The sequence below is a fragment of the Natrix helvetica genome (assembly GCF_964273705.1).
Source record: "Natrix helvetica genome assembly, chromosome: 2".
Lineage (NCBI taxonomy): Eukaryota > Metazoa > Chordata > Lepidosauria > Squamata > Natricidae > Natrix > Natrix helvetica.
This window is the reverse complement of record NC_138552.1, coordinates 149,507,765-149,651,943: the sequence shown is the minus strand read 5'-3', so window position 1 is coordinate 149,651,943 and position 144,179 is coordinate 149,507,765. Positions and strand designations below refer to the sequence as shown.

General features: G+C 40.5%; 1 protein-coding gene and 1 long non-coding RNA gene across 5 annotated transcripts; one reads left to right on the top strand and one right to left on the bottom strand.

Annotated features, from left to right (window-relative positions):
• The first annotated feature begins 25,077 nt into the window (after nucleotides 1-25,077).
• Nucleotides 25,078-98,967, top strand: LPIN1 (lipin 1). Of its 3 annotated transcripts, none has more exons than XM_081940115.1 (21): nucleotides 39,922-40,023; nucleotides 52,363-52,563; nucleotides 53,691-53,786; nucleotides 54,784-55,115; nucleotides 56,645-56,749; nucleotides 57,578-57,685; nucleotides 62,260-62,389; nucleotides 63,990-64,305; nucleotides 65,727-65,820; nucleotides 66,753-66,943; nucleotides 71,374-71,467; nucleotides 76,262-76,331; nucleotides 79,953-80,045; nucleotides 81,395-81,450; nucleotides 82,612-82,732; nucleotides 84,835-84,983; nucleotides 87,577-87,663; nucleotides 88,970-89,122; nucleotides 90,495-90,609; nucleotides 91,741-91,844; nucleotides 93,777-98,967. In XM_081940115.1, the coding sequence occupies exons 2-21, from the start codon at nucleotides 52,372-52,374 to the stop codon at nucleotides 93,934-93,936; spliced, it is 2,766 nt and encodes a 921-aa protein (XP_081796241.1). In that variant the 5' UTR covers nucleotides 39,922-40,023; nucleotides 52,363-52,371; the 3' UTR covers nucleotides 93,937-98,967. The 3 variants fall into 3 exon arrangements, with proteins under 3 accessions (XP_081796240.1, XP_081796241.1, XP_081796242.1); XM_081940116.1 differs by lacking the exon at nucleotides 39,922-40,023 and adding an exon at nucleotides 41,742-41,916; XM_081940114.1 differs by lacking the exons at nucleotides 39,922-40,023; nucleotides 57,578-57,685 and adding an exon at nucleotides 25,078-25,128.
• LOC309385567 lies at nucleotides 33,912-39,926 on the bottom strand. 2 transcript variants are annotated; one of them, XR_014174250.1, is made up of 3 exons: nucleotides 39,814-39,904; nucleotides 35,134-35,375; nucleotides 33,912-34,961 (listed from the first exon to the last, which is right to left on the bottom strand). It is a non-coding gene; the product is annotated as an uncharacterized lncRNA (long non-coding RNA). The 2 variants fall into 2 exon arrangements; XR_014174249.1 differs by having other exon boundaries at nucleotides 33,919-34,961; nucleotides 35,134-35,262; nucleotides 39,814-39,926.
• Nucleotides 98,968-144,179: the final 45,212 nt, after the last annotated feature.

Below are 144,179 nucleotides of genomic sequence, written 5' to 3'. Positions count from 1 at the left end.
AAGATTTCCCCAAAAATAAGGCCAAATGCTTATTTTGGGGTAAAAAGAAAATAAGACCCTGTCTTATTTTAGGACCCTGTCTTATTTTAGGGGGGAAACGATATTAATCCTAGCAATAGCTTCTGCCAACTCAAAGATTCTCAGAGAGCTCTTCAACTCAGCAATTAAGACTCCAGGAACCAACAAACAGAAAGGGCGACCCCTTGCAAATTAGTTAATGTTCTTATATTATATCTTAATGTGAATGTTCTTATAAATCAAAAGGTAATTCTATCAATGGTGAAATTCAATTTTTTTTTTACTACCAGTTTTGTGGGCATGGCTTGGTGCGTGTGGTGCAGCTTGGTGGGCGTGGTGTGGCTTGGTGGGCATGGCTTAGCGTGGCAGGGGAAGGATACTACAAACTCTCCATTCCCACCCCACTCTGAGGCCGGACAGAGATAGCATTTGCCGGTTGTCCAAACTACTCAAAATTTCCGCTACCAGTTCTCCAAAACCGGTCAGAACCTGCTGGATTTCACCCCTGAATTCTATCTAAAACTAAGCATTGTTGGAATAATTTCAGGACAATGTGATCATCAGATAAGGAACCTGAAAATATTTGCTATAGAACCACTGCAAATTGAATGACGTAGGAGGTCGTCTCAGCCATGTTTACTTCATCCCCCCACACCATGGAGATCAATGGAATTTCAACCGCAAACAACCACCACCTGTCTGCATTTGCAGGTTTGCGTCTGTGAACTTTCTTCCAAAGTGTTTTCGAAACAGGCAGCCTTGAAGTGGGCGTGTAAGGAGGCAGAGCAAAAAAATACACAGAGGCTTCTCTGCTCTGTTATTCTATTTCAAATAGCTTAGCAAAGCTGTGGTGTGTTTTGATTGGTTCGTGTGGGCCACCTCCCACTTCTCGGAAGCCGATCCTTGTAGTCTTGCAGATACGTGGAAAGGATACACAAAATGTGCCTGGAAGATATCTAATGGAGAGCTTTTGTTTCCACCAAGAACTGGGTGTGAAAGGGCAGAGTGCCAACACCTATTAACAGCAGCACTCCGTAAAAACATCCCCTTATTTAAACGGCAGGAAAAACAGGCACTGTTTCAAAGCCACACTCTTGTTATTCACAGATTCTTGGAAAGCAGGCACGGTTTTTTCCTCCTCTCTTTCCTGCATTGTTAAAAACAAACTTTTAAAGGCTTGACTTGAGCAGGAACAGAACTCCCACCATCAAGATTAGGAAAAGTGTTTTTTAAAAAAAATTATTATTAATTAAAGTCAGGGGTAATCCCGGACATTTCGATGCTTGAACTGTAGTAACAGACCGTGCTCATGCTGCCATGTGATCAAGAGCAGCCAAATAATTTTAGGGCTTGAAGCAGAAAGACTGCAAATAACGTCTCCCTTTGCAAATTAAATGAATGAAGGAACCATTTGTTGCCCCATCATGCCACCCAGAGATGGGTTCTGGATTCTTTTACTGCTGGTTTGCTCAGGGAGGTGCTTTGCGTACACGTGCACTTGATGTGAGCTATGCACGCATGCGCAGAAGTTTTAAAAAATGCTTCTGCACATGCGCAGAACTGGTTCGGGCGTGTGCACGTCCGATTTACTATCTATTTGGCCGAACCGGGAGGAACTCATCTCTGATACCACCCATATAATGAATTGACAAAATGGGCCAATACATTTTGCCTAATAGTAGACTGAATTATACTTAAAAAAAAAAAGAGTCTCGTGGTATTTAGCAAATGACATGTGTATATAAAGCTGGGTAGTGATGGGAATGCTAAAGGGACAGTTGGAAGAAATGCCCATCTGGGTTCAGCTCCAAGTGGGGAGAAAGACACTGGATTCATGGAAGTTGCTTGGAAAGATGTTTTATTGATGGACACGATCACATGGCTTGATATGCTGGACAAAAAAGGGAAGAGATGCTGAGAATGCTTCGGTTTTATGCTCTCTCTGGGCTTTCCAATTTGAGCTTGTATTCTAATTGGTTGTCAGACTCTTATGGGGCCATGCAGGGGCAACTTTCTAGGCTGTGCTGAGTCCCGGGTTTGGTTGAGCCCTGCTGGGTGATGATGTAATGAAAGGGCTTTGGGCAATTCCTACTATGGCTCTGCCTGAAGGAGGTAGATCTTTGTTATGTAGAATAGACTGGCCCAGGTCTTAATGGCCCATTAACAAAGGTGTCTCTGTGTGAATTTTTGCCTGCCTTTTAGGGGAAATATTCTGTTCTTAATATTTCCTAAAATATTTCATTGCTCTAGTAGAGGGGTAGGTGCTAACTTCCTACAATTGACAATTTAGGGTGAAACCACTTTATTAATATTTTAATGCTTGGTGGGCATGGCTTGGTGGGCATGGCAGGGGAAGGATACTGCAAAATCCCCATTCCCTCCCCATTCTTGGGGGAAAGTTATTGCAAAATCTCCATATTCACCTCATTCTGGGGCCAGCCGGAGCTGGTATTTGCCGGTTCTCTGAACTACTCAAAATTTCTGCTACTGATTCTCCAGAGCCTGTCAGAACCTGCTGAATTTCAAAAAGGAACAGTCCCCTTTGAATGGGAAAAATGAACATGTGATTTTGTTTCAGGAAGGATGAAGACCCAGAATTTACAAGATTCTGAAATGAGATTTGAAGGAGAGAAAAATGCCACCCACACAGAGGGCTAAATTACACTGGCATTCTTACTGAGAAGGTTTTTAGGGTACAAAGGGAAGAAGGGGAGAAAAATAATGTACCAGTAGTTACTGAAAGGTGGCACACTGCTAAGCCCCTCTCTCCTTTTCCATCCCTGTTTTTCCAGTTTTTTGTGGGGTACCTTTGAGTCAGCAAACTAGCGCTAAGGAAGTGCAATAGGAAAGTGCAATTTACAGCTCTTTGAATGTTGTTCCTATCTGCCCAGGCAACTAAAATAATATCACTAATTCATAAAGAACAGATTAGCAAATGCTAGTCATCATCTAGGACCATGATGGTGAATCTATGGCAGGGTGCCTAAAGTGGCACACAGAGCCATCTCTCCAGGCACACAAGCCATCGCCCGTTGCTCTTCCGCGTTCTTCACATACACAGGAGCGCCGGAAACTGGAAGAGCAGATGCCTGGCGCACATGCGCATGCACGAAACTGGAAGATCATCTTCCCAAAACGCATATGCACAACGGGCAGCTGCTCTTCCAGTTTCTGGTGCACTCATGTGCACTGGGCACTTGGTCATTGTGCATGCATATGCGCCAGAAACCAGAAGACCAGGTGGCTTGTGCACATGCACACATGCGTATGCCGTAAACTGGAAAGGCAGCTGTCCAGTGAGCATCCGCACTGGGAAGATGCCATTCCAGTTTCTGGCACACACATGCGCACCGGCCAGCTGGTCATTGTGCACACATGCACGCCAGAAACCAGAAGACCAGATGAGCAGTAGGCATGCACATTCCGGAAACCGGAATACCATCTTCCTAGTGCACGTATGAGCATCGGGCGCCTACTCTTACAGTTTCTGACACATGTGCTCCCGTTTTGGCACTCAGTGCCAAAAAGGTTCGTCAGCACTGATCTAGGATTTTCTAACTCAATGGTTCTCAACCTTCCCAATGCTCTGACCCTTTAATACAGTTCCTCATGTTGTGGTGACCCCCAACCATAAAATTGGTGTCTTGGTTCCTAAGACCATTAAAAATACGTGTTTTCCCGATGGTCTTAGGCGACCCTTGTGAAAGGGTCATTTGACCCCAAAGGGATCCTGACCCACAGGTTGAGAACCACTGTTCTAACTAGTGATTATCGCAGTGATAGTTCTCAAATGGTACCTTTCCTATCAGATATAAAGCCAGCAATGATATTGTTTTCATTGCTAATGACTCAACAAATGTCACCTGATTCTTGGCACCTTGGTTATCTTCAAATCTGAGTCATTACATTTTGTCTTCTTTCCACTTCTCGTGACTACATACAATTTTGCAATATTTACAAAACTTTGCCAAAAAAAAGTGTAATGTCACATTTCCTTTGTAGTATTCAGTTCTGAGTTAGCATGTCTGATCATTGGTGGGTTGGAGGAAAATAAAATTGCAATAAGGTCATTGAGTTCAGAATTTGTTCTCATCAAGTGTCATGGTTGGAGATGTATCTTATGATAGCATAGTCTATTGGTGCAGCATGAAGATTTCACTCATCTAGTTGTGTTTCCTGTCTGGTTTACCTCATAATAAGGCTGACAGGAAGGAGCGCTACAGTAAATCTAAACTGCAGGGATTAGTTTCTCACGGTGGTTGTAAAACTGTATTCAGATTTCAAATTATGGAAGGTTGGTCACATAAGGAATGCTCTCCTACTTGAAAACTGTGTGCAAACAGTAGGTTTGCCATAGTAGGAATAATTTCATTCAGGTTCTTTCATGTGATTTTGCTATGAGCAATATAGATAGAAGAGAGCCAGCTGGATTTAATGATTAAGGCACGAGGTTAGAAACCAGGAGATTGTGAGAAAGAAGCTAGCTATGTGAACCTCAGTCAGTCTCTCAGCTCTGGGAAGGATGCAATGGAAAGAGGCATCAACCCTCAAAAGGACCAAGAATGACAGCTATTGGTACTCTGTAAAAAACAGCCTTCACTTGCCATTTATAGAGCAAAGGTTGCTAGAGATTTTGCAAGACAATGCCCACCAAACTGGTTTAGGGCTGTAAGAGGAACTTCAAATTCAAAGCAGATAATCACATGTTAAAAAAGAATTATTAATTCGAACTTTGTTCCTTTAGAAGATGACCCTAGGAATGGTCAGCTGATCATTTTGGAACCAACTACCGGGTTTCCCTGAAAATAAGGCAGGGTCTTATTTTCTTTTGACCCCCGAAATAAGCACTTGGCTTTATTTTTGGGGAGGTCTTATTATTTTTGAGGTGCAGGAGGCAGTGAACATGGCCACCTCATAGCTGCTGCTGTGATTTTCAGGGAGGTCTTATTTTCAGGGCAAGGCTTATTTTAGCGCGTGCGCTCAAAAGCCCGATTGGGCTTATTATCCAGGGAGGTCTTATTTTCAGGGAAAGAGAGTACTACTGAACAGGAGACAGCAGAGTCAGAAGCTGCAAGGAGAAACAGTATATTATACTATATTTATGCAAGTTACCACAAAAAATAAAAAATAAAAAATGGAGAAACAGCAAAATTGATAATTTCAGATGGAACAAGCTATTAGAGAAGTAATTTCCATAATGACCTTCACAGACACTCAATAATAGAGGGCAGGGCTTCAAAATGTATAGCTTGGAGCCAGAAGTGTTCCCCAGAATCCCTTCTGAGACTTTCTTCAGGTGGTGGTGAGGGGTCGAGGCAACGTGTGGGGTTTTTGTAGTTTTTTACGTCTGAGTGGAGCTTAAGGAACAAAAGGTGTATCTTAAAACTTACTGGTGTTTAAGGATTTCTCTCTTTTCTTGAAAACTCCTCCCAAAGTAAGTACTGCTTACTGGTGGCAGTTGTGCACTCCTAAAATAGCTAGGCATATTTTATCAATTAGATTTTAAGCTGTGCAGGATCTTCTAAAACTATGGATAATTATTTCAAAAAAGCTCCCTATATTTATTAAATCAGCCCAGTCCTAACTTCTGGAACACTTGTCCTCTTGAGATTTAGATGGCCCTCCCTGTGCTATTGGTTAGAAGGGCCATGAAGACTTGGCTTTCTACCTTGGTCTTTGGCTTGGGAGAGAGAGAGACCTTTTGCTTCAGCATACCTGCCATCTTTTACAATATTTTTACTTCTTGCTATCAGATCTATGTTTTGCATAGGTCATTTACCTTATGGATGATTTCAGATGTTCAGAATTTCATGAATGGATTATTGCCTCTGTGGTGCTTAGAACTCATGAAATGAATTCTGCCAACAGCCTTTCCAAAAGTTCAAAGACCATAGAGTATGTCGATTTCAGCTCTGAATCTGACGTCTCAGAGTACAGCTTTTCTTTATTTTTCCTTTCTTTACTTCCTCACCGACTTGTGCCTACTTGAGGTTGAATGGTTTGGAGTCTGGGCTAGGTATTTCAGGCAGTCCCTGCTTCTTTATGGCCATTCTCAGCCCCTTCAGTGACATCCCTTCCAGTGGTGAGATTCAAATTTTTTTACTACCGGTTCTGTGGGCATATCTTGGTGGGCGTGGTGTGTCTTGGTGGGCATGGCAGGGGAAGGATACTGTAAAATCTCCATTCCTACCCCAGAAGTTTATTGCAAAATCCCCATTCCCTCTCAATCAGCTGGGACTCGGGAGACAGAGAATACATTGAGGTGGGGCCAGTCAGAGGTGCAGAGGTGGGTTCCTATTGATTCGGACTGGTTCGGCTAAACCATTAGTAGTTTGGCAGCCTGGGTCACTGGAACCAGCAGCAACCCAGGCCTGCCACACCCCCAAACCAGTTCTCCCATGTTTTGCTTCTCTGTATGCGCAGATCAATTTTTATTGCACTGGCTGGCCACCCCCCCCCCCCAAACCAGCCTGCTCCAGTGCTCACCCTACCTCGCTTTCGCCATGTGGATCCATAGAACTGCCTTCTCCTGCCTACACACAGGTAAGCAGCATTCGCACTAGCTTAGTCCCCACTCCCCACTAGCTGCAACCCGGGCCTCACCTGGTCAACTGGGCAGCCTGAAGGAAAAGTGACAAGCAAGCAGGCAGGCCAGGCCTGGTCTCCAATGCTCTGTCATGCAGGGTTGGCAGCGGCGAGTGAGCCCCGGGCCGGCATTCCTTTCTCTTTCCTCTGAGTGCCGGCTTGGGGGACGGTCAGCCTACCCCGCCGCTGTGCCCTTCACTAACCATCCATGCCAGACAGTTGGAGGCCATGCCAGGTCTGGCCCCCTGCTCGCTTGCTGCTTTTCCAGCCACCCACTCAGCTGACCAGGCGGGGTCCGGGCTGCAGCCGGCAGGGAGGGGTGCAGGTGGGGTGAAATGGGAGTTGCCCTGCCAGCAGAGGCTCCCCGTGGACCTCGAGGGAAGGGTGCAGTGGCGGGGGAGGCTGGCCGTCCCTCAAGCCGGCTCTCGGAGAAAGGAGGCAGGGATGCCAGCCCGGGGCTCTCTTCCCTTACTGCTCACTGCAGCCGCCCATGCCGGACAGAGTGTTGGAAGCCAGGCCAGTTTTTCGCTGGTTTTGTGGGCATGGCTAGCTGGGTGGGCATGTGACCTGCAAGGTTGTGAAATTCCGCCCCGTGGGGAATTTTCTGACATTTTGCATGGTGCCTCTCAAAGAGAATGAAGTGGGAGCGGCGCACCCAGAGCTGCCACTTCTTTGCAACAGCCGAGGACGGAAGAGGAGCTGAGGAACTGTGGGGGGAGCCGCCTGCGTTTTGCACCCTCCTCCCAGCCTTTGAAGATGTTTGGATTTCAACTCCCAGAGTTCCTCAGCCAGCATAGCTGACTGGGAAATTCTGGGAGTTGAAGACCACACATCTTCAAGTTTCCAAGGTTGAGAAATGCTGGTCTAAAGACTTTAGGGTTTAATTCTCTTCCCCTTCCCATAAAAGTAAATCTTCAATAGTCTTCTATACAACATTCTCTCTGTTCCTTAAAAAAACCAAGCCAAACACCCAGCCACATTGGCTTTGTTGGTTTTACTTGTTTTCGTTAGATCTATGTACTCATATGCATCTATTACAAACCATAATGAGGAAGTGATATGTTGCAATATCACAACACATACTGCAGTCTTTTTCACTTGTGTTTCAATGCAATATGTAAATTATGGATGGCAACGTGATTCAGGGAGTACATATACTCCCTTTTATCTTCCTTAAGTATAGCATGCATGTAGTAAACAAAATACAGTAAAAGCAAAATGAGAATACAATTGTCAAACTGCCTGGTTCCCCTTGGGGACTGGCATGATAATCTAGGAGTTCACATGATTTGATCCAAGGTACAGGACAGCCCTACCTACCTCCTGAGAGATATATTTTTTAAATACAAGGGAAAAACTATCAGTGCAAGTTTCAATTTCCATTTCAGTTATAGTCAATGGTTAATTACAGCAGGTTAGCCAGTCAAATCAAATTCCTTTCTCCTCCTTTCTTGCCCAGAAGTGGCAATACGTCCATAATTTAAGATAAAATCAGCCGAAAGTAGACTATTTTACACAATGTTTGCCAAGCCTTTTTAGTAAAACAAAGTCCCTCATTTCTGGCAATGTCTATTACCTGGCGATTGTTATTTTTGTGTTTTAGAGTGTTGATTAAATATGAGCATTGCTGACTCTATATCTCCCCCGTTTTCTTTACAAATTGTAAAGGTCTTTTCTTTCCCAGATTGTCACTTCGCTGGCAAACTAGTTGAACATGCTCATTGCAGTCTTGTCTTCTTCAGCTTTCCATAAAAGACCATCTGCATTGGGTACATTTTATCCCACGGTGGTCTTCTTTTTCCTATAGTGGATCTTCAAATCCTTCCCCACTTATGACTATTTCCAGGAAATCATGGACAACAGCCAATTATGCCTAGAGTCTCTATTGGTCTATCGACCATGAAATCTCCTCCTCCGCCTCCTCTTTAAAACTTTTTAAATCCAACACACTCCCCTCCTTCTTTTGTCTGCTCAGTAACAGCTTCCTCCTTTTCTATGAGAAATTTGTGAAAGCTTATGCTATCTCTTCTCTGCTCAGGATCTTTGTCAGCTAAACAAACATGTCTAGCAGGGCATATAGATGACTGGATGCTAAAGAACCATGTGTGGTCCCAGGCTGTCACAGCAACTGTAGAAAATAATTGTCTGGAAAGTTCATTGTAGACTGAGCATGATTCTATATATTACTTATTTCAGATGACCTAATCTGTTTGTGTCTATTTACTGTGTCAAATGAGCACACCGAGTACACACAATGGGTTTTGATTAAGGACCAGAACCTCAACAAGTATGATTTTTCCTGATACACGTAGTAGTTTGTCTTTCCATCATATTAAAATTATAATTTTGTAGCAACTTCAGAAACTGTTGAGAGATATCTCCCAGGTGATCACTGGCCTTGCATACTTCTAGACATATAGATAAATAAATAGGTATGAATTGGCCCAGATTGCTAAGAGAATTTGTTCAAAGAATGTGAATGGACTGGGAGGGCCATAGTATGAGCAGTGATTAGGTGTTGATCTATTTTACTTCTAATGTGTGCTAAATACAGTTTGCTACGTAGGCAATGACAAATGACGTGTTTTACCTTGACATATGTCACCATACGTCATCATTCTACATCATTCTAAATTAAATCAAGTACATCATGAACCTCCCATTGAAAGAATGTTATTATGCAATGGTATCACCCCTGTTGCTAAGGGAAAAGTCTATTGCCTGGAATCCATTGTTCATGAATCCTCTCAAACTCACATCTCATTTGGCCGGTGGACATTCCAGATTGCTAATTCTGCAGCTTCTGTTATTACAACACCCTTATGTAAGGGCAAGCTATTCACGGAAGATTTTATTCATTCTCTACCTTGTGATGAAGCAAGCTGAAATATCACATTCATTCTGAAATGTCACATTTACCTCCCTCCCTCCCTCCCTCCCTCCTTCCCCCCCCCCAAGAAACTCATTGGTGTTATAAAATACTGTTTTATAAGATGTTCAGCCCTATAAAGGTGCTTAAATATATTTCAATATTTCATAAGGAAGCAAAAGCCCTGTTTTCTCATATTAGGTTTACCTGGACAGAAGCAGATCTCCAAAATGCTGTTGTTCCTTTCTGTTTCTTTCTATAGCAGAAACATTTCCTTTTCTTCTTCATATAGAGAAGATTTCTTATCTCTTCTTTAGTTAGAGAAGAGATCTGAAGGAGTCATATTTTCCATTTACCTAGCTTACTACGGCAGGACTATCAACGTTTTTCTATGAGAGAGATGGAAAATTTCTAAATCTGATATATAGATAGTCCTTGACTTACAATAATTCATTTAGTGACCATTCAAAGTTGCAACGGCACTGGAAAAAGTGACTTATGACTGTTTTTCACACTTACGACTGTTGCAACATCCCGATGGTCATGTGATCAAAATTCAGACAGTTGGCAACTGACTCATATTTATAACGGTTGCAATTCAGACAGTTGGCAACTGCCTCATTTGTAACAGTTGTAGTGGCCTAGAGTTATGTGATCCACCTTTTGCTGAGCAAAGTAAAATGGGAAAGCCAGATTCACTTAACAACCATGTTATTAACTTAAGAATTGCAGTGATTCACTTAACAACTGCGGCAAGAAAAGTGGTAAAAATAATTTACCAATGAAGGAGAATATTTGTAGCTCAGGTTTGAACTGCAGGGTCCTTGGTATTCTCTGAGCTTGCTTGTTTTCTTGCAGATGTTTCATTACCCATGCTAGGTAACGTCATCAGGGCTAGTAAGGAGTGTGGTTTGCTGTCAAAATTCATTTAACAATTGTCTTGCTTAGCAACAGAAATTTTGGGCTCCATTGTGGTCATAAGTTGAGGACTTATCTGTATAAATAAATATAAAATGATATCTGGAGTAGAGCATCATGGGCTATCCCTTGTTAAGACCAAATAGAACAGAGATAGACAATTTCAGGGCAGGGTGAACAGCTTTTATCGATGGCCACATTCTTATAGGTATAATATGTTAGGGGAGCCGTATCAATGGTGTGTGAAGCTGAAGGAAGCAGTGGGCAAATACGAGTATGGCCATATACTCTATTTGAACATTCCATCTTTCTCTCAAATATACTTATTCCTCAGGGGTGAAATTCAGCAGGTTCTGACAGGTTCTGGAGAACCGGTAGTGAAAATTTTGAGTAGTTCGGAGAACCGGCAAATGCCACCTCTGGCAGCCCCCAGAATAAGGTGGGAATAGAGATTTTGCAGTATCCTTCCCCTGCCATGGCCACCAAGCCACAGGACCGGCAGTAAAAAAAATTGAATTTTACCACTGTTATTCCTCCTCCCCCATTTTTTCCAAATCTATTCGCCTTTTTTCCTAGGTCAGTTTTTTAGAGTAGATGGAACAGTTTATCCTAATAATGTCAGTCCAATATTCCATGTTGCTGATAAATAAATCTTTGTATTCTCTTTTATTCTTGATTATATAAGTCTACTGAACATCTTGAGGAAGCTTTTGATTTCCTTTATAAAAATGATCTGCTACTCTGTTAAAATGTTCAATATTCCAGGTTCATGTTTATTGGGGTGTTATTTTTTAACTTTGCAGGATAAAAAAAAAGTGCTTGTGTTCAACTCTGCCCTCAAATTCTTGGCAAGAGGCCCAGCCTGTCACAGGCTGATTATATCACTGCATGAAGAAAGTTGTTTTTGAGACCGAGTGTACAGTTTTGTTTTCCCAGAATCAATATCTTTATGTGTTATGTTATTTGAAACATCTGCACGATTGCCTCATTTATTGTGAAACACCAGGGCTGTTGTCAGCCTCAGACAGAAGGTGTTGTGTGCTGTTCCTGATCATGGCTTTTAGAAACATAGACTCCAAGTGAGGAATGCAAGCCCTGCTTCAGGGGGTAATGTCTTTAAACAAGACCTAGGACTCTACAGTCTCAGCAGAAGCAGTTGTGAGACCTCCTTGAGACTTCTTCTAAATACTGTCACTCCTGATGATCTTGGTTGCTTCTCTGAAGATAAGGCCTCTGTCAGAAATTGACTCTAGGAACAACTAGAAATGCTGTAGGACAGGATTGTTGGTATCTGAGCTGCAAAAATCTGGAAAATCACTACGTTTTCCCAGTTTTTTGACCCCCAAAATAAGCGCTTGGCCTTATTTTCGGGGAGGTCTTATTATTTTTGAGGTACAGGAGGCGGCGAGCGTGGTCACCTCCTGGCTGCTGCTGTGTTGCAATATTTTCGGGAAGGGCTTATTTTAGCGCATGCGTTCAAAAGCCCGATTGGGCTTATTATCTGGGGACGTCTTATTTTCGGGGAAACACGGTAGAAGGAGGCAAAAATCTTAGAGGTTCTTTGTATCTTTTTAGTGTCATCTAATGATCATCAGGATTCTTGAGGGCTAGACTTGACAAGCCTCCTTTGAAGGCAAGAAAGTTGCCTATCAGTTAAGAGATGGACGAGATGGGCTGAAAAAAGAATAGGCTGAAGCAAAGTCAAGATGGAATTGACGCAGAGGAAAAAGTGCTTTGGAATTCAAACCAACTCTTTTCAGTGTTCCATTACTTCTTTCCTGAGGCATCCATACTGAACATCATGGAAAATGAAAATGGTAGTTCCCAGACCCAGCCATTGGATCCTTGCTGCTGAATTATTGTGGTTTCCTATAAAGAAGGAGACCACCAGATGGCACTTAAAACAGGGGTCCCCAACCCCCAGGCTGAGGATCCCTATTGGACTGTTGGGAATCAGGCCACCAAAGCGGCATGTGGACGTACCAAGCTCCATTTGCTCATGCATGGGACTTAGGTGGGCACATGAAACCATCCCTTCCCTGTCACCAAAACCACCAAAGCCTGTCTGCAAAATCAAAAAGGTTGGAGACTCTTGCCTTAAAAAATGGAATTATGAGCCATGGTGACGCAGTGGTTAGAATGCAGTACTGCAAACTACTTCTGCTGATTAACGGTTGCCTGCAATGTGGCAGTTCAAATCTCACCAGGCTCAAGACTTCCGAGGTGGGTAAAATGAGGACCCAGATTGTTGGGGGCCATACGCTGACTCTGTAAACTGCTTAGAGAGGGCTGTAAAGCACTGCGAAGCAGTATATAAGTCTAAGTGTTATTACTATTCAGGGGTGGGTTCTGAAAGTCACTACTGCCGGTTTGCTTGTGGCCGCGGCACCTGTGCATGCACTTGTTGCATGCAGTGCGCACATGCGCAGTACAATAAAAATTGTCCTGTGCATGTACAGAAGCAAAAAACAAGATGGTGCGCCTATGGCACCATTCGGAGAACCAGTTCGGGGGGATGGCAGGCCTGTGTTGCTGCTGGTTCTAGCAACCCAAGCCACCAAACCACTACTGGTTCAGTGGAACCAGTCCAAACTGGTAGGAACTCACCACTGGTAATACTATGTTTGCTTTTTAATATTTCTTGCATAAGAACGAGGCCTTTAGTACCTCCCACATAAGACAAGTACTGATGCTGACTGAGCACAGGTAAGAGCTTATATTAGGCTCTACCTTGTGGCAATAGGAGTATAATTATTTCTCCGCCCTTATTGCAGGTAGCCGACTAGCAGCCCTGGTTCTGGTAACCATATCCTTCTTAGGTAAGATGGAGCTGGGTAAACAAGGCAGGATCACTGTGAGGAATATTCTCTGCATCTGTCACAGTTGGACTCTGGCTGGGCAGACCTCCTCTGATATGATGGAAACACAGTATTGGGCTGAGCTGCAGTTCAATTGAAGGGCTCTCCCAAATTCATGGCTCCTGCTAGCAGAGCAGGTAGCTAGGAGGCCCTTTGCAGATTCATCTAGTGCACCAATTGTGCTTTTTCCTGGATTGGGAGGTCTTGCTCACAGTCCCCCATGCCTTGGTTCCTTCCCGTTTAGTTTATTGCAATGCACTCTACATGGGGCTGTCTTTGAAGATCATCCAAAACTTCAACTGGTCTAGAATGCAGCAGCATGCACAGTAATAAGGGCCCCTAGTTTTGCTGATGAAACATCCTTGTTGCAGAGGTGGTATTCAACAGGTTCTGACCAGTTCTGGAGAACCGGTAGCAGAAATTTTGAGTAGTTCGGAGAACCGGCAAATACCACCTCTGACTGGCCCTGCCCCCCTCTATTCTCTGCCTCCCGAGTCCCAGCTGATAGGGAGGGAATGGGGTTTTTGCAGTATCCTTCCCCTGGAGTGGGATGGGAAGGAAATGGAGATTTTACAGTATCCTTCCCCTGCTATGCCCTCCAAGCCATGCCACGCCCACCAAGCCACAGAACCAAGCTTACAGAACCAGCAGTAAATAAAATTTGAATCCCACCACTGCCCTGTTGAATGATTGCACTGACTTCCAGCTTTTTTCTGAATGCAATTCAATTCACCATTAAAGCCCTGTATGGCACAGGGCCAGGTTATCTGCAGGCATCTACAGGACATTTACCTGTCCTGTTTGGTCAGATAGGCCGGGCACGCTCCTGATTCTTTCCCTTAAAAATTCCCATCCAATTGGAGCAAGAATGCCTTTTCCATGGCAGCTCCTGCCCTATGGAACACCATGCACCATGAAGTTAGGCAGCCTTCTATCCTCCAGGCCTTCCATAAAGCTTTGAGGATCTGGTTTTCCTTCCTCCAAGTGCTAAAGTACGATTAAGCGACTGCACATCATAAACTAGTTTTTGTTTCTTTCCCAGTCTCCTAGTTTTACAGTTTTATTACAGTTTTTATTGTTATTACTTTTTATTGGGAGCTTCCAACAGTTGGTTATAATGGCTGTTTATATAAGTGTTATAAATAAAATAAACAAATATGTTCTTGCTAAAACATATTGCAGAGATTCAGTTGATAGTTATCTATACTTCCTATTAATTATTGCCATATTTAGCTTTGCTGAATAAATATTGGATGATGAAAGAACTACCTCTAGTTAGGGAGCCAACCATTATTTGAGGGCAGGAGCAGATGACATCACTTTTCACACTCCTCTCCCATTGCCGAAGGGAGCTCCAGGCCCATTTTCCTGCTGCAAGGATTGTTTTCTTCTTATGTTGTTTTTCTTGCTTTGGTAGGCAGCATTTTCCATCTTTACAGGTTAACCCAAGCAGAGGATGGAATGATTTTCATTTTCTCTGTCTTTCTTCTAAGAGGACTTTCATTGCCTTTCTGATCTCCATGGCACAGAGGTTAGGATTAGTGGTGAAATTCAATTTTTTTTTTACTACGGGTTCTATGGGCGTGACTTGGTGGGCATGGCAGAGGAAGAATACTGCCAAATCTCCATTCCCTCCTCACTCCAGGGGGAAGGATATTGCAAAATCTCCATTCCCACCTCATTATGGGGCCAGCCAGAGATGGTATTTGCCGATTCTACTCAAAATTTCTGCTACTGGTTCTCCAGAACCTGTCAGAACCTGCTGAATTTCACCCTGGTTAGGATGCTTGTTTAACAGAAAGAACATCTCTGGTCTCAAAGCCAAAATAAGTTAATTACTCTTTTTCATTTCTTGATTCTTATTTTCTCCTGGCCTTTAAAAAAAAAAACTCCAGGCATTTCTTTTACCATTTCCCAGTGATTTAATTCGTCAATCATTTGAGATAAAAGTGACTTCAGACTTAGGTGAATGAAAAATAGAGAGGCCAGGGGTGGGGGGGGGAGAATAGTCATTTTAAAAAAAGGGGTTTTGCTTGTTTTTGAACGGAGATTATTATGAATGCAAACCAGGTATTTTAATTACCGATTCACCAAAATAACTTGTCAGTCTGGGCATCAAGTGATCTTCATGAAGAAATATTTTGGAAATGTAAAAAAGAAATTTTATTTTGAAGCTGGTTATTGTGCTTCTGGGTATGGGCGTTTTGATGTTTTAAATTTGTGTATTTAAATGTAATTTTGAATAGTTACATTCTGCATACAGGTAATCCTCAGTTTACAACTGTTCATTTATTGGCTTTTCAAAGTTACAACAGCACTGAAAAAAGTGACTTATGACCGTTTTTCACACCTATGACTGCTGCAGCATCCCCATGGTCATGTGATCAAAATTCAGACATCTGGTGACTGACTCATATTTATGTCGGTTGCAATGTCTGGGGTTATATGATCATCTTTTTGCGACTTTCTGACAAGCGAAGTCAATGGGCAAGCCAGATCTACTTAACAACCATGTTACTAACTTAATAGCTGCAGTGATTCACGTAACAACTGTAGCAAGAAAGGCTGTAAAATGCGGCAAACCTCTTCTTTAGCAACAGAAATTTTGGATTCAATTGTACTTTATAGACGGGCATCTATGCATACCACCAACACAGAAAGGAAAGAGATTAGCCATTGGGTAGAATGATGGGAAGGTCCAGCAACAGAGAATTGCCCAGTGGGTGGGCATGGTAGCTAGCTCCTTTTCAAGGTGTAGCCAAACCATCTTAATCTGAACAGGTTTTTCTTAACACACTTCAGATTTAATTATCATGATCTTAGGACAGGAGCAGCTGACAAGTACAGCGTGGATATACCCTAAATCTGAAAACAGCAATGCAGATTAGGGCATAATCCCTTTGCATACTTATTTGGAAGTATGCATATACTTTCAGATAAAGCCTCAGGTAAGAAAATGGCACTAAAGGGTGTCCTTTAGGCTTTAGCCCAGATGCCTTGCTTAATGATGGCAGGTGGGACCAGTGACTCTGTTGCAAAGTAAATACAATCATAAAACGTCACGTCACCATGCCGACTTATGACTGCAGTTGTGGCGAAACTGTTACGCGAATTCTGTGTGGTCACGAGCATCCTGTGGTCATGTGGTCACCATTTATGACATCCTGACAGTTTCCCCGTGGAATTTGCTTGTTGGAAGCCAGAGGTGAGGGCTGCAAATGGGGATCACTGAGTTTTTGTGACCGCAGCAACTATAAAGAGCGGTCATCAGTCCTCTGGTTCAGTGCCGTCATGACTTTGAATGTCACTGAATGAGGATTGCCTGTATTTAAAGCTGTAAAGGAGAACAGATTTTGCTAGTCGTTATCATGATGCTAATTGTGTTGTGGCTATACATTAAACATATGTTTGTGTTTTGTAAGGAGCTAATAATACTTAGTTATTATCAATGGAGCATTTTGAAACCTGGGTGGCATGGCAACAAGTGTTTCCACTCCCTGCTTTAATTATTTTCTTGCTTACATTTCTTCTTTCCATCTTAGAGCCAAGGTGGCGCAGGGGTTAGAGTGCAGTACTGCAGGCTACTTCAGCTGACTGCTAGCTGCAGTTCGGCAGTTCAAATCTCACCAAGCTCAAGGTTGACTCAGCCTTCCATCCTTCCGAGGTGGGTAAAGTGAGGACCCAGATTGTTGGGGGCAAGAGGTCGACTCTGTAAACTACTTAGAGGGGGCTGTAAAAGCACTATGAGCGGTATATAAGTCTAAGTGCTATTGCTATTAACCTATTGGGCTATTTTGTGAGTGTTCCAAGTCACATTTGGAAGTTATCAGACAGATCCTTTTAGGAGGTGGGTGAGGTAGTGCACAATCTCTCTCCAATCTATCAATTGGCAGGCTTAAATCCAGGCAGCCCTCTCTGGCACTTGCTGAACAGCTGTCAAACATCTTTGACATCAACTCACAGTGGAAAGCCAAATGTGTGGCTGAATGCCCAGATACAGGCAGTTACGTAGATGACCCTTCACAAAAGGTCCCAGGTTTTGACCTTCCTCGCCAGCATTGGTCAACTCTGAACAGGATCCGTACCCAACATGGTGTCTGCCAGGACTCATTGGGGTCTTGTCTCTACCCTTCAGTGTGACTGTGGTGCTCCTCGATAAAATGTCCATCACATTGTGTCCAAATGTCCATCAAGAGCTTACACCGGCCCAATGTCTGATTTTTTTCAACATAGACCACCCTGTCCTTGAATGGCTGGGTGGACTGGACATTAACATTTGAGCAACTATGTCCATGTATTTGCCATACACTAAATAAATAAATAAATCTCCATAACCTACTGTAGATACATTTATCTAGTACTGTGATTGCATTCTAGAAGGTTTGAGAAGAAGCCTGTTCCATTGTGTTTTTAATGGAGCTATCATCATTTTTCCCTGGAGTCCTTCAGATTCCTACTCTTTTAAGCTTTCCCAAAAGCTATAAAGGAGTTTTTTTCCCACCCCATATAGCTCAGGCGAATGACAGGAGCTCACCCCTCCATGCAGTGCTAGGACTTGAACTGCTGGAGCAAAGACTATCTCCAGCATCATTTAAGCCACTGAGCCACCACGCTGGCTCTGTGTAGAAGGGATTTTAGTATAGTTTCCCTCCGACAGTTACGCTGTGCTACTTCTTGGTGGCGTTTGGTGTTTTTAGTGTTGGATTTTTTTTCTTATAATAATATCTAAAGTAGTGTAAGTTTTGATGAGAAGCGAAAATAACCGTGGTGATGTAGTGGTTAGAATGCAGTACTGCAGGCTACTTCTGCTGCCTGCCGGCTGCCTGCAGTTCTGCAGTTCAAGTCTCACCAGGCTCAAGGTTGACTCAACCTTCCATCCTTCTGAGGTCAGTAAAATGAGGACCCAATTGTTGAGGGCAATATGCTGATTCTGTAAACTGCTTAGAGAGGGCTGCAAAGCATTGTAAAGCGGTGTATAAGTCTAAGTGCTGATGCTCTTGCTAAAAGGTTGTAATGAGCAACAGTGATGCCATTTTACCAGGGAAGGATAGCTCTGTATTGGGTAAGTGAGCATGTTACAAAAGTTGTGTGCAAGGAAGATTAAGAACTTAGGTGGTGTTGTTTACTGTAGACACTCTATAGCCATTTTGACTAACCGTAGATAAGAAGGGAGGGGAAATGTATGTGAGGCTCCATGTTCAGGAAGTATAAATAGAGAATTGGCTAATGTCTTACACCCTCATTGTTTATTATTGTCTTAAACTTTTCAATTAGTGAGAGAGGTGGTGAGATATGTCCTGTCTGGTCACTGCTCATCTCCGCCTACTTTCTGATTTGGTAATAAACAATTTTCTCATCCTTCTACAGGTACTTTTTTTTTATTGCAACCCAGCTTTGAAGGAGCTTCTTAACACCTAATGCTGGAAAAGATGAGCAAAAAATGCCAGGAATATACATCAATATTCATTACTTATTTACAAATTGTTGACTCATGTCATTTTCTTAATCTGCTTTGGGATTAAGCCTTAAATTGGTATGGGCCAACTCTTGAAAGCAATGGTGAAGAAACTAAATAGAAAAAGTATGGAAGCTATTATTATTGTTATAATCATTGTTATTAAAATTGAAGTTGGTATTATAGAAGATTCCTGAGAATACCATGGATAACCAAGAACACCAGCAAATGGAGTATAGGACAAATCAATCCAGAGTCTTTAGTGAAATCCCAAATGACTAGGTTAAATGTTTATTTTGTACACATTAAACAAAGACCTATCTGCCTTGAGAGATCCATAATGCTGGGGAAAGTGGAAGAAAATAGAAGAGAAAGACCTGCAATGAGATTGATGGAGTCAATTACCGCATTGATTGATGGGCTTTTGGGAGCCCCAAAAGGCCAGATTGTGGGGAGATCATCCTGAAGGAGGTCTGTCCTGCTAAGCATCAATACTGACTTGAAGGCATATAAGCAAAGAATCAATGAACCAAGTAGTATATAAATTTGGTACTAAGTTGTAAGAGAATATTGGAACAAAAAGTGAATGTCAACCCTTTGGGGCGTTAGTGTTGTTTTGAATATATGTTACGCAGTGGTAGGATTAATTTTTTTTACTACCAGTTCTGTGGGTGTGGCTTTGTGGGCGTGGCAGGGGAAGGATACTGCAAAATCCGCATTCCCTCCCCACCCCACTAACCTGCTTTCCAGCTCTGTTCTCCTGTTCAGGGCAGCAAAAGAAGATCAGCTGGAAGGCTGGGAGGCAGCAGGGGCGGGGCCAGCCTATTTGCCGGTTCTCCGAACTACTCAAAATTTCTGCTACCAGTTCTCCAGAACCGGTCAGAACTGGCTGAATACCACCGCTGACATTACGCCTTTCATTCTTCAATCTAGATGGGCTGTTTCACATTCAGAGTTGTCTATGGGCATGTACAAGAGAGGCAGAGTTTGCTCTGTGCAAACATCAGAGGGCAGACATCTCTGCTAACTTTACAATAACAATTTGACTTAGGTCAGTTGCTTTTTCTTTAGATTTTTATCCTGCCTTTTTAATATACAGCTCAAGGTGGCAAACATATCAATACTCCTTCCTCCTCGGATTATCTCCACAACAAAAACAACCTAGTAAGGGTTGGGCTGAAAGAGAGTGACTGCTCCAAAGTCACTCAGCTGGTTTTTTAAAATGCCTACTAGAACTCCAAATCTCTCGGACTCTCGCCTGGTGTCTTAATCACTAATCAAACTGACTCTCATGTCACTGGCTTTATTTAAATAATATATACTTAGCATATGCTAAATGCCAGCACTTACTTGACTGTAGCTGATTCTGAAAAGCGGCGTTGGATGTGATTATTATTTGGGAAATCATAATTTTTATGTCTCTTTCTCTCTGTGTGTATGCAGGGTCATACACTAAACTGGGAAGAGAAAAAAAGAGGGAGAAAAAAACCATTGCATAAGGAGGCAATGACAAACCAATTTTGATTTATTGTTATGAAAATAAAATGGACACCTGGAGTCTAGCTCAATTTAAAGGACTGTTTAATGTCTGCGCATGAAATCAATAGGATTGAAAAATGTTTTATTTGCCAGACAATCTACCATAGTACGGAAGAGGTGCAGGTATGCTACCTCTTCCTGTCACAAACACAAGTGTGCCAAACCTGTGCCTGAATCACTGTCCTTAAACTCTCCCAACTGAGTTCAGAAGTACAGTATTCTCCTGGGTGAAAGTATTCCACCCCGGAAGGGAGTTACAGTACCTAACGATCTGATCTTGAACAGGGAGAACTGGAAATCTGCTTTCTTCAGGAATAAGTTTTCAAATAAATGGCCCATTTTTTCCTTTTAATCAGAATAACCAAACCCAGAGGGTTGTGGAATGTATGATGCTAGGAAAAGACCAATGCTGGAGTAACCCCAAAAGAAAGGATCTTTATTTTAAGGAGGCAACCAAGGATTGGTTTTAGAAATGTATGTCATCTGTTTTAAGATACATGAGGCTGAGAACTGGCTATTAAAAGTAATTATCATTAATTTGAGCAAGTAAAATAAAGGAGGACAGAGGAAGGAAAAGTACAAATTAATGCGATGCCAGAGAGCACAAACAGCACCCAGAAGAAATAAGGAGTTCTTCATGTTACATATCGATACTGGAGCAATAGGCTCCACCAAGGTCCTCCATTCCGGCGGGAGAATACTTGAAGCTCATTGGCTGAGCCATCTGACAGCTCCCTATAAAAGGGCTAGCTGTCAGTCAGGCCAGCGCTGGATTTATATATAGTTCTCTAATAAAGAGCTGTTGTTTGTCACTGAAGCCTGAGTCCTGTCTCATCCGTTCAACCTATCTAACACTTCACACATCTGTCTACATTCCCTGCCAAATTTATCTTACTGGTTTCAATCCCCCCAGGATTTCTAGGTATTGGGCTTGAATTTCTAGGCCTAGTTAGACAAAATACATTTCCCAGCCAAGGCTCCCTGACAGCCAAGAACCTTCTCACTTCCTTTCCCCTCATTTGTCTTCCCCTAGAACAGTGATTCTCAACCTTCCCAATGCCGCGACCCTTTAATACAGTTCCTCATGTTGTGGTGACCCCCAACCATAAAATTGGTGTCTCAGTTCCTAAGACCATCGAAAACATTGGGTTTTCCAATGGTCTTAGGTGACCCCTATGAAAGGGTTGTTCGACCCCCAAAGGGGTCCCGACCCACAGGTTGAGAACCACTGCCCTAGAAGGAGGCAATGGCTGCCTTTGCAGAATATTTAAAAGTCCCCAGCTAGCCATCAGATGACCTATTTTATCAATTACAGATAGTCCTGGCCTTAAAACCACAATTGAGCCCAAAATGTCCACTGCTAAGCAAGGCAATTGTTAAGTGAGCTTTGCCGTTTTATGACCTTTTTGCCATAATGGTTAAGTGAACCACAGCAGTTGTTAAGGTAATCATGTTGCTAAGCAACCAAATTTTGATCACATGACCATGGGAATACTGCAACAGTCATCAGCAGGAAAACTGGTCATAAGTCACTGTTTTCAGTGCTGTTATAACTTTGAACGGTCAAGAGACAAATGGTACCGTGTTTCCCCGAAAATGAGACAGGGTTTTATTTCATTTTCACCCCCCAAATAAACACTTGGCCTTATTTTCAGGGAGGTCTTATTATTTTTGAGGTGCAGGAGGCGGCGAGCGTGGTCACCTCATGGCTGCTGCTGTGTTGCAATATTTTTGGGGAGGGCTTATTTTAGCACACGTGCTCAAAAGCCCGATTGGGCTTATTATCTGGGGAGGTCTTATTTTCAGGAAAACAGGGTAGTAAGTGGAGGACTGGAAGCCCCTGGCCTATTATGGTGACCTATTGATACTTCTGTCTCTGCAAATGGTTGATATTAATTCAGTATTTTATCTTGTACAGTCATGATAATTCTGCAGCGTGGCTCCTAGTCATCTCTCATATTGTCCTGTATTGCTATAGGATGGTTAATTAAAGGATGTTCAGATCAAATTACTTCCTGAGTGTCTACTATTAGGGAAGTAATCTCACATTGTGCTTACTTAAGGCTCTTGTTTTTAAATATAGATTAACAAATGCTTCAAAGATTGTGAAACCGTTACACCAATATTAAAAAACAACAACGTACTGTATATGTAATAGGTAAGGTGGTGGCCTAGAAATTAGGAAATTGGGAGTTCTAGTTCTGCCTTAGGCATGAAATTTGGCTGGGTGACTTTGAGCCTGTCACTCTCTCTCTCAGCTCAGCTCAACTCACAGGGTTCTTGTTGTGGGGAAAATAAGGGGAGAAAGGAGGATTTACTTATAAAGTAATACAGGTGGGATAAATAATTAATTCGGCCCTGGAAGCCTCTGCAAAAATGCTATTGATAACAGCATTTTTAACCAGAATTCATTCTATTCTATTTTAATTTAGAAGGGCTCATTTTCTTTCCTCCATTTTATAGTATAGAATAACATACACACGTACACTCAGCTTCTGGATATCAATAGAACTTTATTACAAAAGTTATGATGGGGTGTAGTCCAGAGTTGCAGGAGGAAAGGGCTCTTTCTTAGGGATCAAAAATACAACATAGCTCAGAATCCTTGGCATGTAGGAAGATGGTGTAGATCCGTGATTGCGAACCTATGGCACGTGTGCCCTAAGTGGCACGCAGAGCCATGTCACCTAGCATGCACATAATCACCCGTTTCTCTTCTGGGTTTCTGGCACGCATGTGCACGCAATGGTCAGCTGTCCTTCAGTGGTGGGATTCAGCCAGTTCGCACTACTTTGGGAGAACTGGTTATTAAGTTTCTGAGCAGTTTGGTGAACTGGTTGTTGGAAGAAATCATTAGGGCAGAGAACCGGTTGTTAAATTATTTGAATTCCACTACTGCTGTCCTTCATGCGTGCGGCAGTGTTGGAAAATGGAAGACCTGGTCTTCCATTTTCCGGTGTGAGCATGCGTGCCGGCCAACTGATCATCACACGTGCATTCAATCCAGTAACCAGAGGAATAGCTGGCTGGTGCGCATACGTGCGCCGGAAACCGGACATTCATTTTCTGGTGTGCGCATGTCCCCTGGGCAGTGCCTCTTCTGGGTTGCGGTACTCGGTGCCGACTAGGCTCATTATCACTGGTGTAGGCCAACACCCCCTATTTGTTTATTGAGTATATCTAATAGTTATGTAGATAAGTGCTTTAATCTGGCAAGATTCAGTTTGTAGGTGAACAACAATAAAAACTTGGTTCTTGTGTCTGACACATTCAATATCTATTTAGTACAAGATGTAAGAGAACATTTTATTCTTCATGCAAACAATGTAGCTGACACAGTATGGATAACGATGTCCAGCATATGGATAGAAATGTCATGAATGTAGGAAGTATGGCTATATAAAAATACATGAATCCAAAGTCATATATTGAGGGCTCATTGGCTACACAGGATGGTGGTGGAGTCACTGTGAAATGGAAAGGCAACCCATGTGATATAAAAAAAAACATTTGTAGTATTAACTGCAGAAAGCCACCTTGCAAGGTTACAAATAGTCAGCTGTGCTGACTCAGTCAATATAGAACTATCACAAGGGGAAAATAAAACCCCAGGTCCATGCTTATGCAGATATGTCATAGTACTGGATTATTATACATAGATAAACTTCAGAAGTTGCATTGCTTCTATTTCTTTTTCTTTCTGCAGCATCTCTCTGTGTCATATCCCAACTGATTTGCCAATTCTCAGAAATCACTTTCAAAAGTACAGGAGATTGCAAGGGACATGGAAGATTGCCAAAATAGGGGTACTTCATCTTAAGTCAGCAAAACTGCTTTTAAAAAAAATCCACTGGGACACTTCTATTGGCCAAGTAGAGAAAGGAGACAATTTTGCACATGTAGCTGTGGTAGAGATGTAAAACTTCACACTTCCACAGATAAGAGTGCTGTCCCTTTTAAATAATTACTATGTCACTATGGTTGTGGGAAGAAATATCCATGTAGTTCAGTTCCAAGCCAGGGGGAAAGACACTGGAAACATGGAGGCTGGTTGGAAAGAAAGTTTAATGATGAAGCAGAACCACACAAGGATTTGTAGTTCTGGGCAGCTGACCAAATGGAGTTGAGAGTGTGGGGTTTTTTGTACCTACTCTGAACTTTGTATTTGAGCTTCCTGTTCCTGTGCAAGAACATGCATTCTATTGGCTGTTGTCAGACTCCTATGGGGTCATGTAAGGGTTATGTAGGGGTCATAGCTGGTTCTATATGCAAAAGAGGAAATGCAAATCCTAGGTGCTTGTCTGAGCTAATCTGGTTTACCTCTGGTTTATTGTTTATCTGAGCACTCAGGTGAAGTTTGAACTGCTCTGGGATGGTGCAATGAAGTGGCTTGTGTTCTGAAAGGGTATTGGGCAGTTCCTATTGTGGCTTAAGGGCTTTCATCCTGTTTTGGATCTTGAGTGAGGGGGCTTGCTTCTAATCCTACCATTCTGCCTTTGTTCAGACTTTGCTGCAGGGAGTTTCAAAATATCCTGTCTTGAATGGATTTCTGCCTGCAGTATTTGCTTTGCCTACGAATGGAGCTATCTAGATACTAATCTTCCCTTTCAATAAGCTCTTTATCTTTTGATAAAGTGCTGACATTTGCTATGGGCTATTAAGGAAAGTGGGGGCTGCTTTCTGCCATTAAATAACATGTTTCTCCAATTGTCATCTAGGGAAATATAATATTCTGATCTTTTTAATATTTCTCAAAATATTTCATTCTTTGGGAGTGGGGGAACCGACTTTCTACATGGTGTTAATTAAACATTTATCTTGAATTTTAGATTCCACTGATGAAAGATCCTGGCTGGATCAGAGATGTCTGGACTCGTAATGTTAATGTAAGTATGTTCTTTTTACATTTGTATTTCCTTCAAACGTAAAAAGAAAAAAAGTCCCTGCAGATTTTACTCCGCTAATTGTTGCCAACTATAAGGGGCGAGGCTCATCTCTGTTTCAAGGCACTGCAGGACTGTCCGAAGACATTTCCATGGTCATGTGTCCAGCATGACAACATGGAACACTGTTAACCTTCCCACTGAAATGGTACCTATTTATCTACTTGCATTTGCATGCTTTCAAACTGCTAGTTTGGCAGGAGCTGGGGTAAGGTCAGGAGCTCATCCTGTTGCGTGCCACTCGGATCCTGAACCTGGGCTGCCAGCTTTCCATCTGACAAACCCGGCATCTTAACTTTTCAGCCACTGCACTGCCTCTTCTCGTTTCTTGGCCTTTTGGCTAAGATCATGTGTAGTATCTGTTCTTATCAGTTTAATATCTGACTTCAGAAATAGATATTCAAAAAGTCATGGTGGAAGGATTTTATCATACTCCTCATGCCTGGAGTGTCCTGATTGCCACAAAACCTCTCACAACTTGTCCTGCAATGTCAACATGTCACATTCATAAACAAGGGAGATTAAAATCTGAAAATCACGTTGAGAAAACCATGAGTCTCATAGTCTCCTTCTCTTTCAATAGGTCAAAGTTATCTAAATGATTCATCTTAGTCACCTGATATGGTTTCTGTATAGGTTGATTAGTTCATCAGCACAACCACAATTGTTTTGTCACTGCTCAGAAATGAAGGCTCTCAAAGAGGTAGTAGCAACATCTGTTCTTACATTACACACTTCATCCTGAAGTACAGCTATAAAGATTTATGTCGATCAGTCCATAGCTGATGTTGAAGTCCACACATTGTAACATTGTTGAAGTGGAGAAATACTGATGTCTACTCAGAAAGTATATCTCAGCAAATTTGTTACTGTCTGAAAAGATTTGAAGTCAACAATAATATTTGGAAGAATCTTCTGTATCAGGCTTAAAGTTATATGCAAAGATTTATATTACAAGATAGTAAAAGAATTATCAGCAAGCAAAATTAGATTTATTTCTTTGATTTATACTCTGGCTTGTCCTAAAAACTGAAAAGGGTTGGAATAAAACTGGCTTGTTTTATCTCCACAACAGCAACCCTTGAGGTAGGTTGAGCTAAGACAAAATACCGTAACTACCCAAAAGTCACCCAGTAAATTTCCATGCTTAAAAGTAGAGTTAAATGTGGGCCTTAAGAGCGGTACCATATTGGATCTCATGGGTAACTTTTGACCATCACTGTTTAGTACCAGTAATAATTCTTCATCTTCAATATTGAAAAAAAGTAATTCAACCAATATTTCACCCAATAGGTGGATGCCAAATCTTTGCTGGACTTCTAAAAGATGCCCTCACGCACACCAACATTACTGAAATCTCACAGGATTTAGCAGTCTTCTTTCTGAATAGGGACTTGGCAAAGTGGAGAATCAGACAAAATACCCATTCCTTTAATAGCAATAGTAACTGAATAGTAATTGAAATTGAACGCTCTTCCTTAAAATAATAAGATATTAGAACAGGCTGTCAAAATAGGAGACTAACTGCAATCCGGATTCACTTATGTGGAATTGGATTTGGAAAGACAGAACTCTAATATCATATTGTGTTTATTTTTCTGAGGAAACTTTATAACATAAGGATTGAATTTGCAAAAACAGAGCGGTTTGGAATAAGAAGGGAAATGAAACAAACAGGAATATTGCCTCTATGTTTAATTTCTACAGAGAATATATTATAAGAAAGGCACAAGTGAAGACTCAAGAATCAAACAGACCAAAATATTAAATTTCAGATACACTGAAAGTACTTAAAGAGGGGGGCGGGGGGGAAGGAAGGATTGTGAAAATAAAAATGGAGATTGAACAATTCAGGTGGATGTTAAATATTAAGATAAAAATGGACTCCTGGGGATGGTAGAAGACAGGAAGACCTGGAGGAACATTGTCCATGGGATCGCGATGGCTCAGACATGACTTTGAAACTAACAGCAACATCAACTAGCACGAAACTTGCAATAGCAAGAAGCGTCTGATGGCTTTGAGTTCTTGAATTCAAATAGGAAATTAATCCTAATTTAGTGCTGTGTCACTTAAGTGGTAGCAGCTCTTCAGTGTCTCAAATTCAGAATATGCAAAGTAGCCATTTTAATGTGCAACCAAACCACGAGGCCAGAAGTCACTTTTCTGAGGGCTTTATTTTTTTCTGAAGTAAAGGCTGGTAGTTTAAAATCTGTTAACAGTTCTTGATAAACTGGGATAATCAAACATCCAGAGGGCCCATCAATCTAGTTAGTAATATTGTGTGAGGATGCTCATGCAACGTTATCCTGGACAATGCAAAAGGAAGCATTCCCTCTTCCCCCAGATGAGCAAGGGGTGTGGCAAAGTGACACCTGCATGACAACCTCTTGGAATGCTTGCTTGGCCATACTTAGAGAATGTGGAGGTAATGGAAGCAGAATGAAGAGGTCATCTGAGGAGCCAATATGCATGCAGATATTATTTCCGCAGATTTCTGGGTCAGACTTGTGTATTCTTTTGCTAAACGGGTTTACTCTTGAAAATGTCAATGGGTAGCAGGAAGTTGTTGTGTTGTTGTGTGTTGTTTCTATTGATCTTAAACAAGGCTGTTTAAAAGGTTGGATTTGGATCAGAGAGGCTTATGTAAAACTCTCACTCAGAATGAAGCTCATTGAGTGACCTTGTCTACTGATCTTCTGCCAATATAATCTATGCCTGAGGATTGCTGTGATGAGAAAATGGTAGAAAAAAGAAAGAACCTTGTAGATAGTCTTTAATTCTTTGGAAGTGAGAGGTAGCAAAGATATCTGTTGCTTGCCAGTTTGTTATTATGGTGAGTTGCCAATTTTTTTTTACTACCGTTTCGGTTGCGCTCCCGCGTGCAACACTACTGCGCATGTACAGAAGTGTCCGGGTGGGTGAGCAGAGCCTCCCACCGCCGCTACTACTGCTTTGCCTGGTCCGAGCCGAACCGGGAGCAACCCACGTCTGGTACAGTATACTGGAAATGCCTGCTTACCATTTTAGGATGGGCTTTTAAAATCTTAAGGGAAATAAGTAACATTCTACAGTTTTTTTTTAAAAAAAATAACTTTATTAAAGAAGCTGTGAACAGAATACAAACAATACTTTGAATTGAAGAGAAAAAGAATAGATAAAAGCACTATAGAAAGTGAAAAAGAACGCCCACATTCTTACTTGCAAAGCTCTTCCCCTACACAGGCCTAGTGGTCTTGTACAAGATATCTAGACAGATATAAACAAATGATGCAACTGGCAAACACCTTGCATGACATAGGAGCGCTCTCTGAAATGCAGAGCTCCCCTGAATCAACTTTTTTTTTTTTGCACACAGTATGTCAAAGAGAACAAGAGTGAGGTCCATAGATTTAGAAACTAGTTTCTGAAACAGAGGTAAAATATCTGGAGAACAAATTATGCGGCCATAATTTTGTGCAGTCTTATGAAGTGGCAAAAGGCATTTTAAAACAATCGTCTGGATGTATCCTATTGATCTCTTAATGAATTCTGAACATTCTCTCTTATTTAGGGCTTTGAATTCCCACTGAATTCTATGGGATATTTTCAGGGAAATGTGTACATAGGACCCCTGTAACTTTAATTCATTTAAAGTTACCACCGGTTATATTAATAGATAGCTTTTCTTTGTTGTAAGCTTAAATATATCACACTTAATATAATTTTCGTGTTTACATTAACATTTAATTTAACATAGGCTTCATCATGGGTTTCACATATTAAAGCTAGTTAGATGGTTTCAAGTTAGTTAGATATTTTAACTCTGACTTACATTTTATTTAGTATCTGTACTTGTCTTTGACCTCAATAAATTGAACTGAATTAATGATGTACATATGATTATATTACAAAGCTGGCATAAATCCTCTGCACTCTCAGAAGTAGTAGGTTTGAAATTGTGTTTCTAATCTTTGTGGCTTAGATTCTTTGAAAATATGATTGTGCAATTATCATTGCAACAAGAACACAAAAGATAATTGATGGGTGGTTTTGAGCACATATATTGATTTTCTTGCGGTAAGCATGGTTGGGTAAAACACAGTATAGGGAGTGTCAAAATCTTTGTACATTTTATTTTCACTGTATCCCAAGTACATACCGGTAAACAACAAAAGATAAGTGACAACCAAGTTGTTATGAATGATCTGAATAAGGACCAATATCCAATCCATACTTCCTTGGAAGTGAACTTTACTAAACTAAATAAGCCCTGCTTCCAAACTACTATACTATGGGTACTGACAAACTCTCTTTTCCAAAAAACACTTCAACTGTTCTTGAATTGGTGTTAAAGATAAAAGTAAATGTATCTTTAAGTAAGTAAAACTGGGCTATCCAAGTAAATTAAATGGTATTCCTATGAATAAACTGCATCATTAGGAGATATATTCAGGAGTTAACACAGCCACATAATAGTTGGCTGAAATGGAGGACATTAAAGGAAAATAAATTTTCAATAATGTTTCTGAGACATTGCAATGGCTTTAAAATGTTTCCTCCTATTCTGGATTTTATTTATTTACTAGACAATTTTGTTCCCAGATACCTCAATACTTTCAACAATGGCAGAATTTCTCATATAATTGAATAGTTCTTAAAAATTTAGGAAGATATAACACAATCAAACATCAGGAATTGATCACAGCAAATATTTTAAAATATTTTGTATTATGTCATAAAAATGCTCTTTATAATTTGAGGTCATAAAATGTTTTACAAAATTTGCCAAATATCAATTCCATGGGAATTTTGGGCACATTTGTTAAGTTAACCCATTTGAAGCACCTTGTTTGAAAAAGTTTTGCCCTGTGATGTGCTTTTTGCCCAGTTAAAGTTACAGACAGAAGAGTTTTAGTACCGTAGTATATATGGATAGATTTAAAACATTTGTATGGCTATCAAACTCAGCCAGACTTTAGATGGCTTACCGAAAATTCAATAAAACCTAAACAATAGAACAACATCTCCAATATATAAATGCATAAGCATTAGTAAAATATTAAAATGGTGATCCACACAAAAGTGCTACTGCATCCAAGCAGGGCTCCAACACATTATGACCTCTTCATGGGAGAACCTTGGCAGCCTATTTAGAGGGCAGCAAAGCTGCAAGAAAGTTTGTTCTATAGAAGACTTCTTCCATGACCAAAATCAAAGAACTGTAAGAATTTGAGAAAAATTGAGGTCATCTTATAGAAAACATGAACATTTTACAAATAAAATACAACAGCCATGTTAATCGAATATTATACTAGGGAGATTTCCTTCCTTCCTTCCTTCCTTCCTTCCTTCCTTCCTTCCTTCCTTCCTTCCTTCCTTCCTCTTTCTTATTAGATAGTTCTGAGTAAAACTTACTCCATCATGCCTTAATGTTATTATTTAGCATAACGATAATTTAGCTGTTTGCAAAACAAGTATCACATGCAAATGACAGAAAGCAATAATCTACCGCGCAACTTAATTGGTGTTCCACCTCTGGGAATCCTGTGATTAGGATAAATTGATATCAGAACCAAAAAAATGAATACAGGAGATGTGCTCTAATCAAAACAATGTTATCAGGTTTTAAAGCAATAATATATAACAAGTATAGAAACCAAGGGAAATGTTGTAGATGTATATATCATCAACTTTGTGAGTTGGTCCGTTTTTTTTGGGGGGGGGGGTGTTGGATAATGCAGCAAGATTTTGATTAGGATCCTACATGCTCTTTCTTAGAGATTAATTACTGTATAATGAATAAAGCAGAAGAGAAGTCTGACAAGGTTAGATCAAGGATATTGCTTCTGATCAAGATGTTTCCTTTATAAGTGATAACTTTGATGCTCGGTGAAAGACTTATTAGAAGCTCAAAGTCAACTTCAAGGCTTTAAAAAGGATGGAAAGAGTTTTGCCTGGCAGATATGCTGGAAATCCTTCATTTCCTTTCATTTGTTTGCTGTTGTGGTATGCCTTTTACCTAAGAAAACAAACAAATCAAAACCCAAATCTATATGCAGATGATAGAATGACTGTGATTTGACTGATGAAAAACCTTATTGGATGGTTATTCCGTTTTAACCAGAGTTAGAAGTATATTGCAGCATTTTATTAATGATATGCACATGATGGACCTTTCCTTGGATAGATATAGCTTGGCCAAATCATTAAAAAAAGTATAATATATTAAACCAAGATTTTCTAATTAAGCAACCAGATATAAAGCCTTGATTTTGTTTTGTTTTTTAAAGCACGAATATTGAGCAGCTGTCAATAAAGTTTTTATTGGAAAGTGGGATTATAATGAATCTTCATTGCTTCATCACTCATAAAATATAGTGGCCCTCGATAGCAATCACTTGTTGAGTGGCCATCTGAACTTGTGACAGTGTTGAAGGAGTGGTACAATTGGCCCTTAAAATTCCAACCACTACAGTGCTCCACAGTCACATGGTCGCCATTTGTAGCTTTCTTTGCTGGCTTCTTACAAGCAAAGTCAGTGGGGAAGCCAGCAGGAGGTCTCAAGTGGAGATCAGGTGACAATCCATGATGATTTGCTTAGCAATGGAAGTCTGATGTCTCAGATCAGCTGTTGCTAAGTGCTGCACAACATTGCGTTTTACTACCGAGTAATTTAGGGATGGAAATTCCAATCCCAATTGTCATTAACCGAGAACTACTAGTAAAACATTTCTATGAACCAAACAAAGGAACATTGGGGTTACTCACTGCATGCATGCCAAATCCCAGAGTCAATCTTATTGAGGGCCTAACACAAAAAGGAGAAAATAATAGCTGGAGACCAATACTTGCCTTTCTAATAATATACTCTTCTAATTCTACTTTGCCAAGCAAACTGCAGGAACTAGTCAAGAATCAATAACTGACTTGAAGGCACACACACACAAAATTCTCCCTAAACATATGGAAACATTACTCAGTTTTGCTCTTACTTCTACTTGACTGAAAGTATTGCATGCATTTTCAGTCTTAGGAAATGTTGAAGGCAAATTATGTGCCAATGCTGAATCAGGATGTAAACCATAACTCTTATAGCTGGTACCACTGTTGTATGATTACCTTTTCTATTTTTTAAAAATTTCTATTTCTACCATTTTTCTTGATACACGGACATTAAATCATATGCACCTAAATGCAACATTTCCACCCCGAACCACCCCAATGAGGCCGTCGAAATGATGTCCCGGTGTTTGGAGGCCGTACGGGTCTGGATGGATGGCAACCGACTAAAACTCAACCCTTCCAAGACGGAGTGGCTGTGGCTTCCGGCCTCCCGGTTCAACCAGGTGCTTCCATCTCTGGCCATCGGGGGCGTGCAACTAGCCCCCATGGAACAGGTGCGCAATTTGGGCGTCCTCCTAGATGCCCGGCTGTCCATGGATGACCATGTAACAGCCGTGGCAAGGGGGGCGTTCCATCAGGTCCGCCTGATGCGCCAATTGTGCCCCTTATTGGACCGGGATGCCCTACGCACAGTCACCCATGCGCTAGTGACGTCTCGCCTGGACTACTGCAATGCTCTCTACATGGGGCTTCCCTTGAGATGCACTCGGAGACTACAGTTGGTCCAGAACGCGGCCGCGCGGGTGATTATGGGGAGGACTAGATACTCCCCTGTAACACCTCTCCGCGCGAGCTGCACTGGCTTCCTGTGGTCTACCAAGTGCGTTTCAAGGTCTTGATTATGATCTTTAAAGCGCTTCATGGCACAGGGCCTAGTTACATGCAGGATCGCATCCTGCCCCATACATCCCTACGACCAATTCGCTCACACAGAGAGGGACTTCTCCGGGTGCCGTCCGCCAAAGAGTCGGGGGGCGACACCCAGGAGCAGAGCCTTCTCTGTGATGGGCCCAGCCCTGTGGAATGACCTCCCCCGTGACATCAGGATTACTTCCGATCTCTGCTCCTTCCGTGTACAGCTGAAGACCCACCTCTTTCAATTATCTGGCCTGGCTCAACCGTAATTTTTCTTACTCCTCCTGACTGTCTTTTTAAATTTTAAATTTTAATTGTATATTGGGTTTCCTACAATTGGGGTATTTTAATGGTGATTTTTAACTGTCTAAATGTTGTAATTTGTTACCTCCTCCGTGCATGGTGTCTTTGTATATATGTATGTTTATGTGTTTGTACACATGTTTTATGTTCTATATGCTCCATTGTACGCCGCCCCGAGTCCTGCCTGGAAAGGGAGCGGCTAATAAATTCAAATTATTATTATTATTATTATTATTATTATTATTATTATTATTATTATTATTATTATTATTAATAATGGTTTTAAGAAACCCTATAAACTGTTGCCATTGTACAGGTAGTCCTTGATTTATGACCATAACTGAGACCAGAATTTCTGTTGCGGTTGTAGGTTGAATTGGATCTGATTTTATGACAATTTTTACAGCAATTATTTAGCAAACCCAGCTCCCACAATGGACATTTTTTGTTACATTTGAATTTGTATCATGTGACCATTAGGTCACTACATGAAGTGTTGTAAGTCAAGGACATTCTCTATTCTACTCTAATTCTAATTCTATTCTATTCCTAATTTATTTATTTATATCTTGCCTTTCTTGTTTTTATAAATAACTCAGCATATGAACATACTAATATTCTTTCCTCCTCCTATTTTCCCCACAACAGCAGCCTTAATGAGGTGGGTGGGCTGAGAGAGTGGTTGGCCCAGGGTCACCCAATCAGCTTTCATACTTTAGGTGGGACTGGAATGTGCAGTCTCCTCTGCTGGAAATGCAGCAAAACCAAGGAACATACTATCATATGTGGTGGACGTGTCCAAAAGCAAAACAATATTGGACTAGAATAAGAAATTAGCTAGAAAAAAATAACTAAACAGCAAATAGACATGAAACTTTTTATTGGGAATATTTACAGGGAAGTACAATAGGAAAACACAATATTTGATTTTACATATTACAACAGCGGCTAGAATAATGTATGCACAACTTTGGAAAAATAACGATATACCATCAGAGGAAAACGTGATAAGGAAAGTTTTAGAGTGTGTAGAGTTGGATAGCCTCACAAAAAGAAATTAAAGATAGAGGAAAAACAGATTTTTATATGCTATGGAGTGATTGGTATAAATGGTTAGAGAATAGGTGTAAAGGTTAAAGATTAAATAGGAGTTAGAAAATAGTAATACATTTGTATTAATGGAAATGACACATAATGAATGATTATATTTCAATATATGAATATTTTACTATGCATATAAAGATATTGAAATTACATGTATAGGTATGTATAGATTGAAGTAAGGGTGGGAATAATAATAGATGTATACCAATGTGGAAATGTTGTATAGAAGGAAAATGTCAATTTTTAAATAAAAAAAACCTGTTTAATAAAAATAAATGTAAAGGAAGCTGCAGTCTCCTGGTTTCTAGTCTGGTGCTTTTACCACTTGACCAAACCAGTAAAATCCTAAAATGGAGCAACTAAGCGAGGAGGAGCATGGCAAGAGGACAGCCTGAATCCTTGGTAGCTCGGAACAGTCTGTCTTCAGACAGTGGCAGCCACTGCTCAAGATGAAGGAGTGGAGGACTTTGGACCAATTTGGTCATTTTAATTTGTCAAGGTGTGGGTGAAAACCCAAACCAGGCTGTGGTTTAGGTTGTACACGACTGACACAGGTGGTTTTCAAAAGTCTGTTGTGAGAAAAGCGACTCTGCTGCCTGTTGTTTGCTTCTTTTCACTGACCTCTGCATCTATAAATAAAACTCATATGAAAAGGTTACTGTAAATCATCAGTGCTGACTCATTCGAAGGAAACTAAACCCTGTAACATTACCCTGGGAATTTGTCACCTTTTGAAGAAGCAAGAAGCTAACTAACTACCGAATTGCCATCTCTGACTCTCAATCCTTTAGCTATTCTTACCTGATAATTCCTCTATCCTTTAACTGGAACAGGAGTTAAAATCGAGTCCATCCAATCAAACGGTTGTTTTTTCTTTCTTCTTTTCTAGTCCTCTTGTAATTCAATACATTTGATATTATCAGAGTCCACCTAGGAAGGACAGTCTCTTTTCAAAACATAGAAAGTCAGGACTGGTAGAAGGAAATCCAGTTCTTGCAATTTAAGGAGCAAAATGTGGGAACTAAGTTCCGGACATTAACTATCTGAAAAAAACCCCAGGATAATAAGTAAGTATAAGTACAATCTTTATTGTCATTGTTCTCAAATACAACGAAATTGGTTTTAACCTCACTGGTGCAAAATTATAACAGAAACGAAAAAAGAAAGGAAAAAAAACTAGCGTGTGCATGGAGTGATTGTGGTTGTATTTAAAAGTCTCACAACCCGAGGATAGAAACTATCTTTAAACTTGTTTGTTCGGCTGGCTATACTTTGATGCCTTCTGCCTGATGATAGAAGGTAGATGATAATCCCACAAATGGGAAAAATGTCAGTAGATAACCCAGGGAGTCACTAACACACACACACACACACTTTTTAAATAAAGACAAGCCCAACCAATTAACCACTCTGCAGTAGGAATTCCAGGAAGAACTTAATACTTCAACAAAATATGGACTAAATTATACCTACTATTTCTTAAGATTCCCACCTAAGGACTCAGGCGAGAGAGCTACTGTATTTAAACATGTTTATATGTCCTCTTTGATTTTTTTTAAATAATAAATAAATCAAGATAGCTTTGGGAAATATGTGGGAGACTGAATTTGTTTTCAGGATTTAAATGATTTGCAAGTGAAAATGGGTAGGCCAATTACGAATGGGCGAAGAACTAAGTGCATTTGCATCCTATTTAGCTAAGGCTGACTATGTATTTCAATGTATTGGAAAGGTTGCTTTTTAAAACCCTACATGTGAAAATGGTTATACAGTTAGTCCTTGACCTACGACCACAACCAAGTCCAAATTTTCCATTGTTAAGAGAGTTTTGCCCCATTTTACTATCCCCCCCTTATAATTGTTAAGCAAATATTGCAGTTGTTAAGTGAACCATGCAGTCATTAAGTGAATTTGGCTTCTCCCATTGACTTTGCTTGTGGGACGCTAGCTGGGAAGGTTATAAATGGTGATCACAGGACCCCAGGACAGTGCAACTGTCACAATGCCAGTTGCCAAGTGCCTGAATTTTTAATCACATGACCAGGGGGATGCTGCAAAGGTGAAAACCTATCATAAGTCACTTTTTTCAGTGCTGCTGTAGCCTCAAATGGTCACTAAATGAATGTTTGTAAGCCGAGGACTGCCTATACAAAATGTTATGATGCATGCTGTAAGTGCTGAATTGCTAAAGGTTCTAAAACTCAAATGTTTGAAAATGAATATTCCCAGAACTTTAGGAGGATGTTACTTAAGATCCGGATTTTTTTTAATGTGTTCACTCAATTCCTGCCCATTCTCTTCCTGCAATAACGGGCCAGCAATAGGTCTTGTTGCTTTTTACTTGTTTCTTCTTCTGCTGCAATCCATCAATAACAGGAAGGATCAGATTAAGAAATCACGTTCCTGAGTTAGCAGCAGGAACCATACAAAACATGCGATCAGAGCTACACCAAATCTGTACAGCTAGAAGTTTACATTTTAAATTGGATTTATGCTTACTACAATGTATTAATGTATCCAAGGCTTCATGGGTATTTTTGGCAATTAAGTAAACATGAATTCTGGGTGGTCAGAGTAATGCTTAAATTAAAGTGCATATATAGATCTTAAACTGAATAAGCAGGCATAGCATGTTGTCTCAGTATCATGTTTTCAGGATATTCAAATTTTTAAAGTGTAGGCTGGGATTATGATACAGGAAGTGTAAAGATTGTGGTTGACAGTAAGTGAAAACTTACTATCTCTAGTGTGAAGACTGAAATATTCTATGAAACCTCAAATGTGGAGGAGGCCAAAACTAGAGTCTTTGGAGAATCTCACTCATCGAGGTCACGGTTGTCCCAAAAGTGCTTTTTCAGGAGGCAACTGGACTTTCTTGTTTTTCTTTGAAGACATTTTGCTTCTCATGCAAGAAGTTTCAGAGCTGAAGGAGCTTCTTGGATGAGAAGTGAAAGAAAAGTCTTCAAAAAACCCAAGAAAGTCCAGTTGCCTCCAATACCAGTGGTCCTGCAGGTTTTGATGGACTTTAGTTTCCATCTGCTTGGCCAGTATGACCTCTTACTGGGAATGAGTCATTATGAAGTTGAATCACAGACTCTTGCAGGATGTTTAAGACAGAAGTCACTATCTTAAGAAGCTTCTAGCGATCCTATCAAGATAGACAAGACTGGTCTCATGTAGTAAGGACATATAAAACCAGTGAATCACTCTAGAAAGGCCATGACTTTTACAGCAGGAAAAATCAGTAATGATTGATTGTATGTGCAAATAAAGAAACTTCCCCGAGGCACTGTGGCATAGAGACTCTGGTGTTGGCGTGTCCCGCAGACTGAGAATGTCTTAGAATAACTTTATTGTCACTTTGAACATATACTAATCAGCATACATTAAAATGAAATTTTGTTGCATACGGCTCTCAAAGGGTCTCCACCACTAATATACACTGCATAAACATGACAAAATAAATAAATACAAAATTATGCTGTAGGAAGTTAGCACCAACCCCTCTTCTAGAAAAATAAAATATCCTGGGAAATATTGAAAAGGCAGAATATTATATTTCCCTGGATAAGAAATGGAAAAACATGTTTTTTTAGGCAGGAAACAGACTCACTCTTAATAGCACCCGCTTTTGTCAATGGGCCATTAGGGGCCCTGAGCTACTCTACTCTACATAACAAAGGTAGGGTTAGCCTTCTACAGAAACTCACCACATGGCATCTGGGAACTCAACCAAGCTTGGGACTCAAAAGATACACAACCTACAAAGTTAGCTAAGTCACCCATCCCCTCGGGCAGTCTGACAACCAATCAGAATACATTTATTACACAGGAACAAGAAACAGAGAGGTGGGGCCAAACAGAGAGTATAAAATACTCAGGAACTCTCAGCAAGCCCCTTTTCTCTCTTTTCTTCTTCACCCAACATCTTGAAGCATGTGATCCCCCTTTTCTGTCCAGGAGCACATGTTATATGATACAGAGAAACAACAGTCTATCTCGGATATATACATGTACATGGCAAGAGAAACGAATCTTGCAAGTTTGCCAGACAGATGGCACAGGGAACAAATAAGATTGTGTCAGGGACCTCTGGTTTATGGCCTAGAGTTCCTTTGAAAAATGTTAATAAATTACTCCTGCCAATTATTGAACAGTTACAAGAGTGGGGAGTGCCCAAAAAGGCAGTTACTTTTTCTGTTGTGAAACACAGAACTTTTCTGAGATACACCTGAAGATATCATAAGCAAAAACTCGGTGAATGAGGTGATGCATAAATTTATAAGAGAGAATTGCTTTCTCTTATAAGCCATCCAGTTGTTGTCTAATATATTAAGAGCAACTTTGTTTTTTCTCATCTTGCTTTCGACCTAGAGATGTTTGAGTGAACTTATTCTCCTATCTTCGCTTTTATCACTAAGGCACTACCCACCAATTTCTTTAAAACTGCTGCTTCGACCAAGGTTAGTTTTCTAGGAGTATTTCTGATGCCAGACCAAGCAAATAGGGCCACTGGGTTGCTTCCTTTTGCATCAGAATAAAGAGAGTGATTGCTCAAAGCAACAATACCAGGGTTTTTAACGCTCAACCGGAAGAGAAGCCTTGTAAAAATTACCACATCAGGTTCAACAAAGCAGTTCTCCATGCTCTCACCCGGGAATAAGCCTTTATTAAATTGAAGATGCAGAGAAGCCTGCCCCTCGGGCAGGATGGAGGGATTCATTTGCTATTTTTATAAGGTATGGCGGTTTCTTCTTTTTATTTTCTGGGGCAGCACAAATAAGCACCATGTGGATCCAAGGCGTAATTGACTAGCCCTATGATCACCTCGTCCCCCCTTTCTTTATTAAAAGTGTTAATAAATCACCTCGTTTTCTAACGTCTATCTGTCTGTCTGTCTATCTATCTATCACCTATCATGTCTGTCTATCTATCATCTATCTATCTATCATCTATCTATCTATCTATCTATCATCTATCTATCATCTATCAATCATCTATCTATCCATCCATCCATCTATCACCTATCATGTCTGTCTATCTATCTATCTATCTATCTATCTATCTATCATCTATCTATCTATCTATCTATCTATCTATCTATCATCTATCTATCACCTATCATGTCTGTCTGTCTATCTATCATCTATCACCTATCTATCATGTATGTCTGTCTGTCTGCCTATCTATCTATCTGTCGGTCGATCTATCTATCACCTATCATGTCCGTCCGTCCGTCCGTCCGTCCGTCCATCCGTCCGTCCATCCATCCATCCATCCATCCATCCATCCATCCATCCATCCATCCATCCATCCATCTATCTAATCCTCTGGGTTCCGCCTGCCCATTAAACCAGCGCCTCCGACGATCCCAGCAATGTTTTTTTCACGCCGGCCTCCGGATAATGGTATTTATTTACACGACACGTGCCCGAAAAGCTCCGGCAAACAACATTCCAAAAGCACCACCCAAATACTCACATTTGGTCGACCCGCCTCCTTCCTGCCGAGCTGGGTGTTCGGCTGAGGCCAGGCGGGCCCTCTGATTGGCCGGAGGGATCACCTCAGTTCTCCTCCTCCTGGCGCTGAGTCACAATGCAACGACCAAGCGCAGAGCAACTTCAGAAGCGAAGGGCCCTGCTGAGGGGGGGGATCCCGACGGCCGAACGGGACCCGCCGAATTAAAATCAGGTGGCTCCTCTCCTTCCTTTCGCCTTGCCCTTCCTTTTTAGACAGAGCCCTTCGCCTTTGCAGAGGGTCCTCTGCAAATTTGGTGGGGGCGGGATAGCGAAACTGGCATCAACTAGAGGTGGGTGCAGCTTATATATGGACAATGGTTTGTGCCTCGCCATTGACTAGCCATGCCCGTTTCCAGTATTCAGAAGCGTTGTGCAAAGAAAGAAATGTAAAAAGGGTATTATTGTTATTGTTATTATTATTATACTGGGATGTTGTCCCAGGGAGCCCTGTTTTGGGGAAATGTATTCTTCCAGCAGCATTTAAAACTATCTCTTTTTTTTGCTGCTGCTGGGTATGGAGAAAAAAGGAGGACCAAATAAGATTACATTTTTTCTTCTAATTGAACGAAATTCTGAAATATTACACAGACATGTCTGTATGTATATAAAATCTGAGCCTAATATTCAAGGTTAACCACCATAATGGGTGTTCTTTTCTTCCCAGGCACAAAATTGCCTGGCATCTTGGAAGACCAAAGCATTTTTTCTCCTCATCACACTTGGCAATTGTTATGTACATTGTACAGTATATATGAATTGTACAGAAGTGGCTAATTTCTTTGTGTGTGTGTGTGTGTGTGTGTATGCTGAAACAGGTGTTTCAACTCCATTGCATTTGAATGTGCAGGGTTGATTTTGTGACCATTTGAGATGGACCAGATTATTCAAATCATTCACAATGGTGCCACTTTGTGTAACTTAATTTAGTTCAACCAGTGGCAAAAATTCTATGCATGGAGACGTTCTTTTTCTTTTTCATCATTTGAAGGCATATTTCATTAAGTTGCCTTGAAGATTTCCAGCCAGATACAGAAAAAAACCAATTTATGTATTCCAGAAAATAGCACCACAGGGCCTGGAAGAAGGAGGGGTTCGATTTGGTTAATACTTGAATGGGAGGCTGTCATTGGCCTGGGGACTTAATTGGGAAACTTAAAAAAATGTCAACAGATTGTGATAACTTCCACGTAGTTGCAAACCATAATGATATGGATGTATTCTTGACATTTGTTTTATTAGTGGTTTATCCCTCCTCTATTTTTTTGTCAGTTCCAAGTGCTATGCTTACCTAATGCTCCCACTTCTTATTTTCCCCATAAGAACAATCCTTGGAGATGGGCTGGACTGAGTGAGAGTGACCAGGCCAAAGGCATCCATCCATCATTCATCCCTAAGGGAAGACTAGAACAAAAGTCTCCTTGTTTCTAGCCCAGCACTTTAGCTACTACTGATTCTTGAGTTGCTTGGAATTGTGATTTACTTGAAATAAACGTTACCACATGAATGAATCCCCATCTTATTAATTTACCTCTGTGTTTTTGTCCCCTCTTCATTTTGAATAAGGTGACAACTTTCCAGGTTTTACAGAACTCCGATGACATGCCTTGCATCCCCTGGTCTCAGCAGCCAATGATGTTTGTACCTTTCCTAGATCCATCTTTAGTGATTCGCGGCTCTGACTTATATCTGTAGAATAGAGCAATCCAAGAGGCAGGCATAGCTAAAGGAGAGCCCCGACATTAATCCTGTACCTCCCTTTGTAATCTCAGCTCGAGTCATTCCCCTTAATTCCCCCCGTTGGCCTCCTGTCTGTTTTTGCTAGCTCCCTCCTCCGGGGCGGGTCCCAAGCAGTGATGTGGGGTGAATTGACATCCCTGCAGTAGCCTCTGTAGACACAGAAGCAAGCGCAGCATTGGCCCTGAGCTACTGTTCCTCCTTTGCTCTAGCCCGCTCTGCAGTCATTCATTGCTCTGGAGTAAGATCGCCACGGGAGAGAGAGCTGCTTTTTGCTTCCCTGGGAGAAATTGCTGATGTGTTCTACAGTGGAGAAGAGAAATCACGCAAGGTACAAAATAGCTGGAAGACCGATTGGGCAGCAGGTCATAGCGGAGATGGAATGTCAAAAAAGTCAGAGATTGCTGAATTTTTCCCTCTCAGCTTAACGATGCTTACAGTGTTTTTCTTAAGGCAAGGGTATAGCTTTGCTTTGGGTCTTAAGTTTTTTTTTTAACCTGGCTTTTTTTTGTTTTTAACCTGGACAAATATTTCACATACTTTCTAGAAAAACACTGAACCTCGGGGATTCCCTTTCTGTCCCTTGCTGCCACCATATGGATCCAAAGATAAGCTGTGTTTTAATGATCGCTGGTGAGACACAGTAACACTGCTGAGGGTGGAGAATCATGTCATTTCCCGGAATTCTCTAGTTGATTTAAGAAGCATATTGTGGGGGAACATAGGCAGCAAAGGTGGTAATAGCTGGGCCTAAGTGGTAACAAAAGGAAAAGGTTTATGGGCCTGTGGTAGAGTTACATGTACTCATTTTTGTCTGTAAGAGCTGTTTTGAGATAAGAAGAAAGCACTTCATTGGTTTCTGAAGGTGACAAGAAATGATAGCCGTTTTAGATGCTTTAGATGTTTTTGGAGAGAGCTGAACTTTTCTTGGATCTTCTGCATCTGTGCACATAGTATTTTCTGTTTGATTACACAGTTGCCTAATGTGTGATGAGAAATGGTTCTTTGATACTGCTAGCTATATGTAGTTTGTGTCAATAGCTCAAATGGTGTTAGTGAGTTCTGTATCTCCTGACGACATATTTACATCAATTAACATTTTAAATAATGTCTTATTTTCTAATACTCTCCTGTGGGAGAACCAGGCTTTATTGGTGTGGAAGAGAAAGCACAATTAAAATCATTTTAGCTTCTACCTAAAGAATTGTTGTTCACATTTCTGGTATACAGCCAGATAGAATGGGTGTGAGCTAAAACTGTTTCAGCAATTTCAACATTAAATATAGTAGAATTCTGCCTGTAAAATGTATAGCGTTTTTCAAAAGGTGTATTTTCTTTCATTGGAATAATCTCCTTTGCTTAGAGAAATCAGTGTAAACTCTCAGGATGATTGAAATTGTATTAATATACTATGCATTTTTCCGAATTCACCTTGATTGTATGCCTGCGGTAGAAAAAAGTCATGCAATGTTATTTGAATTGAAGCCTCTACATTATGATATGTACGGTATATGTGGTTTTTGCATTTTAAAGCCCTCATGTGGTGTGCTTGATTTTACTGAGAGTTTCATATCACAGTCACAAAGCATACTGGAGAATATTGGTGTATAACTTTCGTAATAGCTTTGTTTTAAGGATTAAAGGGGAAGTATTATATATGTTTCCCTTGAATGAAATATAGGATATAGCATAATCAAAAAACATAGTTATTAGATTTAGTACGTATAAAGAGGTTTTGTACTCAAAGCTACATGGCATTCAGACAGATCATTTTTCTTTTGTGATGCCCAGTAATTCCATTAAATTTAAAGTTTTTTTTTAAAAGCATGCGTTCAATTATAACCTTAATATGAAAGCACGTTTTGAACCTAAAATTCATAGTTTTTAAAAATTCTGTGCAGTTGGGCCACACAAGTCTTCCCTCAAAGCGGGAAGTCAAATACAAGTCAAACCCCCGAAGCGATTTTAGGACTTCAAAATGGCTTGCTGGATGGGGAATTTTAGGAACTAAAGTCTCCAGATACGTAATTGGAAGCATCTGATTGGAGATAGTTACAAAACATATATTTCTCTAAAATGGTACTACTATTAATAAAAATTACATCTCCCTATCCCAAGTGCTTGGGAAGGAGTTCATAAGTGGATAAAATGTCAAATATAGTCTGAACATCTGACTAATTGATTGTGTGAACAACATAATTCTGGATGAGATGTGATGAGATACAGTAATTCACTCTCTCAATAGCTATGAACCAGTAATGGTTTACATTTGATTTCATCAGCATCAGTGGAAATGATTCAGGTCAAGCCTGAAACCTCGCCATCATTTTTGCAAAGTGCTTTCAGACCCAGAAGGTAAATTTATATTCGAAGTGGAGATTCTCATAGCCAGTTCACTGGGTGGACTTTTAAAGAATTCCTGCAGACATTTTATCAAAAACAGTGGACTGTGTATAGAATTTCCACTTTCAGTGCATTTGCAACACTTCTGGTTGTGGAACCCTTGATTTTCAAGCCTCCTTTGTGCAATTAAACAGGGCAAAATATTTTCCCAAAACTATTAGAAGCAGTTTGGGGAATTTATAATGATAGGCATCCCAAGCATGCCTGTACACATTAGCATTTGCTTTCCTTCCATAAACAAAGATTAAGCATTTAACAAGGCTGTTCTGGTTTGGTAGGTTGTGTTAGTTTCAAAAGTGGGTCAATACAGAAGTGATCAGGTTTATTTTTTCTGCCAAGACTACATTTGTGTGGCTGAAATATTCAGTTATTCTCAAAGCTATTCTATGCCATAAACTCTGGGGATCCTCCAATTTTCTGCTGAGGGTTATCTTTAGACCATGCTGGAAAAACCTGAGTTCCTTGGTGCTGAACTTTTAAAGCTGTATAACAGTGAAATGGCCCTTCTTCCCATGAATGAGCATAGAAACATGTGTGTGCTTATTTATATGGATCAAAGATGTTAGAGAAGTGGATGTGGTAAAAGACAGAGCAAAGGACAAGGGCATGAAGAGTTTCCATGAGTTATGCTTTTTAAGACAAGGCTTATCTCCTTGGCCAGAGCTTGGTGGTCATGGTAGTTAAAAGGATGTTGACTCAGCAATAAAAAGGAATGAATTCCTAGATGGTCAAAGCTAGAAATTAGATTGAAGAAAACTTGTGCTCTAGTACCCCACATCCTAAGTCAGTATTTATTCTTATATAAGAATTAGGTTTGGGTACCCCCTCCCCCAAGAGTACAGAAGGTAGAAATGAATGGCCTTTCTACTTATTATACGGTAATTCAGGCAATCCTTGACTTACGACCACAATTGAGCCCAAAATTTCTGTTGTTATGTGAGACATTTGTTAAGTAAATTTTGCTCCATTTTACGACCTTTCTTGTCACAGTTGTTAAGTAAAACATTCCAGTTGATAAGTTATTAATCCTGTTGTTAAGTGAATCTGGCTATCCCCATTGACTTTCTTTGTCAGAAGGTTGTAAAAGGGGATCGCATGACCCTGGGACACAGCAATGGTCATAAATACGAACCAGTTGCCAGGTGTCTGAATTTTGATCACAATGATCATGGGGATGCTGCAAAGGTTATAACTTTGAAAAAATGTCATAAGTCACATTTTTCCATGCCGTTGTAACTTTGAACAGTTAGTAAACGAACTGTTGTAAGTCAAGAACATCCTGTTCTTCTAATTCTAGATAGGCATGTGCCTTGCATCCTTGGCTTCGAGAAAATTAATGGTTTACTATTGCATAACTAAGGCTAAGTTTTTGGACCTGAAAGAGGCAGGGTTGTTTTTATAGCTATGTGAAGCTTCAGTTTGGGCATTCAAGTTGAAAACAGTTTGATTAGATCTCTAATCCGTATGATTTTTATACTTCAGTACATGTGCAAGAATGGGTTTTTCTAATTTGATTTTGAGAAATCAGGATTGAACAGAGGAGCTAATAGTTTGCATCAGATCAGTTTTCCAAACTATTTAATCTTGAATTATTGAACTGGATTACTTTTCTGAATCAAGGTTCTGATTCTAATAGGCTCAATGCTGATTTGATAATCCTAATTTGTGATTATGGGCGAGTTGTTCAATAAACATTGCTGTTGTTCCCTTAAGGATGAATCAGGCTGATGTTTCTCCATTAAGCAATTGCTCCATTAATTCTTTAAAATTAAAAAAAAATGTGGTTAAAGGTTCCTCCCACTCCGTCTTGTAAAACGAAAGAATCTAAATTACTTTGCAGTAGTAAAAAGTTTGGGATAATACTTTTGTGTCTCCTAATTTTTCTTTTCTTTCTACCCACTTTGGCAGTTAAGAAACTGGGAAACTGCAAGTTCTAGTTCTCCCTTAGACACCAACTATTTGGGGTCTATTACTCTCTTTCAATTACCCAGTTGTTATTGAGAGGAAAATAAGGGGGAGCATTATACATGATGGTTTGAGTTGCGCAAAATAAAAGTAAGATATAAATCAAATTAAATATACTTTGGGAATTGTATAGGACAGGGGTGTCCAAACTTGGGAACTTTAAGACTTGTGGACTTCAACTCCCAGAATTCCCCAGCCAGCTCCACAAGTCTTAAAGTTCCCAAGTTTGGACACCCCTGGTATAGGATAAAGGGAAAAAAAAGAATACATGGCCTTTTTCATATCCACTCATTGCTTTCCATTACTATTAAACTATAGTGCATTAGAACCAGAATTATAAACATGGTTTGGAAGTCTAGGTTTGACAGCGAACAATTATCTGTACCAATGAAATAGATAAACAAACAAACATAGAGAGAAATTGATTTTTTTTGGGGGGGGGAGGGGGTAAATGACCTACAACCATAATTGATTATGGAATTAGGATTGTAAGTCGAAGCAGTATGTGACCGGATTCGAAGTTACAATTGTTCTTAAGATGGTTATTAGCAATAGCAATACCACTTAGACTTATATACTTCTTCATAGTGCTTTATTGCCCTCTCTAAGTGGTGAGCATATTAAAAGCCAGCATATTGCCCCCCAACAATCTGGATCCTCATTTTACTGACCTCAGAAGGATGGAAGGTTGGATCAACCTTGAGCCTGGTAAGCAAACACAGCAGTCATTAAGTGAATCCATTTTTTCAAATGGGTATTAACCAGAAGTAAACACTAGAAACTGGGAAAGACTGTAGCAAATTGTGGTCACAACTGTAGGATGCTGCAAAGGTCTGCAAAATGAGCCGAAATGCGATCACATGATCCTGTGTGTGTGTGTGTTATGCTGCTGTCATAAGTCTAAAAACATGTTTAAGTAGTGCTGGAGATGTCAATTGTAATTTGGAACGGACTTTAAGCAAACAGTCATTAAGCAACCAGTCATAAATCTAGGACTACCTAAATCAGTGGGTCTCAACCTTCCTAATGCCTCGACCCTCTAATACAGTTCCTCATGTTGTGGTGACTCCCAATCATAAAATTATTTTATGTTTTCCGTATTTTTTTGAAAATATGTGTTTTCCAAAGGTCTTAGGTGACCCCTGTGAAAGGGTCATTCGACCCCCAAAGGGGTCCCGACCCACAGGTTGAGAACCACTGACCTAAATACATCTGTATTCCTTGCATGCAGATCTTCAGCAGATTTAAATCTGTGCTGTTTTAATTAAATGATTTGCTAAGCAGGATATTAAAAAATAGGCTTCTGTATGAGACTAATATCTGCTGCCATATCTGTGAATAATATAATACAGTAGTTAGAAAAGAGTTCGATTTCTTTGCTAAAGGAGAATTAGCAGCTTTGCAAAGTAGATCTATGCATTTTCCAATATAGTATCCGCCTGACTTCATCTTGCACTTTTCAAAAGTAGCTTTACTTTTATCCCACTGCAATTGTTTGAGATGAGTAGCATATTTTATTTAGTTGTATACTGTGGAAATTGATTTCTCAAAAGCTTGGTTGCAATCATTTTTGACAGCAAGCCTTTTCTTTCGATGTCTTTCAGTCTCTGTTGTGCAATTTCGTTTAAGGGTTTCAGTTTGTTTAGCTTTTAGTGCATTGTATTATTTAGATTATGTTAAGCTATGTTAGGTTTTTAAATAAAGATATAAGATAGTTTGAAGGCGGTGCTTTGATTCAGGAACTCTTTGTAGATAAGTTTCATAATTTTTTTCTGATTACCTTATCATGTTTCTTCTAAAATGAGAGAAAGCGGGAAGCCATAAAAGAGAATTCTGAAAATTGTATTCAGTTGGTTTTCATTTTATTAAATTAGAAGAACTGGAGGAGTTCAATATAGTATCAAGTCAAGAAGGGCTATTCATATTGTACTCAAATATTGATGACTAAGTCATGCTAGTGGTCTTTTTGACTTGTTTTAATAATGATACCCACTAGAGATGTGAGTTGCATTTCAGTAATAAAACTTTTCTAAGAACTTGTTTTCAACTCTGTAAGTTGAATTATTCAGTTGAGGATTCTTTCTGGAAATCTTCAAATCATTCTTTCGAAAATAATTATCCAGGTTGTGACCAAAATGAAATGTTCTCCTCTCTTCTGCACATCTTTCTCTGCTTGATAGCTTTAGGGTTTATCATCTGTTAGCAAAGAAAAGCCTATGAGAAAACGCCATTTCATAGCCTTGTATAGCACTTCCTATTCAATAATGCAAGCAGTATTGATTTTGTGGAAAGAAAACAGAGAAAGGAAATAAAAGGCGGGCACAGATGACTACTTTCTGGTTCTGACCACTCTTGCTTCTGTCCACAAGATTAAATCTGCCCAATTTCATAAGGTGGACTTCTTAGGACATCCTAGCTATACCATGAAAAGTAGAGGAACACAAGAGATGATATTCCAAGATGTTTATCTGTTTATAATTTCAGTGTCTAACTCTGCCCATTTGAGAATTAATCTATTGTGGAGTACCTCACTCCTCCTCTCTGATTCTTGTGTGTTCATCATATGTTATATCGGATTGGTCATGTTGAAAATGCTGTAAGCTCTTAGTTTAATTCTTTTAGTTTAATCTGTTGCTAGTTGAGAGTGGGATACCAGTAGTTGTCAATTTACAACTATTTGTTTGGCAACTTTTCGAAATTACGATGATACTGCAAAAACACGATTTATGATCGTCTGTCCTTGCTTACAATCATTGCAGCATCCCCGCAGTCACATGGTCAAAATTCAGGTTCATGCTAACCAGTAGTGATAGTGTCTCAGGGTCATGTGACTGCCATTTTACAACCTTCCCAGCTGGCTTCCGTCAATGGAGGAATGTAATGACCATATGATTCACTTAAAAACTGCAGTGATTTGCTTAACAACCATGGCAAAAGGTTGTAAGACAACCACCTTACTTAGCAACAGAAATTCTGGTCTCAATTGTAGTTATAAGACAAGGGCTACGTACGATATAATTACCATATTTTTCGGAGTATAAGATGCACCGGAGTATAAGATGCACTAAGATTTTGAAGAGGTAAATTTAAAAAAAGGTTTTTGCACTCTGCAGACCTCCCAAACCCTCTGCATGCCTCATGTTTTGTGAAAAACGGGGCATGCAGAGTTTGAGAGGCCTGCAAAGTGCTCCTGAGGGCTGGGGGGAGGGGGCAAAAACAAGCAAAAAGCAGCCCAATTTTTGTGAAAATAGGCCCATTCTTTGCCATAAAAAGGGCATGCATAGGCTTTGGGAGGCTTGTAGACTGCTCCTGGGGACTGGGTGTGTGTGAGAACAATGAGAAAAATACAGCCTGTTTTCCACTTGTTTTTGCCCCCCCCCAGCCCCCAGGAGCACTTTGCAGGCCTCCCAAACCCTCTACATGTCCATTTTTGTGGAGGGGGCAGGGTTTCGGGAGGCCAAAAATGCAGTATTCAGTGTATAAGACACACCCAGATTTCCATACTCTTTTTTGGGGGAAATAGGTGCGTCTTATACTCCAAAAAATACGGTAGCTTTCCTTTCCCTTCTTCACTCTCAGGCAGTGTCTAATACTAGGTGGACATGAAGGTACCTTAGAGTTATGGGAAAGGATTCCCTAATCATTCTAGTCAACTTTTGTACTTGAATTTGAGGAAGGAGAAGTGCCATCTTGTTAGTCCCCCTCAGGTAGCAATATACAGTATTTTGGAAGTTTATTTTTTGTGCTGCTTCAGGAAACGTTTGTACTCAAGAAAGTTATGATAGAAACATAGGAGCTCTTCTGTAGATTTTAGAATGCTTCTATGTTCTTTCAGCCTATTTCTTGGTTCTTAGTATCGTAGAAGGCCTGGCTTTGAGACGCTAGACACTGGCTTGGCAGGATGTTTTCTGCTGCATCCTGGCTGGTGGTGGGGGCAGAAGAGGTTATGCCGAAGAGGAAAAGTGGAAATAACTAAAGATAGCTTTGTGGCTGAAGATAGCTTTTCCGCTGTTCGTCTTTTCCCCCTCTGGCCCTCCCTGTCTGTTTTGAATGATATGAAAGAAATCTCCTTTCTTGTCCTGTAGGGCTTTTCCAGTTGACCTCTGTTATTGTTACCCGTGGTGCCGATGCGCTGCAGTTTTGGAGTCCGGTTTATACTTGCTTTTTGTTTGCAGCAGCTGGGTCCTCGTTCACATGCAGATGGATGGTACAAATGGAAGAAAAAGCAGCTTTCAAGCATGTGATCAGCCCAAGAATTTGTGAAACCCAGAAGAATCAAACTTACACATTATTTCAATCAAAACCTACTCTTGGTTTTCTCCCAGGCATTCTTGATTAACAATCTGATGAGGAAGTTAACAGACCAATTTTGAATTATTGCTATTTTTCAGTTTAAACCAGGGGTCTCCAACCTTGTCAACTTTAAGCCTGGAGGACTTCAACTCCCAGAATTCCCCAGCCAACTTTGCTTCTTCTGATCGACTGGAGATTACTCAGGCATCAGTCAATAGGTCCTGATTTATCCCCTGCCCTTCCTTCTTCTAATCCTTTTCATAAGATAGTCACAACTCTTTCTGCTCCTTTTCTACAATCCCATCATCACTGATTTTGGTGGCTGTTGAGAATTCATTTTCACACAGTCATACATAAACACAAAATAATAGGCTGCTACCAAAACAAGGAGCGAGTACATCTTCTGTCCCCCCCCCTCCCCCCCAAAAAAGATAATTGCTTTTAGACGTGTGTAGAGCAGGCAGGAGCAAGGAGTACAAGAAACTGGACGTTGGCTGTTGTATAAGCAGAGCTTGCAGTCACTGGAATTCTTTCATATATGGTTTCATAGTTTTGCTACAACAAGCCAGCTTATCTGAGCCTTCATGTCCTGCAAATATATATTCTTGGTGGAATTTTGCCTTGCTAGCTGAGAGAGTCCCGTTAGTTGTTTTCATCATGGAGATCTACTCACAGTAGTACAGTACTGAACATGCTGGCTGGGGAATTCTGGGAGTTGAAGTCCATATACAGTATCTTAAAAGTTGCCCCACTGATTTAAAGAGAAGACTTTCAAGCACTTTTATAAACAGTAGCAACTATCTCAGTTGTTATGTTAGAGGGAAAGGCTAAGGGCTCATTATACTGTATTTGTGTGTCTCTGTTCCTCCAGAAAGGAATCAAAAGCAGCATTGATAAATATATTATCCCACTCACAATGGTACTACGTTAGATCGAGAAATACAGCTGCTCATGCTTGTCTAAAAATTCAGTAGAACTATGAATTCAAATTTAACCTTTACAACACACTGATTTAAAGGCTTAGTAAACATTTTGTTCATTAGAAGTAGGATAAACTCAGGACACCAAAGGATGAAGAAACGTTTTCAATCCGAAGAGTACCAGCTGGCAATGTTGATGACTTGAGATCACTGAAGCAGGGCTTTCTATCTTGGACAGAATTTTAAGGGGCAAATCACCAATTTTGCCTCTTAATACCTTATGAGAAAAATTAGTTCAAGGAGTTTTTCAGGGTTTTGAAATGGATGGATTAAACTATTGCCAACCTTAAGAAAACACTTTTGGCATTTAATGATCTGCCATTTCCCCAAGAGTCATCAAAGAGTATTGTGGAATGGAATCTGATGATGGAATTTGAAGGGATCTATTGGTCTATGACTTTTCCAGTCTAAGCTTTTCTAGATTGCTCTTTTGCTTATTCTATGGGGGATTCTGTCTACCTCTGAAACTCAGAGGTGTTATTTCTTGCTCTTTAAAACAGCACTGAAAAAAAAGTAGGTAGGCATTATTAATCAGCTCATTTTATTCCCATCTTCTCATCTTTGATGGCTCTCCTCTCCTCTTCCTTCTTACCTGGAGACATGTTCCATGTAGTTGGCCAGATTCTTATAGCAAACAAAATACTTTCAGTTGAGTAGTAGGATGATTTTATAGGCTAGTTATCATACATTTTAGAATGTATAATTATATTTCTTATCAGCATATTATCTAAACGCTCCATTGATATGGCTATTTCAGTTATTCTCCTTGTTTGCAATGGGTGTAAATCAGATGAATAAATAAGCTCATAATAGCATGAACCAGAGAATGAAATCAGAGATAAATGCAGCTGCATGGATCCAAGAGTGTGAAGGGTCAAGTTTTATTATTGTAGTAGTCTGTTTCTTTCCCCTTCATTTTCTTCTTGAAGGTCAGATCAGCATATCTTTTATTTGATTAGATCTGGCCTGAAGAAATATGGTCAATTCTACTGAAAACTGATTTTTATATGCAAATAATTATTTGCTCTTCTGCCCTTTTGCAGAATTGCTTTGGCTTTGCAGGTGTTTTCTGCAGCTCTTGCAGGGATGCATACCAGCAATCATCTAATGATAATTTTCTTCTTTATCATCTCCAGGCACAAACCATGAATTACGTTGGACAGTTAGCAGGGCAAGTCTTTGTGACAGTGAAGGAGCTCTATAAAGGGTTAAATCCGGCCACATTGTCTGGATGCATTGATATCATTGTTATCCGCCAGCCCAATGGAAACCTCCAATGTTCACCTTTTCACGTACGCTTTGGAAAGATGGGAGTTCTACGTTCTAAGGAAAAAGTGGTAAGGAACAAAAAACTTGAGCTTGATTTGCATTTGTTAAATTGGTAAGATGTTGAATGTCACCCTGTACATGGGCACAAGGATTGGAACAGTTTTCTTTCTACCCAAAGGCGCTTTTTGAAAAGGCAACTGGACTTGTTCCTTGAAGATGTTTTGCTTCTCATCCAAGAGGTTTCTTGAGAAGTGAAATGTCTTCAAGGAAAAAACAAAGTCCAATTTGGGACAACCATGACCTCGATGACTGAGGCTCTCAGTAGACTTTCTACCATTTTTCCTAAAAAACTCACACTCTCCTATTTCATTTGCTTCCCAAAGGGAATGGTGGCTGCAGCCATAAAAAGCAACTTATGTAAATAGCAACTCCCAGCCTATGGCAGTCAGGAGGATAGCTCAGGTGTGTGTCTGACAGCCATTTAATCTTTTTTAAAAATATAGATCCTACTCCTATAACACTTGAAGGAAATCAAATGATAATGAGTCCAAATAAAGAGTCACTACCTGGGGATTTCTTAAAAAAAAACATCAGCATTTTCAGCAAATGATAGAACTATGTGTGTTATAACTGCTGTGAGTCAAACTGATTGTGTACTCAGGAATCATTTGCTGCGCATAAGGGCTTTCATCACCTATCTAGCAATGAAAGCGTATCTAGTTACTCACCTCAGCCTATCCCTTGATTAATGACTGCTTTAAGCTCTTTTATGAACTTTATATAATGTGGTTTTAACCACAGACTCCAGAACTTGTATTGAAACAAGTGAGATTTAAAATATCTTAAATCAGATGTCACCTGGGGTAAGTAAATAGTTCTTAATTTTTTCTAGATTATGCTCTTCGTTCTTAATGTTACTTGGTGTAGAATAATGACTAATAATTGGGAAGTTCTGGATTTAGATATTATTATCTATGAGTCTTTCACAGAACGTAAGGCAGCGCCAGTTTTTCTCATTTTTAAAGGCATAATCAGTCTTAGTAGAAATTGCTGATGTAATATGAAGTGTTTCAACCACTTGGACCCTGTTGCTGTAAAATGGGGAAAAAGTTATTTCACTTAAGGAATGAACACGTCATATTTTCTTGAGGGTATTTTAAAAAATCTATATCTTTTGTATTCTGCCTCTCTCAAGGTTGACATAGAAATTAATGGAGAATCTGTGGATTTGCACATGAAATTAGGAGACAATGGAGAAGCATTTTTTGTAGAGGAAACAGATGACAAGGAGGTGAGACCAGCCCACCATATGTATTTTGTTTCTCATATTTTATAGTATGCAAGGGGACATAGAAATCAATAACAAAACAAGGGATTTATGTTTGTTTTAAGATCAGTTATAGTAGGATTATCTACTATATTAAGCTTTTTTTCTAATCACTTTTTATTTGTCATGATTTATGATAGACTAGATTTATGTCTAAAATAGCCACTAGTTTACATAATCACATTCTTCAAATTATTTCAAAGAACTATGTCAGGTAATAGCTAGACATATGGAAGAAAATGAGGGCTTTTAATCATTTTCTCTAGTTATGGATAAGCCATTAGCACAGAAAAACTGGCATACACTATAATGTATGTTTAAGATGAATATTAAATTAAAGATGAATATTAAATTAAATTATTAAATTATTTTTTATCGAGTTTGCAAAGTGGTTAGCATTTATAATCAAGGATTATTAGGGCTCACTTCCTGGCAAGCCACAGCTCTTAAATGTGAGATGTTTTCTTTACTTGCACATTTTTCTGAATTTGCCTTTTCCAGAAGAATTTCTGTCAGGAGGACTTTTGGAAAGGATGATTACGTGTACATATTCATGTATTTGTAACATTTACCCTCTTTCCCTGAAAATAAGACCTCCCCGGATAATAAGCCCAATTGGGCTTTTTAGCGCATGTGCTAAAATAAGCCCTCTCCCGAAAATAAGCCCTCCCCCAAAATATTGCAACACAGCAGCAGCCATGAGGTGACCACGCTCATAAGAAGACCTCTCCGAAAATATGTCAAGCGCTTATTTTTTTTGGGGGGGGGGTCAAAAGAAAACAAGACCCTGTCTTATTTTAGGGGAAACACGGTAGGTTTCTGTTTATATACACATAACATATTCTGCTGGCCTTGAAAGTTTCACTGGTGCAGAACATATTTGGAGCATATAAATTCACTATTGTTACCTTTGAGTTGATAGATGCCAGATGTCAACAGACTTGTGTTTCCTTTCTTTAAGGAGGCAATTCCATACCACTTGGCTACATCCCCCATTTTGACCGAGGGATCTTCTCTCATGGAATTCCAGCTGAAGAGAAATTCTGTGGATAGGTTAAGGAGCATGGACACTGCTGTTCCTTCCCAGTTATCAATCTCTACTTCTCCTTCTGCCACGGAATCCATGGCTGCAAGTTGTTCTGTCAAGAAAAGGAGGAAGAGGAGAAGGAAATCCGCCCATAAAATAGACATTTCAAAAAGAGACGAGAATGCTGATACTACTGAAGACGAAAACATGTTCCCTATAGAAATGAGTTCCGACGAAGAGAATGAGCTGCTAGATACTACTTCCAGGTATTAATCGAGAGGGTCTAATTAATTCAGAATGTTAATTTTAAATTTTAAGTTGAACAATAGTTTAACGTTTAAATGCCTTAAATCATTTTTTTCCTGCTTTTTTTTGTAGTACAAGAATTATAGAATGTTCACCGATCGTAGTTTTTAAATTGATTAAAGTTACAGGATTACAGTGTTACGGTTACCTTATGAAGTTTAGTTGAAAAGTGAAAAGTTATGTTGAAATGCAAGCTGTCATTTATGTTGTATTGTTTTTTAAAATGGTGTGCACATGAATTTGCAGCACAGCATCCAAATAATTCGTTGCTGTGATTTTTGTAATTACCGGTAAATGAACTTTCCTCATAGATAGGTTATGCCTATGGATTGCCTCCTAGTTGTCCTTACTAGTGCAGATTCCTAGCCTTCCTCTGTTTACTACTGTCCTTTATTTCATAAAATAGAACCAAGAAAAAAAAAAAGCAATAGTAAAAAAAAATAGTGAAAAAAATAAAGGGAATTACTTTTTCCTGTCCAAATGCACAAATATATTTCATCCATCCATATAGGTATCTTTTTAAAAAATTAGCTGGAAGTTTTAAAACACTCCAAAAACACTTAATTCATCTTCTGTAGCTCTATTTTCTAATATTTGTGTTTTGTAACAGTGAACGAAACGAATATTTGCAAAAAGGTCTTGACTAAAGGGTTTCATGAAATCAGATAAAGCTGATGAATGTGTAAAAATATTTTGCCTAGAGAATAGTGGATGACTGTATGTATATAAAATACATATTTGCATGTAGATGTGAATAGGCAGAACATAGTTGCTTGATCCATGTTTCTTCTGAATTAATCTCTCTCTCCCCACACATACACACACATATAGATGTGAATAGGCAGAACATTTATTTTACAGTGCCGAGAAAATAAAGGCAAAGGCACATATTAATTTATAATATTTCAAAATTCTATTTTTAAAAAACGAATTGCATGCACATATGATCAAAATGTCTATTTTTTACCCCTCCCCCCCAGCTGATTGTGTTGTGTTGTATCTGTAATTTTGAAGCATTATACTGCTTTACTCTTAAAATAAATTACTGTATTCTCATGAATTGAAAACAAGATTAAAAACCCCCACAGCAAATAAGATAATAACACCGTCTGTTTGCCCATTGAATTTATAATGAACAAATACTAGAGCATTTTAAAGAGTCCATCTGGAAAGGACTTCAGATATAATATATGGTATGATATGATATGCTGTAATGTAATAATAGGTTTTACCAAGAATTCCTAACTCAGATGTTTATGGAAAATTTAGAAAACACATTTTTTTTCCAGAAATAGAATTTTTAAAAAAATTTGCACATGTTCTGAAAGTATCTAGAATCTTTTAACAATAGCCTCCATGGGTTTAATATGTATTCATTTTTACATGTTTTTGTTGTACCACTAATACTACTACCATGCAGTGGTAAGATTTGGGCATTTAAAACAAAATCCTTTCTTTTTCTGTTGTTTTTTTTTCTGTTTATGTTCAGAACATTGGTCCCTGATTTGTGCAGGGATGAAGACATTGAGACGGTTTCTTCTATAAATTTGCTTGCTCATCCCCACTCAGATGGAGAATGGACACCCAGACAGAGGTACAATGCATGTTACCAGGCTAAATCAAACAATCTCCATGAACCCTTTTCATGCATTCTTTCTTTTCAGACCTACTCAGCAATTAAAGGAAGGACAAGACTTTTCATGCTTCTGGCCTTAATGCTACGAGTATCTCTCTCTGGTTTCAACTCCATTTCGGCCATTTAAATGCCAGTTCACCACTTCATGCTTCAGTAACGCATTGAGGGCTCAGCTATATGTTATATGTGAATGTGTGTAAGCAGATTTCTTTCACTTCAAAGCTGTGGGAAGATGAATTGTTTGGAACAGTTTTTAAGTTGGGAGCTGAGAAGAATTAGTTCAAGCTTTGTCCTTCTGACAGAACACAAATGTTCTATACATTTCATATTTAACAGGCATGGTTTGACCTCTTATCTTGTTAGGCTTAATTTCAGAAAACTGTTGGCCTTACGTATCCATTTTTAGGTATAATGTTCTTTTCGTTGGTATAAACATAGGCAAAGCCTTTATGTCTCCTTAGGATTGAGTGCTGCTTGATTTGAGGTGATTATGTTACCACAAAGTGTAATGGTTGCCTATGCTGTTTGCAGCTTCTTGTTAAGCATTTGTGTAGAGTGGTTTAGTGGTTTCTTGAACTCTATTCTGCCTTCCTGTGTTTTGCTTCGAGCAGTTCTGGATCTTGTCATTTAGAGACTCCCCTTTGTTTAACCCAATTTGGATGCTTTCCAAGAGGCAGATGACAGCCTCAGCAACATGGGTTGATTTGAAACATATTGCAGGATAATGTGGCCTAATCTCTCTCTTTTTTTCCCCCCCTTCCCCTCCTGCTGTATTATACTATCCAGTAAATCTAGAACTTGCATAGGGAGGCCCTCTCATCTCACTGTTCCAGCAGAGGGAAGCTTATCTAGTTCTTGTCCTGACCGGACCTCTCACTATCCTGCTGCAGACAGGTAGAACAGCCAATTGCATTTTCGGTGATTAACCTTTTAATACTGTTAATGGTATACAAGATTGGCGGATCTTTTCAAACTGATTTCGTTTACTAACTCATGGCAGGAAACTGGGAAGTCGTTCATAAAGTTTTTGTCTGGGATTTTTAAGTGATAACATTAAATGTACAAAAGTATAAATCTCCCATAAAACAGTGTCTATTTATCTGTCAGTCCATCCATCCATCTATCCTACCATCCATCCATCCAACCATCTGTCCATCTGTCTGTCTGTATCGTAGATCTCATGGACTCGTTGTTTTTGACTCCTTTTTCTTGCTTCAGAATTAAAAAAAATATCCTTCCTTTCACCTTGCCTGTCTTAAAATTCATTGATTACTGCCTTACACTCTTGGTTTTTCTGCCTTTCCAAAGTTGGGTTTTTAAACTCCAGCTTCCTGCTTGCTAGTGCGTAGTCGGAAGATTTCCTCAGTGTTGCACAATAAATATGGTCCTGTATTTTTCTAATTGTACTATGTTTTATATAGTATCATACTTGCCAACACATGGATTTGGGTGCAGAAATGAAACTTTTCTGGTTCTGAGGGCTTTTTTTATTCCTTCAGTGAAAAGAACCAATTTTGCAAATAATGATTTTCATGCCGGAAGAACTATTAATAAGGAAGTACAGTAGATTGCTCTTCGCTAGGAAAATACCAGGTTCTACTCCCTATATTTGAATTAAAACCAATCTAATTCAAAACAATCTTTCTTACAATAACAGGTTCTGTCATTTTAACAGTTCTTAAAAAATGTATGCATCCAGTTTATAAGTTTATGATGTAGTAATAGATTATTCTAGACCTCCAAAACTGCTGGGTGACTTTGAACCAACTATTCTCATCCCCAACTCATCTCATAGCACTGTTTTTATTTGTGTGTGTGTGTGGGGGGGGGGGGGATAGGAGTATTGAATATCTTTGCCACCTTGAGTTATTTATAAAAAAAAATAACAAGACAGATGAAATAGCTGATATAATTCTAGGATAAGAATCCATTTCAAAGGAAAGTTAATTTAAAAGCGATTCAAGGCTGTGCAGGACAAGATTGCACTGCAGCCCTCTGAGACTTCACTCAAATGCAAACTCTAGCTAACCCTTTCAACGAAGAAAAGCGTAGCTTGATCTTGCAGAACTCGTAGTTCTGAACATTTTCCATCTGAAGCTTACTGTCCCCCAAAACATTTTAAGGAAGCCAAAAGTAAGTTGCAGGTTCTCATGGGAAAAAAAGTGTATAAAGTGATGGTCAGCAATCAGAAACTGAAATTGTTCTGAAGCAAGAGAAATCTACAGGGGATGGTCACTCCCCTTGTTAATGGCTTGCATCCCTTTTAGGGCGTGGGAACTTGTCGACTGACTGACAGCCTCTGCCACAAGGAGGCTTTGTGGCTTGGGGTTTCCTTTAACACTCACTGGCTGGTGTGCTTTTATTGATTCATAGCTTCCTTCCTTCGGAGAGCAATTGCTTGTGCTTTTTTTTTTTCTGCCTGTGTCTGATGGGGAAAAAAATTACACTTCCCATTTCTGTAGTTGTTGAGTTTCTTATCAGGAGTGACATTTGAGAGTAACTGGTCATCAGCTCCCTGAATAGGTTTCTTTATCCTTTGTTATTGCATCAGGTTGATATATGTACACAAACTGCTCATCCAGGGGTGGGCTGCTATGGGTTCACCCGGGTTTGGGAGAACCCCTAGCTAATGTTATGGCCGGTTCGGAGAATCTCCAAATCCCACCCCTGGCTGGCCTCTCTCCTCCACCCTCTCCTTCCAGGAGTCTCCACGTGGCCCGTTTTGGATGCAAGGTAATTGCAGGGCCTGCGTGGAGACTCAGGGAGGAGGAAGAATGGGCCCGTTTCCGGCCTCCGGAGGGGTTTCGGACAGTGGCGATTTTTTTTTTGCCACCGGTTCTGTGCCCGTGGCTTGGTGAGGTGGGGTCATGTGACCGGGTGGGCGTGTCCAACTTTTTTCCACTTTTTAAAGCTTTTTTTTACTACCGGTTCGGGAGAATCTTAGCAATTTTTGCTACCGGTTCTAGCGAACCGGTCAGAACCGGTAGCATTTCACTCCTGCTTTCGGAGCCTGGGGGAAGCAGTTTTCGCCCTCCCAGAGCTTTGAGGAAAGCCTCTGGAGCCTGGGGAAAGCAACCCCCCCCCCCCCCCGGCCATGATGTAGGAAGCTGACTAGGCCACGCCCACGATGGCCACGCCCACCCAGCAACTGAGCAGAGAACCCGTTGCTGAAATTTTTGAAGCCCATCCCTGTGATCATTCATAAGCTTTCCACATTATGAAACAAGTTATATCCATCCTTAAATATAAAGAAATAAAGAAGATTCGAATACGACTATACTTTAATCCATATTTACACCAAGGGTGTTATAATTTAAATGCGTATTTTAATTATATAATTCTATATTCCGAAAGACCAGTGCATTTCACAACCAGGAAAGTTTATATAATTTTCAGATTGTATCTAGAGTTTGGTTAAAGTAAAACCCAAGTTATAATAATAGTCTGTTTTTCTCCTCCTGTAGCTAGAGAATGAGGAAAACATATTCTAGTCATTTTAAAAAAAAATTGCTTGCAATTCAAATTGCTGATTTTTTTTTAAAACCAGCTTTTAAAAATCTAGCATTGTTGATGTTACCTAGTTTGGGTAATGAAATGTCTGCAAGAAATCAACCAAGCTCAGAGAGCGTTAAGGACTCCTGGGCATTTGTTCTAAGGTAGCCTGTACGAAAGGGATAGCTTTCTTTCTGGGGATTATTATTGTGACAAAAATGAATGGAGCCTGTAAATAAATATTTGCAGCGTGCTTTCAGTTAGGGGTCTACACTTTCCAGATTTTATTTTTTGTTCTGTATTATTTTCCTGGATTGGGATAGTGGGATAGTTGCTTAGCCTTCTCCCAGCTACACCAAGATTTTTTATTTTATTTTAGCCATGCCATTGATTTCAATGAGCAGTTTCCATTCTTCTTCCTGGGTCATTTTATAGTGATTTACCAGGATAAAGGTTTATCGAGCTAATGAAGTTGTTTATTTTTTCTGTTTTTCTTTCTTCTTGATGATTATATACCTTTGGCTATCAGTTTTCTCCCACTTTAATTTATCCATACTATGTGCCATTGAATCACCATCATACTTGATTTGGAAATAGAGAGGATCAATGTTTGTAAAGCCCTTATTTCATAGGCATGGATGATATAATTTTGACTACATTTCTACTAGACTTCCTTCCTCCCTCCCTCCCGCTGTGCCATATCTTTGTGTGCACACTCTAAAAATCAAATGTAGGCACCAATTAATTCCTTCCTTCCTTCCTTCCTTCCTTCCTTCCTTTTTTCCACCATTGATTAATGGTGCCATAACTGGGCAGTGCCCAAATTATACATACTTTAAATATGTAATTTATTTATTCAACCTGCTCTTTGTACTGCAAGACCTCTGCTATGGTGCCAGTCACATTAGTGATTCAAATGGATCATTTTGTGTCGGCAATTTTCTTCCTAAGTGGGAAAAATATCCCCACTGAGTGAAGTGTTTTCGAAACAGTTTGAGCTGAAAACACCCCATTTCAAGTTTCAGACCGATTGTATGGTGTTGAAATGGGCTGTTTTAACAAAGCCAGTAGTATTCTGAACTTGAAAAAAAAAGTTTCTTTTGATCTCTGTTTCAAACTTGAGACAAAACGGTTTGGGGTTCTGAATGTTCCAGTAAGATTCCGATAGCGTGTTTCAAGTTTTGAGTCACCTGCCTGGAATTTAAAAGGGGCATTTTGAGCTTGAAACCTTTTGCACAGTTATCCAAAGTCCTGTGCAATTCTGAGCTTAGAGGGTAAAAGTCAAGATATGTGGACCCATATGCTGTTTTTCCTGTTTTGGGAGCCACTTTCTCTGTTTGTGCACATTGCGGGTCCCATATGTGACTTCCTTTGCGTGGGCATATACAGTAATAGTCAAAATTCTCTTTTGTTGACCTTGTTCTGTCAAAGAATGAGAAGAAACCTTTCTGGTTTTTTTTTCTGGAGGGTAGAGGCAAGGTCCTAAAGCTTTTATTTTGCTGTGATGTCTGGCAACTTTTTAAAGTGTGCATCCTGTTGAAACTAATACAATTTACCTTTGTATAACACTGATTACTTGAAAACATGTACTGTACACCATTTGGCAAATCATCTCTTAAAAGGGAAAAGCACAATGAGTTTACTGTTTGTTCACTTATACATGTTTCAGTGGCTATGGTGCAGTCATATGTGTGCGGTTGACTTCCCAAGGGAAATATTTGGAAGTCTCTTTTTTTGTCAAACAGAAGAATGGGACTATTATCTCTTTGCTAGCTTCAGAATGTTGAATTTCACTTAAGTTTAACATCCGCTTAATCTCCTCCCCTGGCCAGCAGTTTGAGTTGCCTCTTGATCAAGACTTATATCCAAATTCATTTAGTAGGCTTAAGTCCATACAATATTGGCACTCAGAATAGAAAATTGAGCAGCATGCTGGATCTCATTCTCTTCCTGATTCTTCCCTGTTCTTCCTGCAGCCCTTCGGATTCGCGACCTCTCACTCCTAAAAGTGATTCTGAATTAATCAGTAAGCCTCTGGAAAGAAGTGTTGCAAACAATAATCCTCAGATGCATTGGGACTGGGGAGAACTTCCTCAAGCCACAAAGGTATGCGAAAAGACACATGAATCAGACATTACAGATTTTTATTAAAAAACAGAACCTTTGAGGTTTATCTTCTGCCAGAATGGGATAGAGAAGTCTGAAGTGGCTAATAGATACAGAGGGAAGATGTTGATATTACCTTAAACCGGGCGTGTCAAACTCAAGGTCCACAGGCTGGATATGGCCCACAGGGTGCTTAGATCTGGCTCTTGGAAACAGTGAAGGACTGGCTCGTGGTGCTTCTACCAGCGAAAATGGAGCACAGGAAGGCCGCCCATACTGGCAGAGGGCTCCAGGAGGCCATCGTGGCTGAAAACAGAGCCTCGATGAGTGACATTGAGCTGGCCATGCCCATCCGTCAAACACAACCCTGATGCGTCAGTCAACGAAATTGAGTTTTACACCCCTGCCTTAAACCATAGCTTACTGTAGTGTTAGGAATATTGGACTCTTAGACCAGTCTTCTACCTGGTGTTTTGCCCTGGCTTTGTAGAGCTATATCTCTTTTGGACACATTTTAGTTAGCTTTAATTGTGGTTTGTCCAAAGAACCAAGTATTGTTTATGGTTTAGATACTTGCTTGTTCATTTAAGCTAGAGTTTAAACTAAAAACAATTTCTGGTTGATACAAAAAGGGTGAAGCGTAGCTCAAAAGGTGATGGTGATGCTTCCTTATGTTTCCTTGGCAGTGGCACCTGGGGAGATGAGACAGGTGGGAATCAAACGTATGCTTGCAAAATGAACACATGGTACTTTATTTGCATCATTGTCATTTGTCCTCTCTCGCTTTCTTTGGAAAACACAATAATTGAATATGTGGAAGGAAGCAAAATTGTTGCTTGGTCTGTGGCCTTTAAGTTACGAGTGGGTTTTTGACTGATTTCCAACATCTCAATAATACTGAGCAGAATTTGAGATACTGAATTCACTTAAAAGAATTCTACACGTATTTAGGAGTGTTCCTTTGACCAGGATGCCTGCTTATGACTAAATAACCTCCGTAATAACTGTAAAGCCTGCTTTCCAGAATTGTTCCCACTCTACTAGTTTAAAAATGTGGATTGAATTACAAGCAGAGAATAGGGTCTCTGTAATAAAGAAATCTAATCCCTTACTCTACTTTTCAATTATTTCACGCATGATCCAGAGGAAGGAACTGAAGTTACGTTCTGGATCCTGAAGATGATGCTGTCATCTTCTCAATAAGAATTGGGTTTTCTCAGTATTGTTCCTTCATAGAATTCAGTGCAAAGATGATCCCCTAGTGGCCTTCCATCCTGCTGCTTCCCAGACTAAGGTGGTATAGTTCTGTCAAGATCATGTCATCATGAAGACTGTACTCCAGGATGTAGCGGCCCACAAAAGTCTGAAAACGTCCCACCAGAAAGCAAGGCTGCCTCTGTCTCCTTGGAGAATATACTTGCGGGCAAATCCAGACTTGTTTCAGTGCACTTTCTGAAATAATCCTAACTTTTAAGAGGGATTTGCTCTATGATATATGAGCGGAACAAGGTTACTTTCATTTTTCACGCTTCGTGTCTCTTTTTGTCCTTTTTTTTCAGGAACCTTTTTTGAATTTTGCCCTTTTCTTTTTCCTTTTTAGACTGCCATCCCACACAAGCCAAAAGAATCCAGCACCTCAGTAGCTGTGAATCATTCTGGAAGCATCCACTTTCGAGTCATCCAGAGTACTGATACGGAAGAGATGCACCACATCTCTTCCTTGCCTGACCTTGGACAGGATGAGACTGTCTTGGTTGTGGAAGAAACGGAGCTACTGGCACCTGAAATATCCCAAACAGATATAGAGACTTTAGGGGCAGCAGCCCTTCTATTTCCGGCCGGGGAAGAATTGAAACCAGCCACAACGTGCTTGATGCAGCCAGCCGGCAAAACAGATTCTCCCTCTAAAAAAAAGGGTATATAGCACCTTTTGCAACCAAGCATTATTGTCAACAATTTTTATCGGGTGTGATTGAAAATTTTAAGCAATGGGTTCTCGGTTGCTGAGTCGGCTTGGCCATGATGGGCGTGGCCTCCTGGGCCTCCTGTACCATGGTGTGGGAGGGCATTTTTATCCTCCCCAGGCTCCGGAGACTTTCCTCGAGCCTCCAGGAGGGTGAAAACAGCCTTCCCTGGGCTCCGGAGGCCCTCTGGAGGCTGGAAACATTTCCAGAGTTCCGGAACTTCCAGGAGGCCCATTTTTCAGCCTCTCAGAGCCTCCGCGCAGGCCCTTACCTGGTATCCAAAATGAACTGCGGGGAGACTCCTAGGAGGGGAGGGGAGGGATGGGCGGGGCCAGCCTGTCCTTGCAACTACCGGTTTGATGAGCCAGATGTAAAATTAGCATCCGGTTTTCCCAAACCGGTCCGAACTGGCTGAATCCCACCCCTGCTTGTTACCAATGAAATTAACTGGCCTTTCCAAGAAATGAGCTAATGAGGGGAAGGAGAAAGCTATTTGCCTCCTGAGTCAACCAAAGTGGAATATAGTCACCTTACTTGCAGAGAGGCTTTTCATACTTTCGCTTCCTCAAATGGGTGCAGCAGATTCCTTAAGACCAGGGGAGCAAGAGCAAAGATGAGTGCTGAATTAATGGTGCAGTTTTCTAACCCTTCAAGCGGAAAACAGGAAACAGGAAGTCCTCAACGTACGACCACAGTTGAGCCCCAAATGTTTCCTGCTAGCTGGAACATTGGTTAAGCGAATTTTGCCCCTTTTGTGCCGTAGTTGTTAAGTGAATCCCTGCAGATGTGAAGTTAGTAACATGGTTGTTAAGTGAATCTGGCTTCCTTGTTGACTTCGCTTGTCAGAAGGTTGCCAAAGTGGATTGCGTGACCTTGGGACACTGCAATTGTCATGAATATGAGTCTGTTGCCAAGCATCCGAATTTGGATCACATGGCTATGGGGATACTGCAATGGTCGTAAGTGTGAAAAACAGTCATAAGTCACTTTCTTCAGTGCCATTGAAACTGAACGGTCACTAAACAAACTGTTGTAAGTCAAGTACCACTTGTAAACTCTACTATGAACCATAGGTTTGCTGTAATGGAGGAAAGCATAAATAAGAAAGAAGCCACAAAATTCCACGCTTGAGATACAACTTCTACTTAATCCCTTCTACTGCACCCACAAAAACTTATTCTAATCTGAGTTTGTTATTCCATTGTTACTCTGTGCTACAGATTTTATCCTCTTTTAATGAATTATTATTTGTTTCTTTTGTACCGTAAGCTCCTGATAAAAGCTGTGTTAAACGGATCAAATAAGTTCTTACCTTATCTGAAAAATGTGTCTGCTTAAAGCACTGTACAATAATAAGATTTTGCATTTTACAGATAAACGGAGCCGACATCTTGGTGCTGATGGTGTATATTTAGATGATCTGACTGACATGGAGCCGGAGGTTGCTGCACTCTATTTTCCTAAAAAGTATGCATGCTTTAAACTGACATTTACCATTTATGGAAATAGCTTTCTCAGCATCTTGTGTCCCTATGTACAAAATTCTGTCCTTTGTGCTTTTGAAGGAAATCTGTACTTTGCTGAAGTGTGCTTGAAATTACCAAGCCAAAACTTGTTTTTTGTCTTATTAAGACAAATTCATTTTTAAAAAGTGTCAAATTGAAGAATTAAAATGAAAGGACCATACTATCTATCTATCTATCTATCTATCTATCTATCTATCTATCATCTATCTATCTATCTATCTATCTATCTATCTATCTATCTATCTATCTACAGGGAACTTTTGGACTGTACATTGTATTTGTATTTATTAGTTTGTCAAACGTGTGCAAGATATCAGGTATAAATATAAACATGGACATGAACAAAGGAAATGAATACAAATAAATGGGGACAGTAGAACAGGGACAGTAGGCACGCTGGTGCGTTTATGCACGCCCCTTTATTGACCTCTTAGGAATGGGGTGAGGTCCATGGTAGACAGTTTAAGGTTGAAGCTGTGGGGGTTTGAGGATGTAACAACGGAGTCAAGAGCATTCCAGGTGTTGATCACTCTATTGCTGAAGTGTATGTGTGCGTGTCTGTATGTATATATGTGTGTGTATGTATGTAGGTAGGTAGATAGATAGATAGCACTGGGGTAAGACTAGAAGCATGCATTGGGAGTGATTTCCCTCCCCCCCCCCCGTCCAAATATGTTACCTAGAAGCGCTTTTGTTTGAAGGTTTTAATAAGCCTTTGAAGGCTTTAAATCGCTCAACGAGAGAGATTTTTCCTGTAGTGATTGCTTAACTCTCCTCGGCGGAGAAGTAGGCTAGACAAGTCAGATGATGAAATTCATGAGCCCTCTGGCTTTGGGAAGGAGTGGAGGTCACTAATTCTTCTTCTCTTCTCAGTGGGGATCATATTCCCCTCGCGAAGAACATGAGTGAAAACAGTCCCCGCTCAGCCAATCAATCCCCTCAATCAGTCGGAAGCTCAGGGGTGGACAGCGGTGTCGAGAGCACTTCGGATGGAATCCGAGACCTGCCATCCATTGCCATTTCACTTTGTGGCGGACTGAGCGACAATAAAGAAATATCCACAGGTACGCTCAACACCCCCCCACCCCTGCTACCCCTATTGTAAAATACTGCAATGCTTGGTTTGAACGCTCTGACCCCTCTATAAAAAAGCATATAGTGACCTCTTGTGGATATTGCGTAGTAAGGCATGTGTGACAGAAGGTTTACAAACACCCTTCCTTTAAAACATTTGCATATAACACGGTGTTCTTCCTTACAAGTATTTCCTGACTTATAACCGTTCGTTCAGCAACTGTTAAAAATCATGTCAACCCTGAACGAAGAGACTTACAACCCACTCCTGAAGTTAAGGGTGTTGCAGCATCCCTGAAATCAGAATAATAAAGATAACGAATCAGGGTTGCTTGGCAGTCCACCTGTCCTTATAACCAGGGGCACTGCAGCTCTCTCACCTCCTATCTCTTTAGGGATGTAAAGCACTGTGAAGCGGTATATAAGTCTAAGTGCTATTGTTATTCTGGCTGGTTTTATTTTAGCTGCTATATTTATTATTTATTGTGTTGGTTATGTTGTTTTTACCTGTTTTTAATCCCTTGTTAACCACCCTGAGTCATGTTTGAGACGGGTGGCAATGTAAATTGAATAAAAAACTCAATTGGCACAGCGGGGAGTAAGAACTTGAAAATGAAACTGGAAGAAAGCAATGAGAAACTGTGTCTATATTGTTGTAAGACATCTCTATTACTTTTATAATCCAGTGAACACTAATGTTTTACAAGTGTTATACCTGCTAAAGATGCGGTGGTGGACAGTTTGAGTATTTGACAAATTATAAGATGTGCTAATATAAGAATATTCTTGTATTAGTTCTACTAATAGGTTTAATAGGGAAAAGTGTGGAGAAATGGAGGAATTTGAAATTATAGAACGATAGTCTTAGAAAACTTTGTGAAGAGAATCTCTGTTTCTAGCATCTGCTTCAAGGATAAAAAAAAGCCTCCACACATGGACATCATCAGATGCAAAACAATAGAATCATGTTAATTAGATAATAGGAAACAAAGAAGGAGAAATACAGTGCAGTAAGCCAGAAATTTCTGTGTGCAGATTTTGAAACAGACCATAAACTATTGGTGCCATGTTTGCATAAATTAAATTTAGACCATTGGAGAGAACAAGATTTGATTTAGTTAATTAGAATGTAAAATCAACTTGTAGAACAAATTCAATATGTAAAAGAGAACTAGAAGAGGTACATAAGGAATTGAGACACATAGTGAAAACCAAATTGCAAAAAAATATTCCTAAAACTTAAAAGGATAAAAAGTTCTCAATGCTTTTTAGAGCAAGCTATTTAAATAGAAAGAAAAAGATGAAGGATGAAAGTCTTGGAAGGATACATGGCAACCAAATGCATTTTTCTGGCACAAAGCAGGAAAAAAACAAGAGACACATTCAGTCCCTTGTCAACAGCTACAAAAAAAATCAAGAAACAAAATGAGATAAGTTTTTAAGAAGTTCAAGGAACAGGAAATGTATGGCTAATGTAGGAGTAAACACAAAATAAATCTAATAGAAGTGAAAGCAGTTATAAGAAAATGGAAGGATTATACTAATAGCTTTTATATCTAAGATTTCAGAATGACAGAAATACTTTTTTAAAAAGAAGAATACATCTAGGGAGCTACTCCATGGAAAAGTGATCCATGGCAGGTAGCTAATGCACTTAAATATAAAACAATATTCACTTGCCTCAATTACTGGAACATACTAGTATAATAACTAAATCAAAGAAGGGGGATACAAAGACATGTGTAAATGACCAAACAATTGCAGTGATTTCTTAAATGGAAAGTTTTTTACTTAAGATCTTACAAGGCAGAATAGACCCACATGTGGAAAGAGATATGCCTGATGAGATTTTTGTAAAAAGAGAAATAAGCCAAATAGGAGCAAGAGAATCCAAGAAGGAAGTTTATCTTTTGGTTTATCAACAGTAAAAACGGATTTATAGTAGATTGGTAAATCTGGAAATATGTTTTATTTTTCTCAGAAAATCTATATAATTTACAGTATAACTGTGGTACCTTGCTCAATAGTAGCAACTGTGAGAGGGATTTTGGAGTCCTAGTGGACAACCATTTAAATATGAGCCAGAAGTGTGCAGCAGTTGCCAAAAAAGCCAACACAGTTTTAGGCTGCATAAACAGGGATAGAATCAAGAGCACATGAATCATTAATGCCACTTTATAATGATTTGGTAAGGCCACACTTGGAATACTGCATTCAGTTTTGGTCGCCAGGATGTAAAAAATATGTTGAGACTATAAAGAGTGCAGAGAAGAGCAACAAAGATGATTAGGGGACTGGAGGCTAAAACATATGAAGAACGGTTGCTGGAACTGGGTATGTCTATTCAATGAAAAGAAGGACTAGGGGAGACATGATAGCAGTGTTCCAATATTTCAGGGGTTGCCAGAAAAAAGAGGGAGTCAAGCTATTCTCCAAAGCACTTGAGGGTAGGACAAGAAGCAATGGGTGGAAACTAATCAAGGAGAGAAGCAAGTTAGAACCGAGGAGAAATTTCCTGATAGAACAATTAATCAGTGGAACAATTGGTCTCCAAAAGTTGTGACTGCTCCAACACTGGAAGTTTTTAAGAAGATGTTGGATAACCATTTGTCTGAAGTGGTGTAGGGTTTCCTGCCTAAGGAGGGGGTTGGACTAGAAGACCTCCAAGGTCCCTTCCAACTCTATTATTCTATTCCATTCTGTTCTGTTCTATTCTTTCTTTCAACTTGAACAGAAGAGCAAAGTATATGAGAAGAGCTGAGTTTGGAAGAACAAAATAAAATAGGAATGGAAAGGCAGGCTTAGATAAAATGATGAAGCATAAGACATTTTAATGATAGCAACCCTCAGAACAGCTAAAGTAATGATCTTCCCTATGGTAAGATCAGTTGTGAAACTTGGCTGCTGAGAAACAGAAAATTATGGATTGGAAAATCATTACTAAGAGAAAAATAAATCCGAGGAGAACTAGTGAATCAAATTTAGATCAAATAAAAGCAGGCAGCTCTCCTGAAGTGCTGATCAGCAAGGAGAAACTCACAGAGTTTGAGTTTTATGGTATAAACCAGGGGTGTCCAAACTTGGGAACTTTAAGACTTGTGGACTTCAACTCCCAGAATTCCCCCAGCCAGCCATGCTGGCTGGGGAATTCTGGGAGTTGAAGTCCACAAGTCTTAAAGTTCCCAAGTTTGGACACCCCTGGTATAAACAGAAAAAATGGGCGTATGTTTGGCACAGCTGAATAAAATAAAAGATGGGAAGTTGATTAAACAGGCTCAAGGAGATTGCACAACCCTCTGTAGAAATGCTGCTGTTTGTTGCAGTTTGAGGTACAGGTGACTTGTCCATGCAACTACAGAAACGTGACTAATCAGTTAGCAAGTTACAAGCTACTCTAAGATGTTTATCTTGGTTCTTGCCCTTAATCTTAAGTCATGTTGTAAATATTGTTTTCAGTGCTATTTTAAAGGGCACCATTCATGTTGATTCAGATTAGTACGTGCAAGGTGACATAAATTTATTTATTTTATTAATCTATAAAAGCACAATGTGGATGGAAGGCAAGTTTGGTTGCAACCATCATCCAGGAGTTGGTTTCAGGTTAGGGAATTAATTATACGTTGCAAGGAGTCTTATGGCCAAAACTATATGACTGGCCATAGGCTGTATATGTGTATCTTTCTTTTCAAAGAAGATTCATATTTCAGTTTTATAATTGTCTGTACACAAATTTATTCAGATCTGTGATTCAGCCTAACCCAGGGGTGTCAAACGCGACTTCATTGAGAGCTGTGGCATCAGGGTTATGTTTGACGGGTGGGGATATGGCCAGGGTGGATGTGGCCAGCTCAATGTCACTGGTGTCAGCACTCTGCCAGTGAAAACGGCCTTGCGAGCTCCGTTTTCGGCTGCAACGACCTCCTGCAACCCTCTGCCAGCGAAAACCAAGCTCTGTTTTCGCTGGCAGAGGCACTGCAGGCTGGTCCTTTGCTGTTTTCAGGACAGCCCTGCAGGCCGGATCTAAACACCCTGCGGGCTGGATCTCGCCCCTGGGCCTTGAGTTTAACACCCCTGGTCTAAACCCACATTCAGTCTGAGGTTTTCTCAAGACTAGTCGGGACAGACTATTCGTGAAGCTGAACGTGTGAATTTATCTGCTGGAGTTCCGACAAATAAAACCAAGGCGGGTAGTGTCTATTTCAGGCAGCATTCTCTGCTTCGGTTTTGATGGGAACCTTCAAGTAACAGGCTTTATATCCTTTTTCTCCTAAAACTATGCTAACTACCTGAGATTGCAGGCTCTGAAACTGCTTTTATGTTTCTGTGGTTTCCTAAATAGGCTAACTCTACAATATATTCCAAGTGCTATTTTAACCTATTATTTGAGGTTCATTCATGTTCCCCCCCCTCTTCCAAACAGAAAACTTTTTAGAGCAAGAAATCTCTTATCAGCAGTTTGTGGACAACCCAGCTATTATCGACGACCCTAATCTTGTTGTGAAGATTGGAAACAAGTGAGTACAGCTTAGCAGAATAAAATGCATGCCTTTCGTTAAAAAAAAACCCCACAAACCAGAATTCTTGAGAGTGAACAGATTTGAAGAGATCTAGAGCGGCTTGAGCAATTGGTTGAAATTAACAAGATGGAATTTAAAAAGTGAGAAATTAAAGGTTTTCCACCTGGCTAAGAAAATGGAAGGCACAGTCTGTAGCAGGGCCGTCAAACTCACAGCCTGCGGCCCAGATGCGTCACGTGAGGGCCATGCCCAGGCCTCGTTTAGCAAAGGGGAAAAGTCCTGATACATCACATGACACAGCTGTGATGACTTGAGTTTGACACCCCTGTTCTATAGCTTAATGACCATTTGTTTAGTGACCAAAATTCATTGAAAGAATTATAGTTATGACCAGTTTTTGAAGTTACAACCATTGCAGCATCCTTGCTATGTGATTCAAATTTGGACACTTGGCACTCTGTCCATATTTATGTCTGCGGAATATGCTTCATTCTCCCCCCCTCCCCATTTCTACCTTTTTAGATGCCCTGCAGTCGACTACCTCTGCTACCCATGCTGACCTTTGCCAGCTTCTTAGCAATAGCACTTAGACTTCTATACTGCTTCATAGTTCTTTACAGCCCTCTCTAAGCGGTTTACAGAGTCAGCATATGGCCCCCAACAATCTGGATCCTCATTTTACCCATCTTGGAAGGCTGAGTCAACCTTGAGCCAGTGAGTTCAGTTTTGTTCACAGTGGTTCAAAAAGGACCAAATTGGTGTGAGTAAAGAGGGAAGCCACCAAGATTAGTACCGTGTTTTCCCCGAAAATAAGACATTCCCTGCTAATAAGCTTAATCGGGCTTTTCAGAGCATGTGCCATAATAAGCCCTCCCCCCAAAATAAGCCCGCCCCAACTATTTAAGCACATGCGCAACCGGTCTCTGCCATTACCACTGTACCACCTACTGGTACAGCTTGGGCAAAAAGAGGGCCCGCCGCAAAAAGAGTGGCAGGCCAAGCAAAGTGCTTCGTGCCCCGTTCCCTCCTGTGCAAAGAGGCCGCCGTAAAAAGAGCGGCAGGCCAGCAATGCGATCACACCCCCACCTGTTCCCTCTCGCACAGAAAACCACCACCCACCCCACCCCACCCCAATGGTAAAGGCAGCCTGCCTGGTTCCCTTTGCCGCCGCCCCTTTAGCGAGGGGTGGCGGGGGGAGAGAAGCGAAGCTTGCCTCTTACCTGTTCAGCCCCGCTGCGTTCCTCGCCCTTTCGTCCAGTGAAGCGCCTTGTAAAAAAAACCTCGCAAATTGAACTCATGAGGTTTTTTTTTACATGGACGAAACAGCAAGGAATGCAGCGGAGCTGTCAGTCTCCAGTAGCACTAGGACACGCATCCCCAGCATTTTGGGGTGGGGGGAATGCAAAGGATTTATTGTATTTTCTAGCTCGGACCCCAGGCAACACAACACAAAACACTTTCTCCCTCCGTGCCTCTCTCTTTCTCCCTTCCCTTCCTCCGATTGGCTGGCGGCTGTCTCTTGAGCCGAAAAGGCTGGAGTGAAGAGTATCTCTCCCTAAGGCCTGTGAGGAAGGGCTGGGGACGGAAGAGAAGGAGTCCCATTACCCAGGACGAACAGCCAGGTCCCTAACAGCGGAGGCAAAGTGATAGAGGTAAATGACTGGGGGAGAAACCCTGGGGGTAAAATAGGCGGGCGAAGGGCAGGAGGAGAACAGTCCCATTCCACGCTAAGATGTGCGTCTTGCTTCTCCCCCCCCCCCCCCGCTAAAGGGACGTTGAGGAAGGGAAGAAACCAGGCAGCCCTTACAATGGGAGTGGGGTGGCAGGCCAACAACGCACCTCGCACCCCATTCCCTCACGCAAAAAGAACACGTCCCACCAAGCCCCAATGATAACGGCTGCCTGGCTGCTTTCCTTCCCCGACGTTCCTTTAGTGAGGGGTAGCAGTGGGGGAGAAGCGAGACACGTGTCCTAGTGCTCCCGGAGACCTGCCCTTTCGTCCTTGTAAAAAAAACCTCATGAGTTCAACTTGCTAGGTTTTTTTTACAAGGGGCTTCACTGGACAAAAGGGACAGGAACGCAGCGGGGCTGAACAGGTAAGAGGCACACCTCGCTTCTCCCCCCCCCCACTAAAGGGGCAGCGGGGAAGGGAACCAGGCAGGTTGCCTTTACCATTAGGGTGGTGTGGGTGGTGTTGGGCCACGAAGTGCGCCTCTTACCTTTCCGGGTCCGCCGCGGTCCTTGCCATTGTGTCCAGGGAAGCCCCCGGTAAAAAGAAAAGAAAAGAAACCCTTCTCGCGACTTCAAGAAGTTTGATAGAACTCATGAGGAGGGTTTTTTTTTTAACCAGCAGCTTCCCTGGACACAATGGCGAGGAACGCGGCGGAGCTGGAAAGGTAAAAGGCGCGCCTCGCTTCTCGTCTGCCCCAGAAAATAATAAGCCCTCCCCCTATAATAAGCCCAAGGCCATATTTCGTGGGTCCAAAAAAATAAGATCCTGTCTTATTTTCGGGAAAACACGGTAAATAGTTCAGAAACAAAGCCACTTGACCAATAGTTAAAGGTTATGTTTAACCTGCCAAAAGATTCCTGATTTATCAAATTTCTTCAAAATTTGAAAAGCTGTTACACAGACGAGGGAGTAGAGTTATATTCTATAGCATTAAAGGGCAAGGCCAAAGCCAGTTTGTTAAAAATATGCAAGTAAAGATCAGACTAGATATCAGATGAAACTTCCTGATTGTATGAATTATGGAAATAAGAAACAGCAAGAAATGGTCAATTCTCATTTAAGAGACGTGATGGCGCAGTGGTTAGAGTGCAGTACTGCAGGCTATTTCTGCTGACTGCTGTCTGTCTGCAGGTTGGCAGTTCAAATCTCACCGGCTGAAGGTTGACTCAGCCTTCCATCCCTCCCAGGTGGGTAAAATGAAGACCCAGATTGTTAGGGGGCAATATGCTGACTCTGTAAAGCACTTAGAGAGGGCTGTACAAGCACAGTGAAGCAGTGTATAAGTCTAAGTGCTATTGCTGTTTGCTAGTGGTTTTCACTTATAAGTGAGATTGTCAATTATCAGACATGATCTACTGCAGCCTGCATTGCACAAAGAGTGTGGATTTGGTCCCTTCCTCTTCTACGATGCTGTTTCCATAGTAGCAGACATAGTGAATGAATTTTCTTCAGTGAAATAAAACTCGACCAAGAATTGGTTTACTTTGCATTTTAATCTGAATTTACCTACCTGCACCAAAAATGCATATCATTCAATTTTCTAATCTGCCCATGTTAGAAAAATATTCATACGAATTTTATATTAAAAAATATGCTGTAGAAAATACACATTAAAAATCGATGAAATAAATTGAAGTTTTGGGGGAGGAACTTAAAATACTAAGTGAAACCTAATTTGATATCCATCTCTACATAGGTACATTTATATGTGGCATATTAAGATTAATGTAATGCCTGAAGAGTTTTAATTACCGTATTTTTCAGAGTATAAGACGCACCTTTTTTCCTTAAAAAAGAGGATGAAAATCTGGGTGCGTCTTATACATCAAATACAGCATTTTTTTGCCTCCCAAAGCCCCACCCCCTCACCAAAATGGCCGTGCATACCCTTATAGAGGCTTTCAGAGAGCTCCTGGGGGCTGGGGAGGGCAGAAATGACCAAACAGTGGGGTGTTTTTTGCCCCCACAGCCCCCAGCAGCACTCTATAAGCCTCCATAAGGCTATGCATGCAATTTTTTTTGACAAAAAACGGACACGTTTTTGTGAAAAATGGGTCGTTTTTTGCTCGTTTGTGCCCCCCCACCTCCCCAGGAGCACTCTGAAAGCCCCCCAAGACTATTCATCCCTTTTTTTAAAAAACAAAAAAACAGGGCCGTTTTTGCAAAAAACGGGGTCATTTTTGAGAGGTTTGCAGAGTGCAAAAACTTTTTTTTCCCCTTTTGGAAATCTCTTTAGTTAGAGTGATTGATGAGAATTAGATTGATCAAGTGCTGTGCCAGCAGAAACAAGTCTTAGGTATTGCAGATTGTCAGCGATTTCCTTCGCCAGCACATGGATAAATACACCTGGAAACATCTACCTACCTACCTACCTACTCTCTCTCTCCCTACCTACCTAATGTGTTTCTCTCTCTCTATCCCTCTATCTACCTACCTACCTACCTACCTACCTACCTATTCTCTCTCTCTCCCTACCTACCTACTGTATTTCTCTCTCTTTCTCTCGCTCTCTATCCCTCTATCGACTTACCTACTTTTTTAAAAAAATTGCCTCTTCAAAACCTTGGTGCGTCTTATACGCCGGTGCGTATTATACTCTGAAAAATACGGTAAATGCCCTTTTCAGTAGAAATAGTTGCTTCAAGTTCTTTGATAATTGATTTATGTATGTATTATTTATAACTTGCCTTTATTATTTTTACAAATATCTGAAGGTGGTGAACATATCCAACACAACTTTCTCTTCCTATTTTCCCTACCACCAGCCCTCTGAGGTGGGTTGGGCTGAGAGAGAGTGTGACAGACCCTAAGTCACCCAGCCGGCTTTCATGCCTAAGGCAGGACTAGAATTGAAAGTCTCCTGATGATTGGCCCAAAGTCATCTAGCAGCCTTTCACGCCTAAGGCTGGATTGGAACTCACAGTCTGCTAGTTTCTAGGCCAGCACCTTAACCACTAGGCCAAACTGGCTCCAACTTGCATGTTTAAATAATAATAATAATTAAGTAAACAATTTGCTTGTTTCAAGGATTGCATATAAATATTGTTTTGCTCTCTTAGATACTACAACTGGACAACAGCAGCTCCACTCCTGCTGGCAATGCAGGCATTCCAGAAACCTTTGCCAAAGGTGAGATTGACCATGCCAGACTTGTGGTCAAAGGTCCTTGCTCTCTTTGTCTAGCCAGACTCTGTATGTTATAGTGTTACCCCTCCCACGCACCTCATCCTGGACTTATGGTTTCTTCTATCCCTGACTGATACACAATTGTGACACATTATGGGGCAATGTAACCTTTTTGCTTTATTTTTTTCAGCAGTCATTTTATTCTTGGGTTAAGGATGATGACAGAGGTTCAGACTATATATACTCTCTATATTTTAAAAAATTGCAGAGTTTCCAAGATAACATTTAGCCATTTTGTTCTTAGTTCAGTCATAGTAGAAAGTAATTGTATGTCTGTGTGACATTTCTTCTACTTTGTCTAGTTAAAGGTAACGTAAGAAGTATTTAGATAGCTCAATAATTATATTAATTTTGGGCCATGAATTGGTGCTTTGTACATTTTCTAGATTTTGCATGAATTGTTTTCAAAGACATTTTTGATGGATTAGATAATTTGCCTTCAGAATTATTTGTTTGAAAAAAGAAAGACAACCTGGATTGATCTCTGTCTTTGTCTATCTATCTCTCTGTCTCTGTCTCTCTCCATCCCTCCATCCATCCCTCCATACATCTATATCTATCTATCTATCTATCTATCTATCTATCTATCTATCTATCTATCTATCTATCTATCTATCATCTATCTATCTATCTATCTATCTATCTATCTATCTATCTATCTATCTATCTATCTATCTATCTATCTATCTATCATCTATCTATCATCTATTTCTGACCTGGCTAAAATGAAGTTTGGAGCTGCATAATCTTTTTTGTTGTATGTTATCCCCATGTCTGAATGTATGCTATCAGGGAAAGAAACTCAGAGTTTATTGTGTCAGCCTTCCTGGGTTTAGTACCAGCCTTCCTGACAGGAAACACGAGTAGATGACCTAAATCTACTTTATTATAGGTTTATATTAATAGAAAAGTGTAAGTCTGAAAGCGCAGACTTCTCATCACCACTTTGACTCATCTGATCAATGAGGACAGACAGAGACTTCCTAAGTTTCTTTCTCTGATTATTAAACTCTTGGGGGTGGGGGTCTTCCTCCTCCTTCTCTTATCTGATTGTTTCCTAGGCAGTATCTTTCTTTCATCCCCCAAGGTCATCCACACATTCCATTAGGCTTAGCTCTTGCATATCAAATCTCTTTTACCCACTTCTGAACTAATTGATTTCATTAGACACACTTCTGTCCAGTTAGAGGTCTATTGAGGTCTTCCCTGTAGACTGATAGTGACATAAAAATCTATCCCAAGATAGCCCTTAATTTGTTTAATGCTTGATGAAATAATGGACTCAGCAGAATCCTTTTGTCTCACTGTGTATCGATTGATTGATCTGTCCAGTCAGTAAAGTTGTAACAGATAAATTCAAGCCAGGACTTGCTACCCGCTTTCACTTTTTCCTTACAACATCAAATGGCATGAAAAGAGCAAAAGGTCATTGACAGGTCAAACTGGCTATAACAGTTTCGTGCTGTTTCTATTACTGAATTCAAATTCACCAGAAATTCATGTTTAGTCCTCTTCCAGACCAATATACTGTACAGATAGTCCTTGCTTACTGACCACTTGTTCAGCAACCATTTGAAATTATGATGGTACTCAACTAAAGAAACTTAACAACTGTTCGCAGATGTTCCGGCCACCACACAATCCCCGTTTCATGGGATTGCGACTTGGGCCCTTGGCAACCAGCTTCTACTTTCAACTGTTGCAGTGCCTGGTGGTCACAGGATCCCCATTTTCAACTTTCTCTTCCAGCTTCCTACAAACGAAGTCAATGGGAAGCCAACAGGGAAAGTTGCAAATGGCACTGCTAAGTCTTCCCCATCCTTGCTATGCTTGTATGGCACAGTGCCCTGCTTCCCATGCCTCTCTTTGTTCGCATGGTGCCTTGCTTTCCCAGCCTCCCTTCGCTCCTGCAGCATGCAAGTAGTCCTTGACTTACGGCCACAATTGAGCCCAACATTTCTGTTGTTCTGCTGAGACGCTTATCAAGGGAATTGTGCCCTATTTTAATAACCATTCTTGTCTAAGTTGTTAAACTACAGTTGATAAGTTCGTAACAGGGTTGTTAAGTGAACCTGGCTTCCCCATTGGCTTTGCTTGTCAGAAGGTCGCAAAAGGGGATGCCATGACCTTGGGGCACAGCAACGGTCATAAGTATGAACCGGTTGCCAAGCATCTGAATTTTGATCCCATAATCATGGGGGCGCTGCAAAGGTGTAACTGTGAAAAATGATCATAAGCCACATTTTTCAATGCCCTTGTAACTTTGAATGGTCACTAAATGAACTCTTGTAAGTCGAGGACTACCTGGACGGCTTTGCCCTGTGCTTTGAGTGGCACCCCATCCTCTTTCTCCCAGCCTCCCTGCACTTGCAGACATCCTCATCTGGGATTTCTGCTGCTTCTTGCTTAATAACCCACATTTCTTGGGGTTACTATGGCATTTGGGACTACCGAAATTGTTGTCGAAATTGTTGACATCATTCTTTACGCTTGCATCACTTAGGGGCAATAGTTCTGGTCCCAGTTGCCATTGTAACCCGAGGACTACCTGTAAGTATTTTCTTTACCCCATTGTTCACAGAGGACTGGCTCTCCACATTCCTGCTGTAAGCCTGAGAGCGAGACCCAGTTGCTGATCTTCAAGCCCCATCTGCTATAGCCGGTCCTTAGAGATGATGGGATTTGCAGTCCAGCTTTTGGTTCCCCCCCGGCTGCAGCCTCCGTGTGGAATGTGAAACTGAGCTGAGTTAAAGCAGTGGACTTTGAGGTAAAGGCGAGATAGGAATTGTTGCATTTTTTTGATGGCTCATTCACCTGCGTAGATTGTAACTTTCATGAGCTAATTAAAATCTGGTGAATTATCCAAAGCATTGTAATGCATGTTAGGATTAAGCGTAGTGCATTTGAATATTTTGGATCTTAATTTTATCTTGGTCTAAGCCTTAGACTCTAAGGAGAACATATTCGTTTTGGTTAGAATAAGAAATCACCTGTATATTACTGGTATAAATTTACTGTTAAACATGTTGTGTTAAGACCGTAACTTTCTCTTCAGCAGTTTTAGCTATCGGGTTGCCCTATTAATACTAATGTTTCATTCAACCATTATCATTTAACCCCTTTCCTAATAATTATTAGAGGATAGTAAAACATCCAGCTATTTATTGTTTTTATGAAAGACAGCCTTGCTGAATTCCTTGCCAATAAAATGTCTTTTATAATTTATACTAAACAAAATTAGTGTTTCTTTCTCCCCACCTTTTGTGCATTACACTAAACTTATTATGCCCTTTTTGTTCCCATTTTCCTTTCCTATTTTTCTTTGTTGAATTTTTGAAGTATTCTTGTTTAAGTTATTTCCGTGCACTTGTGGATACCATTAGGTTTTGCTTTAACAAGATTTGTAGCCCACAGATAGTATGTTTCCTTTGACTTGGTTTGCCTCAGTTTAAATTGTCTCTGTGGTTTTTTTGTTTTTTGTTCTTTAAGAAAACCTTTTGTTTGCATGAATTCAATTACTTTTTGTTTAGTTCCATTATTTATGTTACCATCCATTTATCACAGGCCACTGTGGATTCTATAATGAGGGATAAGATGCCCAAAAAAGGTGGAAGATGGTGGTTTTCATGGAGAGGGAGGAATAACTCTATCAAAGAGGTAAATCTGGAACTACCCTGAATTTTTCTTTTAGGCTTCTACAGAGACACACAAACACACACTACACAAGTCCCTGCATGAAATCTGTGACTCGTTGACTCTCCTTAAAGAATCCAGATTTTTAAAAAATGAACCGCTGAATGCTAAACACTGGCATTGTTTTGCTTGTTCGTTTGGGATCCTATTTAGGTTATAAGAGAATGCAAACATTACAGGTAGTTCCCGACTTGCAACAGTTCATTTAGTGACTGCTCAAAGTTACAACGGCACTGAAAAAGTGACTTACAACCGTTTTTCACATTTACGACCATTGCAGTATCCCCACAGTCGTGATCAAAATTCAGATGCTTACCAACTGGCTCATATTTATGACGGTTGCAGTGTCCTCGGGAGTGGGGGGCGGGGACAGACTTGTACTCCGCTTTTGTGAAATTTCGACAAGTAAAGTCAATGGGGAAGCCAGATGCACTTAGCAATCATGTTACAAGTTAACAACTGTAGTGATTCACTTGACGACTGTGGCAAGAAAGGTGATAAAATGGGGTAACATTCATTTAACAAAAGTCTTGCTTAGCCGCATAAATTTTGGGCTCAATGAAGGACTATCTGTATTTGCAGGTCCTTAAGCCATATAAGCTGCCACCGCAAAGATTTCCAGGAAGCTGATTATTGTAATTCTTGGTACAATATCTCACGTTCTTTCTTCAGCATCTCAAAGCTGGTCAATATTATTTTTCTGAATAGCATTCAAGGTCACCGTCAATAATTTAAAAACTCAATTGCTGGTTTGGCGCATGAGCCCTCTGATTAAGCATTTTAGCTCCTGCAGGGATTGCCAAAATGGTTATGGGAGATTTTGTAGAAAGGCATCTGATTATGATGGCCAGACCCTTTTATTATTCTCTAGCAGAAAGACAGTAGGCATAGATGGTCCATTTAGCTAATGGCGTGCAATGATTACACAGAATAATGCAATTGCAATTCCCTTCTGTATTGCTGCCAAGAAAACCCCACGGATGTATCCATGAAGTCATCAATAAGTTGAGGTACATTCAGTCTTATCTTTACCTTTTACTTATCATTCATATTCCCCATTAAACTTTAGAAGTAGGTCCAGGAAGAAATTATTAAACATGATAAAGCTCCTTATGTGAATCACCTGAGCAAATGTTTCCCTAATAGCTGGATAAAACAGAACTATGGAGGCCAGTAAGAATGGATTTTGCAATAGAATAGTGCCATAACTGGGTTACTTTTTGCTGTAGTTTGGTTTTCTTCAAAGTAGGAAGACAATGGACTGTGCAAAATGTTCACACACTATTCCTCACCCACTTACATTTTACCCACAGGAGGCAAAGCCAGCACAGGGTCTGAACGGAAAAGAAGAGAAGTGTATTGCAGACAGGTATTGGACATTGTTATCCTGTTTTTTTAATTTTTAAAAATTATTTATCTCATTTATCTATTCAAAATGATAAGAAAACACACCTTCAGTGTTTCATAATCTGAATAAGATTTGAATCCAAATCTGTTAGATGTACTGTTATGGTGTCTGTTCTGTTTCAAGCGGCAGACTGCTTGGCACAGACAGATAAACTCCAGGAAAGGGTATCATGTAGATTACTTTTATTTATCAGGCATTCTCAAACAATAACCCACAGTCACTGAAGAGATTCTTCTGAGGTACACGTAATCTGTTCATCTATTCATGTAGATGAAACAAAGTAATTTGTCCCTGTATTGAGGAAGCAAACAGATCCGGGCAGGGCTGGAATTTAAAAACCCTGCTAGCCAATCAGAAACACAGATGTGACTGCGTGACATAAAACTACATTTCCCAGAAAGCAATCCCTTAAGGGGATGGTTCTTAATCCCTAAAGTAACTATTTACTCTAACCAGCACAGTGTCTCTTTCCAAATTGCTACAAACTTATTTCACCAACAGATTTATTTTGGGTTTTGCAAGATAGCAATAGCACTTAGACTTATACACTGCTTCATGTGCTTTACAGCCCTCTCTAAGTGGTTTACAGAGTCAGCCTATTGCCCCCATCAGTTTGGGTCCTCATTTTACTGACCTCGGAAGGCTGGGAGGCTGAGTCAACCTTGAGCTGGTGAGATTCTGCCAAATTGCAGTCAGCCGACAATCAGAAGAAGTAGCCTGCATTCGTGACGATTGGCTCTATTTGTCTCTGCTGCTACTTTATTATTTTATTACTTTTATAGCAAGATGACAGTTCTGGGAGCTTCAATAAATATCAAATTATGACTAATCAGAGAAATAAATAAATCATTGTGAATTATATCAGTATGATTACAGCCTGTATGGTTTAATGAAGGAAGTAGCAGATTAGGGTTGCTGAGATTGGTGTCCATGATCAGGCAGGAAAGAAACCCACTGGCTGATCTTGAGCCAGTCACTCTTTCTTGGCTTAGCCTCCCAAACAGTGTTCAGTTGTCATAAATAAAATAATCAATAATGGCCGAGGAATCATATTTACAAATCTGTTCCCCCACTGAGTTGATACAGAAAAGAAATGTGAGCATTCTGTGTCTGATGTTTCAGAATCAAAGATGATACTTCTTCAAGTGATGAAGACCACCGAACTAAAAGTGAAACCACCCACCTTCCACTATTGTCTGGAATAGGCTATAAAAAGAGTCTTCGACTTAGCTCAGAACAGCTGGTAAGTAACATTTGTCATCAGGATTCCTCCCCATTATTATCATGGAGAATCCATCTATATATATAAAAATGACTGTGTGTGTGTGTGTATGTTCCAGCATAACTCTGGAATGCCTCGAGCAATTTCAACCAAACGTGGTACACAGATGACTTACTCTCTGGAAACAAATACTGTAGGGGTAAGGCACCCCTAACACCCCTCGTTTTGTGTGTGTGTGTTCCAGCATAACTGGAACGCCTGGGCCGCTGAAATGAAAAGGAATCAATTATACCTATAGTGAATTACTTTGACTTCACACTATAGATATAATTCATTCCTTTTCCTGTCTAATACATGATTAGGATAAATAAATACCTGGGCAACGCCGTGTTATCAGCTAGTCTGTGATAATAAGAGAGCTCCCAGTATCAAGTAAAGGATATCTTGCGGCATCACTTGCTTACAAGAGAAGAGGAGATCATTGATTGGAGGTCTAGGACTGTTCTCCTACCTTTTGCCGCCCCTTTTTCACCCCCAGGGTTTCTCCCCCAACACTTTCTCCCTCCCTCTCTCTCTCTTTCTCCCTTCCCTTCCTCCGATTGGATGGTGGCTAACTCTCTCTTAAGCTCAAAAGGCCGGAGTGAACAGTATTTCTCTCAAAGGCCCGTGAGGAAGGGCCTTGGATGGAAGAGGCTGGATCCCATTACCCAGGGCGAACAGCTAGGGCCCTAACAGTGGAGGCGAAATGGTAGAGGTGGATGACTGAGGGAGAAACCCTGGGGACGAAAAAGGGGCGGCGAAGGGTAGGAGGAGAACAGTCCCATTCCGTTGATTGGTAGTCCAGCTGGTCCAGTTATGTCCATGGTAGTGGGAAAGGAAGCCTGTTAATTGAACTGAAGCGGAAGAAAATAGTCAAATGACATCCTTTAAGAATAGAGTAAAAGGGAACAAACTGACAGGTTGAGAAAAACCAGTAAAATGTATGGGACCATGAATACATACATTTCTTTTTCTGTCTATGAAGATTCTAAGTCATTCAGGTCATGGTTGTCCCAAAGGTGATGTTCAAAAGGCAACTGGACTTTCCTGTTTTTTTTTCTTTGAAAACATTTCACATTTCACTATGGAAAAAAATCAAAAAAGCCCAGCTGCCTTTTGAACAGCACCTTTGGGGTTTCTTTCTCTGGGTCCTGGGAATTTGTTTTCTTTTTCTGTGAGGTGTGCTTCAGTGACATATCTTTACTATGGAGTAGAGTCTGTTCCCCTTCTTAAAGAAAGAAAGAAAGAAAAAAGAAAGAAAGAAAGAAAGAAAGAAAGAAAGAAAGAAAGAAAGAAAAAAAAACTTGTTTCTAGTGGCTGAGGCGCCAGCTTCAAAGATGCCACTTTCATCTTGTCAAGAATATGCTCTGTCACTGAGCCATGGACCCTTCTGCTTTTAAGTTAGTGGAATATTTTGTGTAGCCACTATGCCAAAAATTGGCACCTGACCAAACCTGTGAGGGACCATTTACCCTAACCTTTTGCCACTGTCTTGTGAAGCAAAATTTGGAATTTAGAATAGAATAGAATTCTTTATTGGCCAAGTGTGATTGGACACACAGGAAGAGATTCTTGGTTTGTGGCGGACATGGGACATAATTTTCAGAAAGAAGGAGTCCAGCTTGTGCCTTCACATCTTTTTGGCTAAGGAGGCTTCTTTGATAACACAGCATTTCATTCTGTAAGGTCAGCATTGAATACAAGCGAAGGAGACATTTTGTTTTAACCAAAGTTAGTGTTTAAGTGTCTATAAAGCGATTTTGGAAAACCTTAACATGATTACTGTCTACATATGCCAAAATTACCTATAGCGTTAATAAGGTTTTTCTGAGGGATTTTATCTATCATGGCGGTGTACACTGATGGACTTCCCCCTTCTAGATTCTCTTAAGGGCTAATCAAAATAATTCATTAGTTGGTGTAGAGTGACATATTTTCCTAACATTAAGCCTATGAGCATACGTTGTTAGCTTGGAAGCTGTAAGTATAATTGCAGCTTCATTTGAACTACAATTCCATATATATTTCCTTCAAAGTAAGTTTGAATTCTAGACTGTGTGTGTGTGTGTGGTTTTTTTTGACAGAAAAATCTCAACCTTAAAAATGGTCCCAATGAAGTCATTTTTAGTGTCACAACACAATATCAAGGAACATGTCGCTGTGAAGGCACCATTTATTTATGGAACTGGGATGACAAAGTCATTATTTCTGACATTGATGGCACCATCACAAGGTGAGTTTTTTTTAGCTAGACACAGAATGGCACATTTGTGTTCAGGGAATACTATATTCTGCTCTTTCTGATAAGACAAACCAATAATGATGTTTTTATTTTAAACTGAACAGCAAATATTAAAAGCTTGGCTATTTCATGATTTGTGAAAGAGCAAACCCTATAGAAGCAAACATTGAGAATTTCCTTTGAAGTATCCTTTCTGTTTAGTGTGGTGGTGTCATGTATATGCATGTCGCTTTAGGATCAAACTACTCCAAGCAACACATTGATGGCACAGTCTGTGCTTTGCAGCATGTAAAACCATTGGGCCATTGTCAAACATCAGACAAAGTGGGGATGCCAGTATTTGCTTCTGTTATGTGATACAAGAGTGACACAAAAGAAGTAATAGTGGCTTTCTGCCCATCTGGCTGAAGAGATAGGAGAACATGTTTTACTGTTCTTTTATGTGCCAGAGAGTGGCCAGCTGCAGGAGATACTTATCCTGACCACAGTATGGATGAAATGTAGGTGTTTCTTGGTCTTTCACAGCACAGGAAATCAGTGGTTGCAGTTGTTCTATATCCTCTCATTTTGTCTGTTTATTTTTAGTGTTCATTTTAAAGTGTTCTTTAATCATTCCTATGCATTCTTTTATTGCTGAAGTCAAAGATCTGATTTTTTTTTGGTCATGCTAAGCAGGGGTGGGCTTCAAACATTTTAGCAACCGGTTCTCTGCCCGGTTGCTTGGTGGGTGTGGCCATGGGCATGACCTAGTCGGGCTCCTGCACAACGGGGGGGGGGGGCATTTTCACTTTCCCCAGGCTCCCCAGGCTTTTTTTGAGCCTCCGGGAGGGCGAAAATAGCCTCCCCTGGGCTCCGGAAGCCCCCCGGAAGCCGGAAATGGGCCTTTTCCCAGACTTCTGCAACTTTCGGGAGGCCCGTTTTTCACCCTCCCGGAGCCACTGTGTGGGCCCTGCATTTACCCGGCATCCAAACTGGGCTGCGTGGAGATTCCTGGGAGTGGTGGGGTGGGGTGGGAGGGGCCAGCCAGGTGTGGGATTTGGGAGTTCGCTGAACTGCACAGTATGTTCGCTAGAGGATTGCCCGAACCCGGGCGAACCCAGAGCAGCCCATACCTGAAGCTAAGCCATAGTTTGTTTAAATGTGGCTCATTGAATTAAGCATAACAGGATGAATTGACACGTCATGGTTTATAAATGGCAGTGGATACGTTTATACAATATGCAAAAAGAAATGCACCCCCCCTTCCCATGCCAAAAGTTAGAACAACATATGTGGGAAGCGTGAACCCAGTCAAGAATATCTGATTTTTATAGTGCATCTAATATGATGATTTTTAAAATCTACATTAACCTTAACTTTATCGAACTGCAATTATCCATGCCACCCAAATCTCAGATTGTGTAATTGTAACTCCAAAAACCTTGTGTTTCTCAGCAGCACCCACTCTTTCATCCAAACCAAACAAGAAGTTTCAAAAAATAGTTTCTTCTTTTTTTTTGTACTTCGCAACACCCTATATTTAACTTGGTTTCTTTTCTTTGTCACACAAATTTAGATATATCCTTCTGGATTGTTTAAATGGTGTATCAGTTGTCAGAACTGATGTTTTGATTTGCCTGACACAAAAACAACATGCTAGGCAAAACATTCATCTTAATCACAGAAATTCTTCCCAGCAATAACAGTTATAGTACACCTCACATTAACATATCTTTTCTAACCTCATTCTATGTCTTAACATAGTTATTTTGCAGTAATATATAATCCATACTTGTCACATGACAAATATTTTATCTTCTCAATTTTTAAATCTTTTATTCATCAATTCTGCTTTACCTTGTATTTTCATATTTTTCATTACTATCTTTAGCTTCTGTTTATTAATGTAAAATGCATCAAATTCTGTTAGACGTGCTGAGAATAAGAAATAGATACAGTTAGGTTGTTCCCTAAACCTTTGTTGCTATTAGAACAAAAGAAACATTTGATGGATGTGTAATAATAAGCCAACACAAATGGCTAACTTATTGTGAGTTATTAGAATTCTATCGGGGGGGGGGGGAATTTAAAATAAAATCAACAGAAGAACTAGTGTTAGAGGGCTATACCTATCAATGTTTTTTTATTTACAATTATTATAAAGTTTAAACTAGACAAAAGAATCCATAGTTCTGAACATTATAGGACTGAGTTTGAAATCTAATTGTGTACAAATAGGAACATGGAATTTCTAAAATGTATAAACATCTATTGAAGAGTGTAAGATAGAGTGGCTCAAAATAACTGCTGCTTCTAATATATAATTTAGTCATGAAAGGATTTGGTAATAATACTATTACCAAGTCAATAGGGTCAAAATTAGAATATTTCCAACACCTCCATTATATAGTGAAAATAATTGTTTGGAAAGGGAAAAATATGATATTTCTAAATATATATTCCTGTACTGCTAGAAGTCATTAAAGTAATTATGCTGACCAACAAGTATATTAACGTTAATTGCCTAACGTGTTTTCTGTATTCCACAAATACAGCTTATTATTGTATATTTCTTCTTGGTTTGAAATATCTTCTGTTTTTTCAGATCAGATACTTTAGGTCATATTTTGCCTACCCTTGGCAAGGACTGGACACATCAAGGCATTGCTAAATTGTATCATAAAGTGAGCCAGTAAGTATATTAACTATTCTGCAAAATCATCTCTTCTTCCTTTGTCAGTTTCCACTCCAGATGTCAGTTCCCATTGCATATGAGTTGGCATATAAAAATAAATGGCAATTATTGAGCTAAGAATATTTCAAACATTGAGAATTGAACGCCCATCCTTCAGGACAGATAGGCAGCTTTAGAATGATAAATAGCATGGCTGCGTTAACCACAGGCAGCTCTTACCATTTTTGCCCTCTCTTGGAATAAAGTTTGGGTTCTTTTTTTATTCAATTTTTTTATTTGCTTTGTTTACGTAATATGTAAAAAATCAATTTCAATCAAACACTGTGTTGTCTGGGTACAATTATTTTTATGAAACCATAAAGTGTTTACAATAGTATTCAACCCAATGATATTAATTCAATAATAATAATGATAATGGCAGCAACCCATGTCAACCATTAGCACCAGTCACTGGTATTTGTGACACATTTTTGAATGTTCCGTTGACTGAGTTTCATGTTTAATGAATAAAAGAGATAATAATAATAATAATAATAATAATAATAATAATAATAATAATAATAATAATAATAATAATAATAATAATAATAATAATAATAATAATAATAATGTCTACTTTAATAAATCTCATTTATAACATTAGTCCTTTTGTATCCACATATTTCTAACTTCTGTTTTTATTATCTAACCATTGGTAAAGTAAGTCGCACTCAACTAATGGTCAAAGTTAAATTGGCATTAGATAAGAATCAATGGAGTTCATGGGAGGGTGGGGTGGGGGGGGCTGGACTTGGCTCTCTTGTGGAAATACAATGACTCCATATGATGACAAGTTTAATCTCACCTTCCAGCCCAGGCTGCTCTTCTACATGTAACTTAGAATGATTGCAGAGGTAGGTTCCTACCAGTTCGGACTCGTTTGGACAAGTAGGTAGTAACTCGGCCGCCCCCACCCCTGAACCGGTTCTCTAGGCGGCATCATCTTGGTTTTTTTTAGTACTGCGCATGCGCGCACGTATGACCTTGAGCGAACCGGCAGTAGCAGCAGCTGGAACCCACCCCTGAATGATTGCTAAACGAATGGTTGCAAGAAAAGGACTGCCTGTATATATCTACATCTATCCATGGTTCTTGGGAAGAATGTGATGTGTATGAAGGCCAACACCAGCTAAAGAACTGGCAGCTGTGGTTTCATAGTATTGTGTACATAACAATAGTAATCTCTAATCCCTGAAAGTTGCAAAAACAATTTCAATAAATGTGGATTGATGGCGGTCTGTTTTTTCTCTCTTTAAAATCACAGAAATGGATACAAGTTCCTGTACTGTTCAGCCCGTGCTATTGGGATGGCAGATATGACTCGAGGTTACTTGCATTGGGTGAATGAGCGGGGAACGGTGTTACCACAAGGGCCTGTGCTATTGAGTCCCAGCAGTTTATTCTCAGCTTTTCACAGGTATCACAGCATTTGGTTCTTGTAACCCTAGACCAGTTATATCTCAATCTTGGCCTTTATAAGAGGTGTGGATATCAACTCCTAGAATATCAGTTCAGGAATTCTGACAGTTGAAGCCGACACCTCTTAAAAAGGGCCACAACTGAGAAACACTGCTGTAAACAGGGTGTAATTTTTTCATACCTGAATGATTAAGGGGTTAGACCTATTACACAATAAGATTAAGGTGTCAATTAGTTACATACTGTTGCAAAGGTATCATATACGTGTAGTGACCCCACAAAATGTAGTAGTAAAATACATTGTTGTTCAGTAATCCACGTTGTTGCATTCAGTATTTATGGATCAACTCTAGTGCAAGGTAATTATGTGATCCTGATGAAAAAGCAGTAAGATTTAAGCTATTTCTGGCAGAAATATACGTGTATGGATTTGGGACCTGTAATCAGAATTCACCTTAGGCTTATGCACAAAATTGTGTCTTAATAGGAAATGTTTAAAAGCAGAGTAATTTCCCCACTAAATATATTCTTAATCCACTTGCTTCTTGTTCGCATTGAATAAAAATAAGCTAAAAGAAAAATGTTTGATCTTTATATTTCTAAAATACAGCAGATTGGAAATCTTTCCCTTTCTGATTTCATGATGTTGTCCATTGAGGAAGAAGGAAATCAGATCATAAAATAATTATAAGGCCAATATTAAATTATACATTTATTTGAGGACTGAAAGTTTATCCAAATGAACCACCGCTCCCACATTGCCCAAATCAGCAGGCTTATAGCAATGCCTTTTTTGTTTACATAGGATGAGTCTTCCTGTTTAATTTTAAACAGCCCTATGGACCATAAAATACTTCTGAAAATCTTGAGAGATCATTAATCGGAAGTCTTCATCAATCGAAACTGTTCACATAGCTGAAAGAAATATGCTGTGTACCATTTACACATAAAGCATTATCATTTAATACAGATGATAATCTAATATTTAAACTCAATTTCATAGAGGGCCGCATCAAGACTGTGGTTGACCTCGGGGTGTGTGGGGGGCATGGCCAACTGGGTGGGCATGGCCAACTGGATGGGCATGGCCAGCTTGACATCACTCCCCAAACTGCTGGCATGTTTCCTCTTCACACTGGATAGACCGGGCTGAAGCTATGCTGGCCTGATGTTTCCTCTTTGTAGTGAGTAGACTGGGCTGAAGCAACATGGACTGGCCCCTTACATTTTCCAGGACGGCCACGCAAGCTGGATCCGACCACGTCGTGGGCCGGCTCTGGCCTGCAGGCCTTGCGTTTGACAACCCTGATCTAATATTTCACCTTATTTTATTTATTTTTACCTAAACTTATTTTCTTCTTTTATTTCAGGGAAGTGATAGAGAAGAAGCCAGAGAAATTTAAAGTTCAGTGTTTAACAGACATAAAACACTTATTTCATCCTAACACAGAACCCTTTTATGCTGCCTTTGGCAACAGGGCTGCTGTAAGTACCAATTGTGAGGATAATTCCCCAAGAGTTTTTCCATAGAAGCATTGGCACTGCAGGGTTCATTTTTAGTTCAGAAAAGTATTCTCCAGATTCTGCTAAACTACAACAACTCCCATTGCCCCAGTTGGCCATGCTGGCTTGGGCCATTTGGATCTGTTCTTGACCACCCCAAACCCCTGATCTGGTTCAGAAGGATGCCATCGTTGATGGTATCAAAAGCTGCTAAGAGATACCAGTGCTACATACTGGTTTGAAACCAGACTAAAAGGAGTCCAGGGGATGTGGTTCTTCCTCCAGGAATGCCCATTGAAACTGCAGTCTTCCAGTGTTGCTGGATCCTGCAATGTTTTTTTTGGAGAAGGGATCAAACCATCTCCTCCAGAGTCAACTCCTCTCTCAAGGATGGGTTCACCACTACATAGATCCAACTACCACCTCATGGGACACCATGTCCAACCAGAATGGACATAGATCTGAAACACAGGTGTTTATATTACACCACCCCCTGAAAAAAAAACCCCTGTTCCTTATCTCAGGACTAACAGGTTCAAACCCTTCCCAGATAATGTAACGAGGCTGTGCCTCAATCACCTGCAAAGGACTTGCATGGCTGACCTCCAGCTTAAAGTGGATCAGACCCAACAGATAATGAGACTAGACCTCGATGGCCTTGTAGGTATTCCACTGGTCCCTCCCTGCCTAGGTATAATTAAATCAGCTTAAATCTGCAGACGGGCAACCAGTAGACAAAATAACAGCAGAAGAAATGCATACGCTGCTCTTATCTTCTCAAGATAATCCTTAACAAAGGTATCTTATCTGTGCTCAGATACACCCTTCTATATTGCTTCCATTCCCTAGGCAGCCAGATGAAGCATTCACTGAATGTTTGTGAAGCTGTGCCACTCGTTTTTAATGGTGATAATGACCAGGAAATTTAAAAAAAAGTGTTGGAAAACAACAAATCATTGGTGGTCTCAGAAGTTCAGATCAACTTTAAGGAATCAGTTCTTGGAATATATATTTTATAACTTAAAATATATGAAGTGCCTCCAATATATACACCTAAAACTATTTGTGGGTTATTTTAATGAGATTCATATATATATATATTATTTTATCCAGGATGTGTACTCATACAAGCAAGTTGGAGTTTCACTAAACAGAATATTCACTGTTAATCCAAAAGGAGAACTAATTCAAGAACATGCGAAGACCAACATTTCATCGTGAGTATTTTTCTGGTGCTTATGTACTGCTGATTTTCCTCCTTAAGTCCTTGATGTTGAAAGTTATAGCAGGAATTAAATGAATGGACTGGAAATAAAAAATCAGTGATATGTTGCGTATTCTTAAATATTTATTTTGGTTGTGTAGAGATTAACGTCAAAAAGTAGGATTCAACATTTTCTTTATTTAAACAATCTCTTTGTAAAGGACATACACTATTTGGTTTAAAAATACACTCACAGTGATTTAAAAATGCCCTCTTAAGATTTCAATAAGGTGTGGGTATTTGTGCATACAACAAATCATTTCTAAGAAAGAATGGCCAAGTCCCATTGGAGGTGCAATCCATTAACAACTTTTCTCCTTTCCAAACTTTTGTTTTCGGCTGTCTGATAAGCTGTCTGTTTGTCTACTAAGCGGTTACCGTATTTTTCAGAGTATAAGAAGCTCATTTTTTCCTCAAAAAAGAGGCTGAAAATCTGGATGCGTTTTATACACCGAATACAGCATGTTTTGCCTCCCAAAGCCCCGCCCCTTCACCAAAATGGCCGTGCCTAGCCTTATGGAGGCTTTCAGAGAGATCCTGGGGGCTGGGGAGGCGCAAAAACTTTTTTTTTCCTTTTGGAAAGCTCTTTGATTGATGAGAATTACATTGATCAAGTGCTGTGCCAGCACAAACACCTACCTATCTATTGTATTTCTCTCTATATATATTTCTCTCTCTCTATCACTCTACCTACCTACCTACACACGCACACACTCACTCACTCTCTCCCTACCTACCTACTGTATTTTTCTCTCTCTCTATTTCTCTCTCTCTATCCCTTTATCTACCTACTTACCTAACTACCCTCTCCCTACCTATTTACTGTATTTCTCTATTTCTCTCTCTCTATCCCTCTACCTACCTACCTTCCTATACTCTCTCTCTCTCCATACCTACCTACTGTATTTCTCTCTCTCTCTCTTTCTCTCTCTATTCTATCCCTTTATCTACTTACCTACCTACCTAACTAACTACTCTCTCTCCCTACCTATCTACTGTATCTTTCTCTCTCTATTTCTCTCTCTCTCTCTATCCCTTTATCTATCTACCTACCTAACTACTCCCTCTCTCCGTACCTACCTACTGTATTTCTCTTCCTCTTCCTCTCTATCCCTCTACCTACCTTCCTTTTTTAAAAAAAATTGCCTCTTCAAAACGTTGGTGCGTCTTATACTCCGGTGCGCCTTATACTCCGAAAAATACGATATGTTTGATAGGCTTTCTGAAGTTGAAATTCAGGTGGGAAAAATATTTGGAAGTGATTATAGAGGGAAATGTAACGCTTTGCTACAAATGGAATTGTCCAGCGGTTAATAAATAAGATCTTGTTGCTGTCACCTGGATCTCTATTCCTGCTTTTTCTAATCTTTGAAATCAGAAGATCAGGTTTGGCTATTGAAACACCTCACATGTTAACCTGTTCATTTCTGTAAGCTGCAGGAGATGCTTTTGTAGCTGTTTTTTACTTTAGTGGGTTTTGTAAACCTATTGTGGCTTATTTTCTTACAAGACGTTTGCTGCAAAACTGACTAACTGTGGTTTACAAATCTTCAAGCAGCATCCCAACTCTACTCTTCCTAGCATTGTTTTAGAAAGTCACACCTCTACGCCTAACATTCAGGAATAAGTTAAAAGGTTTATGTAGGGATGTTATATTTTTCTAATTATTTTGCCTGAGTTGTGTTCATGCAATCCACAACATCAGTAATATAGTGAATAATGTTTTGAATTTCACCTTTTTGCTGTTTTATAAGCCGTCCAAAGTTGCCTTATTGGTGAGAAGGGAAGCATAGAAATGAAACAAAGAAATAAAATAGTTCAGATAATATCTCAGCTGTTTCTCTCTCTCTCCCCCCCCCCTCCCCAATTCTCTTTTCCCCCACAGGTATGTGAGACTTTGCGAAGTGGTGGATCATGTATTTCCCTTGCTGAAAAGAAGGCATTCTTCAGATTTCCCCTGTTCTGACACCTACAGTCAGTTCACATACTGGAGGGAGCCAATACCACCTTTTGAAAATCAAGATACTCATTCTAGTTTGCCATAAGTCTTTTGAAACATCTTGGCAGCATCTTAACATCTCAGCTCTTCTATGCTTCAGTTGTTCAACTGGATTTTGCGCCTCAAACAAAATTTGGGATGCAGTGGTTTAAAAAAAAAACCAGTTCAGAAATTACCTTTGTTCTTTAAAAGCATTTCTGAAGGTTGTCCAGCTCTTCACCAGCATAATGCTTAAGAGGTACCCAATGCCCTGTATTCTTTTGAAAGGGACAATTCCAGGTGCCGTGGTAGCGGGAATCTCAAAGTCCTCTATGGTCTTCAGCGTTTCCATGTGAGCGTTGAAAGCACAGTGATGTGTTTGCCTCTTGAAGCACTACCAGAGCCATTCCATCCCCTACTTCTCAGGTAGAGGAAGAGGAAACAACTCTAAGCCTCCGAGGTGTAACACGCACATTTTTAATACTCCCCCCTCCTCCCAAAAAAACCCTGGTAATCAACAAAATTCGTTGAGATCAAGTGAACAAAATTCAGTCGATCGATAAGCTTAACACAGCTTGGCTGTGGTCACTAGCACTGTGCTACTTTGTATTGATAAGGGTATGATTCTAACCTCCAATTCTGTCAATATGTACCATTGCCAAATTGTTCTTTCAATTTCATTGTTACGATGAAAATCTTTTTTTTTTTTAAGGAATTGAATGCACTTCGATTATCATTTGCATGGGACTAGTCGGCTCTGCTAAGTTTAGGCCATATTTTACCAAACGAAACCTTGAGCCTGCTACCATTACTGTACACTGTGCTTCATCTTAATCTTGCTGGAAGGTTTGGGCCCGCCAAAGGTCCCACAGTGCAATATTTTTATGGTCATAGCTAAGAGTTTACTACTATGACATATATGCTTTTCAAATAGTGTGTCTTAGAAGGATACTTGGCAGAGGAGTCCTCTGTCTTTCCTGGTTTCTTTTCCATGAAGAGCAATGCCATTTAAATAGAAGTGTGCTCTTCCCATCTAACATAATAACACGTAAAGGTTTCAGCCTCCAATTGCAAGGGAAACATGTCTGGAAGTATTTTTACTGAACTTTCTTGAATTGCTTCGTGGCTGGTTCAGCATATTTTATTTGCACTATGTGAATTAGATGTGAGATGTGAAGGAGTGGCTGATTTTAAATCCTCTGAAGGTTTCTCTCGGTATTTTTCTTTTTCTTTACCACACAATTTTGAGGTTAATATGATTTGGGGTATAGACAGCCTTTACTGAGAGTTTTTCCTTTACATTTCATTTTTTCTTGATATTATTAGGAAAAATCATTATCTTCCTTTTTCTTTTTGGTTACGTTTGACTTGAGATTCAATATTATAATGAATATTTTAGATTGAGAGAAGCTGCTTTTTACAAGTTGCTGGCCTTCTTTAAAATGCAAGTTTCTATTGTTTATGCTGTACATCAAATAATCTTTTTAAAAAAGAAAATCCTTGCTTTTATTAAACTATTTCCTTTTAATATTTATTGGAAGGTTGCTAGGTAATCTGTTTATATAAAGACAACAGGCCTGAGGCCTGTAAGTCTTTTAAACTTAGAGACTGGGCAAAATTAATGCTGTTGAGATGGTTAGAACTTATGTTAAAATATCTTTCTCACTGTGTTGAAATTTAACTCCAGTATTTTTCTCTTGTTGATCTCTGAGTAAATAATACCCCTTAGAAGAAATTGTTTGGAATCCTTCTTATATGAATTTTAGATATACCTCACTTGCCATTATATACATTCTGCTTCTTTTAAAAGGGAACTTGAGAATTCTGTCTATTTGCATTTTCATAATTGCACTCTAGCAGTATCCCAAATCCAGCTAAAGTTAATTAGAATAAAGTTAAATTACTTTCACTAACTTGACCTAGATCCCCCCCCCCTCCAAATAAATAATTACTTGGAAGTCCCAATAAAGCCATTGGGCCTAACTTCTAAAAAAATATAATGGATTGCTGTGTTAGTAACCTCTGCCTTTAACTGGATTTAGTATCCAAAGCTGCAAGCCAATTTTAAGTAAGGAAATTTGTTTGCCATTAAATCAGGGGGGCTTTCCCCACTGATAGTGAAAATTACATTCAGTATCATAGCTTGTCACTCTTTATACAATGAATTAATTTCACACTGGCTCTTACAGTGCACATTCCGCCAAATAATTACCCCATTAGCTTTATGCTACAACTGATACTACCTACTCAGAAATAAGCCCTATCGGTACATTTGGATTTCATTGTACGTTAATGGTGTCTAAAATTTGCAATTTTAATCCTGTAAGACAGCCCACATGATTAAATCGTATATTGTAGATTCTCTTCTCAACTTGCAATCTTTGGAATGAAGATCGATTCAAATCAGGATTGTCGGCGATTATAGCCAGGGCCCAACTAGAAATTGGTTTTCCCATTTAATTCCTTCTGTTCTGTTAACTTTTTTGTGAATACACAAACTTTTCTGAAGCAGTATCACTGTTTCCTCTGATTACCGTTCTTGGCAGTCCAAAGCAGCATATGTAAAATAATTTTAAATAAATTCAAAGGCCAAAGGAGCAGGTAAAAACCAAACTGCTTAAGGTATAAAGTCACTTTGCTTGATAGGGAAGGAGAAATGGGGTTGAGTATTTGAATCCATTTCTCTCTTTCAAACTCTGTGGGTTTTTTGAGGGGGAAAAAATTCCTTTCAAGTCCAAGCGGTTAAAATGAAAGGGGAATTATGTGTGCACAGCCAAATTTCCATATGTTGTTTTGCTTCAACAGGCATACAAGCATGCTCTTTTGTATTCCAATAGATGAATTAGGGCAGTGCCCCCGAACCTTGTGACCACCAGCGATCGGTTGCGCGGAGAAAGTTTTTTCCGTGGACAGGAGGGGGCATGGTTTTGCATGCTGCCCACATCCTGCGGATAGGGCTTTGCTGGTTCGTGTGGTTTGGTTTCTGGTATGCTGCAACCCGGTGCCAGTCCATGGACTGGGGTTGTTGGGGACCCCTGAATGATATCTGTAATGAGATGAAACATCTCTAATACCTGTTGATTGCAACTGCAAAACAACAACAACAAAAATAGGACAAAATATCATGTCTCCGGTGTAAATTTATGATGAAGATCCAGTAAATCAAATGAAATTAATTTTCGGTGGCAATTCTTAGAACCCTTTTCAGCAGATAATTGATAAAGATGGAGTTGGATGCATGGGACTAGATCAGTGGCCTCCAATCTTTTTGGGCACCAGGGACCAGTTCCGTGGAGAAAGGATTTTCCATGGACCGGAGGGGGGCGTGGTTTCATGCGCTACCTGGATCCTGCGGATGGGGCTTCACTTATTTGTGCGGCCTGGTTACTGGTGTGCTGCGGTCCGGTGCAGGTGCACAGATTCGTGGATTGGGGACCCCTGGACTAGATCACACATTCCATCTCATTCCCTTGAATGGGATTTTGTTATTTTCCTTGTCTGTGTCATCCTATGTTATTTCAGTAATACGATTGGACACCATACCTTGCTGGGATTAGTAAAGTTGTCCTCCCCCCTCCCCCCTCCAATTATTTCTGAATGTACATTGGTTCCTATATATGGGCAATATCATGGGTACATAAAGAAATACAGGTACTGATCCAAACCCAGCATAATATTAAGGTCTTTAATGTTACCAAATTACTAGCTGAATAACATGAAATCTACTTCTCAGGTCCAAGAACACAATTGTGGATTTAGCAACATTTGATCATCCAAAAGTTTAGCATGCGGAATAGAAAGCCATGGAAAAACTTGTTTTTATATTATCACTTTTTGGGGAGCTTATTCCTCTTACGCACATTGCAGCTGGGACATGTTTTTTGCCATTTTGAATTTGTATTTGATTTCTCAGAACAAAACGTGCACGATCCAGCTAAGGTTAAGCAATAGTGTTGAATAGCGCTTTGAATCTTGCTTTGGTGCCACAGCCTTACAGTTGCGGACAGATGTTCTGCCTCTTATTTTGCTCTGAACACATTTGGGGGCATTGAATCTGAAACTCTGCCCAGTCCTATTTTAAAACAGGTTTCATTCCCATTTACTTAAATTACAAGAAGACAGCTAGGAATCAGTGGGGTTCATGACTTGGTAGGTGCAGATTGTTTCCTTATTCTAGTTTTTAAAGGATGAAAATACCTTTAAAGAAATGAAAAATTCCTTCATTTTAAGGAATTGTTCATAAACCAACAGTAAACATTTTTCAGGAATTGGATTGTGTCACCAAGGCTAAACTAAGAATTCTTGGGTGGGTCTGTCATGTGTGCCCACATGTAATTCTACTGCATTAATACTTGAGGCAAACTCTGGATTTCCATAATAAAATGTGAATCCACTTGACAAACCTTGGCAAATTGATTTTGCTCTTGTTTCCTGATTTTAATGTGCCTAGCATCATTTTTTTAAAAAAACTTTCCTAAGCTTTATTAAAAATGCTATTGTAGTGTTGAATGTAATTCCTGAGGATTGCAGCTGATAGTTATGGCATTGGTTGGGGAGGAATATTTTATAAAGCCTATTCAAGCTTTATTGTTAAAAACATAAAATGAACTGCAGATAAGGTTTCTAAATAGTTTTTAATTTGGCCAAGTAGTTCTGCATATATTAAAATGGCATTGTTGAATTTGCACAATAAACATGGAATGGATGAATTAATTCTTTCTGTGAAAGATTAAAAAAAAGACCCTCTTTACTTCTGGTGTATTGATGGCTTTCTATTACAGAAAAGATGCCCTTTTCTAAATATAAAGCCAATATATGCTCTGTTTATACTGTCTCCCATATCTTAAACTAGAATATGCAAGGTGGATCACTGTTTATTTTGATATACTTTATGGCTATTTAGTTCCATATGTTGAAATTCAAATAATGGTGATGGGAATTTGAGGGCAAGAGGGAGAATTATTAAGGGATATATTTGAGGGAAGTATTTTCTCTGTACATATATGCAGTAGTGCTGTGACTCTATAAAAATAAAGATAACTTCATGTTGATGGTCAACAAAATGCAAATAAATATATTGTAATAAATTCAATCCATTGGAAAATGTCATGTGTGGCGTGTGATTTCAAAAGATGCACACCAGTGGTGGGATTCAATTTTTTTTACTACCGGTTCTGCGGGCTTGGCTTGGTGGGCATGGCATGGCTTGGTGGGCGTTGCTTGGTGGGCATGACGGGGAGGATACTGCAAAATCTCCATTCTCACCCCACTCCTGGGGAAGGTTATTTCAAAATCCCCATTCCCTTCCCTCCACACCCCACTCACCTGCTTTTCAGCTCCATTCTCCTGTGCAGGGCAACAAAAGAAGACCCAGCTGATTAGCTGGGACTCAGCAGGCAGCGAATAGATTGGGGGGGGGGGGGCAGCCAGAGGTGGTATTTGCCAGTTCTCTGAACTACTCACAATTTCCGCTACCGGTTCTCCAGAACTGGTCAGAACCAGCTGAATATCACCTCTGATACACACTGAACAAATTTCAGCCCAAGCTAAGGTCTTTAGAATGTTTCTGAGGATTGGGAGGAAAGTTTAAGCAAAGAGTGAAAGTCTACTTGGGCTCAATCACAACATTTGACTGTAATCCTAACCATGTCTATTCACAAATCCCTGAGCCATGGGTAGTCTTCAGTAACCACCTTTAGGGTTGCACCATAGCTCTAGCTGACTTGGGTCCCCAGCTTAAGCTTCCTATTTTAAGCATTATTCCTGTGAGAAAGAAAGAATTGGAAATGGATTTGTCAAAAACAGATCATGCCAGACTAATCTTATTGCATTCTTTGATAATGTGACAAAATCAGTGGACCAGAGGAATGCCGTCGATATAGTTTACTTGGACTTCAGTAAGGCTTTTGATAAGGTAGACCATAACCTACTACTAGATAAAGTAGAAGAATGTGGGTTAGACAGCATCACCACCAGATGGATACGTAACTGGCTGACCAACCGCACTCAACGTGTAGTCCTAAATGGGACTGCATCTACATGGAGGGAGGTATGCAGTGGAGTACCCCAAGGCTCTGTTTTAGGCCCAGTACTCTTCAACATCTTCATCAATGATTTGGATGAGGGAATAAATGGGGAACTCATCAAATTTGCAGATGACACCAAGCTGGCAGGAATAGCCAATACTCCAGAAGATAGGCTTAAGATACAGAAGGATCTTGACAAACTTGAACATTGGGCACTATCTAATAAAATGAAATTCAATGGTGAAAAGAGTAAGGTTCTACATTTAGGCAACAAAAACGGAATGCACGGGTACAGTACAGGTGGTACCGTGCTCAATAGTAGTAACTGAGAGGGATCTTGGAGTTCTAGTGGACAACCATTTAAATTTGAGCCAGCAGTGTGCAGCAGCTGCCAAAAAAGCCAAAACAGTTCTAGGCTGCATAAATAGAGGGATAGAATCAAGATCACGTGAAGTGTTAATACCACTTTATAATGCCTTGGTAAGGCCACACTTTGAATACTGCATTCAGTTCTGGTCGCCACGATGTAAAAAAGATGTGGAGACTCTAGAAAGAGTGCAGAGAAGAGCAACAAAGATGATTAGGGGACTGGAGACTAAAACATATGAAGAATGGTTGCAGGAACTGGGTATGTTTAGCTTAAGAGAAAGAAGGACTGGGGGAGACATGATAGCAGTGTTTCAATATCTCAGGGGTTGCCACAAAGAAGAGGGAGTCAAACTATTCTCCAAGGCACCTGAGGGTAGAACAAGAAGCAATGGGTGGAAACTAATCAAGGAGAGAAGCAACTTAGAACTGAGGAGAAATTTCCTGACAGTTAGAACAATTAATCAGTGGAACAGCTTGCCTCCAGAAGTTGTGAATGCCCCAACACTGGAAGTCTTTAAGAAGTTGTTGGATAGCCATCTGTCTGAAACGGTATAGGGTTTCCTGCCTAGGCAGGGGGTTGGACTAGAAGGCCTCCAAGGTCCCTTCCAACTCTACTATTGTATTATTGTATTATTGTAAATATCAGAAGGAGGAACACAGTGTTGATTTTATTTCCCACCTAACATAGAGGAGTCCAACAAAGTGGGCATGAAACAACTCATTTTGGGTGTAGATCCCACTGCACCATTGGTTCACTTCTCTGGTGCTTCTCCTTATATCAACCTTCTCCCCTTCCAGGGGAGCTGTCTCTTTGGCCTTTCATATTCCAGAAACATGTACAATATTAATGGGATGCTTTGACCACATCCTCGGTGCCCCTTTATCCAAGCAGCTTTTAGCAGAAAAATTGATCGGATAAGTTAACACAGGCAACAGCAGCAACAATAAAAGCAGGGGGGGGGGGGATTCTTCATTAATTCACTGGCAGCTTTCACTGGGGCATAAGGGAGAAGGATGGAGGGAAATGGGAGAGGCAGGAGTTGTCTGAAGTTCTCTGAGGTCTGCGGTCAAGGTGTTTGCAAAGTCTAAAAGTCAGCTCCATGTTGTTGACAAGAGCCTATTGATTCAGGAAATTCATTTTCTCTGGCCAAGGCTTGCAAGCAACACACTTCAGTTGTGTACTGTTTTCTAAATGCAACCTGTCTTTTGCCTTTTGTCTCCCAGACCCTTCAAAAGGGAGGTATTATTTTTTTGGTGATCAAAAAGAAAAATAAATGGATTATAACAGTTCAGTTTTTTTTTAAAGAAATCCTCTCCCCTTTCAGGCTTTTAAAATGAACTTTGAAAGCTGAGATAGTATCAGATTATGTTAGCTCTATATTCCAATTCTGAGAGCCAATTTAGTGTTGTGGATAAGGCATTGAGGCTGGAAACTAGGAGACCGTGAGTTCTAGTTTTGCCTTAGATGTGAAACCAGCGGGGTGACCTACAGCTAGTCGCTTTCTCTCAGACCTAGGAAGGAGGCAACAGCAAATCACTTCTGGAAAAACCTTGCTGAGGATAAAAGTCAATATAAACTAAAGGAAAGAGGAATGAAAAAGGAAAAAAATAAAACAGGACACACAGAAAGAATTTGTGTCTGGGGCATAAGCTCTCAATATACATAAAAACAAGTGATAATCATAATCAAAAAATACAATCATCATAAAACATAGATACAGTACTCGGTGATAGCCGTAGGATACTAAAGCGATCAACATAAATCGTATCAGGATACTAATATGATTACAGCTTCCAGAATTCCCAGACCAGATTGGGAACAGCTTGTTTTCAACGTGCTTTGAAAAAAAATATTACAAAAGATGTAATCATCTACATCAGTGCTTCTCAATCTTGGCCCACCTGAAGATGCGTGGACTTCAACTCCCAGAATCCCCCAGCCAGCAGAGCTGGCTGGGGAATTCTGGGAGTTGAGGTCCACGCATCTTCAGGTGGGCCAAGATTGAGAAGCACTGATCTACATTATCAAGCTTCATATTTTTCAGAACAATGCATACGGACAGGCTTCGTAATAGCTCAGAAAAAAGATGCTGTTCATTACCTAAGCACAGCTAACTTGCCAGGGGGAAAAAACCAATAAAAAAGTGTAAAACAGAATAGCCTTAGAGTCAGATAAACTCTAGCCAACAGGATGACTTAATTTGACTGCTTTTCGAACTTTACTTCATCCTAATCCAAGATTTTCCGTTGCCAAGTAAGTAAAAATCTGAAAAGAGATTTGAGTCAGCCAGGCTTCATTACTTGTTTGGCCATGATATTTACTCCATGGAACATTTGCCAGCTGTTCCTGTGTCTTAGCTCCAAAGGTTTTAGAAATCCCAAAGCTTGTCATGTCTAAAAACAGATATCGCACTTTATTCATCCCAAATGAATCTAGGTGAGAGGAAAGTACTTTCAATTTGTCAATCTTTCAGTCCTGCTGGATTGGTTTCTCTAGCCAAGTAGGAAGAATAAAAAGGGGCGTTTTAAACAACTACAACGACATCTGCATCCAAAGTGTGAAAGACGGTTACTACACAAGACAAAAGGGGATCATCAATCACATGAGCCTGAAGTTAAAACCATCTGGTTTCTTTGCAACAACACCAGGTGTTAGCAGCACAAAGACAGACTTCTTGTATTATAACACTGGCTCAAAGCAACAAGTATGTGGCAGGCAGAGCAGTGCAGAGTGGGGAAAAGCTGTTGGGTGTCCATACCTATGTGGGAATGCAAGTCCTGTTCTTTTCAAGCGTGCTAAACTATAGAAAGTCACAATGCCTTGTTAATATGAATAGATGCAAGTAAAGAGATCTAGTGTTAGAATTTGGGTTCCAGGCTGCAAATGGGAAATTGGCTAAAGCTGATAGATCACAATATCGATACTACAAAAAAAGGATATTTGTAGCTCCAGGTTGAACTGTGGGGTCCTTGGTGCTCTCTAAGCTTGGTTGTTTTCTTGCAGATGTTTCATCACCCAACTAAGTAACTTCATCAGTGCTGGAAAGGAAGGGAGATTTGCTTTTATTTTATTTTTTATACTGATGGCTTGCTCATTCAACATTAGTGGAAGTCTTCTTGGTTCACCCAACTTCAATGGATTCTGGGTGGTGTACAAAATTAGAAAAATATAGGTAAAGGTAAAGGTTCCCCTCGCGCATATGTGCTAGTTGTTCCTGGCTCTAGTGCTCATCCCCCTTTCAAAGCCAAAGAACCAGCGCTGTCCAAAGAAATCTCTGTGGTCATGTGGCCAGCATGACTAAATGCTGAAAGTGCACGGAACCCTGTTACTTTCCCATCAAAGTGGTACCTATTTTTCTACTTGCATTTTTACATGCTTTCAAACTGCTAGGTTGGCAGAAGCTGGAACAAGTAATGGGAACTCACTCCGTTATGCGGCACTAGGGATTTGAACCGCCAAATTGCCGACCTTTCTGTTGTGGCCCAGCAGGAGCCGTTGGAGCTGCCATCAGACTCCGACAGCAAGGGTCCCTATAGTCAGCTCTGGAGGAGGTGGAGGACCTTGGACAGGGTTCTGACTCTGAGCAAGGATTGGAGAGTCTGGTCGGCCACCAAGAGGCGCCTGAGGCATGGAGCAGCGGTGAGAGCCAAAGGAGGGGGGCTCCGGATGCCATGCCTTGGAGCAGTGGGGAGATGTCACGGGACAGTGACTCAGACATAAGCAGGGAGTTCTTAGATGCCCGTTATCGCTGCGCCCACAGGCGCAAGGAGCAAGGACGCAGTTACCAGCGGTAATTGCTCTCAGCTGCTGATAAGTAGACTCCCCTTCAGTCTATAAAAGGACTGATGGTGCATACGCCCTTTGCAGAAGTCAACAAAGGAACTATTCGGAAAGTTCTGTCTTAGAAGCTTAGCATGCTGGACAGCTGCTATCGTGTCTCAGTGCCAGAGGGTTCTGAGAGCCTAGTCGTGGTGGATTGCTGCCAAGGATCTGTCTGTCTGTCTGTGCAATAAATCCTGTTGAAGTAGTTTTGGTCCAGAGTGTGTTCTGTGTTGGCGAGGGAAGAAGGTGGGTCAGAACACTTTCTGATTGACAAACTCAGTGTCTTAGCCATTGAGCCACTATATTGCTCTAGAAAAAATATATAAACAGCTAAAATTGTTAAAGGAGAAAGATAGCCTAGACTAAAATGATCTAATAAACAACATTTTGCCGTATTATGCTTTTTTTTAAAAAAAACAAATAACCGTGGAATTGGCATGTTCCTTCAACACTGCAGGTTAGTTACTTCCCAATGTGTGAAAGCATTTCTATATCATGGAACAGAGTCTTCAACTGAGGATGGTTTTTATGTAAGAACATTTTTAAGACTCTGCCTATTTCAGACATGTTTCAGAGGAATATGGGTAAGGACCTCTCTGCTATTGAGTAAGTCTGGGCAACAATCCCTATTCAAAAGATAAAAGGAGAATTGAGGTCCAGGTGTATACCTTCCATCTATTAGGTAAAAGTAAAGGTTTCCCCGCACATGCGCACTAGTAGTTTCTGGCTCTATGAGTGATGCTTATCTCCATTTCTAAGCCGAAGAGCCAGCACTGTCCGAAGATGTCTCCATGGTCATGTGGCCGGCATGACTCAATGCCAAAGGGGCACAGAGTGCTGTTACCTTCCCACCAAATTAGTCCCTGGTTTTCTACTTGCATTTTTTACATGGTTTCGAACTGTTAGGTTGGCAGAAGCTGGGACAAGTAACGGGAGCTCACTCTGTTACACGGTGCTAGAGATTCGAACTGCTGAACTGTCGACCTTCTAATCGGCAAGCTCAGCGTCTTAGCCATTGAGCCATAGCGTCACTTTATTATTCCATCTATTAGATACACCTTAAAGAAGCTGCTTTTTCTTGGGTTTTAAGGAGACCACAGCCTACCACTATTCCAGAGAGAAACCCCATCATTTTTAGATGTCAATGGAAAGTCTCGGTCATCCAGGTCATGGTTGTCCCAAAAGTACTTTTTTTCAAGAGGCAACTGGACTTTCTGGCACTTCTTGAAAAAAACACCCTTGGGACCATCATTTTTTAGGATTTTCTGCAAGTCTGAAAAATAAAAACCCCTGTTTAAGAGTCACACTGTCCTTAATCTGCAGACTCCTTGAAGTACCAGCATTTCTCAGATTTACACAGAACCTAAATCTCTTAATCTGTTTTTATTAACGAGTGGAGAGTATAAAACTTGCACACACAAAAGCATCCAGAACCCTTGTTCTGAATCATTTCTGAAGCACAGTCGGACCTTGTCATTTCTATAGAAAATGACATGTTTCTCTCCTTATAGCTATCAAAAATATAGAAACTCCATCCTTCACTGCAACTGGATGCTCTCTTCATTTTTGAGTAGATGGCCCTATGCCATTGACATTTGCAATAAAATGTTACAGTCAAAAGCGCACAAATGTGCATGAGAATACATTGATGTGCTTTGGTCCAATTTTGTACTGGATTGATATTATTAGCATATTTAACCAACATCTCCTTAATAGACTTACTCGGTGTTTCTTGTTGTTTTTACAGCTTCAAAAACCAACTGCATAATTTTCATTTCCACAGCATAATAATATAGCTAAAAAGAATAACAGAACAAGAGAGTTGGAAGGTACCTTGGAGGTCTTTTAGTCCAACTCCTTGCTTAAGCAGAAGCTTCTATACTAGGGGTTTCGAACTCGTGTCATCACGGTGATGTCGTGACATATCGGGACTTTTTCCCCCTTTGCTAAACCAGCTGTGGCCGTGGCCAGGGTGTGATGCATCCGGCCCGTGGGCTGCGAGTTTGACAGCCCTGCCCTATACCATTTAAGACAAATGGTTGTCCACTCTCTTACAAACCTGTGAAAAATAATTAACAACTGTTGATAAGAAAAACAAAAAAGTCTGGACACTGGAGGCTGCACTATTTGTTGAGAGTGGAATAGAAGAGAAAGAACTTGAAAAGGAAACCACAAAATGCAAAGACCTGCAAATAGAAGTAGAACGACTGTGGCAAAAGAAAGCAAAGGCACCACCAGCATTGATGAAATAACGATCAGTCGGGTGCAAAAGGCAGCTTTACTTGGAACAGCTTACATCCCTTAAGGAGACCTTTAGCACAACCAGAGACTAACATCTGCCTATCTCAGGTCCTTGGGAAATATTTGATAGGAGGATAAAAGTGTCATATCCAGTCTAAACATCTGGTGGACTGTAGCCATCCATAATAAAAGAGTAATTAACCAGTGGAACAGCTTGCCCTCAGAAGCTGTAGTTTCTTCATCACTGGAGGTTTTTAAGAAGAGACTGGACATCCATTTGTTTGAAATGGTATAGGGTCACCTGCTTGAGCAGGGGGTTGAACTAAACCAGGGGTCAGCAACCTGTAGCTCTGAAGACGCATGTGGCTTTTTCAGCCCTCTGCTGTGGCTCCCTAAACAATATGATTTCCAAGATCCTTTCCACCTCTATTGATTGACTAACTTTCCGAGTAAGTCTCAGAAGCAATGGCCATTAAAGAATCTCAGGATTTCAAATCAAGGTGAAACGGAATATTCCGCAAATAATTTAAAACGACTGTGCAGCAGGTATTTCCGTTTGCCTTCTCACTTTTGTATTTTTATTGTAGTTACATTGTGAGCTGTCCAGATTTGTCTGGTGTTGAGTGGCACCTAAATTGAGTACGTTAAGTTAAATTAAAGTATTTCTAGATCACTAATTTTAAGCTGGACGGGAACATTTTCATGTATATTAGAACTATTTATTTGTGGATTTCATTCAACCACTAGGTGCCGCTGTGTCACTCATGCTGAAAGCTGCAGTATTTCTCTTCTCTGTTTTAGCCATCCTTCCAAGGTTGCATCATTTTTTACACCTCCCATTTGTGGTTTTTCAAGACCATTGATCCAATCTTCTTTTGACAATGACTTTTTAAGGCCACTCTAAGGAAAAGGTAAACTAAGGAAAATTCATTTGTGTAAGGAGTCTCACAGCCCAGTAATAATCTAACGGAGTGACTTTAGGGAGAGTTTTACAGTTATCAATTTCAATTCAGACTAGAGCTGGAAGGGACTTTGGAGGTCTTCTAATCCAACCCCCTGATCAAGCAGGAGACCCTACACCATTTCATACAAAAGGCTATCCAATCTCTTCTTAAAATCCTCCAGTGATGGAGCACATACAACTTCTGGGGGCAAGTAGTTTCACTGGTTAATTGTTCTCACTGTTAGGAAACATTTCCTTAATTCCAGGTTGCTTCCATCCTTGATTAGTTTCCATCCATTGTTTTTTGCCCTTCCCTCTGGTGCTTTGGAAAATAGGTTGATCCCCTCTTCTTTATGGCAGCCCCTCAAATACTGGAAGACCGCTAACATGTCTTCCCTAGTCTTTCTTTTCTCTAGAGTAGCCAAAACCAAATCCTGCAACCGTTCTTCATATGTTTTAGTCTCTGGGCCTTTTATCATCTTAGTTCCTCTTCTCTACCCTTAGTTGCAGTGTTCCAACATTAAGTGGCTCCTGTCACACACACATCTCAGTCATCTCAGCTTTGGCTAATGCAGGGTTCACCCTAATAATTCTCTTTCCCCACTTCTCAGTCTTGACCTCCATGTCCCAGTGTCAACTGCAGACATTTTGCTGCACATACATCAGGGGTGTCCAAACTTGGCAACTTTGAGACTTGTGGACTTCAACTCCCAGAATTCCCCAGCCAGCTCTGCTGGCTGGGGAATTCTGGGAGTTGAAGTCCATAAGTCTTAAAGTTGCCAAGTTTGGACACCCCTGACATACATCAATACCAAACGATTTGCATTCTGAAGTGTTCACATCCAGCATTGATCATTTTGATACTTAATTGAATAAAACCAAATTTAAAAAAAGTAATCATACAGTCAATCAAGCTTTTTCATAACATCCTAAATTTAGCCTTATAGCAGGGATTAGGTTGCATATCCATTTTTTTTCCTATCTGCCCCTGCCAGATTTGTTAACATGTTTCATCATTTTGCTCCATTTTATTTTTGTGGGTGAAAATTCCCTCTACTTTCATCCACAATTCAGCCCCAAATTTCTGTTGCTAAGTAAGATACTTAAATATTTTCCCCCCATTTTATGATCTTTCTTGCCAGAGTTGTTAAGTGAACCACTGCCATTGTTAAGTTAGTAACATGGTTGTTAAGTGAATCTGGTTTCCCCTTTGACTTTGCTTGTCAGAAGGTCACATGACCCAAGGACATAGGAACCGTCATAAATATGAATCAATTGCCAAGCATCCGAATTTTGATAATATGACCATAGGGATGCTTGGTCATAAGTGTGAAAAATGGTCATAACTCATTTTTTTCAGTGCCGTTGTAACTTGGAACCCTCACTAATTGAACTGTTGTAAATCGAGGACTACCTGTATTTTCCTGCTGGGTTATAAATCCTAAAATGCTGCTGTTAACCTCAGCCACACCAAAATGTCTCCAAAGCCTAATTCAGCTGTTCCTCAACAACATGGAACTCTCCTCTGTAGAAAAATAAATTGTTTTATCTAACGTATTTCAATAGATGAGCTCCAGTTTGTTAGGAAAAGTTCTGACGATGAACCAACTAAAAAACTTGGAGCTTTTAATTGGAAAATTTGAATTTGTTTAGATTCAAATATTAACTTAACTCACACACACACATTTATCACAAGCAGTATTCAGACGAGTTGAAAATAACTTGAAGACTTGTAACCGTGATGGTGAAGCTATGGCACGCCTTCCACAGGTGGCACACAGAGGCCTCCCTGTGGGCATGTGAGCTGTCGCCCCAGCTCAGCTCCACCGCGCATGTGCCTCCCGCCAGCCAGTTGATTTTCGGGTCTCTGCCACACATCTGCAGGGGGCAGGACACATGCGGGATAGGTTTGTGCATGCATGGGGGAATGGGAGGGCATGTACATGTGCAGGGAGGCGGGGTATTTTTTTTTGTCCCAGGAGCTTTTAGGGAGGCCTACCAGGCCCAAATTGGGACATGTGGGATATTGCGCACACATGCGCAGGGGTGCAGGGAGCGCAAGGTTGTCACACACACATTGCATTATGTGTGTGGGACACTTTCGGCACGCGATGACAAAAAGGTTAATTATCACTGGCTTATAACCAATTAATCAATTCAGGAAAAGCATTAAGAAACAGGATTTTATTTATTAAAGGATATCAGGAGGGGAAAGAGTGCACCCAAGGTCCAAAGCAAGCTACCATGTCTAGCAAGAAGACCCAAACTTCAGAAAAATATAGGATTTGCTGTTATTGAAACACATCTGCATGGTATATATTGCCAAATCACTCCCCCCCCCCCACACAGAATGGTATCGCCAGTATACATTGAGGGAATCTCTGTAGCAATCTCACTTGCCACTGGCTGATGGAATATGACAGGCCACACACTGTCACTTAATATAGAGTCATGCCTGGGAAATCCATTTTGCTCCCATCCTGCTCTCTTTTCTCTCGGAGCTGAAGACCTTTGGGTGGTTCTCACAGGCCTTTGGCCTGCTGGATGTTTGGTTTAAGTTTATTTTTTCCTGACTCCCTGATGTTAATCTGGATTTTGATATGAAGCGCTGTTTCCTGCTGGCTGTGATGTGTGTGAGTGTATTTTAAAATCACCTTTGATTGTTGTTGTGGGTGTTTAAATAAGCCCTCTTGATTTCTTCTTTTGAGGCAGAATGGTGAGCTAGAATAAAATTTTAATAAAGCCATGAATTGCAATGGGTACTATAACATATACACAAAATGGGTACACACACAGTGGTACCATTAGTGTATTGGTGTGTAGGAATAATACCTAATCATTCAATCAATATACAATGACATTTGGCTGATCTTGTCTAGGATTGGAAGCTAAATAGAACTGGCTGGTATCTGGAAAGAAGACGACCGAAGAGTCTCAGGGCTATAAGCATTACTGTAAAACTGGGAAATCAAAAAAGCACCCCAAATTAAAGCAATAGCAAATAATGTCCAGATTGCTGTCAAAACAACCACATGTGCATGTCCACCTCAAACATCACAATAGGCTGAGCTCAAAATGTTATACCTAAATCGACTATTAAAGTCATTTTTTTTTCATTTTTTTAAACGAATGATGCTTTATTTTTCAGTTAAATTTCAAGTAACAGATTGATCTTGGGTTCTTTTAAGTCACATTCCTCTTATATTTTTCTCTTAAAAGATCTGCTGGAATTGCAACATCTTGGGGTTCCCTCCCCTCAACTGTGTTGATTCCTCTTGTCAAAAGTATTAATATTTGCCAAGCTACACAAAAATTTGCATTTGGATTTCTTCAGAGTTAGATTTGTGAAGATCATGCCGAGATCTGATCTGCTGCTTAAAGATAGCTAAATAAACCCATTATTTATTTATTTGCAAGATTCAACATAGAGTTGGGTTTGTATTCCCCTAAGAATCCTTGCATAATTCCTCTCACAGGGCTATGCAAACAGCCTGTGTTATGAGCTTCTTCTAGGAAAGGCAAGAATAAAAAGTTGGTGGAAAGAGCTGTTTGAGCCACGGTCTGCTGCCAAGGAAGACAGGAAGGCAGGAAGGAAGAAAGGAGGGAGGGAAAAGAAAGGAAGCAAGGAGGGAGGGAGGAAGGAAGGAGCCAAGAAGGGAAGGAAGGAAGAAACAAAGGAAGGAGGGTGGGAAGGAAGAAGGGAGAGAGGAAAAAAGGAAGCAAGGAGGGAGGGAGAGATGAAGGAAGCAAGAAAGGAGGGAGGGAGAGAAGAAGGAAGGAGAGAAAAGGAAGGGAGAAAGGACAGAGGGAAGAAGCAAGGGAGGAAGGAAGGGGGAGGAAATGAAGGAAAGATGGAGGGAAGAAAGAAGGGAGAGAGGAAAACAAAAGGAAGAAAGGAGGGAGGGAGAGGGGAAGGAAGAAAGGGGGAAGGAAGAAAGGGAGGGAAAACAAAGGAAGTAAGGAGGGATGGAGGGAGGAAGGAAATGAAGGAAGGAGGGTAGGGAGGAAGAAAGGAAGAAGGAAATGAAGCAAGGAGGGAGAGAGGAAGCAAGGGGGAAGGAAGGAGGGAGGGAGGGAAAAGGAAGGAAGGAGGGAGGGAGAGGAAGGAAGGAGGGGAGGAGGAGGAAATGAAGGAATGATGGAGGGAAGAAAGAAGGGAGAGAGGAAAACAAAAGGAAGAAAGGAGGGAGGGAGAGGGGAAGGAAGAAAGGGGGAAGGAAGAAAGGGAGGGAAAACAAAGGAAGCAAGGAGGGATGGAGGGAGGAAGGAATGAAGGAAGGAGGGTAGGGAGGAAGAAGGGAAGAAGGAAATGAAGCAAGGAGGGAGAGAGGAAACAAAGGGGAAGGAAGGAAGGAGGGAGGGAGAGGGGAAGGAAGGAGGGGAGGAGGAGGAAATGAAGGAATGATGGAGGGAAGGAAGAAGGGAGGGAGGAAAACAAAAGGAAGAAAGGAGGGAGGGAAAGAGGAAGGAAGGAAGCAAGGGGGGAATGAAGGAAGGAAAAGAAAGCAAGCAAGGAAGGAAATCTCAGTTCTCTGCCCAAATGCCTTCTAAATATGGAGGATGAAGAATCACCTCAGGCAACATAAGAATTTGGCACAATCCTGGCTTCTCTGCAGTCACTAGTTTGATCTATGGTTAAGGTACCAGCTTAGAAAGCAGGAGATTATGTTTTCAAGACCCACCTAGCCATGAAAGCCTGCTGGGTGACCTTGGGCCAGTCACACTCTCTTAGGCCAAACCACCTCACAGAGTTGTGAGCAAAAGAAGAGGGGGGGGGGAGGCGTGTTGGATGTGTTTATCACCTTGAGTTATTTGTAAGTACATAATAAAGGTGGGACACACCAATAAAGAAATGAATAGCTGTGTGTGTGTGTGTATGGGAGGGCAGCCCAGAGCCGTTCCTCGAGCCCTCCAGAAGATGGTGCCTGCTGCTAAGGAACCACTGTGCAAGCAGCCGTCATTCCCGATCCCTGGCAGAATGTCATACAGAGCGCTTTGTGTCTGTCAGCACATTCCTGGAAGGTCACAGCCAATGATGAATGCTCCAGTGTAGGAGCTGGAGAAAGAGAGACTTCACCCCCTCCCCGCTTTCCCTTGAGTTGCATCACTTGGCGGCCTTTTGGCTTCCTTCCCTCAATTCCTGCGGTTTAGAAACCTTTCCCAATTGTTCTTTGGCTGCTTCCTCCACAGACCTTCTGTGGCCAAAGCAGGATATTGATGACTGACTGGCCCCGGGGAAGCTTGGAGAAGCTCCAGCTCTTTTTCATACCATGGTTGCTCTCTTTCCTCCCTGCTCTTCCATCCTCCCCCACCCTCCCCCCCAAAAAGACTGAAATAGCCCGTGGTTCTGGTTAGCGCTCTCTCTCTCTCTCCGGATATGCCGCCACTGAATGCGTATGCAACATCATGTGGTACCTACGGCTTGTTCAGGCATAGCTAATTATGACAGAGGCTTTATTTAGAAGGGGACAAGTGAAGCAGCTGGCTGTGGAGTCCAGCCGTTTCTTTGACTCGGCGCCTGGCTCCCAAATGGAAAGAGAAGACTTCCTCTGGCAATTGCTCTGCCGTTAAGCTTTGCATATGTTTGTGGCCTTCTCTTGCAAGTTTCATTGCTATTTCTCTAATGCAGGCTTTCCCAGCGTTGGCAACTTTAAGACACGTGGACTTCAACTCCCAGAGTTTCTCAGCCACCTTGGCTGGGGAATTCTGGGAGTTGTGGTCCACGTGTCTTAAAGTTGCAGAAGTTGAGAAACCCTGTTCTAATGAGGTGCTCTGTTTATTTTTGGATCTTGTTGTGAGTTTGTCCATCCTTTTTTTTTTTTTTTTTTTGGCGTGGGTATAATTGAGTGTGAACCAGCAACTTGATTTCTTTTTTCTGTTTAAATCTTGTGTTCTGATCCAATGGATTGTGCCACAGGTTCAATTTTATTTACTTTTGGCAGGATACTTTCTCTTTTTTTTCAGAACTGCTTTGATTGATAACATAATTTCTCTCTGTGTTTGTGTGTGCGTGTGTTTGTGGTGTGTGTGTGTCTCTGTGTGCCTTCACATCATAAACTTCATCTTCTTTAAATCCAGGCTGAAAATCACCATCCCATGTGTTTGAACCGTAGATGGCCACCTACCTGGATGTCCATAAATCTCTAAGCTCTCAAGTATTGGAATATTTCCAAGGAAACCCATTCTGAGAATCAGGAAGCATGTGCTCTTTCATCCGATAAATAAATTAATACATCTGAGAGTTTCTTTGTTTCGGCAGATCGGCCTGGTTTTTCGCTTAGGGATCTTACACTCATGTTATTGCAATGAAATAAAGTAAGCTATCTACCTGTATACAATATGCCTTGAGACTAAGTATTATCTTGTGAGGGCCTGCTCAAGACACTAGAAATACTGTAAATGAAAAGCATATTGTGTAAAGGACGTGTCTCCTTCATTATGGCTCTTTCATAATTATCATTTGGTTTTGCATTCCTGACAAGCTGTAAATTACTTAATGCTTTTGGTAGATTTTGGCAGATTTCTGTTGCTCATTTATGCCATATTTTCTAAAGTTGTAGAAACAAATGCTATAGAACCAGACAGGAAAAAACTGGAGAGGGGGGGGGAGCATCTGTGTAATTATACCCATCAAGCCAATTGTTAATATATCTCTAGAAAGAGTTTCATTCACTGGAAGCCTGCATCTAACTACACATTTGATGTTCCTTCAAGCTATTCTGCCAAATATAACTTGTCCAAGACCTAAGTAAAAACACATGACATATATCCTGTTTACACTCCCACAATTACAATAATTTCAAACTCTGAAGAAGAATTATGAAACAGCCTTTCCATTTTAAGACTTTAAACCATATTCACACAGATACTGTTGGTCGGTCCTTATTATTTACTGTGCCACTGCTGTTGGTAAATTGTACCATGTGCTCCTTTGATGCATTGAGGAGGTTGACCAAGGATGATGCATCGAAGGCCATAAACAGAAAACTAGCTTTAATGGAATTCATGCCAACTAGTGGTTATAGAGGTAGTCCTCTATAACAGTTCATTTAGTGAATGTTACAACGGTACTGAAAGAAGTGACTTATGAACATTTTTCACACTTACAACTGTTGCAGCATGTGATCAAAATTCAGAAGCTTGGCAACTGATTCATATTTATTACAGTTGCAGTGTCCTGGGATCATGTGACCCCTTTTTGCGACCTTCTGACAAGCAAAGTCAATGAGGAAGCCAGATTCACTTAACAACATTGCTACTAACTTAACAAGTGTAGCGATTCATTTAATAACCGTGGCAGGAAAAGTTGTAAAATGGAGTAAAATTCACTTAAGAAAAGTCTCACTTAGCAACATAAATTTTGTGCTCAATTGTGGTAAGTCGAGGACTACCTTGTACAGTGTTTGCTTTTCACGTATATTGTTCAATCTCAGATCTTGAAGCAGAAAACAACAGCAACATCTGTTTGGGACTCTGGAGAGCTATTGACGGTTTGGGTTATATTGCTCCCCTCTGAGTGTCCGCTGAGATGTTTCCCCCCTTTCTCTTTGTTAGTTAAGGGCTTGGGGCTATGCAGTCTGACCAACCAGTCATCCAAATTATTCAGTTAATCAAACTTCAATACAGCAGCAATGAGGAAGCAGTTATCATCAAATGGTGGAGGAAGGGTTGATAATATTTATTCATGGAAATGTTCTTTTGAATCTATTTTTGCTTAAGCATATTTAAAACTTAGAAGGCTTGGAATTTACGAACACAATTATTTTACTTCATGACTTATGATTTTTCTTCTACATTTCCTGAATAAACCTCCTGACAGATAGCAAGATAGATCTCCTAATACATACCAAATTTAGTTCAACTCATTTCCCTTAGAATATATGAAGCCAGAATCCAACAAATGTCATCATATTTTCTCGAAATCAAAAGGAGGTGTGCTCTAAAACTAATCATTGTATCTAACTTAGAGACAATGGAACTCCAACTATGGACATCTGTGAGAATAGGACCACCTAAAGAAGGCTTCCTCCAATGGCACTAAGGTCTGAATCCAAAGTTAACCCACTGTATTTACTGACCTTTGGACAGTCCCATGCAAATTGCAATTTAGCTGAGATTGGGGCATTTACTACTTAATCTTCACTGAGATTAAAAATGAGCAGATTCAGATCCAATTCATAATGTCTACCGTGAGTTCACATCCACCTAGAAAGTGAATTGAACACCCAACCATAAAAAAAGCATCATGATTTTCAAGCAGATCTAATGAAATGGAAAGTATCCAACAATGCTATTGTCTAATCTGAGGAGGGTCTCAATTCACTTTCTGAATAATACAGATCTGGTTAAATATCTTTTGTTATCATAGCTATACAATCTGTTATTTCCTTTGACTGAAAAAGTGAAATCTTAGAGACAATTAGAAGAGGTGCTCAATACCTTGACACTGGCGACCAAATAATTATTTCCAGGGGCTATATTGTATTTTGATTATATTCTGCCCTTATGCACACAAACCTGCTTAGACATGTAAATACATAGGCATACAACCTGCTGCTTTTCTGATTTGAAAGCAAAGGTTATTTGAATGAGTCCAAACGTATTCTCAACACAAGTGTTTCCCTTTTACATATTGGAGAGCAGCCATGGAGTCCAGAGGAGGGATCAAATAGGTAATTAGTATGGACCAGCAGTGAAATCAACTTACCTTTGCTACCAATTCAGTAGCAATGTGAGTGTGCGCATGCGCAGGACCTTCCACCCATGCGCAGAGCATCAAAACAGGATGAGCACGCCTGCAAAGGTAAGTAGAACAGCGAGGGTGTGTGTGTTTAAATCTGATGTGCCAGGCGATTTAGATTAGCTACAAAGCAGGAAATCCGTCAATTCTATCTAATATAAATCATGTGTCACAGCTGATCGTTGGAAATATTGGTTCGCCTGAACCAGCAGAAGTTTTTACTACTGGTTCCGGCGAACTGGTCCAAACTGGTAGCGTTTCACCCCTGGTATGGACTCATTATGTCCATAACACAAGAGGGCAAGATCTGATTCCCCTTGGGTTCCTCTGAGCCTTGTCTTTCCCAGACGAATCTGCCAGTCTGGGAAGATTCCTGTAAAATTGGCATGGAACAATAAAGTAGCTAGTTTGGACTCTACACATGAGATTCTGGTTGTTTGTGCCTAACAGCATCCACACGTTCCAGTGCATAGAAATAAGAGACGAGCATTGGAGGTATTTCAGGGTCACATTGTATCAGTCCCATAAATCATTGTGTTATCTTATGAATCAGTTAGAATAAGTAGGGCACTCAGGGTAGAGTAATATCAACCTTACTTTGCCAAACTCAACATATTCCTTACTAGTTCTTTTGTGCTTCTGAGAACAAGTTGTATTTCCTGCACTTGGTCATTTTTCTCACTTATTTCTTACTGTTTCACATTATTAGATCATCATGACTTTAATAAGAAGGGATAACTAATTCAAGAAAAGTATTGAATCCAGTGAAACAACCCATTGTGCTACTAGAATAGCCACATTTCCTAAATGATATGTTTCAATGGGTTGTTGTTGGCATGGCAACTTATCGGGTCTGAACCAGATAAGCTCATATGCTTTTCCCTGCTTTTCTCTCCAAGGTATTCGCAGCAGGAATTCCTGTTCCATAACTGAAAATGCACATTATTATTGATACGTTGTGTTGGTGTCAGCTTTGATTGCACTAAGTAACACTACATTAGCATTTGCAGCTGGATGAAGAATGAAAATGGGGATGATAGTTGTGCTCGAAATGCACAATGACCCATTAGCACTTGCTCATGTTGAAAAATGGCCACGCTGTTTCAGAAATTAAAGATACTGCCTCCACAAAACTGACAGACACATTTATGATCAGCTACTTCGACAATGACCCTAATATTACCCATTCCTCCTAGTGGGGAATTTCTTTGGAGGAATAAAAGCATCCCGACATATTTGCCATCCAAACGAAATAACTTTTCAAGTGACCTTCTCTGATCATGTATTATGCTATAGTGAGGCTGGCGGAATTACCTCAAAGGAACTGAATCATAACAGATATTAGCTTGATATTTTTTTCTCCTCCCTAGGAGTTAGTCCAATCCTACCCTATACTTTGAAAATAAATAAAATTCTGGCAAAGTCTCTGTCGGCTACCATATCTGGACCGCAAAGATGATGACGAGTAGAGAGATAGTTTTCAACTTTGTGCTGCCGTTCAAAGGTTGCCCGGATATTTGCAGTCCAGATTGGTAGACCTAAAAGAGTTGAGGTCAGAGGAGTTGCCTGGGAAGAGTCCATGGTAATGAGTCTCTTTACAAAAGCCCATAATAATAATAATAAAAAACACTAGATAGATTGCAGTTAGCTAAGTCCTGTTCAAGTCTACTTGAGTCATGGCAGCCTTACTGCTGAATATACAATCCAGGCTCTTTGGCTGCTCCATTTACCTTATAAAGTAAGATTAAGGTTGCAAGCAAAGGCCTGCTTGCCAATACATATATAGCAGTGATGGGTTTCTACTGGTTCGGACCAGTTCGGCTGAACTGGTAGAAGTTTGGTGGCCTGGGTTGCTGGAACTGGCCCCAAACCGGCTCTCCACGACCCCAAACCGGCTTTCCGGGCCCTGCCATAGGCGCCACCATCTTGTTTTTCAGTTCTGGGCATGCACAGAACAATTTTAATAGCACACATGAGTGAACTGGCAGTAGTGCCTGCCGGAATCCACCCCTGATATCTAGCCTCATGTATTCCTCTTTTTTTTTTACCTCAGCTTTTCCTTTTTCTCTCTGTTGTGAGACATTCCATTCTGCCTCTTTAAGGGCCAAGTTGGGAAGCCCTGTTAGCAAACAGTGTTAATATCTGTGTGCTACAGAGGCCAAAAGAAGTGGTTGGTTTGGATATACTGTAGGTTAGGTTCATACAACATGACCAGCTAGTTCGGTTGCTCGTGGCATTTTGTGTGAATCCAGCCACTGTTATTTTGTAAACACTGTAGGCTATTGTGTGATTTGAAGCCAATTGTGGTTACAATAGCAAGTTTTGCCATGATTCCACCATCACATTTAGCAAGTTTGCATAATTTGTAATCCACCAAGCTGAACAGAGTACCTCAGTCATATGAGCATAAAAAGTCTTACGCTTCACTTTTTGCCTGAGGTCCCGGAGCCCTGGTGGCGCAATGGTTAGAGTGCCGTCCTGCAGGCTACTTCTGCTGACTGCCAGCTATCAGCAGTTCGGCAATTCAATCCTTACCGGCTCCAGGTTGACTCAGCCTTCCATCCTTCTGAGGTTGGTAAAATGAGGACCCAGATTGTTGGAGAGCAATAGGCTGACTTTGTAAATCAGTTAGAGAGAGCTGTAAAAGCAGTAGGAAGTGGTATATAAGTCTACAGTAAGTGCTATTGCGATAATAGGCAGCTTCTCATAAAGAAACCTCAAACATGTCTGATCACAAATACTATCAACTCAGTGGAACTCACTTCCCTACAGGTTAGGGCAGTAGTCTTAAGTACTTATTAGGATCTACTGAATGGGCAATGGACTACATTTGACTTGGAGTTATGGAAACTGTTCAGAACTGTTTCAGTTACCACACCACATTGGCTGTAGCGATGTTACTCTGAGACGCTTTCTTCCCTCCATGTGAGGAATTCACTTTCTAGGGGTTATCTTTTGTCTTTGTTCCCAGTCAGTACCAAGTGCAGAGATTGGCCTTGAAGGATAATAGGAAGAGTCACTGCCAAGGCAGTGGCCAGATAAGAGGGGCTTGAGCCTGTCCCAAGAAAATATCCTGAGAAAAGAGGAGAGAAGAGGAATCCTTCAGAGTTAAGCTCAAGACCCACCTATTCCAAGTAGCTGGCCTGGCTCAACCATGATCCAACTATATCGCTCCTAACAGGTTTTTTATTAATGTAATTCAATAGAATTTATTTATCGGGGTTTTTAAATATTGTGACTTTTAATTGTTTTAATTGTTAGTTGTTTAATTGTTTTTTAGCTATTAGCCTACCTCCTCCTTGTATACGTTTTATATACGTTCTTGTTATATGTATGTCTTTGTTCAGATTTGTATTGTATTGTATTGTACTTTGTATTTTATTTGTTTTATTGTACGCCGCCCCGAGTCCTTCGGGAGAGGGCGCGGCTTAGAAATAAATTATTATTATTATTATTATTATTATTATTATTATTATTATTATTATTATTATTATTATTATTATTATTATTATTATTATTATTATTAAAACATTTCAGACAAATCCTTTCCCATTTCACATGAAGATAAAGTGAACAAAGGGAAGCATATTGAGACTTGCAAGATTGATATTGGCCCAACAAGACAGATGTTTGAATGTTTGATGTTTGGATGTTTGAGATACCTTGAGAATTAAATAATGGAGGGACAGAAAGAAAGAAAAGAAGGGAAGGAAGGAAGAAAAAAGGAAGAGAAAAAAGGAAGAAGAAGAAGAAGAAGAAGAAGAAGAAGAAGAAGAAGAGGAGGAGGAGGAGGAGGAGGAGGAGGAGGAGGAGGAGGAGGAGGAGGAGGAGGAGGAGGAGGAGGAGGAAGAGGAGGAGGAGGAGGAGGAGGAGGAGAGACATTTGGGAAATGAAAAAAGTCAAATGTCCCAATATGTCTACTATAATGCAATACAATTCACAAACAATTTGGGATTCACCTTTATATTAATATTTGCTCTTCTTGGCCACCTTAGTGAAAATTATACCTGATTCTTTTGGTACATACCTAGTGTAATCTAGATCCCTGGTGAAATAGAGATAAATCCACTATTCAGCAGGTCAAGTTTTTCAAATGTATGCTGGCTTTTAAAACATCCAAAAAGCACCTTCCATAGAGTGGAATGTCTCTGCATGGCACTTATATATAATTGCACAGTTATGAATACGCTTCCAGAACCAGCAACTGAGATCTGGCCTAGCCCAAGGCTTTTTTGTATTCCACCAAAAATGCCTGACAGCAAAGATCTCACTAACATGCTTTGGATTTAAGCAGATATTCCACGTGGCACTAAAAAAAAATATAGATTAATACTCTATAAATCCTAACTGTTCACTGCCATGTCACAAAACACAAAATTTGCTGCCTCTAGGGATAGTTCAGAATGTCTTAGCATGCTTCCCTGCACAGAAGCCTACCTAGACCTACTGAGATGGATTGGCATTAAACATGTGTTCTATTTCATATAGAAATGTCTGTAATTGTAGTTTGAGGCTAGTAGCACTTTGCTGTTCCTTATTTTAACTATTTTTCCTCTACCTTGGTACTCAACAGCACTTTGAATGCCCTGACCTTCATGTACCCAGTACATCATTTTATGTAAGGTTCGGAAGAAGCATGGGATTGCTCAGACTTCAACAAACTAACAGGTTTTGACATGTAAATTTCCCCTTAAATATGTTTCAAACTTCCCCTATATAGGTCTCTGAGTCACTCTGACAGGCTTAATTTGTCTTGAAAAACGAATGTGTTAAATTCATTAGCCACTCATTTTTTAAAGATTGTAAGGAGGAGATTGATTACTTTTCTGTGGGCCTGTTCTATAGGATGTGCCCACCAAGGTAAGAAACACTTAGCCAGCAGAAATTCACACCACTTACGTGATGGGAAATTAACCTCCGATCAGTTTTCTTCTGCTGATTTGATGTTTTCTTCTTACCTAATTTGTTCAAAAATGCCCATGTGAATCATCCTGATGCCCTGGGCACCACATGGATGGCACAACTCCTTCTTTTTTGAATGAGAAAATAAGCAATATGTGAAAACTGTATTTCCTTGGTCCCTAAAGGACATCTCAGGAACTGTAGGGTATTTCAATCCCCTGCTTTGAAGCGGAAGAAAAAGTTCCAACCTCTGAGGGGGAAATGTAATGTCTGAGACCGATTCCCACATGAATCAGCTTCTAATTTTTTTTTTGTACGTAATCCTCAGACTTGGGAAGATTTATTCAGCAGTGCTGAAAGACTAGGAGGCATGATGGCAGAGTTTTATATCGACTAGATCCAAAGGCCTCTAAAATTCTCACTAATCAGTAGGTTTTCTATCCTAGCCATAAGGCTTCACTTCAGTGAGGGAAGATTTTCTTTTCTTTTTTTTTAACACAAAGGGTCCAGAATGGCAGAAAAACAGCACAGCAAACACCTTCTCTCTTAGGTCTACCTTGCCAGCAGAATCAAATGTTTGTTTTTTGCATTATGTGCTGTACGTCCATGCTTTCTGGCAAGGGAGGTTTATCATACAGACTCACGGGGCTGGAGGGGACCTTGGCAGCCCAGGCCTGGTGTCTGGTGCTCCCACAAGTGAAGAGTTTAATTGTCTAAACTTATGTTCTCTCCTGGTCTGGGAACATGGATTGACCATCTTCCAAATTCTGGTTGAGCTGCTTGAAAAGATGGTAAGCCCGTGCCAAGATCATTTGCAGGGATTCTGCTGTATTGAGGAAATCCTGTCTGTAAAATGGTTCGGGGTGGGCTTCAAAAATTGCAGCAATGGGTTCGCTGCCCGTTGCTGGGTGGGCGTGGCCATGGCGGGTGTGTCTTAGTTGGCCTCCTGCACCACCGGGGGGTGGCGTTTTCACCCTCCCCAGGTTCAGGAGGCTTTTCTCGAGCCTCCGGGAGGGCAAAAACTGCTTCCCCTGGGCTCCGGAGGCCCTCCACAGGCCAGAAAAAGGCTGTTTTCAGACTTCCAAAACCTTCGGTAGGCCCATTTCCCCCCTCCCTCCCCGAGCCTCCGTGCGGGGCCTGCACTTACGTGGCATGATGATTGGACCACCTGGAGACTCCTGGGAGGGGTGGGCTGGGTTGGGCATGGCCAGCCAAGGGTGGCATTTGGGGGTTCGCTGAACTGGGCAGAATCCTAGCTGGAGGATCACCCAAACCTGTGCGAACCCCCAGCAGCCAACCTCTGAATGGTTCCTATGTACAATATTGAAGGCCCAGTCAGAAACCTTTCTTTCTGGCTGTATATCTGGATTAAATCTTCTCCTCCTAAAAACACAAATATGAATGAAAGACAGGTTGGACTTGAATGAACCTCATTGTTCGGATCTGGTGCTGTTGTACTTCAAGCCAAACAATGGTGTCAATGAATGAAGACTTAGACAAGAAGGAGCCTCAAAGTATGAAATTTAGATATTATTACTGATTTTAATACAGTTTGTATTGAACACAGCCTTGAAATATTTCAGAATGCTTTCTGCCACATTGGGATAGTGGTAATTGGAGACTCAGCACTGTTTAATTGGTGCATTCTGTGGTATAAATAGTGGGGAAGAAGAAGATCTACTTAGAAATTATGGAAGGATTTGGACTTGTATTATGGCAAAGTGGTTTGCTTGTGGTTTGTATAGCACAGTTTTGTAGTATGAATATTGTACAAATACGCAGACACACTAATAATTCTATTCAGTATTTGGTAAAGTGAAAGGAGAAAAATATTTCAGCATCACTGCTCAGGAACTTTTGAAATGCTTGTTATGGAAACTTTTAGAACTTTGGTCTATTTAGAATTTCTAAGGGAGGAAGGTCAGAGGAGGGAAACCATCATTTGAGGAGTATCTCACAATATTAAGTCAAGATAAACGGTGGTCTTTTGTGCAATAAAGAATGGAAAATATTTTCCTCCCAGAAGACATTCCTGGAGAAAAATATTCACATATGGTAATGATTTCCTAAACATTTTGCAATATGAAACAAAGGACAGGCCAAACATTTCGATCCTGGAAATAGAATTCCAACGGATCACCCTGGCAATCCTACTTGATGGAAACTTCATTTGAGCAACGGAACTTTAATCTGTGGACCTACAAATTTGTTTTTTCACCCTATCATGGATTGTAGTTTATAATCCTAATGGTGATAGAGAGAAGAATGACAAATTGTTAGTGCATAATATTCAACATAGCAACCACTGGGCAGAAACTAAACCAGGCAGTCCTCCAACAGAGTTGCTTATAATGTGCCATGGGGAGAGATAAGCTGTAAGGGAAAGCATGTAGTTTGTACAGAGGAAATTGCAGGTTTGTTACCCACCATCACTAGGGAAGGTTGGGAACCTCCTGAGAGACATCCTGAAGAACCACTACAATTCATAAAGACAGAGTGGAGATACTTCTGCTTCAGGGGTGGGCTGCTACGGGTTCGCCCGGGTTTGGGAAAACTTGTAGCTAACATTATGGCCATTTTGGAAAAACTCCAAATCCCATCCCTGGCTGGCCCTGCCCACCCCGCCCCTGCTACCCCTCCCCTCCCAGGAGTCTCTATGTTAAGTGCAGGGCCCACACGGGGCTCGGGGAGGGCAGAAATGGACCTCCCGGAATTTCCGGAAGGCCAGAAATGGGCCTGTTTCCAGCCTCTGGAGGGCCTCTGGAGCCTGGGGGAAGCAGTTTTTGCCTTCCCAGAGGCTCAAAGTTCAAGCATCCGGAGCCTGGGGAAGGCAAAAATCCCCCCCCACCCCGCCGGTGCAGGAGGCCAACTAGGCTATGGCCACCATGGCCACGCCCACCCAGCAACCAGGCAGAGAACCCATTGCTGAAATTTTTGAAGCCCACCTCTGCTCTGCTCTATAGTTTCTTTCATTTTCTTTGTTGTATTAATTCTGTAGGCGCGGAATCTTTGGTGAAGATATTCCTTGGCCACATTATCTGGGACTTCTAAACTGTATGAAAATAGATAGGTGCTATACTAGCCATTAGGAAGAGACTAGGTAGAGAGGTGACCACTTGGATCTAGGATGGTTATTCAGAATCTACAACTGGTCCAAAATATAGCGGACTGCTTATTCACTGACATTTGATGTTGAGACATTGTCAATACCTTTCTCAGTGGTGAAATTCAATTTCTTTTACTACCGGTTCTGTGGGCGTGGCTTGGTGGATGGGGTATGGCTTGGTGGGCATGGCTTGGTGGGCATGGCAGGGGAAGGATATTGCAAAATCTCCATTACCACCCCACTCTGGGGCCAGCCAGAGGTAGCATTTGCTGGTTCTCCGAACTACTCAAAATTTCCACTACTGGTTCTCCAGAACCTGTCAGAACCTGCTGGATTTCATCCCTGGCCTCTTTGCCGAAGGGCAAATTACTAGCAGTCTTGATGGAGATTGTGGGCAGGATAACTTCTGAAGAGGTCATCCCTCATCCAGCAGTTTTCATTAATTAATCCAGTTTTTAACTTCACCTTTTTATGGAGGCTTGTTGAAACAGTGATGTTGGACTAATCCCAGAAGAAGTGGATTATTTGGATATTTTTCAGTCAGGGTTCAGATCCAAGTATAGGGCTGAGGTGGTCTTAGCCATTCTCTTGGGTGACCTGTGTAGGGACCTGAATAGAGGTAGTATGCTCCTTTTGGTCCTGTTGGACTCTCAGTTTCAGGCAGAATCTCTGGGGAAGATGGTCCCAGTCAGATCGAGCCCAGTGTGCTTGCCTTCAAACATCTTTCACCACAGAGGGCTGCTTCTTCTCTTCTGCCCAGCGAAGCCACCACTTCTGCCTACTCCCTGCTTGTCCAAAGAGGACATTTTCCCTTTATGACAAGTGAAAGGGACTCTAAACTGAGCCAAGCCATGGCATGGATTAAGTAGGCAAGGGTAAAAAAGGATTTTTAGGAGACTTAATTACATTGATTTTCTGTGCTTGCTAAAACCGTGAATCCACTAGCTTTCTAGATAATAAAATGTTGGATGTTCAAGTTGCTTTCATTACAGCATGTGTCATAATTTTGAAAACAGCATCAATATTTGCTTAATTTGCTGATCGAAACAATATCTTCCATATGGAGCAGGGGGCGAATGGAGGGAGTTCTTCTGTTTTAATTGTTATTTAAGAGTAAAGCAAGGTCTGCTGCTTGAGTGAAATGTGTCCAAAAGGCATCAGAACTGACAGGAATAGGTCTGTCTCTTAATCTGTGTTTATGAAAGCAGTATCGGTTAATAGAAGATGCTAACCAGGCATTTCCTATTGGTACCTTAATAGATTCTCTTCCCCTTCTCTCCTCCCCTCTTTCCCTCCCCATATCCTCACGGCAAACAGAAAGCAGATGCATCTAAAATATGGCCAGATGAGTTTTTGTTCTGCCTTGTTTGAAAGAAGGACGAACATAACCAAGCTAATACACACTTCCTCTTCAGCTGGCCGCCAGCTAGTCCTCTTAATGATGATACTGTGGTTTCCTGTTCTAACATTGGCAATTCAAAGCCAGTTTTAGGGAGCACTTCTCAAATGGAGACAGTAGTAGGAAAGAGGAGCACTCAACCTACAGCTGGGAAGGCATCATCCTCAGATGATTTGCTGTGTTGCAAAATATTCCAGCTTGAGGACAACTTTACGTGTTGCTGACATGTAATTCTGGATTTGCTGTTGCTAAGGGACCACTTGGTGCCATGGTTAGAGTGCAGTACTGCAGGCTACTTCTCCTGACTGCCGGTTGCCTGCAATTTGGCAGTTCGAACCCCACCAGGCTCAAGGTTGACTCAGCCTTCCATGCTTCCGAGGTGGGTAAAATGAGGACCCTGATGGTTGGGGGCAATAGGCTGACTCTGTAAACCGCTTAGAGAGGGTCTGTAAAAGCACTGTGAAGCAGTATAGAAGTTTAAGTATTATTTCTAGTGCTAAAAGAGAGTATCTTGATATCCCATCAGAGTATTTGTCCATTGAGTTGATGCCATCCTAAGTAATTCTTCTGCAAAAAGAGCTTGGCCTGTTCCTAGCAGAGGGATGTTTCAACTGTATCAGCAGGAGGGTTCCTCTCCTCCCCAAAAGAGGTGTGCCTCCACCCCACATGTGACTAAGTAACTTGGCTAGATGGGTACTCTATACTTAACTTGGGTGGGCAATGGTGAGGGTGGAGACATTAATTACTGCATCTCATGACACCACATTTCTGAGGTAACTCTGTTGTTAGATGTACCATATTACATCTGCAAAAGAAAAAAAAATCCAGATGACTGTTAGGTAGTAGTAAAGAATGACTAGTTCTACATCTTTTTCCATCTAACAACTGTCTGGAGTTTTGCTGCCCTGATATGTACCGTATTTTTCAGAGTATAAGATGAACCTTTTTGCCTGAAAAAAGAGGCTGAAAATCTGGGTGCGTCTTATACACTGAATACAGCATTTCTTTGCCTTCCAAACTCCGCCCATTCACCAAAATGGCCGGGCATAGCTTTTAGAAGGCTTTCAGAGAGCTCCTGGGGGCTGGGGAGGGCAGAAATGAGCGAAAAATGGCCCATTTCTTGCCCTCCCAGCAGCACTCTATAAGCTTCCTAAAGGCTACCCATGCCCTTTTTTTTTTTGATGAAAAATGGCCTGTTTTCACGAAAAATGGGCTGTTTTCTTCTTGTTTCCCCCCCTACCCCCTCCAGGAGCATTCTACAAGCCTCCTAAGGGCCATTCATGCCCTTTTTTGGAAGAAAAAACCAGGCCCGTTTTTGTGAAAAATGGACCGTTTTGTGGAGGTTTGCAGAGTGCAAAAACTTTTTTTTAAAAAAAATTCTTTTTCAAAACCTTGGTGCATCTTATACTCCGGTGTGTCTTATACTCGAACCGGTAATAAAAAAATGCAGGATTTCCTGCTTTCTAGCTAATCTAAATCGCGTGGCACAGTGGATTCCCCCCCCCCCCCGTTCTACTTACCTTTGTAGGCATGATTGGTAGCAGTTTCCTCCCAGATGTCATGATGTCCATTTTTGACGCTCTGCACTTGCGCAGAGGTGGTGCGTGTTCACATTTGCAAACCGGTAGTGAAGGTAAGTAGATTTCACCCCTGCTAAGTATCATATATTATTACTTAGTCAAAGCCAAATAAGAGGCTGCCACAAAGAAGAGGGGATCAACCTATTTTCCAAAGTACCAGAATGCAGAGCAGAACTTCTTGGATGAGAAGCAAAACATCTTCAAAGGAAAACCAGAAAATCCAGTTGCCTCTTGAGAAAGCACCTTTGGGACAGCCATGACCTGGATGACTGAGAATCTCCATAGGCATCTAACCAAGGAGAGAAGCAACCTAGAACTAAGGAGAAATTTATTGACAGTGAAAACAATTAGTGGAAGGGTTTGCCTTTAGAAGTTGGAGGCTCCAGCACCACTGGAGGCTTTCAAAATGAGACTGGACTGCCATTTATTTGAAATAGTATAGGGTCTCCTGCTTGAGCAAGAGGTTGGACTAGAAGACCTCAAAGGGCCCTTTCAACTCTTATTCAGTTAGCATTATGATTTGATGAGGCTTACCAGAACTGAGCTGCAAATATACAGATGTCCATCAGATGGCAGCATATAAGTATGAAAAATACTTCTGCATTCTCTCCCTCCCTTCCTCCAGTTCAGGTAGACCTTGCTTAACCTCAAGGTGAGGTAGCCAACTTCCAGAAGTCAAGGGAGCAATTCATCTGGTCTTTTGGAAAGCACCAGGAAACTTTCAGAGGATGTGGTAAGGATACCAGAAGCAACAGATCCACTTCTTAGGCTTTTGGGACGTGTTAAAGATAGAGATGGAAACAGGAGATCTACAGAGGCAAAAGACACCCATTCAAAGTCTTACGATGGTCCCAGCCAATGTAATAGTAATATGGTGTAACTCTGGCAAGGGTGGATGGAACATAATAAACATGAAAATCAGAGTGGATACTGAAGCTTTCCAGAGGCTTCTTTGTTCTGTTCACACCATTGTTGATTTGGGATTTTTGTGGGGATGGGGAAGAGGAATAAAATTCTACCAACAAAATTAGGTATTTTGCTAATAAGTTTCAGCAATGAGATCTCAAGATGTTGGTAGATGGCAAATGAAATGCAGGGCCCATGCCAACCTTGAAGGGTCTTTGGTGCTCTCTGAGCTTTCTGTCTGTTTTTCTGCAGATATTTCATTACCCAAACTAGGTAACATCATCAGTGTATCGGAGAACACCAAGGACACCTCATTTCAACCCTGAGCTACAAATGTTATCCTTTATTCAACCATAGATTTCCCATATCTGATGTTGATGGATGTAGCTTCTAATGTTTCTAGGAAAAATACAACAGTAAGAGAGGTGAAGAATTCATATTGGGCAATTTCCCCCCAATATTTTGACCACTATATGAAACCAAGCATTTAAGAGGCAGAATGTTTTTCCCCCCAAAATAAAAATTATATTTGGAGCACTGGTCATATCTATCCTTCAGTAAGAAGTAGATACCTACGTGCTAATTTTATCTTTGAAACCATGTTTGGTATAGACAGTAAAAGGCTTTGAGTGGGAGCAGGAGAGACAGATAATAGGCTATTTCCCAGTTGCCAAGCCAACACATGTGAGAAAAATACATGTTCCCTTACTTTTAAAAGTTTCAAAACTATTCTGTTTCTTTAGGATAGTCTTTAATACCAAGTTTTGTGTGTATCATAAGAAGCAAAATAATTATTGTGGTCCGTATAAATGCCTTGGTAATGCTAGGCCTTGATAATTCTAATGTTATGCTTGATGCTATTAACATAATGTTTAATTAGCTAAGTGTTCATGCTTTTATGCAAATATGGCCAGTTAAGAATCACTCTGCCAAAGAAATGAATATATAAGTTTGATGAGAAATTTGTGAGTGACATGTTCTGAACTGGAAATAAACACGGAGACCCTCTCCGTATGCAAATGTGAGCCATTAATTTCAGTAGCCATGTCCATGTCCGAATGAGAAGAAAATATGATTTTCAAAATGAAGCAATTGGATAATCAGTAGTCTTATTAGACGGCCACTTCAAAATTTAATGATTCAAAACGCATGATAGATTCCTTGTTCAATTACAGCGGAAATCATCCACTCCCCTTACAGTGAAATGTGCACATTGCTAGCAAAGAAATAAGCATGAAAAACAAAGCATCCACTTTGCCTTAGAAGGAAAAAATTTAGACTCTTTCTTTGAATCAGGTCGAGGACAATTTGGCCACAGCCAACCCATCCCAGCCAACTTGTCATGGCCCACTTGCCACAGGAAACATTCTGGTAGAACGAGAGTTACGCTAATATCGAAGAAATGTGAAGGGGGGGGAAATTGAATAATTAAAGAAAGGATGCCAAAGGAAAGACAAAATGAAATGTGAATGGCAAAAATTAAAATAATTTTAAAATTATTTTAAATCAAAATTCAATTGTCCTGCAGTCAGTTGTCCCTTGGTAAACTAGCCATGGTGACTTATCCCATGGTGAGTTGGACATGGTGATTTGGTCGCAATGAGATGGCTGTGGCGAGATGGCCTTGGAGAGCTGTTCCATTCTGCTTTGAATCAGGGACAAGCGACCTGTAATTCCACCAATACTGCTGAATTAGCAGTCCCAGCAACACCAGCCAATGTGGGCAGTAACAAAGAATGCTGGGGATTGTCATGTATCTATCAACCCCAGGAGATGCATATCTTCTCAGTTTACATGTTAAAACTTTGTTGTATCTGCTTCTTTCTAGTATCATTTGGATTGGCAGGCCTTCCCAAGCTGATGCCATTTATGTGTACAAAACTACACCTCAAATAAGGTTGATCTGTCCATTCAATATCCATATAAGGCCCTGATGGCGAACCTATAGCACACAGACCACTCTCCCTGGGAACGTGAGCTATTGCCCCAGTTCAGCTCCACCGTGCACGCCAACTGATTTTCAGGTCTCTGCAACACATGCGCGGGGAGAGGAGTGCATGCGGGAGACACAAGCGCATGCACAGGAGGAGAGGGGGAGCACAGGGGTGGGGTGTGGCATGCCTCTCTGCATCCTGTTTTTGGTCCCAAGAGGCTGCAGGGAGGCCTACTAGGGCCAAAATGGGACCTGGGGGTGGTGCAGCATTCCCCCTCCCCCTGTGGCCCATTTTTGCTACCAGCAGGCTGCAGGGAGGCCTACTAGGCTCAAAACAGGGCACAGGGTGGTGTGTCACATGGGCATGTGTGGGGGAATAGGGTGGGGGGCATGGGGATGTCACATGCGCATTGCATTATGGGTGTGGGCATGCTGGCAGGCGCATGAACGCACTTTTGGCACACGACAACAAAAAGGTTAGCCATCATTGCTATAAGGAATCCTGGGATTTTGAGAAGCTATCAAGAAAGGAATGTTGAATTATGAGCTTAGGTAACTAAAGAAAATAATAGATTTTTTAAACATTGAGGAACGCATTGGATTGAAAACCAGGGGTTGATTCTTATTTAGTACAGTTGAAGGAGAGACACATAACTTTCTTTTCTAAGGAATTCGAAGTGTTCACTTCATTAAAACGCTTGTGTAACATTTCTAACAGGTCAGAGAGCTCCCTGCATTTTCTTAAATGCATATTAAACCTTCCAAGATTTCATTCTCTTTTTTCTTCTTTCCTGCTTGAATATCATCTATCCATGATAATCAGAGCACAAGGACCAATTAAGCACAGCATGGGCCAGCAGAGAGAGGCCACGAACGCATAAATGGCAGCTATTGAAGCATTGAGTAAATTTAAATCAAGTGACAGCTTGTGGGATGTGGTTAGCTTCATACTGGCAATTGAATATGCATGAAATATATTGGGGACTTTAAATGCATGTTTATTGGGAGCACAATAGCAATTTATTGTCAACATGAGATTTCTGCCAAAATACCAAGAAAATGCTTTTAAAATCTTCAGGGGAATCTTTTCAAGAGAATCATTGTTGGTGGGACATTCGAATTAGTTATCCAATTCTTCCTAGATTTAAATGCCATCAATTCGGGAGGAATATATTTTAAAATAAATATGCTTGATTGTTGCTTTAGCTTTCCATTCTGTTCTGTATTTTATTGAGGTCCTTAAGAGATCTTCCAGATATCCCACTTGTTTATTGACATTTAACGTGATGTAATTGGTTCTGTTGTTTCCCCAACAATGGTTTTAACAACTGTAATGTTATCTGCCTGATTTTTCTTGCCAGGCTGTTGTTTTAAATCTAGCGATTTATGTATTGTAAGCTACCTAAGGCCGCAGTAGAGGTAGCCCGCTCAATTGATAAAATAAAACATACCAATTTTACCATGTTCTACAATTCCACATTTAGCTGTTGGTTGTTCTGATCGTGCCAATATGTCATTCATTCATCACTGTTTATATACATTCTTTATATTTTAAAAAACATCTAGAGATAAGTTGTACAATATTTGATTGCCCCCCTCAAAAAACTGTCTGTCCCTACATGTTCCAGATGGCTTTTAGTGACACCGCATGTGCTTCTTTAACTTTACCCCACTCTTATTTTTCCAGCTACTTTTCCTCCACTAGAATCATTGTGCTTACCATAGAAAACTAAGGAAAGAAAAGTGTTCTGCATAAATTCTTGTCAGGAATAGATGGGGTTGAGGTGAATTAGAATGAGTAGCAATATCAATAGCATTTAGACTTATAAACCACTTCACAGTGCTTTACAGCCCTCTCTAAACGGTTTACAGAGTCAGCACATTGCCCCCAACAATTTGGGTCCTCATTTTACCCACCTCGGAAGGATGGAAGGTCTGGATTGTTATTTAGACAGGGTCCTCCTTCTCCAGTCATTATCTCCAGAGGGGGGAGGGAGGGAGGAACAATAAACATGATTTTTCCATCATTTTATTAATGCAATGAATTCAGAAAGTATTCAGACCCCCTTCAGTTTTTGTCATGTGGCAGCTTGATTCTACAGAAATTTTTGTCCTCATTAATCTATATGCAGTACTCCATAATGACAAAGTGAAAACAGAATTTTAGAAATGTCTAAAAATGAAAAAAAAATGAATTTCAACATCAAAATGAAAGAAGGATTAGAACATTTTGTTATTGAATATTATGGATGTTTAGCTAGAATAGGATATAAAGATTCAGTGTTATTGGAGGATTTTAGAAATAGTAAATGAAATGCCTGTATGTGGTTATGTATTAAATTTTGGTATATTTTATGATGAAGGACGTTTAAACAATTATAGTCAAATGAAAATGGAGGTATGATGATGGTAACATGTATAAATATCTGAGTTAAAATACTTGAGTTAATATGAAGTATATTTGTTGACTGTAGAAGAGATGCACGTAAGCTTTTTTGTAACCAACTGATAACACTTTCTACAGGATGTAAAGGAGGATATGTTGTGTTTGTCTTGAAAAATAAAAATTTTAAAAAAACTTTTAAAAAAATGAAACTACAATCACCCTGCAGCGTAACAAAATTGACAAAAGTGAGGGGGGTCTGAATACTTTCTGAATGCACTATAGCTTGCAATAAGACAAAATAGACAATAGGCGTAATATTTGTTCCTCCCTTTTTTTCATGCACTAAGTTTGTGTGAGCCTGCAAGTAACAATTCTTTCATTACACATTCTCTTTATTCTCAAACCCCATAGCAAGATTACATTGCTTGGATGGCTTGTGCTTGAATATTCTGGTGCTAGCTTTTATTCCAATAGCTCCTAATGCTTTAAATTCCATTAGGTCTCCCAAACACACAGGGGACTGAAAGCGACTTAGTGATTCGTATTTAAGTTGATGCTAACCAGGGGGGAGCCTGAGCCCAGTCTGGAATACATGCAGCTGCTTTATTGCAACTGGAGCAAGTAAAAATGAAGTAATAAAGGACAAAGATGATAAGAAAAAAATTCTGGAGAACAGAAGGAAAATCATAACTCAGATTTACGTAGTCAAAAACACTAGGCTGCAAGCTGTTCCTATGTGAATAATAGCAAACATAGATTTTGGAATAATAATGCTAGGTCCTATGAATGTAGATTATGATGTTGCACTGAATAGTTTTCAGTTATAAAAAAATAAGACGACGACAGGGCATCAAATCCAGAAGAGCCTTATTGAAAACAATGTGAAGAATGAAATGGGCGGCCAGATTCGAAACCTGGATCCAATAAGTGTAACAACCACAATAGCAACTGGCATCGTTATTGTTCTTATTCATATGCAGTGAAAAAGCTACACAATCATCTCTGAGAATTGATGCAGGGAGGAAATTGGAGGCAGGGCACGGAGAGAGGAAGCGATGTGATGAAATCATTGCTGTGTGGTCTTGTTCCCTGCGTTCACTCTGATTGTGTGTTTTATTCACTGTGCCCATTAGTACTGCAGTGGCAATCAGAAAGTGGACATGGTTTCCATCCATCATCCCGATTCAACAGGAAAAGGAAGCAGACCATTTTAGTTACAGCGCATTAATGATCATTACTCTTCTAATGAAGATTTGTGTTGCTTTCTCAAGAATCCTGAAGCTAATTTGTAACTTATTTGTGGTAATACAAATTATTCCAGAGCTTCTGCCTGCTTGAATTTAGCTCATAAGATTGTTCGTGCTAAATCCTAGGGGGAAAATTTCCATGTGTGATGGATCAACAGATTCACATATAGACATTGTATTTCAGTGTTTCTTTTAAGACGTATGGATTTTACGTCTTAAAATTGCCACATGCTGGCTGGGGAATTCTGGGAGTGAAGTCCACACGTCTTAAAATTGCCAAGGTTGAGAAACACTGCTCTGATTCATCCAATAGACCTATAATTGACAAACGATGGGCATGTGTTCAAACTATGCAATATTCATATATGCACTCAGCATCACATTGGATGGACATGCTGTTGCTTCTTAGAAATATTACTGGGAGTTTTTATTTCTAAAAGTTTAAACTAAACTTTCAAGCCTTCCACTTAGCCCTTCCCATTGCAATCGGTGTTTAACCTTAAGCCCTTTGGTTTTTCACTCTGAAGTTTGTTCTTCCTTAATTTTTTTTATTTTTTATTTTGCCAATGGCTAGGTACTATAATTGAGAAATAGTATGTCTGATGGCTTACTACAAGAAAGGATTAGGAAAAATAAGTGGTTTATTTTTGGTATAAGAACTGAGTTGAGGCCTAGAAGGGGGGGTTTATAACCCCTATTTTATAGGACCACTAAAATCACATCTGTATGTGATTTTTGAACCCATATGGTCTATTTTCCAGTATTTTGAGGGGGTAATAGTACAACTGCCAGATTTCCATGCCATAGTTAAACAGTACACTGACCCTCCAAAATCCTAGTTCTACACATATAGGTGAAATCGTCCAACTTGCTTTGCAGACCTCAGCTTTTTAAAAATTTCTAAGTGTTACCCTTGTTCACACAAAGTTTACTTGCTACTGGGCTAAAGTTTTTACCTGTAAATAATCATGAGGGCTGCATTGTGAGCTCAAAATTTCTACGTGTACTTCTCCCTTCCTGTTTCAGGCATCTAGCAGAGTCTTCTTTTACAGATATTAGCATCATAGTGCTTGGAGGGATAAGTGATAATATGCAAAATGTTTATAAAGAGAAACAAGAAGAAATCAGGCAGGTTTGTACAGAAAAATGGACAAAAGTCATGCCGTTCTAATAAATACTACATTCCTACTGTGCTAATTGTTACCTGTCTTCTTTTACTTTCTCTATATGTCTTGGGTTTAAAGGGATTTAAAATCAAGGTTTGGTTCATACACTGGTTAGTTTTTCCAAGAAGCACAAATCCAGTTCTAAGATAATTTTGAATTGTTTGTAATACAATATATGACTGAATATTACACTTTGCTATTTTACCTTGTAATATACCGTATTTTTCGGAGTATAAGACGTGCCTTTTTCTCACAAAAAAGAGGCTGAAAATCTGAGTGTGTCTTATACACTGAATACAACATTTTTTGCTTCCAGAAACCCTGCCCCCTTCACCAAAATGGCCGTGCATAGCCTTTAGGAGGCTTGCAGAGTGCTCCTGGGGGTTGGGGAGGGCAGAAATGAGTGACAAACGGGCCATTTTTTGCTCAGTTTTGCCCCCCCCCAGCCCCCAGGAGCACTCTATAAGCCTCCTAAAGGCTATGCATGCCATTTAAAAAAATGGGCCCATTTTTGTGAAAAATGGGAGTGCTGCAGAGTGCAACCCCCCCCTTTTAATTTGCCTCTTCAAAATCTTGGTCTTATACTCCGAAAAATATGGTACACCTTTCTCTTTAAGTAATTCTCTGCCTTCCTTTCCTAATTCTGCCGTTGCATACTGTATAGCAGTGATGGCTAACCTTTTTTGGCTCCTGTACCATAAGTGGGGGGAGTGCAGGGGGATCGTGTGTGGGTGTGCCACACCCATAATGCAATGCGTGACCCCCTCCCAGTCACATGCGCACACTACAGGCGCGACCCCCCCATTTTATGCATGCTTTTTTCGCCCTCCCCAGGCTCCAGAGGCTTTATAGGAGCCTGGGGAGGGCAAAAACAGCATCTCCTGCCCCCCGGAAGCCCCCTGGAGGCTTCAGGGACCTTCAGGAGGCTTCCCTGAACTCTTCAGAGCAATCAAAACGAACCTCCGAGCAAACCGGAAGTCCATTCCTGAACTTCCGGTTTGCCCGTAGGGCTGGTTTTTTGTGTTCCAAAGGCTTCAGGGAAGCTCTGGAGCCTGGGGAGGGTGAAAAATGGCTTTAAAAAAGCGTTTCGCGTGCCCTGACAAATGGCTCTGCGTGCCCCAGGTTTGCCATCACTGCTGTATAGCAACACCTTACTAATCATTTTGATCTAAGTTAATCTTTGTAAAACTTGAAGTTTGAACAGCATTATTGTTTGAGCATTATTTTTGTATTTCCTATTTATGTATATTCTCTGCAGTGGAAGTTATCCACTTTATTTCAGGATCATTATTATTGTAGGGACTAGATCAGGCAGCCACGAGGAATCAAAATGGACTTGAAGGCACCAAAAGAAGAACAACAACAATAACCAGACATTATTAAAGAGATACCTCATGTTCAACCAGGAAAATGTTTTTTTTAAACAATCAATTGTTGCTGGGTGGTTGTTGTTTTTTGATCAAAAATGTTTAACAATTTCCTGTGCTCTGGAAAGAAACAAAAGAGAAGAATCCAAAAATAAATACCAAAGGTAAGCTAATATACTGTACTTTGCTGTGGCAGCTTTTAAAGCATTAGGCATGGCTTCTTGCAATTTAAGGAGCCATTTAGACTTGGAACAAGCCTTACAACACAGCGCTCTTCTTGAAAGATGTAACAAAATACCCTGTTCTTCCATCAGCCTCGAGGAAGAGACGCGTTCCGGACCAAACTGTGTTTTGACTCAACTGCTCTATTCTCTTGATGGAAATCATGGTTTTTAGACGTGCAGATACACGACGTCTTCGTTCAGAGGAAAGGGGAAGGGGGAAAAAAAGGACATTAAGCCAAATCTCTGCAGTGTCTTGAGAAATCAAGAGTACTTTAAGGAGTCAGCATTTCATTTTTGTTTTGCAGTGTTTTCTCCCTCTCTTTGGTTCTTGAGCAAAACACAGGCTGGTGGCCAAGTGCAACTTCTTGCATCCATAGCCCACAGCCTTGGGATAGATGCTTTGAAAAACAGACAGGCGTTTGCTGCTGGCTAGAAGAAAGATTAAAAGCTGTGCTTTTTGGGAGGGCGGAGTGGGGGTGGGGGGCTGATGCTCACTATTAGATGACTTAAAGATAGCTACACACTGCTGGCTTCCTAACTTAAACTCAGGCTCTTAAGCTAGAATTGCTCGTCCAATTCTAGTCTATTATTCTATTTCTGAATAATAGAGAGCTGCTTAAGCTCTTTCTGGCAGCAACTCTGATATTTGCTAGGATTCTGCAGGCAGTTTGTGTTCTGGTAGCAATAGCACTTACACTTATAGCAAGAGCACTTAGATTTATATACTGCTTCACAGTGCTTTGCAGCCCCCTCTAAGTGGTTTACAGAGTCAGCCTATTGCCCCCAAAAATTTGAGTCCTCATTTTACCCACCTCGGGAGGATGGAAAGCTGAGTCAACTTTAAACCAGTCAGAATCAAACTCCAAGCTATAGGTAGAGTTTGCCTGCAATACTGCTTTCTAACCACTGTGCCACGCCAACACCACGGTAAAAAGAGTTACTTTAGCTTTCCAGGGGAAAGCTTCTTTCCCAAAGCAAGTCAACAGGAGTTTCTCACAGTTTCATGAAAAGGGGATGGCAGAAGATTTAGGCCCAGAGCCTAACCCAGGGGTATGAAACTCAAGGCCCGGGGCCGGTTGCATCCCATGGGATGCTTAGATCTGGCATGCAGGGCACCCTGGAAATAGCGAAGGACAGTGCCTCTGCCAGGAAAAATGGACATTGGGCGGGCCGTATGCAGCCCTCCCAAGCTCCATTTTTGCTGACAGAGAGTTGCAGGAGGCTGTTGCAGCTGAAAACGGAGCTCTGGAACCCATTTTCTCTGGCAGAGCACTTGGGCCACCACAGGTACCCCCAACATGAGTGACATCAAGCTGGCCACACACGACCTGACCACGTCCCTCCCGCCTCCCAAAGTCAAACACAACTCTGATGTGGCCCTCAATGAAATCGAGTTTGTCCCTAACCCTAACCCTAACCGTACTCAATTAGCATTTCAGATCTAAGCTTTTGGAAAGTTTTAGCAAATGAAATATTACTTGCTTTCCTCCAAATGATTCACTGAGAATTCAGCAGTAAAACATATGATTGTTTGGTGATATGACTAAGAAAAAAAAAAAGAAGTAGGAATGGACATACCATAGAATTGGGGAGTTGAACCATTTCTATCCTTAATGCCCTTCAGCCCTCAAAATTGTTAAACATTTTGAGGTTTGTTGACCTATTCCCAAGCTTTTTGCAAGAGATGATTGAAGGGCAAAATTTATTCTATTTGTTTGAAGTTTTGCTCCTCCCCCTTTAAAAGGTCTAACAAACACCAACAATGGTTGGAAATACTGGGGTCGCTATAATGAGGACCCAGATTGTTGGGGGCAATATGCTGACTCTATAAAGTGCTTAGAGAAGGCTGTAAAAGCACCATGAAGCAGTATATAAGTCTAAATGCTATTGCTGTTATAGGATCTAGGAAGCATGCCTTTTCCATGGCAGCCCCTGCCCTGTGGAATACCCTTCCTTTGAAGTCAGCAGACTCCTACCCTCCTAGACTTCTGAAAAGCACTTAAGATCTGGCAATTTACCCCAGTGCTGAATAGGCTGAGCTGGCTGAGATCCTTCAATGGGGAAGCTGGAAGGCTAACTTTGTTGACAACTTTTTAATGTTCATGGGATATTTTTAGATTTATGTATTATGGTGTTTTTATTGATATTTTATTGTTGATTGAGACCAACCCAGAATTTGATATAAGATGGGCAGCTGTACAAATGTCTTAAATAAATAAAATCACCATCCTTCTGGAGGCATCACCCGTGGCCTTTAGCTTGTTGGGGAGCAAGGTGTGGTCCAGAGGTGGTATTCAGCCAGTTCTGACCGGTTCTGTTGAACTGGTAGGGGAAATTTTGAGTAGTTTGGAGAACCAGCAAATACCACCTCTGGCTGGCCCTGCCCCCTGATCTATTTACTGCCTCCCGAGTCCCAGTTGATCGGCTGGGTCTTCTTTTGTTGCCCTGCACAGGAGAACAGACTTAGAAAGCAGGTTAGTGGGGTGGGGTGGGAATGAGGACTTTGCAGTATCCTTCCCCTGCCACGCCTACCAAGCCATGCCCACAAGTCACACCCACCAAGACACAGCCATAGAACCGGTAGTAAAAAAAATTGAATCCCACCACTGGTGTGGTCTCTGATTACAGGAGCTGGTTTTGGGTTCATTGTGTGTATGTGTCATGAATATCTTTCCTCACTGTAATCCTAAATGGAGCATGTTTTCAGTTGCTTTGAATATGAGAAGCACAGTATAATTTGCCTTAGTTGAGCAGTAATGTAGATTACATTGTGTTGTTAGTCAGTCACTAAAAAGGCAGGAGGGAGGAAAAGTAAAGCAAAACATGGCATTAGTAGCACTCTCCCCATTCCTCCAAAAAATACCTCTGATTTAACACCGGGCCAACAATCAAGCAGTAAACACCACTCCAATCAAGGAACTATCAACACAGACAAACAATTGAACAGTAAACCTTGGCCTAATCAAGGAACCACCAAGAACACTTCCACAACACAACACTTCCACCACGTTGCCTGGAATGCTCTACCCGACACCGTTGTTACATCCTCGAATCTACATCCTGTCTACCATGGACCTCAGCCCATTCCTAAGAGGTCCTTAAAGGGGGTGTGCATAAGCGCACCAGCATGCCTACCATCCCTGTCTTACTGTCCCCATTTACCCGCATCTACTTCTTTTGTCCATGTTTATGTTTATACTTATACCTGTTGCCTTGTACATGTTTGACAAACAAATAAAAATAAATAAATAAATACACAGAGAGCAACTTCCATCCCTTCTAGCACTGATGTGTGTACTAGAAGGGATGTGTGTATGAAGGGGTGTGTGTTTTGTGTTTTATTTTTATAGTTATGATATACACTGAAGATGGCATTTAATTTCGTTGTACAAGGTGCAATGACAATAAAGTAAATGAAATTAAAACTAAACTAAACTAAACTGATGGTGTTACCTAGCTGGGTATTGAAACATTTGCAAGAAAACAAAGCTCAGAGAGGATCAAGAACTCCACAATTCATCCCTGAGTTATAAATATTCTTTTTTTCTTCTTCTCAAAACCCCTGGTAGCTGAGCTACAGAACTGCCTCACTAGTCTCTTCTTGCATTGCTGCTTCTGTACTGCAGGCTACTTCTGCTGATTGCTGGCTGCCTGCAATGTGGCAGTTCGAATCTCACCAGGCTCAAGGTTGACTCATCCTTCCAAGGTGGGTAAAATGAGGAGCTAGATTGTTGGGGGGGGGGGAATAGGCTGACTCTGTAAACCACTTAGAGAGGGCTGTAAAAGCACTGTGAAGCAGTATATAAGTCTAAGTACTATTGCTATTGATGTTGTATGCACACAGAAACTCAGCTACTCTTCAAGGTGCTAGTTGAGACTCCAAATTGATGCCAGGCATCTTTTTTCAAAGTGAATCAAGTCCCTTGTGCACCTTGATGAGGCAAAGCCAGGTGCTTTATGTGAAGCTGGTGTGCATATCTGCTTTTACTTACTACAATGATCTCTAATGGAATCTCTACTGGAAGATAATTTAAAGAAGTCTTCTTGGGGATTTTGAATAGTTCATATAAATAATATGGCTCTTTTCCGGGCCAATGGCTCAGATCTAGCCTACAGTAATAATCACTGCCAAGTTTTAAAATTCATGACCTACAGCTATAAAGTCTGACTTCCTTGCGGAAGCCTACTACAGGAGTTAACCTATAACTTTTAAACAAATTCTACAGCTAATGACACAATAATTATCCATGTATCCAGGAGTTAATGGGAGCTTCAAATGTCACCTTTAGACCTGAATTTAGTGAAAGAATGATGAGATATTACTAGGATCATCAAGGTGGCAAACATTTGTCCATACAGACACAAGAAATTGAACCCAGCTTGATGGGCCCAAAGTTACTTTCTAGCATTCTGAACGTTTATAAATAATATAGCCATAGCAATAGCACTTAGACTTATATACTGCTTCATAGTGCTTTTACAACCCCTCATTTTCAGAGTCAGCCTATTGCCCCCAACAATCTGGGTCCTCTCCTCATTTTATCCACCTTGGAAGGATGGAAGGATGAGTCAACCTTGAGCCTGGTGAGATTTGAACTGCTGAACTGCAGCTAACGCCATCTGAAGTAGCCTGCAGTACTAACCACTGTGCCACCTCAGCTCTTCACAGTATATGCAAATGTTTTTTAATCACTGTGTTTTCTTTTTTGCTTTTGAATTATTTTGCTATTAGATAGTAGGTGAGAGAAAAAGGAGAAGGCAATTGACCGCATTTGGGGAATTTACAAATGTTCACTTGGAAGGAGCTTCTTCCCACAAGCTCCCAGTTCTTCTGGGGGTGCATGTAAGCCTTGCTTTTCTAAACTCTCAGGAGGCATCCAGTCAGATTGGTAGTGCTACCACCTGCTACACCTTTTCTGAGAGCTAGTTGCACATCTAACAACCAACCTCTCACAAAAATAGAAAGTAGTAAGTGCTACTGTGCTTAGCAAATCAAGAACCAGGGAGTGGGAAATGAAAGGAATGCAAATATGTAAAGCATAAAAAAGTGTTCAAAAACACTCCTGTTATCATTTGCACAATTTCCAAAATGCAGCCCTATCCTAAATGTTGGAGTTGGGAACAGGAATTGAAAGAATGAGGCAAGAGTTTAGATTACTATTTTCCCCTAATAGCAGAAACAGGCGGAGGAGTCAGAGACAGGGGTGTGGGGGAAATGTCTTCCAGAAAGGAATTTATAATCCTCTTTTATAAAAACTATTTCTAGTGTAAAGGTATAGAGTCCCATGAGAAATGTTTGATTCCTGATGTCTACATTTATGCAGTTTTCTTGGCAATATTACATAAATTATTTTTGCCCCTGCTTTTTGTTAGGATATATTTCTTTCGCTTTCTACCCTGTCCTAGAGCCCTGAGATTTCTTGGTGCTGTGCTAGCCAAGAACTAATCAGGTTTCTCTGTGCTTAGCTTTTTCAAGAAAAGTCAAGGTCAGCTTAGGCGTAGCTACTTATTGGAGCATTTCTGATACAAAATGCATGATTGGGTTTAATATGGCTCTTAATGCACCCCTTCTGGTATGTGCATAATAAAAATAATATTTGAAAACATTGCCAACCCTTGTGTAAATGCAATATTGACATTCAAGATACGTGGATTCAAAGTATTTACAATTCCTTTGTGAGTTGACTGTTTATGATACATATTAGCATAAATCCCAGCTCTGCCAGTTCTGAAGCATTAGCTTTGAACTTTCAGAGTGGACTGATATTTTGTTTAAGCTCTCCAGTAATAAATAATAAAACTGAAGTCTTAGATCCCAAAATCCGGAAGGGAAACAGATTCTCTTGAAAGATTATAAATGTGAAGTTTCAAATGGAAGGTAGAGAGTCAGTTTGGTGTAATGGTTAAGGCAGCATCAGGCTAGAAACCAGGAGACCGTGAGTTCTAGTTCTGTCTTAGACACAAAACCAGCTGGGTGGCCTTGGGCCAATGGTGCAATTCAGCCGGTTCTATCCAGTTCAGGCGAACTGGTAGCATTGGCGGTGGGAGGCTCCGCCCACTTGCCCAGACATCATCATATCCCATTTTTGATGCTCTGCACATGCACGGAAGGTGCATACTCACATTTGTAAACCAATAACGAGGGTAAGTTGATTTCACCCCTGCCTTGGGCCGGTCACTTTCTCTTCAGCCCTAGGAAGGAGGCAATAACAAACCACATCTGAACAAAAACTGTAGGGGAGCAGTCTCCAAGAATCAGACATTGAACAGAATGAAAGAAAAGAAAGAAGGTGCTTGACCTGCATGACTCTGACAACACATTGTTTGGAAAGCATTTATGGGCGTATGGCACAAGATAATTTTTTCCCAGTAGAAATGGAAAATGAAATCAAATGCTCTGATGGAGCATGATTCATGCAGAAATGCAAGCTCCAGTAGACTTTGGCCTTCCAAGAATTGTTATCTTGCTAAATGCATTGCTTGGAAATAAGTTCCACTTGCCTGTAATTGTCCTGACTTAACCTTCCTGTGTGCATCAGGGATTTCTTTAAAAATGGGGAAATATTACATCCATGCAGTTCAGTTTTATTAGATTACAAAAAGGGAGAGAAAAGAAATCCAAGGCAGCCAGCATGTCCATAGGAGATCTACCGAGAAAGAAATGTTTCCTGTCTGAATACTACAAGAGTGAAAAAAATCTCTGGGATTCCCTTAAGGATACTTGAATAAATAGTAGCAAAAAGGGCTTGTATCCTACGTTAAGGAGAAGTTTCCCACCTCCTTTGCAAGCCTGTGAAAAGCTGTACTTGAAGGCTGAGAAACATCTGAAACAACTCCAGAAAAACACATGGGAGTTACAGTGGAGGAGTATCAGGAGACTTTGGCAGAAATAAAAATATTTTTGAACCCAAAGCATATTTCACGCTATCTATCAACTGTTGAATACTGAGAATGGATTAATATTACTAATCATGATAGTAAGGTTGTTTTTTTATGAAACAGTGCTGAACCTTGAAGGACGAAGAGGGTTTTTTTAAAAAAACAAATAAAGTATTAAAGTATTAATTTTAAATTGGAATCTGTCTTAATGATAGATTTTAAGTTATGCAATGAAACAGATTATCAGTGTATTGGGACAAAAAAAGAAGCAACAGCATTTCTTTGCCAAATATCTAATCCATTTAAGAATCTGCTGCTGGAAGCAATGGTTCTAATCTAAAGACTGACGCAGGGTAAGTCTGTCACTCAATATCAACTACAGATAGTCCTCGATTTATGACCACAACTTGAGCCCAAAATTTCTGTTACTAAGTGAGACATTTTGTTAAGTGAGTTTTGTTCCGTTTTACGACCTTTCTTGCCACAGTTGTTAAGTGAGTCACTGCAGTTACTAAATTAATAACTTTAAATTATTAAGTGAATCTGGCTTCCCCATTGACTGCTCGTCAGAAGGTCGGAGAAGGTGGATCACATGACTCTGGGAAACATCATAAATATGAGTCAGTTGCCAAACATCGGAAGCTTGATCATGTGACCATGGAGATGCTGCAACAGTGATAAGTGTGAAAGATGGTTATGAGTCACCTTTTTCAGTGCTGATGTGAACAGTCACTAAACGAACTGTTGTAAATTGAGGACTACCTGTATTAGTCCTGTTGCCTTAACTGAACTTCCATCATCAAAGCAAGTGCTGTCACAAAGCCTGGAGAAATCCTCTTACTGGCATGCCTTGTTTATGAAAAATGGGAACCAGTGATTTCCCCCCACACTTTGTCAATTGTCAAATGAACAATTGATTGTTCATTTTCTCTGTCTAGCATCTCCAGCAGATGAGAGCATGTGGGCAGGACAAGGAAGAAAATGGATGTGTCTGAAACCCGAAGGAGGAGGACAACAGCAAAACCCACACCAATCTATTGTTTTCTCTAAATTGTTTTCCCTCTTTAACTTAA

Bases quoted from the DNA above. Each gene is read 5' to 3' on its own strand.
- LPIN1 (XM_081940115.1), top strand. From the start codon at position 52,372: ATGAATTACGTTGGACAGTTAGCAGGGCAAGTCTTTGTGACAGTGAAG. The intron at 56,750-57,577 runs GTACAATGCATG...TATACTATCCAG, and splicing joins GAATGGACACCCAGACAGAG to TAAATCTAGAACTTGCATAG. The intron at 90,610-91,740 runs GTAAGTACCAAT...TATTTTATCCAG, and splicing joins CCTTTGGCAACAGGGCTGCT to GATGTGTACTCATACAAGCA.